Source organism: Stenella coeruleoalba (assembly GCF_951394435.1).
Source record: "Stenella coeruleoalba genome assembly, chromosome: 15".
NCBI classification, from domain to species: Eukaryota; Metazoa; Chordata; class Mammalia; order Artiodactyla; family Delphinidae; genus Stenella; species Stenella coeruleoalba.
The window spans coordinates 30,494,933-30,639,111 of record NC_137161.1 but is presented as its reverse complement, the minus strand read 5'-3'; the positions used below and the strand labels follow the sequence as shown (position 1 = coordinate 30,639,111).

The 144,179-nt window shown below is 45.2% G+C and overlaps 2 protein-coding genes across 11 annotated transcripts; one reads left to right on the top strand and one right to left on the bottom strand.

The window, feature by feature from the left end:
• Positions 1–50,427: 50,427 nt before the first annotated feature.
• On the top strand, positions 50,428–70,007 carry ADRA1D (adrenoceptor alpha 1D; the record flags this gene model as incomplete). The annotated part of the gene is made up of 2 exons (XM_079944306.1): positions 50,428–51,547; positions 68,920–70,007. The coding sequence occupies 2 exons, from the start codon at positions 50,428–50,430 to the stop codon at positions 69,507–69,509; spliced, it is 1,710 nt and encodes a 569-aa protein (XP_079800432.1). The 3' UTR covers positions 69,510–70,007.
• SMOX (spermine oxidase) lies at positions 55,478–122,692 on the bottom strand. Of its 10 annotated transcripts, XR_013831523.1 has the most exons (10): positions 122,539–122,692; positions 100,274–100,507; positions 96,487–96,713; positions 88,498–88,671; positions 87,576–88,335; positions 86,714–86,874; positions 84,772–84,861; positions 83,510–84,336; positions 82,787–82,861; positions 78,438–79,094 (listed from the first exon to the last, which is right to left on the bottom strand). XR_013831523.1 is itself a non-coding variant. In XM_079944303.1 (9 exons), the coding sequence occupies exons 3-9, from the start codon at positions 100,479–100,481 to the stop codon at positions 84,199–84,201; spliced, it is 1,758 nt and encodes a 585-aa protein (XP_079800429.1). In that variant the 5' UTR covers positions 100,482–100,507; positions 121,195–121,290; positions 122,539–122,687; the 3' UTR covers positions 81,340–84,198. The 10 variants fall into 10 exon arrangements, 5 of the variants coding, with proteins under 5 accessions (XP_079800429.1, XP_079800427.1, XP_079800428.1 ...); XR_013831520.1 differs by lacking the exon at positions 78,438–79,094 and adding an exon at positions 55,478–56,191 and having other exon boundaries at positions 82,787–84,336; XR_013831521.1 differs by lacking the exon at positions 78,438–79,094 and adding an exon at positions 61,804–62,891 and having other exon boundaries at positions 82,787–84,336.
• Between the last annotated feature and the right edge of the window lie 21,487 nt (positions 122,693–144,179).

The following is a 144,179-nucleotide window of genomic DNA, read 5'->3' as shown; positions in this document are numbered from 1 at the left end:
TTCCTGGTCTGCAAGGCAACAAACATTCTCCATCCACCACAGCCTCTGTGAAATTCACTCTAGGGGTCCAACACACCTGGATTCAAATCCCAGCTCCCCCCTTACAAGGTCTGTGACCTTGGGAAAGTTATTTACCCCCTTCAAATTCATTTCCTTATTTAAATAACAGAAAAAGTAATTCTTCACAGGAGAGGAGGCTCACCAGGTTTCCACTCCAGCCAAACCTACTCTTTCTGGGGTCCCAAACCAAGTGGGTATTCCTCTGTCCTTATCTTGCCTCTTTGCAACATCTGACAGTATCTCTTACATCCTCCTCAACATCCTTAAAGTTCTTCCCTCTTCTTCGACCCCAGCCTCTCCTGGTTTTCTGCTCCTTCCCCAGCCACTGCTTCTCATTCTTTCTTATGTGATTTTCTTCATCAAATGTCAGTGTTTTTAAGCACATAAAAAGATGCTCAACTTCACTCACAATAAAGGAAATGAAAATTAAAATGAGATCATTTTTCACCCATCAGGTTAGCAAAACATGAAGAGTTTGGCAAAAGTCTGTGGGCAATGACGTAGGGAAACAGGCACTTTTGTGCATTGTAGAAGTGTAATTGGTAAGCCCCTTTGGAGGGCAATTTGGCACAATCAGAATTTTTAACGTATAAGAGGATTTAACCCAGCAATTCCATTTATAAGAATTGGTACTAGAGAAAAAATCTACTAGACACGTTCCCAAAGCCCATTCTCTCCTTCTTTACAACAGAACCTAACTTTGTTGATAGAGCAACAATCCAAACTAAAGGACATTTCCCAGGTCCCTTAAGATAGGGATGGTTGCTTGACACAGATCTGGCCCATGAGATATAACCAAAAATTTTTGGAAGGCTTCCAGGAAATCTCCTTAAAAGAATAACAGACTCAGCTGACGATGTACCTTTCTCCCCTCTGTTGTCTTCCTTCCTGCCTGCCTCCTGTCTGGAATGTGTATGTGATGGCTGGATTTGGAGCATCCATCTTGTAACATGGAGAAGGACATGGAGACTTTGTTGTGATATTATTGAGACACTAAACCAATGCCAGCATTTGCCTACCCAGATTTTTCATGATATGAGAAAATATATATATATATATATTTTTTTTTTTTTGCGGTATGCGGGCCTCTCACTGCCGTGGCCTCTCCCGCCGTGGAGCACAGGCCCAGTGGCCACAGCTCACGGGCCCAGCGGCTCCACGGCACACGGGATCCTCCCAGACTGGGGCATGAACCCGTGTCCCCTGCATCGACAGGCGGACTTTCAACCACTGTGCCACCAGGGAAGTCCGAGAAAAATAAATTTTTGTATTGTTTAAATCTCTATAGTTTGAGTTTTCTCTTACATTCAGCCAAATTTAATACCCAAATTATGTTTGTATAAACAAGGATATTTTTTCAGTATTGTTTATATAGCAAAAGCCTGGAAACGTACTGAATTCCCACTTGTAAGGAACCGGTTAATTAAATTATGGTATATGCATATGATAGAATATTATAAAATTGTATAAAAGAATGAGGTAGATTTTTAGCACTAATAAGAAATTATTTCCAAGATATTTAGATAACTTTTAAAAGAATGATATAGAAAGGTAAGCACAGTGTGCTAACGTTTATTTAAAATTGCTTTACAGGCTTAGAACTTTTGCAGAATACAGAAGAAACTGGTATGCCTCTGGAAATGGGGCCTGGGTTGCTAGAGATCAGGAGTGAGGGGGACTTGCCATTCACTGCATACCCTTTTGTATTGCTTGGATATTTACCACCTGCATATTTTATCTTTCAAAAAAGGTTGTTAATTAGAATTAAATTGTACTGCTTTATCAAAAAGAGAGAGAAAGAGCAAGAAAGAGAGCAATAAGAAGGAAAGTCAATGATTTCCATTACTCATTCTTTTCCCTTCATTCTTTTCATTAGATGACCCTGTCCCATGGCCTCAACTACTACATGATGGACCCAAATCTGAATATTCAGTCGTGAGCCCTCTGATGAATCCACACTTACCCATCTGACCACTCTCTGGACATCACCATGTGGAAGTCCTATGGACACCCAAAATTCAATGTGTCCAAACATGCAGTCCTGCTCCTCCACCTGTGTTCTCTGTAAAATATGCCAGCCTTCAGCCAGCAATGTCTATTCAGTGGCTCTGCCATCTGTGAAAGGAAAAATCACTCTCAGTCTTGCTTTCTACCCTCTGTCTCAAACCTCACCCCTCTCCCATCTGGTTTCCTTGGTCTTCCTAGAGATCCTTCACTAGTCAGAACCTTCCAAGAGTGTAGCCAGATGCCCAAAACCCCATTAGTGGCCACTTCCTTGTCCCTTGGTAGCATACACCACTCTCATCATTTCTTTTTTTTTTTTTTACATCTTTATTGGAGTATAATTGCTTTACAATGGTGTGTTAGTTTCTGCTTTATAACTAAGTGAATCAGTTATACATATACATATGTTCCCATCTCTCATCATTTATTTTTCACTCTCTTCCCTCCTCAACTGAAATTCCCATGGGAAGAGGAACCACTTCTGTGTCTTTCTCTGATAAATTCCTCATACTGATAGCAAAGTCTGATAGCAGGAGTCACAAACCAATTGCACAAGCTAAAAGCTGTGGCCATGAACTCACCCTCCACGTTCAATCATATTCCATTAATACAACTCCCCCACTAACCCCAGAACCATTCACTTCTCTCCATCTCCAAACCCACTGTCCTAATCCAGGCCTTGTCACTTCTCCCCCAAATCCATAGCCACAGTCCTCAACAGGTCTCCGTAAGTCCAACTTGGGCCCTCTGATGCTAATGTCAGAATGGAATATGTAAAATGGTAATCTTGTCATGTCACTCACCAAATAAGTAATAATAATTAATAAACAAGGATTGTAAAGGCTCACTGTTGTGTTCAGACCTTATTACAGCCGCTGGGCCTCCAAAAGGCCCTCCCACCCCTGCCTCTGAACCCATCTCAAAACTTTGACCTCAGTTACATGGAACCATTTATGCTTTCCTCAAAAGTGTCACTGCTTCAAACCTCTGTGCCTGCACACAAGTTCCTTCCTCTGCATGGAACACAGTGACCATTTCCCACCACCACCCTTTAATTTTCCTTTTAATTAAATTGTTCAAACTTAGCTCAAAGATTACCTCCTTCAAGAAGCCATCCATGACTACCCAGTCTGACAGAGGGGCCTCTCCCATTAGTGTCTTCACCTCGGAACTCTCAGAGTGAGCTCTCAAAGGGATGGGCCATGTTTCATTTGACTTATATTCCTGCTGCCTAGAAAAGTACTTAATATATGGAAGGCTCTCAGTAAATATTTGTTGAATGACCAAATAAATGCATGAATGAACAGATGAGTGAGTTCTTGCTGAAATAAAATGAGGTGTGTGTGAAGTACCTTCTACCATGCCAGGTATATAACTGTCCAACAAATTTACTTTCATTCTGTCCTGCCACTCTCCTGTGACTCCATTTCCCCAGTTTTCTTCTAGCCTGTGGGTACAAGTAGGGTCCCTTTGACAAGAAGGGTGCATATGCTGCTCTTGTTTGGCCTTCCCTCCTCCCCCTAGCAGGCCCCTTCCTCCCGAACCTACTGTGGGGCTCCCTTATAGCCCTTGGCCCTCCCCAACCCCTTGGTTCCAGACCCCTTTCCCTCTTTCCTTTCCCAGACTTGGGGACCCACCCAGACTTCTCTGAGTACATTTCTGCCTCCTGGGCCTGGCCTTGGCTCTGGAGTCCTGATTGCACAGCTGGGAGCTGGATCCCTACAGCCACGAGGAGACCAGAATGGACAAGGTTTGTTCTCATTGCCGCTTCCCTCTAAATATGAACCATGGCCAAGAAGGTAGGGGGGCGAAATGCAGAAGAGAGAGAGACGAGAAACCATAGGAACAGGACACCCTTTTCAGTTGCATTTCCCATTCTGTCAGGGGCTTAGTCCAAAAGGGGCTTTAATTGGTCAAACTATGTGTTTTTCACTGAAAGAAAATGTCATAAATGACATAAAATCACATTTGGCATAGCGAGGCAGGGGGGAGGAGGACCTCGCCTTTGTCAGGCCCTTCAAAAGGGAATTGGGGTGGGATAAGCAGGGCTCAGAATCCCCATGACCCGCAGGGGGACAAGGACACATCCCAGGGGCGCCATGGAGTCTGCATCTTGTGTCAGGCCACAGTGGTCAATACTGTCTTCCCTCGCTTCCCAGATGGGTGCCCAGTGCTGACCTCACATGGCAGCTGTACCCTAAGCGTGTGGGGCCTGCAGCCCAGGAGCACTGGAGCCTTGAGCAGGGGAGGCCAGGAGGAACTTCCAACCCCTAAGAAGAAGAGGCACCCAGAGGCCTGTGCGAGTTGCAGACAGGAGAAGCAACCTCTCTATTACCCACATCTGCTCCCTTCCCCCATCTCACTCCACACTCAACAGCATCCCATTTACATAGTCCTGTGAAGTCCTTCCAAACAGGGAAGAGGCTCCCTGTCTACTAGGAGATAAGAGCTAGAGACAAGATGTCGAAGTGACAAAAAAGTAGTCAATTCAGTGTGTGTCACAAACTCGGGACCAACCACCCTCTGGTAAATTTCAGAATCTCCCAGATAAACTCACCCCCTCACCCAACCCTGCCCCTACTGAGGCTTGGAATTCCACCATGAGAGCTCCATCCCACCAACTTGAGATCTGAAAAACCTGTGGGAAGGGCATATCAGTTTCCTAGAAGGTTTTGGTTAGGGGAGTAGGGAGTGATCATGAGGACACTGTACATCCCCTGTGTGTGTATGATGACAGGGATAGCAGGAGGGGGAGAAGGAATGCAGGAAGATGGGTGGATAAAAGGTGGAGGAAGGAAAGCCCTAATGTAGAAAGAAGTTGGGGTCCACACCCCCCATCAACCCAGCTTCCCAGAAGGTCACAGAAGCCCAGGATCTGGATGGACCAGAGCAATCAAGAAAGCCTTCCTGGAAGAGGCAGGACTTGAGAGCTCCTGCAATGAAAGGGACAGCATAGGCCAAGGTGAGTGGGAGTACTGTTCCAAGAAGGCTCTTTTAAAAACAAATGCATTTCTCCTGAGAAGACAGAGACGTGGAGAGGTGTCCTCTGGCAAGCAGTTTGTTACTTCCATGAGCAAAGAGAGCTGGATCCCAGGAAGGAGGAAGTGGGGCAGGGGTGGACCAGGGAAGGGAGAGACCAGCAAGATGAAGCCAGGGCGAGTGACCTGGGACCAAAGGAGCAGAAATGTGCCCAGAGGCCAATGTGAGCTGTTAAAAAGGTTGGCATGACAGAGCAAGGAGCCCAGAAGGGATCCTGAAGACCATGTGTGCCCACGTGGCACCAGCCCTGGGATATAAACAGGCAAAGTGTCCTGAAGGTTTGTTAATGTGCCCTGGTGTCTTCAGTCCCTGGCAAGTCCTAGAACTCACTTAGATCTCATCAGGGTTTCAAACTCAGACTGGCATTCAATGCCCCTATGCTTACTTCCCTCTTCAGAACCTGATTCCCTGAACCCTATCTGGGCCTACCCAAGCATATGCTCAAAAGAGTCTCTGTCCCAGCCTCTTGCCATGTAGGTCCCACCAAGCACCTTCTGCCTCTCTCTCTCTCTCTCTCTCTCTCTCCCTGTCTCTCTCGCAATGTGAAAAGAACCTTGTCATGTCAAAAGGAGGGTCTCTGGAGTGTGGACTTCTGGAGTTTGGAGGTCTCTTGTTACCAAGAAAGTGAAGTCCTGGGTACTGGTAATTCCAATTAGAAGGTGGGGCATCCATGTGGCTGACAGGGTCTTGGTGCTCCAGCCGGGTGTCAGGCTTGTGTCTCTGAGGTGGGAGAGCCGAGTTCAGGACATTGGTCGACCAGAGACCTCCAGGCTCCATGTAACATCAAGCAGTGAAAGCTATCCCACAGATCTCCATCTCAACGCTAAGACCCAGCTCCACTCAACGACCAGCAAGCTACAGTGCTGGACACCCTATGCCAAATAACCAGCAAGACAGAAACACAACACAACCCATTAGCAGAGAGGCTGCCTAAAATCATAATAAGGTCACAGACATCCCAAAACACACCACCGGATGCGGTCCTGCCCACCAGAAAGACAAGATCCAGCCTCATCCACCAGAACACAGGCACTAGTCCCTTCCACCAGGAAGCCTACACAACCCACTGAACCAACCTTAGCCACTGGGGGCAGAGAGCAAAAACAACGAGAACTACGAACCTGCAGTCTGCAAAAAGGAGACCCCAAACACAGTAAGTTAAGCAAAATGAGAAGACAGAGAAACACACAGCAGATGAAGGAGCAATATAAAAACCCACCAGACCAAACAAATGAAGAGGAAATAGGCAGTCTACCTAAAAAAGAATTCAGAGTAATGAATAGTAAAGATGATCTAAAATCTTGAAATACAATGGAGGAAAAACAAGAAACGTTTAACAAGGACACAGAAGAATTAAAGGGCAAACAAACAATGATGAACAACACAATAAATGAAATTTAAAATTCTCTAGAAGAAATCAGTAGCAGAATAACTGAGGCAGAAAATGGATAAGTGACCTGGAAGATAAAATAGTGGAAATAACTACTGCAGAGCAGAATAAAGAAAAAAGAATGAAAAGAACTGAGGACAGTCTCAGAGACCTCTGGGACAACATTAAATGTACCAACATTCAAATTATAGGGGTCCCAGAAGAAGACAAGAAAAAGAAAAGGACTGCAAAAATATTCGAAGAGATTATAGTTGAAAACTTCCCTATTATGGAAAAGGAAGGAGTAAATCAAGTCCAGGAAGCACAGAGAATCTCATAAAAGATAAATCCAAGGAGAAACACGCCAAGACACATATTAATAAAACTATCAAATACAAAGAAAAAATATTAAAAGCAACAAGGGATAAAAAACCAAATAATATACAAGGGAATCCCCCTAAGGTTAACAGCTGATCTTGCAGCAGAAATTCTGCAAGCCAGAGGGACTGGCAGGACATATTTAAAGTGATGAAAGTGAAAAACCTACAACCAAGATTATTCTACGTAGCAAGGATCTCATTCAGATTTCATGGAGAAATTAAAACCTTTACAGACAAGCAAAAGCTAAGACAATTCACCACCACCAAACTAGCTTTACAATGAATGCTAAAGGAACTTCTCTAGGCAGGAAACATAAGAGAAGGAAAGACCTACAATAACAAACCCAAAACAATTAAGAAAATGGTAAGAGGAACATACGTATTGATAATTACCTTAAATGTTAATGGATTAAATGCTCCAAACAAAAGACATAGACTGGCTGATGGATATAAAAACAACACCCATATATAGTGTGTCTGCAAGAAATCCACTTCAGACCTAGGGACACATACAGACTGAAAGTGAGGGGATGGAAAAACATATTCCATGCAAATGGAAATCAAAAGAAAGCTGGAGTAGCAATTCTTATATCAGAAAAAATAAACTTTAAAATAAAGACTATTACAAGAGACAAAGAAGGACACTACATAATGATGAAGGGATCAATCTAAGAAGAAGATATAACAATTGTAAATATTTATGCACTCAACATAGGAACACCTCAATACATAAGGCAAATGCTAACAGCCATAAAAGGGGAAATCGACAGTAACACAATCATAGTAGGAGATTTTAACACTCCATTTTCACCAATGCACAGATCATCCAAAATGAAAATAAATAAGGAAACACAAGCTTTAAATGATACATTAAACAAGATGGACTTAATTGATACTTATAGGACATTCAATCCAAAAACAAGAGAATACACTTTCTTCTCAAGTGCTCATGGAACATTCTCCAGAATAGATCATATCTTGGGTCACAAATCAAGCCTTGGTAAATTTAAGAATGTTGAAATCATATGAAGTACCTTTTCCAACCACAACGTTATGAGACTAGATATCAATTATAGGAAAACAATCTGTAAAAATACAAACACATAGAGGCTAAACAATACACTACCTGAGAACCAAAAGATCACTGAAGAAATCAAAGAGGAAATAAAAAAATACCTAGAAACAAATGACAATGAAAACACGATGACCCAAAACCTATGGGATGCAGCAAAAGCAGTTCTAAGAGGGAGGTATATAGCAATACAATCCTACCACAAGAAACAAGAAACATCTTAAATAAACAACCTATCCTTATACCTGAAGCAACTAAAGAAAGAAAAACCAAAAAAACCCCGAAGTTAGCAGAAGGAAAGAAATCATAAAGATCAGATCGAAATAAATGAAAAAGAAATGAAGGAAACAATAGCAAAGATCAACAAAACTAAAAGCTGGTTCTTTAAGAAGATTAAAAAAATGATAAACCATTAGCCAGACTCATCAAGAAAAAAAGGGAGAAGACTCAAATCAATAGATTTAGAAATGAAAAAGGAGAAGTAACAAATGACATGGCAGAAATACAAAGGAGCATGTGAGATTACTACAAGGAACTTTATGCCAATAAAATGGACAACCTGGAAGAAATGGACAAATTCTTAGAAAAGCACAACCTGCAGAGACTGAACCAGGAAGAAATAGAAAATATAAACAGACCAATCCCAAGCACTGAAATTGAGACTGTGATTAAAAATCTTCAAAAAAACAAAAGCCCAGGACCAGATGGCTTCACAGATGAATTCTATCAAACATTTAGAGAAGAGCTAACACCTATCCTTCTCAAACTCTTCAAAATATAGCAGAGGGAGGAACACTCCCAAACTCATTCTACAAGGCCACCATCATCCTGATACCAAAACAAGACAAAGATGTCACAAAGAAAGAAAACTACAGGCCAATATCACTGATGAACATAGATGCAAAAATCCTCAACAAAATACTAGCAAACAGAATCCAACAGCACATTAAAAGGATCATACACCATGTTCAAGTGGGGTTTATCCCAGGAATGCAAGGATTCTTCAATGTATACAAATCAATCAATGTGATACACCATATTAACAAATTGAAGATAAAAATCATATGATCATCTCAATAGATGCAGAAAAATCTTTTGACACAATTCAACACCCATTTATGATAAAAAACCCTCGAGAAAGTAGGCATAGAGGGAACTTACCTCAACATAACAAAGGCCATGTATGACAAACCCACAGCCAACATCATTCTCAGTGGTGTAAAACTGAAACCATTTCCACTAAGATCAAGAACAAGACAAAGTTGCCCACTCTCACCACTATTATTCAACATAGTTTTGGAAATTTTAGCCACAGCAATCAGAGAAAAAAAGAAATAAAAGGAAACCAAATCAGAAAAGAAGAAGTAAAGCTGTCACTGTTTGCAGATGACATGATATTATACATAGAGAATCCGGAAAACTACTAGAACTAATCAATGAATTTAGTAAAGTAGCAGGATACAAAATTAATTCACAGAAATTCCCTGAATTCCTATACACTAATGATGAAAAATCTGAAAGAGAAATGAAGGAAACACTCCCATTTACCACTGCCACAAGAAGAATAAAATACCTAGGAATAAACCTACCAAAGGAGATAAAAGACCTGTATGCAGAAAACTATAAGACACTGACGAAAGAAATTAAAGATGTTACAAACAGATGGAGAGTTGTACCATGTTCTTGGATTTGAAGAATCAACATTGTGAAAATGACTCTACTACCCAAAGCAATCTACAGATTCAATGCAACCCCTATCAAACTACCAATGTCATTTTTCATGGAACTAGAACAAAAAAAATTCAGAATTTGTATGGAAACACAAAAGATCCCGAATAGCCAAAGCAATCTTGAGAAAGAAAAATGGAGCAGGAGGAATCAGACTCCCTGACTGCAGACTGTACTACAAAACTACAGTAATCAAGACATTATGGTACTGGCACAGAAACAGAAATATAGATCAATAGAACAGGAGAGAAAGCCCAGAAATAAACCTACGCACATATGGTCACCTTATCTTTGATAAAGGAGGCAAGAATATACATTGGAGAAAAGACAGCCTCTTCGATAAATGGTGCTGGGAAAACTGGACAGCTACATGTAAAAGAATGAAATTAGGACACTCCCTAACACCACACACAAAAATAAAATCAAAATGGATTAAAGACCTAAATGTAAGGCCAGATACTATCAAGCTCTTAGAGGAAAACATAGGCAGAACACTCTATAACATAAATCCCAGAAAAATCCTTTTTGACCCACCTCCCAGAGAAATGGAAAAAAAAATAAACAAATGGGACCTAATTAAACTTAAAAGCTTTTGCACAGCAAAGGAAACCATAAACAAGACGAAAAGAGAACCCTCAGAATGGGAGAAAATATTTGCAAATGAAGCACCTGACAAAGGATTAATCTCTAATATATGCGAGCAGTTCATGAAGCTCAATATCCAAAAAACAAACAACCCAATCCAAAAATGGGCAGAAGGGCTTCCCTAGTGGTGCAGTGGTTGAGAGTCCGCCTGCCAATGCAGGGGACACGGGTTCGTGCCCCAGTCCGGGAAGATCCCACATGCCGCGGAGTGGCTGGGCCCGTGAGCCATGGCCGCTGAGCCTGCACGTCCGGAGCCTGTGCTCCGCAACGGAAGAGGCCACAACAGTGAGAGGCCCGTGTACCACAAAAAAAAAAAAAAAAAAAATGGGCAGAAGACCAAAACAGACATTTCATCAAGGAAGATATACAGATTGCCAACAAACAGATGAAAGAATGCTGAACATCACTAATCATTAGAGTAATGCAAATCAAAACTCAATGGGGTTATCACCTCACAGCAGTCAGAATGGCCACCATCAAAACATCTGCAAACAATAAATGTTGGAGAGGGTGTGGAGAAAAGGCAACCCTCTTGCACTGTTTGTGGGAATGCTAATTGATACAGCCACTAGGGAGAACAGTATGGAGGTTTCTTAAAAAACTAAAAATGGAACTACCATACAACCCAGCAATCCCACTACTGGGCATATGCCCCGAGAAAGCCATAATTCAAAAAGAGTTATGTACCACAATATTCGTTGCAGCTCTATTTACAATAGACAGGACATGGAAGCAACCTAAGTTTCCATCGACAGATGAATGGATAAAGAAGATGTGGCACATATATACAATGGAATATTACTCAGCCATAAAAGGAAACAAAACTGAGTTATTTGTAGTGGGGTGGATGGACATAGAGTCTGTTACACAGAGTGAAGTAAGTCAGAAAGAGAAAAACAAATACCGTATGCTAACACATATATATAGAATCCAAAAAAAAGAGAAAAAAAGGTTATGAAAAACCTAGGGGCAGGATAGGAATAAAGACGCAGACATTGAGAATGGACATGAAGACATGGGGAGGGGGAAGGGTCAGCTGGGATGAAGTAAGAGAGTGGCATGGACTTATATATAATACCAAATGTAAAATAGATAGCTAGTGGGAAGCAGCCGCATAGCACAGGGAGATCAGCTCGGTGCTTTGTGACCACCTAGAGGGGTTGGATAGGGAGGGTGGGAGGGAGACGCAAGAGGAAGGAGATATGTAGACATATATATATGTATAGCTCATTCAATTTGTTATAAAGCAGAAACTAACACACCATTGTAAAGTAATTCTACTCCAATAAAGATGTTAAAAAAAAAGAGAGAGAGAGAAAGAGAGCCTTGGATGAGGAGTCCAGGTCTGGTCAGGGCCAGAGACAAGCCAGCACCCATTTCTGGGCTTCTGTGCCCTCCATGAGGAAAATGGGAGCCATACCACCATCCCTGCCTATGTCACAGGGCACTTTAGGATAGAACAAGGTAAATACATGGGAAAACTCTTTGGAAACTTTCAAATGTTGTGAAGGTTTATTATGATTATTATTCATGTCTGATTTTGCCGCCTCTGTGGAGCCCCAGCTCAAGTTCCTGCCTATGCAATGCCAAAACAACCAGTCAAATCCATCAAAAAGTCACTCAGTTTAGTGGAAAAAAATGCAGGCAGCTCTGTTGCATGCTATCAAAAAAATAAAGCCACCAGACGATCACTGGTGTTTTTGAGAATGTGCAGTGGGTTGTTTTAGGCACTATTTTTGAGTTTTTCTAGGGCTTTCACCTCCTGTGAACCAAAAAAAAAAAAAAAAAAAAAGGACAATGGATAAAATCAAGGCCCTCAATTGTTTCCCAGAGATGAGTACAGCTTCAAGATTTCAGGCTTAGGGAAAGGAAGGGAGACAGAAATTCATGCAGGGAAGGGTCTGTGTGTCACTCTTGACCTCCTCACTCATGACAGTTCTTAGGCCAGTGGATTGTATTCTGTTGGCAAGATCACCTTCTCCAGCTGAGAAGGGACTTTGGAAGATCCCATAAAGGTTAGGGAGAAAGAAGGAGATATCTAGACAGTTAGCCAAACCAGCAAAGGCTGAAGGAACCCTGGCCCTGACCCAAGGGGTTGGCACCCAGGAGATGGAAACTGGGTTAGAAAGGGTTGACATCTAGGGGAAGAGAAGATTCTGAGATAAGATGTTTTTAAAGCATAATTGTCCCAAGAGGGTTGCCTCAGAGTGGCAAGTAATTCAAGCCAGTTGGTTTTGCTCCACACGAGCAGTTCTAAGTGTTTTGCTGGGGGAAAAGATGGAATCTACTTTTTAAGAAGAGGCTTGGCTGTCATCCATAAGTTTTATTTATGCAGGCCTCCCCAGCACAGCATTCTCCTCAGGAGGCATCTGCCTCTAAAAGGACGTTTCTGGATGAAAATGGGGATATATATGGGTGAAAAAAAAATAAGTCATATCTTGAATTTAATTCTATCAGTTAACAAGTCCTGCCTCCCTCACCTCACTGATGGGGTAACTGTTCTTCACAGTCATCCAGAGTTGTCCATGGGAAATAAGCCTCAAATGCCACAGTGGTAACTGGTTTGATAACTCACCTTTACTGGTTTCCTTCCCATCTGTCTCACTTCTCCACTCAACCAGTGTTCTCTGGGATCACCTCCCAAATAAACTACTTGTACTCAAATCCTTGTCTCAGGGTCTACTTCTTGGGGAACTAAATTCTACATGTATTTTTATCATCCTTTTAAGTTTAATTTCATATTTTTATCCTATTTAATCCTCCAGCAGCCTGAGGAAGTAGAATTATTCTCATTTTTCAGATGATGGAATCAAGACCCTGAAAGTTGGTAACGAGCTGAAGCTCACATAACAAGTAACTGACAATTTACTGGGTTGTGTTTAACGTCCAATTTGCTGACTCTTGGTCTGATACACTCTCCACCACACCCCACTGCCTCTGGTCATTCCCGTCTCTAAATATATTCTGCACAATAATGTAGCTCTAGAGTTCACTGATGGCAGTGTCCTTGCAGAAGGGGGCTATGGAATAATGCATTTTCTAGGACTTTGCATATTTAAGCTATAAAAAATACATTCCTGTTACCTTTACATATGAACAACAACTTAGTGGAGCCAAGAATTATTGGGTCACAATCCTGGGACTCTGTTCCTAAGTAATTCCCAAAGTAGTGGGAATTATCTATGGATATTAACAGAGGCATAATATTTGTTAAAGGGAAATATTGAATAAACAAAAATAAACCATTTATTTTTTACTAAATTATGGGACTTTGTAAACTTAAAAAGGAACTATGTAGTTTCTAGCATTTCCCAAGCATGTATCTTTCTTCCAGGACAGTGATAGACTTAACGTCCTCTTAAGAAGTGATACTGCAGCATTTACCCCACTTTCTTTATCAGGGAGAAATCTGAGTCCAGACTGAATTTCTTTTCTCAATATATCTGAAATATGAAATCTTCACCAGAATGCATTAAAATATCAGGCTCTTTGTTACTCTTTTTTATTGACACACAGTTCAGTTCTTTTGATTTTTATCGTTTCTCATCTCAGGGAGTACTATTTATGCCTTTAATTATTGCTTCCATTTCATTTTTGTAATGGGCTCCATGCTGTCTCTTCAGAGTTGTTATCCTCTCTCTCATCAGTTTCATCTCTTTGACCTGTTGCATGGCATTCTAGGAGATTTTCCTAAATTGCCCTCTCCATCCCTAATTTTATTTTCTACAATGTCATTTAGGTTCTTGACTATTTTCAATGCATACTTAATGGTGTTATTGAACTTTTGTCTTGCTTGAATAGATAATGCACAAACAGGAAGCAAAACTGAGAAAGGAAAAATGCAAACAGTGAAAAGTAAGTCTTCCTTCCAACCCTGTCCCTGAGGCATTTCTCTCCGCAGAGGTAAACATTGTTCCCAGTTTCTTAATCCTTCTAGAGATTATCTATATACAAGTGTATATACAAACACACACACATACCTATCTATATATTTCTTTATGTTTTTAGTGGTAAATCCCTATACTGTTTGGGATGGTAATATGTATGACAAATAAGTATATTTTCTAACTTTCTCCAGCCTCATGGTGTCAGTTATTACAGCAAAAAACAGATAGCCCAACTCAAAGTAGAATATAAGGACATGAACTGTTTCCCACAACAGAATGGCAGCTTCAGGGCTTCTTGACCCACCAGCCCACACAAGTCATCAAGAACCCAGATTCCTTCCATCTTTTTGTTCCACCAGGTCCACCAAATTATCTTGTTAATGCGAGTCTTTGTGGACCCAAGATGACTGCAGGACTTCCAAGCATTGTACCAGAAATAATAATTTCTATCGAAAAAGTGGCTATCTTTTCCTGTGTCTTTTATAAAGAATTATAAAATAATTCCCAGAAGACATCCTTTTGCTTTCCATTAGACAGAATTTCATTTCAGGCCTATACCTCAGCTAAACATTAGGTACAAAAACAGGATTTTTTGATGGCTTTAACCAATTAGGACCCACTCCCTAGGGCTAGGGAAGGGACAAATACAAAGCTTGAAGATAGAGAGCTAAACAACCACAAGGCTCTTTTAGAAAGGAGGAATCGGGTGGGGGAAAGTACAGTGAGGAATGGATGTTGGGTAGGCAGTAAACCATGTCTCAATGCCACACATCCTTAATCATATCAGTTACCATTAGTCCTCCCAAAACTCCCAAATCCTCAGCTAATAACTCCCTGTGACTACCTTTCGTGATGTAAACCACCACCTTTCCCTGCCCTCCTAAACACTTCTACTGTGTCCTCCCACTCTGTGAGAAGCACTCCCGCACTACAAGAGAGGAATTCTCAGGACATTCCACTCACCTCTTGCTTTAGTCTAGCTGCCCCTATGACATTCCTTCCCTGAGACCCTCTCTAGTGGTTATCTGTTTCATCTTTCACATCCCCAAAATCTCAGGCTTGGATAATTGCTATGGACTAAATGTTTGTGTCCCTCACCTCCAAATTCCTATGTCAAAGTTTTAACCCCCAATGTGATAGTATGAGGAGGTGGGGCCTTTGGAGGTAATTAGGTCATGAGGAAAGAGCTCTCATGAATTGGATTAGTGCCCTTATAAGAAGACATAAAACAGCTCGCTTTCTCTCTCTGCTCGCCACCATGTGAGGATATGAGAAGATGGCCAACTGTAAACCAGGAAGTGGACCCTCACCAAACACCAGATCTGTTGACATCTTGATCTTAGACTTATCCAGAACTATAAGAAATAAATGTTTGTTGTAACCAGTCTTTAGTAATTTGTTATAGTAGCGCAAAACAACTGACAGTAGTCCTATTGCTTCCTAACCCAGGTCTCCCCACTGGCTTATTGAAACTCCAGACACTTTGAGGTTCATGTCATATGGTTTTGTCACCTTTTCCTGTTTCTCACTGCTGCCATCCCTCAACCTCCTAGTCACTCTTCCCATTTGCTAACAATCATAGCACCTAATGACAGCCTTCTTCTCATTTCCAGTTCTTGTGATTTCAACATCTACAACTATGACCCCACTCAAAACCCTGGTCTTAACTGTGACACTTCCTTCTCCACTCGTCTTCCATCAACTATTCCTAACTCACACTCTAGACTTTTGTATCACACAAATAATCTCTAATAACTACTTGTTTTTTAAAAGCTCTCTCATTTGACAATACCTAGGAAAATTCACATATGTATGTACTCTTCGATGCAGTAATCTCACTTCTAGGAATCTATCCCAATGCTGAACTATCAAAAATATAAAAATGTGTGTGAGTAAAGCTGTTCATGGCAGCAGCATTCTTTGTACAGTGAAAGACTAGAAACGATCTAAATATCAAAACATACGGAAGTGGTTAAATTAGTTACGGTTCATGTATGCAATGGACTACAATGCCACTATAAAAAGCAACAAGGAACTCTCTACATACAGTTAAAAAGTGATCTCCCAAATATTTTAAGTTCAAAAAGAATCAAGGAGTAAGACAATGTGTATAGTTTGCTATCTATTTATAAGAAAAGAAAGAGAGAGGGAGGGAGGGAGGGAGGGAGAGAGAGAGAGAGAGAGAATGTGTCTAAAAGTTAGGTGTCTTAGTCAGTTTGGGTTGCTGTAACAAAAATACCATAGAGGGACTTCCCTGGTGGTCCAGTGGTTAAGACTTCACCTTCCAATGGAGGGTGTGCAGGTTCTTTTCCTGGTCGAGGAGCTAAGATCCCACATGCCTCGGGGCCAAAAAAGCAAAACATAAAACAGAAGCAATACTGTAACAAATTCAATAAAGACTTTAAAAGTGGTCCACATAAAAAAAATCTTAAAAAAAATCATAGAATGGGTGGCTTAAGCAACAAACATGTATTTCTCATAATTTTGGGTGCTGGAAAGTCTAAGATCAAAGCACTGGCAGAGCCAGTGTCTGGTGAGAGTGCACTTCCTGATTTGTAGACAGCTGCATTCTTGCTATATTCTCACATGACTGAATGAGTAAGAGGAAGCAAGCTCCTTCATGTCTCTTCTTATAACAGCACTAATCCAAATTGCCTCCTAAAGGCTCTACCACCAAATACCACCACATTGGGTATTAGGGTTTTTCAACATATGAATTTTGGGGTAACCAAACAAGAAGGTAAGCCAAAAACTAATTGTTTAATAGTTAATAATAAGGAAAAAGGGAGAACTTAGCAGGTGAAATGGAATTTTGGAATCATGTAAATGTTTCATTTTTCTAATAAATAAGTTAATTCAAAAAGAAAAAAAGCATCTCTACAAGTAAAAAAGTAAACTGAAGCAAATGAACTGACTGTATACAAAGTTGGTGGAATAACCATACAGAGGCAAATTATTTCAACTGACTTAGAAACATAGTATTTTGATGATGCATCCCTAGTGAGTCATATTCTAAAGACAAAATGAACCACAAAGAAATCTTAAACTATATGCAGTAGTCTTTTTGGTAGAAATAAAGTTGGTGTCTTGGTTTTCTATTGCTGCTGTAACAAATAACCACAGATTTAGTTATTTAAAACAACACAAATATATAATCTTATACTTCTGGAGGTCAGAAGTCTAAAATGAGTCTCACTGGATTAAAATCAAGGTGTCAGCAGGTTTGTGTTCACTTCTGAAGGCTCTAGGAGAGAATCTGTTTTCTTGTCTTCTCCAGCTTCCAGAGGCTGCCCATATTCCTTGGCTTTGTGGGTCCTTCCATCTTCAAAGCCAGCAATGTCCAGTCTAATTTTTCTGCCATCTCTCTGGTTCCAACTCTTCTGCCTTCTTCATCTCCATTTAAAGACCCTTGTGACTATTTTGGCTCACTTGGATAATCCAGGATACTCTTCCTGTTTTAAGTTCAGTTGATTAACAACGTTAATTCTCCTCTGCAGACTTTTCTCTTGCCATATGATAAAACATATTTACGGGTTCTAGGGATTTGAAGTGGACATTTTTGCAGGGCCATCTTCCCACTGGCCCCCAAATATTCACAACTATCCCACATGAAAAATGCATTCGCTCCATCCCAAGGTCCCCAAAGTCTCAATTCATTATAGCATGAAGTCCAAAATCTCATCTAAATATCATTAGTTCAAAAATCTCAAATCTCATCATCTAAGTCAGGTGTAGGTAAGGCTCTGGCTATCATCCACCTTAGACAAAATTCCTCTCCATCTGTGAGCCTATGAAACTCCAGAAATAACTTATCTCCCCCCCACCAAGGACAATGGTGGTAAAACCAATTATAGATATTTGGTTCAAAGAAGAATAAAGTGGAAGGAAAAAAGGAGTAACAGATCCCAAGCAATTTCAATATCCAGCTAAGCAAATTCCATTTGGTTCTATGGTCTGGGAATAACCCTCTCTAGCTCAAGCCTCCACCCTTGGAGTCATGCTCTCTCTCTTTTATGAAAGGTCTTGGGTCTGCAGCTGAATAGTTTTATCAGCTTGTTTCTTTCCTATAGAATTTTAGGGGTCCAGAAGCTTTCTTTCATTTTCTCCTTTCTCTGTACCATTTGAGCCAAGTTGGCAGTGTTTCTGCTGGCATAAGTTCTCAAAAGCCTTGTGGATTTCCTGCACATATCTCAGGGATTCACTCCACTAGACGAGAGGTTCCCCTACAGAAATTTCCTGAATGATCCCATCTCTATTCCTGGCTTTGGCTGAGACTGGTGAGGGATCCATGAGTCACGCACCTACAAAGAGCTCTCTGTATGATCAGAAATTCTGAACTTTGATATTTTCAAGGTACTAACAAAAGTTGTCCATCCATAGCCTTAGATTTCTCTCTAGAGTGTGCTTTCCTGACATTGAATCTCCTAATTTAGCTTCTTTTGCAATCTGGATAAGCTGAAAACTTCCCAGATCATCAATTTCTGGTTCCTTCTCTTTTAACAGTTCTTTCTTCAACCTATGTCTTTCCTTCACATTTTGCTATAAGAAGCAAGAAGAAATAAGACCACACATTTAACACCTTGTTTAGAAAGCTCAGCTAAATATCTAAATTCATCATTTGCAAGTTTTGCTTTCCATGTAACTGCAGAACACAATTCAGTAAGCTTTCAGCTAATCACCTTTCCACCAGTTTCCAATAACATGTTTCTCATTTCCATCTGAGCCCTCACCAACAATACTTTTAATATCTGTGTTTCTATCCACATGGATATTATTCTATCTGTTCATGGAGACATTGCTCTGGGAAAGATCCTCAGTGTTCTCCTTACTTGCTGCAAGTAATAAATCCTTCCTTCTCAAACAAAAACAAACAAAAAACATTCTGTTCATAATGATTTATGTACCCTCTAAGACAACTGAGGCTTTCTCTACCATGCCTCTCACTTCCTTCTGAGTTATCACTAACAAAGCTATTAACATCCATATTTCTATTAACAATCTATTCAATGATCTAGGTTTTTTCCTAGATTCATTCTCCTAAAAATTCTTCCAGCCTCCAGCCACTGCCCACTTTCAAAACCTCTTGCACATTTTTAGGTATTTGTTTTAGCAGCACCTTGTTTCAGGCACAAAATAATTGTATTTTCTTCCTATTGCTGCTATAACAAATTACCACAAATTCAGTAGCTTAAAACAATGCAAATTTATTATCTTACAATTTTGGAGGTCAGGTGTCCAGAATGGACCTCACTGGATTAAAATCAATGTGTTGGTAGGGCTGCACCCCTTTCTGGAGATTCTAGGGAGAATCTGTTTTCTTGCATTTTCCAGCTCCTAGATGCTGCCCCACATTGCTTGACTCGTGGCCCTCTTCCATCTTCAAAGCCAGCAATGGCCAGTCTAATCTTTCTCATGATGCTGTCTCTCTGGTTGTGACCCTTCTGTCTTCCTCCTCATCATTTAAGGGCCCTCATGATTGCATTAGACCCACCTGGATAACCCAGGGTGTTCTTCTTGTTTTAAGGTCAGCTGATTAGTAAATTTAATTCTGAAGCCTTAATTTCTTTCTGAAAACCTTATTTCCCCTTGCCTTAAAATATTTAAAAATTTATGGATTCTAGGGACTAGGTCATAGACATATTTTGGCGGGGGGCATTATTCCACCTACTATAGTTGGTACTGTTATTTTGAAATATACTCACAGATACATGTAAACACACATACATGTATGTATTAGGATAAAGCAAATTAGTAATTATGTTAAGGTTATAAGGAATCAAACTGATTTTCAGCATATGATAAAAGAGGTACAAATATAAAATCAAATAAAGTTAAGTAAAACCCCTGTGATTTTAAATTGAATTGGAAATGCTATATTAAACTTATGATTAATTACTCTTTCTAAAATATAGATATGTATTTTCAAACTCTGTCTACTGGAAAGGCAGTATGATGGTCTTAAGGCTTGTACACAAATGTCTGCAAATTCCTTGACATTCCTTTCATCAAGATGTAGAGTTTATGTCCTCTCCCTTTGAACCTGGGTAGGGGATGTGACTGCCTCTATAAATAGAATACAATGGAAGTAATGCTTCACTACTTCCAAGGCTAAGTTAGAAAATACCATATTGTTTCTGCTCATTTCTCTTGCAACACTTGCTCTGGGAGTCTTCATTACCATATAAGAAGTCCAGATATGCTGAGGCTGCCGGATGTAAAGAGCACAGAAAGGGTGGTGAAGAGAGAGATGCCCAAGGAATTTCAGACATTTCTACCCCTAGAAGTTATTCTAGTCCAGACGTTGGACATCTAAGTGAATAAGTAGTTAGGACCCCAGACACAGGAACTAGCTGAAACCACATGAGAGATCCCTACCCCTCCAGGTGGAAACTACCAGAGTCCAGGTCAATTGCCAGAACCCTTATTGAAAAAAATGAATTCTTGTTACTATTTTAAACTTCATCCTTGGGGTAATATGTTACACAGCAATAGATAATCAGAACAAGTGGTTAGCACTTATATTGTGATCCCTAAAATTAAAGCAAACCAGGACTCCTTGGAGAAACAGCTGAGCCCAGGTCTAGAGCAGGAAATGTACATGATGATCTTGGAATATATTGTTGTGACTGAAAGATCCATAGTAATAAGCTGGCATAGGAGCTAACTTAAAGGATCTTCACAGCTTTAGAAGAGAATCTTCATATTGCCCAAGAGATAAAAATGACTGCAGTGAATTGAAACACACCAAAAACATAAAAATCCATGAGTACTTAAGAATTTTTTGAAGGACGAATAGAATTGATAGGACACCAACTCATTATTCTGAAAGTTGATAAAGAAAAAAAAATCAAGCTTCACATAAAGACAAATAAATAGATCAATGGAATAGAATATAGATCCAAGAAATAAACCCTCACATATGATCAAATGATCTTCAAGAAGAGTTCCAAGACCACTCAGTGGGAGAAGGACGGTCTCTTTAACAAATGGTGTTGGGGAAAAACTGAATAGCCATACACAAAAGAATGAAGTTGCACCCTTATTTAACACTATATACAAAAATTAACTCAAAATAGATTAAAAACCTAAACATAAGACCCAAAACTATAAAATTCCTGGAAGAAAACATAGGGGGAAATCTTCCTGACATTGGATTTTGACAGTGATTTCTTGCATATGACACAAAAAGCACAGGCAACAAAAGCAAAAATAGACAAACAGGAATACATGAATCTTTAAAACTTTTGTGCATCAAAAGACACAACCAACAAAGTAAAAATGCAGCCCATTGAACGGGAGAAAATATTTGCAAATCATATACCTGATTGGGGGTTAGTATCCAGAATATCTATGTAAAGAACTTCTGCAACTCAATAACAAAAAAGTAAATTATCTGATTAAAATATGATCAAAGGACCTAAACAGGCATTCTTCCAAAGAATATATACAAATGGCCAACAAGCATATGAAAAGATAATCAACATCACTAATCATCAGAGAAATGCAAATCAAAACCACAATGAGATATCACCTTATACCCATTAGGATGACTACTATTTAAAAAACCTAGAAAATAACAAATGTTGGTGAGGATGTGGTGAAATTAGAACCCTTGAGCACTGTTGGTGGGACTGTAAAATGCTGCAACCACTATGGAAAACAGTACAGAGGTTTTTCAAAAAATTAAAAATAAAACTACCATATAATCCAGCAATCCCACTTCTGGGCATATACTCAAAAGCAGGATCTTGAAGAGATATTTGCATACCCAAGTTCATAGCAGCACTATTTACAATAGCTAAGAATCAGAAGCAACACAAATATCTATCAACAGATGAGTGGATAAACAAAATGTAGTATATGCATACAATGGAATATTATTCACCTTCAAAAAAGAAGAAAATCCTGTCACATGCCACATTGATGAAACTTGAGGACATTATGTTAAGTGAAATAAGACAGTCATTGAAAGACAAATACTGTATGGTTCTACCTATATGAGGTATACAAAATAGTCAAATTCATAGAAACTGAAAGTAGTACGGTGGTTACCGGGGGTTGAGGGGAAGGGGGGAGGGGTGGTGATTGTTTAATGGATATAAAGTTTCAGATTTGCACGTTTAAAAAGTTCTAGATCTCTGTTTCACAATAATGTGAATATAATTAATACCACTGAAATATACACTTAAAATGGTTAAAGTGGTAAATTTTGTTATGTGTCTTTTTGTCATAATAACAAATTTTTAAAAAATCAAATTTCTATCATTCTTTTCTTGCATAATTATATTCCAGAATAACCAAAAAATGATGACGGAAAGTTCTTCATAGATGAATCACAGCTAATAAATGCAGAAGGAATGACAAATGTAGAAAAATCACAGTTTCACAACCTTTAAAGAAATAATGAATCTAGGCAAAAAATGGCTACACAAACCATTGTGTGAAGTTTGTGAGGAAGCTTTATAACGAAGAGACTGGGCTGACAACACCTAAACTCACAGTTTAGTCTTAACATCCTAAATATATGACAGGATATTACAGAATTCCTAATGTGATGCAGTAGGAAATATACAACACAACCTATGAAATGTACTTGCTAAAGAAATAAAGACAAGAAAACAGAAACACAGAAAAACAAAACAAAATCTAAAAACACCCAAATGAATATGTTAAACAACATCATGAGGAGATGGCATGAGCAAAAATGGCAGAGTAAGGATCTCTGAAAATTGTCTCCTCCATAAAAGCAAAATTCATCAGAATTAGCTTTTTTACAACTCTGGTAATTAACCAGGGTTTATTGTTAACAGAGTTATTTATTCAAAGAAAAACAAGTGAATCTTATTAAGAACAGTGAGCTTTGCTGCATTTTAACTTGTCTTCATCTCATTCCCCACTCTCCAGCTCCACAGTAGTCTTAAGAAAATAACAACCCACAGTCTCAGTGAAAAGTAGCTGCCTGGCAGCCACCAAGAGCACCACAGAGTTGGAGCGCTTTCAAAACTACAATCCTTAAGAATTTCCATAATTTGACCAGTTTGATGATTCCTTGGAAGATCTGCAGACTTGCAAGGCTGTCTGTATTTGACCTGACTCAGTGCTTTCCAAATATGAAAAATGATTAAAGGCAAATGCTTAACTCCATGCTATCTATAGTGGTGGACAGCAGTTGGATCAAACATTAGACTAACCAAAAATTTTAAAGGAAAACATTAAGAGTGAGATATCCATAGGGACTTTGAAAATCTCTGACATACTCCTGGGAATCTAGAAGACCACTTGCATGCACAGGGCTGCGCACATGCTCAGAAAAGGCCTGAGAAGGCCCTCAATTCTCATCCCTGGCTGACTTTGAGGAGATACACAAGCAAGAGAAGGCAAAAGGAGGAAGGGGTATCAATTGCCTGGCTGAGTGTTAAGTTTGTGCCTCAATATGAACACAGATCCCCTTGGCCAAGAATGGGAGACTTATCTAAGGAAATCTCTGTTTATTCATTATCTGACAACTGAGCTACCAAGCAGACATTTCAGTGGCCACACATGACAAACAACACAGACTTTACAGAAGTAGTTCAGAAAAGTCATTAAACAAACAAAAAACAAAAACGCTTACAAAAAACAGCAACAATGGGCTTCCCTGGTGGCAGAGTGGTTAAGAATCTGCCTGCCAATGCAGGGGACACATGTTCAAACCCTGGTCCAGGAAGATCCCACATGCCGTGGAGCAACTAAACCTGTGCACCACAACTACTGAGCCTGCCCATGAGCCACAACTACTGAAGCCCTGTTACCCTAGAGCCCATGCTGCACAAGACAAGCCACTGCAATAAGCCCGCACACAACAACAAAGAGTAGCCCCCATTCACTGTAACTAGAGAAAGCCCGTGTGCACAGCAATGAAGACCCAACGCACCCCAAAATAAATAAATAAATAAATTTATTAAAAAAACAAACAAACAAACAGCAACAACAACAAACACTGATGGGGAGGAGGGGGAAGAATCTGATTTCCAGACTTGCCATACTGTATTTTTTTACAGACTGTATTTTTAAATGTACAGATTTCAGCAAAAATTTTGGAGACATGCAAAAAATCTAGAAAGTATGACCCATATACAAAAAAAGGGCAATCAATAGAACCTATTCCTGAGAAACCCAGATGAGGAATTAACTAGACAGAGACTTTAAATCAGCTACTTTAAATAGAATGGAGCAATATTCATCCATAAAGAGGAATGAAGTACTGAAACATACTACAACATAGATGAATCTTGAAAATATTAAGCAAGGTGAAAGAAGCCAGTCCCAAAAGACATATACTATTCTGTTTGTATGAAATGTCCAGAATAGGCAAACCTATGGAGATAAAAAGTAGATTAGTGATTGCCTAGGACTGGAGAGGGTAAGTGTGAAGGCATGGGGAGTGACTGCTCATGGGTAGGGATTTTATTTTGGTGGAGGAGGGAGAGTAAGTAATGAAAATGTTCTAAAAATGACTTTGGTGGTAGTTGTTCACATCTATGAATCTAATAAAAACCACTGAATTGTACTCTTTAAATGGGTGAATTGTATGGTATATGACTACATCAATAAAGCTATAATTTTAAAAAATAATAAAACTAGACCTAAGCAAGAAGTGCAGCCAAGGTGTGACCATACAAGGGAAAATCATTTCTTTGCCAAATGCTGCTTACCCAGCTTCTTCACACTCAAAGGAACTCTTGAAAAAAATTGTACTTACATACCATGTCTACTTTAACTTGCCACAATAACCACTTGTGCCCATTCAATTCAGCCTTGATGATTTAGATGCTGATGCACTGAGAGAGAGTCACTTGCTGGCTTAAACTGCTGCATGGAATTAAAGTGGAAACCAGCTACTATTCATTTATTCATTACTTCAGTAAGTATTTGCTGGGGTTTTTATTTTCTCCTCTTTTTTGCTATTGTGGTTCTGTTTTACATTCTGGTTATTGTTTTGTCTATATTTTTATTTTTTTAATTTTTTCTAATATATCTGTTAGTTTTCTAATATATTTTAATTTTGCTCTTTGTTATTTTTCTTCCCATTTTTTCTGCCACCCCATGTGGCTTGTGGGATATAGGTACATGAACAAGGGGTGGGTGCTGAGCTCCTACAGTGGGATCTCTAAGTCCTAATCACTGGACTAACAGAGAACCTCAGACCACAGGGAATGTTCATTGGAATGAGTTCTCCTAGAAGTCCTCATCTTGGCACCAAGAACTAGCTCTACCCAACAGCCTACAAACTCCAGTGCTAGAAGCCTCAGGCCAAACAACCAGTAAGAAAGGAATAAAATTCCACACATCAAAAAAAAAAAAAGTGAGACAATAAAAAAATATGTTACAGATTAAGGAGCAAGGTACAAACCTACATGACCAAATAAATGAACAGGAAACTGGCAACCTACCTGAAAAAGAATTCAAAGTAATGATAGAAAAGATGATCCAGAATCTCAGAAATACAATGGAGGCATGGACTGAGAAAATACAAGAAATGTTTAACAAAGACCTAGAAGAACTAAAGAACAAACAAACAGATGAACAACACAATAACTGAAATGAAAAGTACCGTAGAAGGAAGCAATAACAGAATAACTGAGGCAGAAAAACAAAGAAGTGAGCTGGAAGACAGAATGGTAGAAATAACTGCTAAGGACCAGAATAAAGAAAAAAGAATGAAAAGAATTAAAGACAATCTCAGCGACTTCTGGGACAACACTAAACACACTAATATTCAAATTATATGGGTCCCAGAAGAAGAAGAGAAAAAGAAAGGGTCTGAGAAAATATTTGAAGAGAGCATAGTGGAAAACTTCCCTAACATGGGAAAGGAAATAACCACCCAAGTCCAGGAAGCACAGAGAGTCCCATACAGGTTAAACCCTAGAAGAAGCACACCAAGACACATATTAATCAAACTAACAAAAATTAAATTCAAAGAAAAAATATCAAAAGCAGCAAGGGAAAAGCAAAAAATAACATACAAAGGAATCCCCATAAGGTTATCAGCTGATTTTTCAGCAGAAACTCTGCAGGCCAGAAGGAAGTGGTAGGATATACTTGAAGTGATGAAAGATTACTCTACCCAGCAAGGATCTCATTCAGATTTGACAGAGAAATCAAAAGCTTTACAGAGAAGCCAAAGCTAAGAGAATTCAGTACCACCACACCAGCCTTACCACAAATGCTAAAGGAACTTCTCTAGGCAGGAGAAACAATAGAAGAAAGAGAGCCACAAAAACAAACCCAAAACAATTAAGAAAATAGTAATAGGACCATACATAACAATAATAACCTTGAATGTAAATGGATTAAATGCCCCAACCAAATGACACAGACTGGCTGAATAGATACAAAAACAAGACCCTTATATATGCTGTCTACAAGAGACCGACTTCAGACCCAGGGACATATACAGACTGAAAGTGAAGGGATGGAAAATGATATTCCATGCAAATGGAAATCAAAAGAAAACTGGAGTAACAATACTCATATCAGATAAAATAGACTTTAAAATAAAGACTGTTACAAGACATAAGGAAGGACACTACATAATGATCAAGGAATCAATCCAAGAAGAAGATATAACAATTATAAATATTTACACACCCAACACAGGAGCACCTCAATACATAAGGCAAATGCTAACAACCATGAAAGGGGAAATCAACAGTAACACAATAATAGTAGGGAACTTTAACACCCCACTTACACCAATGGACAGATCATCCAAAAAGAAAATAAATGAGGAAACACAAGTATTAAATGACACAATAGACAAGATAGATTTAACTGATATTTATAGGACATTCCTCCTGAAAGTGGAAGAATACACTTTCTTCTCAAGTGCATATGGAATTATAGGGGTCCCAGAAGAAGAAGAGAAAAAGAAAGGGTTTGAGAAAATATTTGAAGAGGTTATTCTCCAGGATACATCACATCTTGAGTCACAAGTCAAACCTCAGAAAATTTGAGAGAATTGGAATGGTATCAGGCATCTTTTCTAACCACAGTGCTATGATATTAGAAATCAAGTACATGTTAAAAAAAACTGTAAAAATCAAAAATACATGGAGGCTAAACAGTGCACTACTAAATAACCAAGAGATCATTGAAGAAATCAAAGGAGAACTTAAAAAATACATAGAAATAAATGACTTTGTAAACATGATGACCTGGCACTTCCCTGGTGGAACAGTGGTTAAGAATACACCTGCCAATACAGGGGGACACAGGTTCGAGCCCTGGTCCAGGAAGATCCCACATGTCCCAGAGCAACTAAGCCCATGGTCACCTGTGCTCTAGAGTCCACGAGCCACAACTACTGAGGCTGTGTGCCACAACTACTGAAGCCCACACATATAGAGCCTGTGTTCTGTAACAGGAGAAGCCACTGCAATGAGAAGCTCATGCACCACAACGAAGAGAGCCCTCACTTGCCACAACTAGAGAAAGCCCATGCACAAAAATGAAGACCCAACACAACCAAAACTAAATATATTAATTATTTTTTTTTAAAGTAAAAGAAAATATGACAACCTCAAACCTATGGGATGCAGCAAAAGCAGGTATAAGAGGCAAGTTTATAGTAATTCAATCTCACCTCAAGAAACAAGAAAAATCTCAAATAAAAAATCTAACCTTACACCTAAAGCAACTAGATAAGGAATGAAGGAAACCTAGGGTCAGGAGAAGGAATGAAATCATAAAGATCAGAGCAGAAATAAATGAAATAGAAATGAAGAAAATAGCAAAGATCAATAAACTAAAAGTTGGTTCTTTGAGAAGATAAAAAAATGGATAAACTGTTAGCCACACTCACCAAAAAAAAAAAAAAAAAAAAAAAAAAAAAAGGGAGAGGACACAAACAAAAAAAATTAGAAATGAAAAAGGAGAAATCAGAACTGACACCACAGAAATACAAAGGATTATAAGAGAATACTATAAACAGTTATATGCCAATAAAGTGGACAACCACAAAGAAATGGACAAATTCTTGGAAAAGTACAATTTTCCAAGACTGAACCAAGAAGAATTAGAAAGTATAAACAAGCCTATCACAACTAATAAAATTGAAACTGTAATTAAAAATCTTCCAACAAACAAAAGTCCAGGACCAGATGGCTTAACAGGCGAATTCTATCAAACATTTAGACAAGAGCTAACACCTACTGTTCCAAAAATTGCAGAGGAAGGAACACTCCCAAGCTCATCCTATGAGGCCACCATCACCCTAATACCAAAACCAGACAAAGATGCAACAAAAAAAGAAAATTACAGACCAATCTCACTGATGAATATAGATGCAAAAATCCTGAACAAAATCCTAGCAGACAGAATCCAACAGCACATTAAAAGGATCATACACCATGACCAAGTGACATTTATCCCAAGGATGCAAGGATTCTTCAATATATGCAAAACAGTCAATGTGATACACCATATTAACAAATTAAAGAATAAAAACTGGGCTTCCCTGGTGGCGCAGTGTTTGAGAGTCCACCTGCCGATGCAGGGGACGCGGGCTCATGCCCCAGTCTAGGAAGATCCCACATGCCACGGAGCAGCTGGGCCCGTGAGCCATGGCCACTGAGCCTGTGCATCCGGAGCCTGTGCTCTGCAATGGGAGAGGCCACAACAGTGAGAGGCCCGCATACTGCAAAAAAAAAAAAAAAAAAAAGAATAAAAACCGTATGATCATCTCAACAGATGCAGAAAATGCTTTTGACAAAATTCAACACCCATTTACAATAAAAACTCTCTAGAAAGTGGGAATAGAGGGAACCTACCCCAACATAATAAAGGCCATATGTGACAAACCCACAGCAAACATCATTCTCAATGGTGAAAAACTAAAAGCAGTTCCACTAAGATCAGTAACAAGACAAGGATGTCTACTCTCGCCACTCATATTCAACATAGTTTTGGAAGTCCTAGCCATGGCAATCAGAGAAGAAAAAGAAATAAAAGGAATACAGATTGTAAAAGAAGAAGTAAAACTGTCTACTGTTTGCAGATGACATGATACTATACATAGAGAATCCTAAAGATGCCACCAGAAAACTACTAGAGCTAATCAATGAATTTGGTAAAGTTGCAGGATACAAAATTAATGCACAGAAATCTCTTGCATTCCTATACACTAACAACAAAAGATCAGAAAGAGAAATTAAGGAAACAGTCCCATTGACCATTGCAACAAAAAGAATAAAATATCGAGGAATAAAACTACCTAAGGAGACAAAAGACTTGTACTCAGAAAACTATAAGACACTGATGAAAGAAATCAAAGATGACAGAAACAGATGGAGAGATACCCCATGTTCTTGAATTGGAAGAATCACTATTGTGAAAATGACTATACTACCCAAAGCAATCTACAGATTCAATGCAATAACTATCAAATTACCAGTGGCATTTTTTACAGAACTAGAACAAAAATTCTTAAAATATGTATGGAGACACAAAAAGCCCCAAATAGCAAAAGCACTCTTGAGGGAAAAAAACAGAGCTGGAGGAATCAGACTCGCTGACTTCAGACTATACTATAAAGCTACAGTAATCAAGACAGTATGATACTGGCACAAAAGCAGAAATACAGGTCAAAGGAACAGGATAGAAAGCCCAGAGATAAACCTACACACCAATGGTCAACTAATCTCTGACAAAGGAGGCAAGGATATACAATGGAGAAAAGACAGTCTCTTCAATAAGTGGTGCTGGGAAAACTGAACAGTACATGTAAAAGAATGAAATTAGAACAGTCCCTGACACCATACAAAACAATAAACTCAAAATGGATTAGAGACCTAAATGTAAGACCAGACACTATAAAACTCTTAGAGGAAAAGATAGGAAGAACACTCTTTGACATAAATCACAGTGAGATCTTTTTTGATCCACCTCCTAGAGAAATGGAAATGAAAACAAAAATAAACAAATGGGACCTAATTAAACTTAAAAGCTTTTTCAAAGCAAAGGAAACTACAAACAAGATGAAAAGACAACCCTGAGAATGGGAGAAAATATTTGTACATGAATCAATGGACAAAGGATTAATCTCAAAAATCTCCAAGCAGCTCATGCAGCTCAATATTTAAAATAAAAAAAAAAACCCAATCAAAAGATAGGCAGAAGTCCTAAATAGACATTTCTCCAAAGAACACATAAAGATGGCCAAGACGCACATGAAAAGCTGCTCAACATCACTAATTATTAGAGAAATGTAAATCAAAACTACAATGAGGTATCACCTTACACCAGTTAGAATGGGCATCATCAGAAAATCTACACACAACAAATGCTGGAGAGGGTGTGGAGAAAAGGGAACCCTCTTGCATTGTTGCTGGGAATGTAAATTGATACAGCCACTATGGAGAACAGTACGGAGGTTCCTTAAAGAACTAAAAATAGAACTATCATATGACCCAGCAATCCCACTACTGGGCATATACCCAGAGAAAACCATAATTCAAAAAGACACATGCACCCCAATGTTCATTGTAGCACTATTTACAATAGCCAGGTCATGGAAGCAACCTAAATGCCCATCGGCAGATGAATGGATAAAGAAGATGTGGTACATATATACAATGGAATATTACCCAGCCATAAAAAGGAATGAAACTGAGTCATTTGTAGAGGCATGGATGGACCTACAGACCATCATACAGAGTGAAGTAAGTCAGAAGTGCAAAGCAAATATCATATGTTAACGCATATATGTGGAATCTAGAAAAGTGGTACAGATGAACTGGTTTGCAAGGCAGAAACAAAGACAAGACGTAGAGAACAAACGTATGGACATGAAGAGGGGAAAGCCAGGGATAGGATGGTGGTGGGATGAATTGGGAGATTGGGATTGACATATATACATTAATATGTATAAAATAGATAACTAATAAGAAGCTGCTGTATAAATAAATAAATTAAAAAAAAAAACACTACTTAACACCATACACAAAAATAAACTCCAAATAGATTAAAGACCTAAATGTAAGACCAGACACTATAAAAACTTTTAGAGGAAAACATAGGAAAAACACTCTTTGACATAAACCACTGCAAGATTTTTTTTGACCCACCTCCTAGAATAATGAAAATAAAAACAAAAATGAAAAATGGGACCTAATGAAACTTAAAAGCTTTTGCACAACAAAGGAAATCATAAGCAAGATGAAAAGGCAACCCTCAGAATGGGAGAAAATATTTGCAAATGAAGCAACAGACAAAGGATTAATCTCCAAAATATATAAACAGCCCATGGAGCTCAATATCATAAAAACAAACAACACAATTAAAAAATAGGCAGAAGACCTAAATAGACATTTCACCAGAGAAGGCATATAGATGGCCAAGAGGCACATGAAAAGATGCTCAACATCACTAATTATTAGAGAAATGCAAATCAAAACTACATTGAGGTAGCACCTCACACTGGTCAGAATGGCCATCATCAAAAAATCTACAAACAATAAATGCTGGAGAGGGTGTGGAGAAAATGGAACCCTTTTGCACTGTTGGTGGGAATGTAAATTGATACAGCCACTACGGAGAACCTTAAAAAACTAAAAATAAAACTACCATATGACCCAGCAATCCCACTACTAGGCATACACCCTGAGAAAACCATAATTCAAAAGGACACTTATATCCCAATGATGATTACAGCACTATTTACCATAGCCAGGACATGGAAACAACCTAAATGTCCATCAACAGATGAATGGATGAAGACGATGTGACACGCATATACAATGTAACATTACTCAGACATAAAAAGAGATGAAATTGAGTTATTTGTAGTGAGGTGGATGCACCTAGAGTCTGTCATACAGAGTGAAGTAAGTCAGAAAGAGAAAAATAAATAACATATGCATATATATATATATATATATATATATATATATATATATATAAAAACAAAAAATAATAAAAGGTTCTGATGAACCTAGGCACAGGACAGGAATAAAGATGCAGACCTTCAGAATGTACTTGAGGACATGGGGAGGGGGAAGGGTAAGTTGGGACGAAGTGAGAGAGTAGCATTGACATATATACACTACCAAATGTAAAATAGATAATGGGTAGCAGCTGCATAGCACAGGGAAATCAGCTTGGTGCTTTGTGACCACCGAGAGGGGTGGGATAAGGAGGGTGGGACGGAGACACAAGAAGGAGGGGATATTGGGATATATGTATACATATAGATGATTCACTTTGTTATACAGCAGAAACTAACACAACATTGTAAAGCAATTATACTCCAATAAAGATGTTAAAAAAAAAAGGTGTGGTACATATATACAATGGAATATTACTCAGCCATAAAAAGGAATGAAATTGGGTCATTTGTAGAGATGTAGTTGGACTTAGAGTCTGTTACACAGAGTGAAGTAAGCCAGAAAGAGAAAAATGAATATCATACATTAACGCATATACGTGGAATCTAGAAAAATGGTACAGATGAACCTATTTCCAGGGCAGGAATAGGGAAGCAGATGTAGAGAAAGACATGTGAACACAGGGAGAAAGGGGAGGGTGGGGCGAATTGGGAGATTAGGTTTGACATAAATACACTACCATGTGTAAAATGATAGCTAGTGGGAACCTGATGACTAGCACAGGGAGTGCAGCTCAGTGCTCTGTGACAACCTAGATGAGTGGGATTGGGGGAGTGGGAGGGAGGTCCAATGGGGAGGGGATATAGGTATACATATAGCTGATTCAGTTAATTGTATAGAAGAAACTAATACAACATTGGAAAGCAATTATACTCCAATAAAAAAATAAAAAGCATTTGCTGGACACTTGTAAATCTCTTGCAAGCAGGAAGCATGTGGAATGGTCAAGCTCATAATCAGAAGAGTTGCTTCTACCTTAGATGGTCAGTGGGTCAGTCATGATGAGTGACCCAAGACCAGAGTGGAAACCCAAGGGTGAACAGAACCCCCATGCTCCTGCCCGCAGGGAGCCTCGAGTCTAGTGGGAGAGGCAGCCATGAACCATATCATCAGTTCAGGTGAGGACTGAAGGAAAGATGGCTGTCCTGCAGGAGCCCCTAACTAAGGGGCCTCACCAGGACTGGCAGCTGAGAAGGGCCAGTTGCTCACCAAGAGTCTCCAGTGGGATGAGAGTGGGTTAACATTGGGTTTCTTGATCTGGGCAATGGTTACACAGGTAGGTTTACTTTGTGAAAATTCAGCAAGCTATTTACCTATGATTTGTTCATTTTTCTCTATATATGTTATACTTTAAAAGTTTACTCAAAAACATTCCATTGTGTAGAAATTTGAAGTTAAATACAGATGCACAGATTTCTACATCCCTGTGTGCCCCCAGCTTCCTCTCTAGCAGCAACTCATGCCCTCAATCCTCATACTCTATGCTCTAAGCTCACCAGCCTTCATTTGGTGCCAAGAATGCCAAGATTTTCCTGGTCTGAGACTTTTCTACTCACTTTTCTTATGTCTGAGGTGCATTTGTCTGCTCTTCACAAACCTGGTATTTCTGAAAATCCAATCTCAGTTGAAATGCCACACTCTCACCTAAGTTGCCCAGTGCCCTCCATGATCCGGCACAGTGCCTTGTGTGTGTTCCTTGCACTAGATTCATTGCACTTTTGTTTTTATCATCTGTCTCCCATGATAGACTATAAGACCTGTGAAAGTCAGAGCTGTGTCTTGCTCAACATTTTATCACCAGTGACCAGTAAAGTGCCAAATATATAGTGCCTGATACACTTGTAATTCATATTTGAATGAATGAATCAAGAAATGGAAGGCAATGCTCAACCCAAAAGAGTGGAGCAATATGTGGCCTTTCTGGAACTGTGGTAAGGAGTGAGTGAGGTTTCAAAGATGACATAAATGTATGGAGAAATATACCATGTTCTTGGATTGGAAGAATCAATATTGTGAAAATGACAATACTACCCAAAGCAATCTACAGATTCAATGCAATCCCTATCAAACTACCAATGGCATTCTTTACAAAATTAGAACAAAAAATGTTACTATTCATATGGAAACACAAAAGACTCCAAATAGTCAAAGCAATCTTGAGAAAGAAAAATGGAGTTGGAGGAATCAGGCTCCCTGACTTCAAACTATACTACAAAGTTACAGTAATCAAGACAATATGGTACTGGCACAAAAACAGAAATATAGATCAATGGTACCGGATAGAATGCCCAGAGCTAAACCCATGCACATATGGTCACCTAATTTATGACAAAGGAGGCAAGAATATACAATGGAGGAAAAACAGCCTCTTTAATAAGTGGTGCTGGGAAAACTGGACAGCTACATGTAAAAGAATGAAATTAGAACACTACCTAACACCATACACAAAAATAAACTCCAAATGGATTAAAGACCTAAATGTAAGACCAGACACTATAAAACTCTTAAAGGAAAACATAGGAAAAACAATTTTTGACATAAAACACAGCAAGATATTTTTTGACCCACCTCCTACAGTAATGAAAATAAAAACAAAAATGAACGAATAGGACCTAATTAAACTTAAAAGATTTTGCACAGCAAAGGAAACCATAAACAAGACAAAAAGACAACACTTACAATGGGAGAAAATATTTGCAAATGAAACAACTGACAAAGGATTAATCGCCAAAATATACAAACAGCTCATGGAACTCAATATCAAAAACACAAACAATCCAATTAAAAAATGGGCAGGAAACCTAAATAGACATTTCACCAAGGAAGATATACAGATGGCCAAGAGGCACATGAAAAGATGCTCAACACCAAATGCATTATCTATAGATAATAATACATGAACCCCTTGCGCCTTGCTGCTCATGGCTTGTCAGATTCATGCCAATCTGGTAAATCAGCACTGGGCTTGAACTCCACACCCTTTGTATTGAATTCTCAGCTGTTTATTACCAGTTTAGCACCCAGGTTTTGTTATTGGTTCCCATTTGTTTGCATCGTTGGTGGAATTAGGACATTCCTTTTCATCTTTTTGGTTCTCTTTTATGCTTCTATTTTGAGTGATGCTGTTAAAGTTGTTTTTTGTCACAAGAAGGAGAAGCACAAGGAAAAACACAGACATAGGCCCCCTTTAGGCTTGTTGATCAAGCCAGCCTCATACCCCTCATAGGTGACTTTGTGGTTCTCATTTATACTGGCTGTAGGTCACCAATAAAACTGGGTAACATTCTTCTTTCATCCCAACACTTTTCCCAGACAGAGTATTCTCCCTGGTTTTCTGTAGGGAGTAAATTGTCAGCTCTGCATTTGGAGACAGCCAACTGTCAAGCTGAGGGTCCGAGACACAAGATGCCCAAACATCACATTTCTATCCACCATTGCCAGCTCTCATGGGGTCATCAAAGTCCTCTCCTCCTCCAGGAAAAACTACTGGTTTTTGTATGTATTCTCATTAGAATCCTAATTCTCTCTCTAAATGGATAAACTTCATCAGGGATCATTTGGACCTGCAATTGCCACTCTAGGAAATATGTGACTTGAACAAAATTGTTCATTTTAGAGGTGCTTTAGAAAACAAAAGGAATAAGATACTTTGATCAGTATTCAGAGGCTTCCAAAGGAAATTCTGATTTTAAAACTGCTTCACTAAAAGATTCTTTGGCCTATAATGAGCAATAGGCCAAACTTAGGCAACAACAAACTAGACTCATTTTTATAATAAATCTCCCCCCTCCTTTTCCTCCAGTTAATTCTTTAGATCTAATCCTACCTCTTCCACCTTCTCCTCCCAAATGTTCAGCCTTCACACCTCCACTGATGCTTCCCTGCTCATCCCCTGTCTAGGCCTTACACTTTCCTAACAAATCCAAAGATCTTTAAATATCAGTTACCTCTAAAGATATAGATAGCCCTTCCATAAGGTAGCTATGCAGACAGCTGTAGAATTTAAACCTTGGACCAGAGCTGAATTAATGACTATAATTAAGGATTGTCCTAAACCCAGACAAGACCAGCAACTAGTCACAGAAGAATTTAGAATTCTTTTGGGCACATATGACCCAGGGTTTCCTGACCTATATCAATTTTTTACATGTTGGTCAGAACCTCAGGTACTGAATCATGGATGACAAAAGCTGATTAGACTGACTTAGATTCCTCTTTCTACTATAAACTTGAAGGTCAAAAACAGGTCCAAAAAGCAGGGTAAAGTCTCCTAAAAGCCATAGCTAAAACATTTCTATAAAAATCTATTGGCCCATAATTCAATTATGCAAAAGTATAAAAGTTGGGCTATGGTTCCCTGTTGTTTGCTCAAACACTAACCTAGGTGTTGCAGTGAAGGTATGTTGTAGATGAGATTAACATCTACAATCAGTTTACTTAAAATAAAGGATACTACCCTCAATAATGTGGGTGGGCTTCATCCAATCAATTGATGGTATTAGGAGCATAAACTGAGGTTTCCCAGAGAAAAGAAATTCTGCCTAAATAATGTAAAATAGGGGAGAGCAGCCAAGATGGCAGAATAGAAAGACCCTGAGCTCAGCTCTTTTCATGAGCACACCAAAATCACAATTATCTACAAACCAATCACAGATTAAAAGGACTGGAACCTACCAGAAAAGCTCTTCTATGACTAAAGATATAGAGAAGGAAGCACAATGAGACAGGTAGGAGGGGCAAATTCATGATATAATTAAGTTCCATACCCTCGGTGGGTGATGCACAAACTGGAGAATAATTATATTGCAGAGGTTCTCACACAAGAGTGAGAGTTCTGAGCCCTACATCAGGCTCCCCAGTCTGGGGGTCCTGCACTGAGAAAACAAGGCCAGCAGGGCTTAGTTTTGGGAGCCCCACAGGACTGGGGAAAATAGAGACTTCACTCTTAAAGGGCACACACAAAATCTCATGCACACTGGGACTCAGGGCTAAAGAAGTAATTTGATAGGAGTCAGGGTCAGACACACTTGCTGGTCTTGGAGAGTCTCCTTAAATGTAAATGGAGTGAATGCCCCAACCAAAAGACACAGAGTGGCTGAATACATACAAAAACAAGACCTGTATATATACTGCCTATAAGAGACTCACTTCAGCTCTAGAGACACATACACACTGAAAGTAAAGAGATGGAAAAAGATATTCCATGTAAATGGAAACCAAAAGAAAGCTGGAGCAGCTATACTTACATAAGCTAAATAGACTTTAAAATAAAAACTGTTACAAGAGACAAAGAACCCTAAAGATGCTACCAGAAAACTACTAGAGCTAATCAATGAATTTGGTAAAGTAGCAGGATACAAAATTAATGCACAGAAATCTCTTGCATTCCTATACACTAATGATAAAAAATCTGAAAATGAAATTAAGAAAACACTCCCATTTACCACTGCAACAAAAAGAATAAAATATTTAGGAAGAAACCTACCTAAGGAGACAAAAGCCCTGTATGCAGAAAATTATAAGACACTGATGAAAGAAATTAAAGTTGATATAAATAGATGGAGAGATATATCGTGTTCTTGGGTTGGAAGAATCAACATTATGAAAATGACTCTACTACCCAAAGCATTCTACAGATTCAATGCAATCCCTATCAAACTACCACTGGCATTTTTCACAGAACTAGAACAAAAAATTTCACAATTTGTATGGAAACACAAAAGACCCTGAATAGACAAATCAATATTGAGAAAGAAAAACGGAGCTGGAGAAATCAGGCTCCCTGACTTCAGTCTATACTACAAAGCTATAGTAATCAAGACAATATGGTACTGGCAAAGAAACAGAAATATAGATCAATGGAACAGGATAGAAAGCCCAGAGATAAAGCCACACACATATGGTCACCTTATCTTTGATAAAGGAGGCAAGAATATACAATGGAGAAAAGACAGCCTCTTCAATAAGTGGTGCTGGGAAAACTGGAGAGCTACATGTAAAACAGTGAAATTAGAACACTCCCTAACACCATACACAAAAATAAAATCAAAATGGATTAAAGACCTAAATTTAAGGCCAGACACCATCAAACTCTTAGAGGAAAACATAGGCAGAACACTCTTTGACATAAATCACAGCAAGATCCTTTTGACCCACCTCCTAGAGAAATGGAAATAAAAACAAAAATAAACAAATGGGACCTAATGAAACTTAACAGCTTTTGCACAGCAAAGGAAACCATAAACAAGATGAAAAGAGAAAACTCAGAATGGGAGAAAATATTTGCAAATGAAGCAACTGACAAAGGATTAATCTCCAAAACTTACAAGCAGCCCATGCAGCTCAGTAACAAAAAAACAAACAACCCAATCCAAAAATGGGCGGAAGACCTACATAGACATTTCTCCAAAGAGGACATACAGACTGCCAACAAACACATGAAAGAATGCTCAACATCATTAATCATTAGAGAAATGCAAATCAAAACTACAATGAGATATCATCTCACACCAGTCAGAATGGCCATCATCAAAAAATCTAGAAACAATAAATGCTGGAGAGGGTGTGGAGAAAAGGGAACACTCTTGCACTGTTGGTGGGAATGTAAATGATACAGCCACTATGGAGAATAGTATGGAGGTTCCTTAAAAAACTAAAAATAGACCTACCATATGACCCAGCAATCCCACTACTGGGCATATACCCTGAGAAAACCATAATTCAAAAAGAGTCATGTACCAAAATGTTCATTGCAGCTCTATTTACAATAGCCAGGAGATGGAAGCAACCTAAGTGTCCAACAACAGATGAATGGATAAAGAAGGTGTGGCACATATATAAAATGGAATATTACTCAGCCATAAAAAGAAACGAAATTGAGATATTCAATTTCGTAGTGAGGTGGATGGACCTAGAGTCTGTCACACAGAGTGAAGTAAGTCAGAAAGAGAAAAACAAATACTGTATGCTAACACATATGTATGGAATCTAAGAAGAAAAATAATGTCATGAAGAACCTAGGGGTAGGATGGGAATAAAGAAACAGACCTACTAGAGCAAGGACTTGAGGATATGGGGAGGGGATAGGGTAAGCTGTGACAAAGTGAGAGAGTGGCATGGACATATATACACAACCAAACGCAAAATAGATAGCTAGTGGGAAGCAGCCACATAGCACAGGGAGATCAGCTCAGTGCTTTGTGACCACCTAGAGGGGTGGGATAGGGAGGGTGGGAGGGAGGGAGATGCAAGAGGGAAGAGATATGGGAACATATGTATATGTATAACTGATTTACTTTGTTATAAAGCAGAAACTAACACACCATTGTAAAGCAATTATACTCCAATAAAGATGTTAAAAAAAAAACTAAAAATAGAACTACCATGCGACCAAGCAATCCCACTACTGAGCATATACCCTGAGAATACCATAATTCAAAAAGAGTCATGTACCAAAATATTCATTGCAGCTCTATTTACAATGGCCAGGACATGGAAGCAACCTAAGTGTCCATCAACAGATGAATGGATAAAGAAGGTGTGGCACATACATACAATGGAATATTACTGAGCCATAAAAAGGAACAAAACTGAGTTATTTGTAGTGAGGTGGCTGGACCTAGAGTCTGTCATACAGAGTGAAGTAAGTCAGAAGGAGAAAAACAAATACCATATGCTAACACATACGTATGGAATCTAAAAAAAAAATGGTCATGAAGAACCTAGAGGCAAGATGGGAATAAAGATGCAGACCTACTAAAGAATGGACTTGAGGATATGGCGAGGGGGAAGGGTAAGCTGGGAAAAAATGAGAGAGTGGCATGGACATATATACACTACCAAACGTAAAATAGATAGCTAGTGGGAAGCAGCCACATAGCACAGGGAGATCAGCTCAGTGCTTTATGACCAGATAGAGGGGTGGGATAGGGAGGGTGGGAGGGTGGGAGATGCAAGAGGGAAGAGATATGGGGACATACATATATGTATAACTGATTCACTTTGTTATAAAGCAGAAACTAACACACCATTGTAAAGCAATTATACTCCAATAGAGATGTTTTTAAAAAAAGACGAAGAAGGACACTACATACTGATCAAGGGATCAGATGAAGAAGTTATAACATTGTAAATATATATACATCTGACATAGGACCCATAAATATATAAGACAAGTATTAACAGACATAAAAGGAGAGATTGACAGTAACACAATAACAGTAGGGGACTTTAACACCACACTTACACCAATGGACAGATCATCCAGACAGAAAATCAATAAGAAAACATAGGCCTTAATACATTAGACCTTCTGGACTTAATTGATATCTATATAGAGCATTCCATATGAATGCAGCAGAATACACATTCTTTTCAAGTGCACATGGAACAGTCTCCAGGATAGATCACATGCAAGGTCACAAAACAATCTTCAGTATATTTAGGAAATTAAAATCATATCAAGCATCTTTTCCAACCACAACACTATGAGACTAGAAATCAACTACAAGAAAAAAACTGTGAAAAACACAAACACATGGAGGCCAAACCATGTGGATGGCCAAAACAACCAATGGATCACTGAAGAAATTAAAGAGGAAATCAAAAATTACCAAGAGAAAAATGAAAACAAAAACACCTATGGGATGCAACAAAAGCAGTTCCAAGAGGGAAGTTTATATCAATACAATCTTACCTCAAGAAACCAAAAAAAATATCTCAAATAAACACCCTTACCTTACACCTAAAGAAACTTGAGAAAAACAAAACCCAAAGTTAGTAGAAGGAAAGGAATAATAAAGATCAGAGCAGAAATAAATGACATAGAGACTTTAAAAAAACGATAGAAAAGATCAATGAAACTAAAAGCTGGTTTTTAAAAAGATAAACAAAATTGATAAACCTTTAGCCAGACTCATCAAGAAAAAAAGGGAGAGGGATCAAATCAATAAAACTAGAAATGAAAAGGATAAGTTACAAATAACACTACAGAAATACAAAGGATCATGAGAGACTACTACAAACAACTATATACCAATAAAATAGACAACCTAGAAGAAATGGACAAATTCTTACAAAGGTAAAATCTCTCAAGACTGAACCAGAGAAAAAATAGAAAATATGATCAGACTGATTACCAGGAATGAAATTGAATCAGTAATTTTAAAACTCCTAACAAATGGCTTCACAGGTGAAGTCTACCAAATATTTAGAGAAGAGTTAACACCTATCTTTCTGAAACCATTCCAAAAAAATTGCAGAGGAAGGAATACTTCTGAGCTCACTCTATAAGACCAACATCACCCTGATACCAAAAGCAGACAAAAAAAGAAAATTAGAGGCTAATATCAGTGATGAACATAGATGCAAAAACCCTCAGCAAAATAGTAACAAACCAAATCCAACAATACAGTAAAGGGATTATACACCATGATCAAGTGGGATTTAATCCAGGGATGCAAGAATTTTCAATATCTACAAACCAATCAATGTGATACACCACATTAACAAACTGAAGAGTAAAAACCATATAGATGATCACCTCATTAGATGCAGGAAAAGCTTTTGATAAAATTCAACATCCAATTATGATAAAAACTCTCCGGAAAGCAGGTAAAGAGGAAACATACCTCAACATAGTAAAGGCCGTATATATGACAAACCCACAGGTAACATCATATGCAATGATGAAAAGTTGAAAGCATTTCCTCTAAAATCAGGAACAAGGCAAGGATGTCCACTCTTGCCACATTTATTCAACATAGTTTTGGAAGTCCTAGCCACAGCAATCAGAAAAGTAAAAGAAATAAAAGCAATCCAAATTGGAAAGGAAGAAGTAAAACTATCACTGTTTGCAGATGACATGGTACTATACATAGAAAATCCTAAAGACCCCACCAGAAAACTACTGGAACTCATCAGTAAATTCAGTAAAGTTACAGGATATAAAATTAATACACAGGGGCTTCCCTGGTGGTGCAGTGGTTGAGAGTCCACCTGCTGATGCAAAGGACATGGGTTCATGTCCCGGTCCGGGAAGATCCCACATGCCACAGAGCGGCAGGGCCCATGAGCCATGGCCACTGAGCCTGCGTGTCCGGAGCCTGTGCTCCACAATGGGAGAGGCCACAACAGTGAGAGGTCCACATACCACACACACACAAAAAAATTAATACACAGAAATCTGTTGTATTTCTATACACTAACAACATAGTATCATAAAGAGAAATTAAGGAAACAAGCCCATTTACCATCACATCAAAAAGAATAAAATACCTAGGAATAAGTCTGCCTAAGGAGGCAAAAGACCTGTACTCCAAAAACTATAAGATGCTGACAAAAGAAATTGAAGACAACAAAACAGATGGAAAGATATACCATTTTCTTGGATTGGAAGAATCAATATTGTTAAAATGACCATAGTACCTAAGGTAACCTACAGTTTCATTGCAATCCCTATCAAAATGTCAATGGCATTTTTCACAGAACTAGAACAAATAATTTTAAAATTTGTACAACAACATAAAAGACCCCTCCCAATAGCTAAGCAATTATTCAGAAAGAAGAATGAAACTGGAGGAATCATGAGCCCTGACTTTAGACTATACTACAAAGCTACAGTAGTCAAAACAGTATGGTACTGGCACAAAAACAGACACATAGATCAATGGAAAAGAATAGAGAGCTCAGAAATAAACCCACACACCTAGGGCCAATTAATCTATGACAAAGGAAGCAAGAATACACAACAGAGAAGAGACAATCTCTTCAATAAGTGGTGCTGAGAAAACTGGACAGCTACATGTAAAAGAATGAAATTAGAACATTCTCCAACACCATATACAAAAATAAACTCAAAATGTATTAAAGTCCTAAATGTAAGACAGGATAGTATAAAACTTCTAGAGGATAACATAGGCAGAACACTCTTTGACATAAATCGCAGCAATATTTTTATGGATCCATCTCCCAAAGTTAAGGAAATAAAAGCCAAAGTACACAAATGGGACCTAATTAAACTTAAAAGTTTTTCCACCACAAAGGAAACCATCAACAAAACGAAAAGACAACATACTGAATGGGAGAAAGTATTTGCAAATGATATGACTGATAAGGAATTAATATTCAACATATATAAACAGCTCATACAACTCAACATTGAAAAATAAACTCCATTAATAAATGGGCAGAAGAACTGAATACACATTTCTCCAAAGAGGAAATGCAGATGACCAACAGGCACATGAAAAGATGCTCAACATCACTAATCATCAGTGAAAATCAAAACTACAATGAGATATCATCTCACACCTGTCAGAATGGCTTTCATCAAAAAGAACACAAATAATAAATGCTGGTGAGGATGTTGGAGAAAAGGCAATCCTCATATACTGTTGGTGGGAACGTAAATTTGTGCAGTCACTGTGGAAAACAGGATGGAGGTTTCTTAAAAAGCTAAAAATAGAAATACCATATGCCCCAGCAATTCCACTCCTGGGTACATATCCAAAAAGAAACCAAAAATGCTAGTTCAAAAAGATACATGGATCCCAATGTTCACAGTAGCATTATTTACAATTGCCAAGATATGGAAACAATCTAAGTCCATCAACAGATGAATGCCTAAAAAAGATGTGAGATTTTATATATATATATCTATAATCTCACATACACACACACACACACACACACACACACACACACACACACATATACACAATGGAATACCATTCAGCCATAAAAAAGAATGAAATTTTGCCATTTGCAGCAGCATGGATGGACTTGGAGGGAGTTAGGCTAACGGAAAAAAGTCAGACAGAGAAAGACAAATACTGTATGATATCAATGGTGTCTGGAATCTAAAAAATACAGTGAACTAGTGAATATAACCAAAAAAAAAAGAAGCAGACTCACAGATATGGAGAACAAACTAGAGGTTACAAGTGGGGAGGGGCAGGGAGGGGCATTTTAGGGGTGGGGAGTGGGAGGCACAAATTATTAGTTGTAAGATAGGTTTAAGGATGTACGATATGTATAATTTTTTAAATTAAAAATAAATAAATAAACAAACAAATAAATAAAACACCTTCCCCTCAGAACAAATAAAAAAATAAAAAGCACCTTCCCCTCAAAAAAAAAGTCTACCTGAGTCTCCAGCCTGCTGGCCTGCCCTACAGATTTCAGACTCAAGACTGAAACTTAAACCCTTAATTTCCAGCCTGCCCTAAATACAGATTTTGGACTTGCCAACACACCACAATTGAGTGAGCCAATTCCTTGAAATAAAAATAAAGCTTAAATAAAGACTTCTAAATTTATTTATTTACAGATATGTATACCTCTCTCCTATTGGTTCTGTTTCTCTGGAAAACCTGACTGTTACAGCCCTGCAGATCAAAGAGCTAGATGGCCCACTTCGCAACTGACCACCTTTGTTAATAATGACATGTGTCAATATTGTAAACAGAATGCACACTGGTAAAACATCATCCCATTTTACAAACAAGCAAACAAAAAAACCCCAAGACAACTAAAAGTCTGTCAATTTAGGTCAATGAAGGTGCTACAAGAAAGAAAAATGCACCCAATATATTGTCTTACCCCTAAACATCCAAGGTATATTAACTATAAATATAGATGGTCACCCTCATCCCTGTTGATGCCTCTCAGAAGCATTCCTCCTAGGAGAAAGGTACTCATGCCTGCCCTAACAGACCAGGCTCCCTATAATGTGTGAAAACCCTCCCCAGTCTATTGCAAAAGGCTGGAACTCTGGGACCGAGACATATACTCTAACCATCAGTGACACTCGAAGGTGCACAGTCCTTCATGCTTTTGTGCATTTATTCATTTCTTCATTTGTTGATTCATACTTTCACTATCTCCAGCTACCACAGGTAAACAATGAAATTACAAAACACTAATCAACAGAGGAATAAATCAAAGATACTGGGGACCCAGAGGAGGAGGTAAATGGGATTTTTGCCAACAATCTTCATGTGGGTCAGAGTTATTATCACTATTTTACACTTATGGGGAAACGAAGGATCAGAGAGATTAAGTGACTAACCCATAGAGGACAGAGGAAGGGAGAACTGGTAGAAGCCCAAGAGATAAGGCATGGAGAACACTAAAGTGGGGAGAGCCAGCCTCACTTCCTAATTTTTTTCCTGGGACACTTGGGATTTTTTGCTTCTTCCATTCTTCCTTTCCTCCAAGGAATCATTGTCAAGGGAAATCCTCCTTTCTTCACAGTCTTCTCCAGAGACTGAATCTTGCCCCAGGAAAAAGGAAATAGAAAATGGCTCTATGCCATCTTATTTGTGAGCTGGAAGCTTGATATCCTAGCAGGAGTTGCCTCAGCCTCCCTAATTGGGATTGGAGTCATGCAACCCTCTCAAGTTGATTACATGTCACTTCCTCAGAGCTGACTGGCCTATTTTGATTCTGTTTTAGGAAATCTCCCTCATTAGCATTTGCTGCTCCATTTGGGGGTCAGGTTAGCCAAGTTTACACCTAGAATTTTCTCATATTTCTTTTCATTACCACAGAATATCCCTATGGAACTTGTTCCGCACTCCTCACAGTTCCACATCGCACAATGGGTAATCAGATCTCAGGGGCTGGAGGAGATGGTAACCTTATATGTCACCTCTACTAGGAGGTACAAAGAATTTGTAAAGTAATGAGAAACACTGGTTCTTGGAGTTAGAAGACCTAGATTGTAAGGGTGGGATTTGGGGCTGTAATAAAGGAAGGGAAGAGATTCCCCTTGCCACTGGGTGGACTCTACTAGAGAGGGGTTGCTTATTCTCCAGGGAGGTTAAAGCAATGCTAGCTGAGTTCCCACTGCCCACCTTAATTCTCCCTTTGCATTCCCAGAGCTGAGTGAATTGGAATTATCATTGTCACCAGCACATTCCCAAATGGCATTCTCAACTCTAATGTTTTTTTAGTAAGCCATACTGGAAATGTGTACATTGGGCTTGGTCTAGAAGGAATAGCCACATGAAGAGTGTCAGCGGCCTGGGTAGAATATTAGCCAGGGGTTCAGATCAGCCAACCTACCTGCTCTTTTCACAATCCACCCATCGGGAATTGCCTCATTAATGCTCCAATGGAGTCTTCCTGGGACTCTTGCTTTCCTACAGCATAATGTCCTGCAGGCTGAATGGTCATCAAGTCTATTCCCTATTCTTGAGCACTTGGCTGACCCACATTTCTCCCTTGCATCTAAGTGGGGGCATGAGCTTAGACACGAGCGCTGTGCTTGACTCCTAAAATGTCTACATAATCCTCCACAAAAGGAATCCCTTTTTTCTTTGGGCAGGTGGATGTAGACAATCTAGAAGAGGTCTCCAGGGCCCTGGAGAATTCCAGGGCTCTAGAAAATAGTGGCGTCACACATTGTGGCTTTGTCCAATATCCTGCTTCCCAGCTTATTTACTCTCCTGAAGAAAATAAAAAGAAACAAAAGAATATCTCTTCGGGGCAGAAGAAAACACAGCTGCAAAGCAAACAGCCACACCAAGGGTCCCCAGAGCAGTAGGCTGCTTGCCAGGCTTTAACAAGGAATATCATTCCACTGGTGCCCATCCCCATCCTCTACCATTTCTACTATCATGAGAAATATAGTCACTAACTTCCAACTCCATTAATTTAGGCAAGTATTAGCATAAATAATCAAATAACGGGCTTCTCGTTCCCTGTAGCTTCTGTTGACATAGGAATGAGGCTGCAAAGATGAACTACCAAGTACATATCTCCTTTCTGCTTATCTTTTCAATAATATCTTTTCCCCACATACTCAACAATATCTTTTCCCCACATACTCCGTAACCCACAACCACTGAGAGGTAGCCAGCAACAAACTGTACTGTCCTTATGGTGGAAGAGAGTAGCACTGAGCCCTCACCCCTTTACCCAGTACCCCTGTTGACCATAGTAGGCATCTAGGATGAATGGCACTATTAGGGGAATTGGAAGGCTTAAGTTTGGGGTCAGTCAGGTTGTGGGTCAGCTTGTAGCCAGAGCCATTGTAAGCTTAAAGGTCAGGCCAGAGGTAGAGATCCACTTGCAGCTGAAGAATAGAAAGGATGTCTATGTTCTTCATAGGAACTGATCCCAGGAAGTGGCAGCATTAGCCAAGTTTTCTAGTTGACATACATGAATTTACACCCTTTCAGCCTCCACTGCTATTCTGAGGCAGGGAAGAATTGGAAAACAGTTCCTTTGCATTTGGATTTTCTTTGAGAATTTAATTGAAAAGAGTCTCCAGGACCCAGATACCAAACCCAAAGAAAACTTTTTGTCCATAGGAAAGATCTCCTCTTAACTCTTCTGGGTAGCACTTTCTACAATTTGAATGTAAGCCCCAGGATGGCAGGGATTTTACTTTATACAACATCATATCCCCAGTGCCAGGAAAAGTTCTTAGCATATAGCTAGTGCTTAGTTAATTTGTGTTGAATGAATGAATAAAAGTTGTCCAGGCTTGGTGGGGTAGGAAGGAACTGTAGGTTGACTGGCTGGCCCCCACAAACAGGATATCTGTCAGGAATGCCTGCCTTCTCTCCCATTCAACACCCTGACTGAAAGAAACAACCACCCTGCACCATTTCCATGAGAGTCCAAATCTCCTCATACCTCTCATGATCTCTTGTAGGGTTCCTTTAAACCTCCTCTTTAAGGGCTAAAGTCCCAGTTTACCAGCCTAGGAGTTAACTTCTCAGTTGTGGGATAAACCTTTCCTTTTTCTTTACTCTCACTCTAAAGGGATCTCATAAAGGAGATGCTTAGTTTTCCTTCTTAAACTAGAAGCCATGCTGTTGGATCACAAAGAACCCAAGGGCCACCCAGGTCTCCAGGGCTCACAGGTCCAGCAATTTGATCCCTTCCCAGATTTGAGCATAATAAACTGGTAGAGAAAGCTCACAATTTCACACCTCCTGCCTTTCCCTGTTTCTTCCCCTAGAGCTCTAGAACCTCCAAAGCCCTCTTGTAGACCAAGATCTGAGACGTGGTAGAGCTGCCCCATCTCCTTCCAGGCACACTATCCCACAATTTCTCCTCACCCTGCTGGCAAGTATACCTCCAGCCAGCCTTATGCTGGTTCTCTAGACCAGGATCAGGCACAGATCTCTATGTGACCCCTGTCAGGTAGCCCCCTACCACCCCAGGCTCAGCTTAGATTTAACTTTGTCTCCTATTCCCAGTCATCCTTGAAAACTGACCCAGCCCAGAATCAGATGTACTCCACGAGGGTTATCCCTGTCTTACACTGTGAGATGGCAGCCAGTCACAGACACAGAGGCTGCCATCTGACACTCCCATGTGAGAAGCTCCTGGCCTCTCCTTCCGGAGCCCTCTGCCCCTCTCCTTCAGAGAGGAAGCCCAAACCCACAGTTCTGCTTTTGATCAGCTGCCAAATAATCCTCATAAGGCACCTTGCTTTCAACTCTCCACAGTAAGCCCCCAAAGACCCAAGTAAAAGATGGAAGATGGAATGGGAAGCTGAGGGCCTTGGAAGAGCTGTTTCTAAGCTATGACTCTAACAGCTTTGGCTTCCTAGGCTGGGGAGGGGATGGGGAGGGGGGGTTACCCATCTCTCCCATTTCTCCCATTTTTCTTCTTTTCTCCAAAGCACTTTCTCATCTAGGACTCTCATACATCCTGAGATGTCATTCACAGCTAGTGGGCACTGAGGCCATGAGTTCTTTGCCCCCTCCCAGATACCTCTGTAAACAGGTCCTCATCTCCCTGGCATGGCTCAAGACTTCCTCATCCTGCACTTACTTGGTGGCATTATTCTCCCTGCAATTCCCCCCTCCCCTGGCCACCCAGAGTGTCCAACATAGCTTGACACATGACAGCAGCCTGGTTAGTATTTTTATGTTGGCCAAAGGAATGGTCTCTTTTTGTTTCTCCCTACCCAGTCTTGTTAGTCAACAAGAGGCTCCTTAAACCCACCCCTCCACCTGTGGCCCGAGTTCATACCAGCTCCACATTCCCTCTGTCCTCTGTCCTACCTGTTCAAATCCTGCCCTGCGTAGTCCCACTCAGCTAACAAATATAGGCACTGCTCTGGGGCCCTAACAGATATTAATTCATTCAGTCTTCACGCTGGTAGGTAGACACTACTCTTATCTTCATTTTACAGATGAGAAACTAAGACACAAAGAGGTCAAACAGCTAACATAGGGCGGAGCCTAGATTTGGAGCCAGACTGTCTGCCCCACCTCCTTTAACCATCCCGCCAAGTGGCCTTTCCCACCCTCCAGTACTTAAACCCTCCCTCCCTAGAACGAGGCCACTTATTTAGTGTAGCAATGGGAAGTTTTATTTCGACAGCCGATATGGAGTAAAGTAACAGTGCAGAAGTTGGTGTATGCAGACCAGTGTGTCCTGGGCAGGGTCTGAAGGCTGTAACCATATAAGTAGTCTCTTGTTCCTTCGCCCATCATAGGCCCGCAAAGCTTCCGACACCCTCTGGAGCTCTCCACGCCACGGCACTGGACAGAGGTGTTTGAGACCCTCCTTTGTCCAGTCCCCTGAGAGAAGGAAGGAGGTGCAGCAGCTCCATCCGCGGCATGGCGTGGTCCCGTCAGCAGGCTGCAGATCCCCGGCGCTTGCTGCTCTCTGGCGGCCGGAGCCGGGAGTCCGGGGACCCGGGAATCGCACCTTCTACACTCGGCGCGCCCAAGGGCACCAGCAGTGACCGAGACGCTGGGGAAAGGGCGGGAGGGAGACTTAACTGAGTGGTAAGAGAGAGGAGGCGGGGTAGGGGCGCGGGAGGTGGAAGGGAGCGGACCGCGAGGGGAGAGGGCGGGCGTGAGCACCAGCGGCGCGGCGGGGGTGGCTTCCGCGGGGTCGGAGCGCGAGCCAGCGCCACCGCCCTTTGGGACCCCGGAACGCCAGCTCGCCCAGAGCGCAGATTCCCTTCTTCCGGCAACTGTGGCGCTGGGTCCCTCGGTGCCAGCGTCCCCTCTTCATCCCCGGCGCTGCCCTTCCTCCGCTCCGTCCCGGCCCCGCGCCCAGTAGCTAGCTCCTCAGTGGTCGCCGCCCGCACCGCCCGGCCCCGAGCCGCCGCTTTGCCCGCTCGCCTGGGCACGCTGCGAGAGAGGCGCGCGTCGCCAGCTCGGGCTCTTCGGTCCCACTCCGCAGCCGCCCGCTCCGCTCGCGGGCAGCAGTGCTCCACGTCACAGGAACTGAGGCAGGACCCCGACAGGACCAGCGCGCGGGTCTGGAGCCGGAGCCCCCAGCCCTACCAGTCGCTCGTCCTGCGCCCAGCCCCGGTCCCCGACGGCTGCGCGTTGAGATGACTTTCCGCTATCTCCTGAACGTCAGTTTCGAGGGACCCTGCTCAGACAGCAGCGCCGGGAGCTCCAGCGCGGGCGGTGGCGGGGGTGGCGCGGGCGGCGCGGCCGCCTCCGAGGGCCGGGCGGTGGACGGCGTGCGGGTGACCGCAGGCGGTAGCAGCGGCGGCGGCGTGGTGGGCGCGGGCAACGGCGAGGACAACCGGAGCTCCGCTGGGGAGCCGGGGAGCACTGGCGCCGGCGGCGAGGTGAACGGCACGGCCGCCGTCGGGGGGCTGGTGGTGAGTGCGCAGGGCGTGGGCGTGGGCGTCTTCCTGGCTGCCTTCATCCTCACGGCCGTGGCGGGCAACCTGATGGTCATCCTCTCCGTGGCCTGCAACCGCCACCTGCAGACGGTCACAAACTATTTCATTGTGAACCTGGCCGTGGCCGACCTGCTGCTGAGCACCACAGTGCTCCCCTTCTCGGCCACCATGGAGGTTCTGGGCTTCTGGGCCTTCGGCCGGGCCTTCTGCGACGTGTGGGCCGCCGTGGATGTGCTGTGCTGCACGGCCTCCATCCTCAGCCTCTGCACAATCTCGGTGGACCGGTACGTGGGCGTGCGCCACTCGCTCAAGTACCCAGCAATCATGACCGAGCGCAAGGCGGCCGCCATCCTGGCGCTGCTCTGGGCCGTAGCCCTCGTGGTGTCTGTGGGGCCGCTGCTGGGCTGGAAGGAGCCGGTGCCCCCTGACGAGCGCTTCTGCGGCATCACGGAGGAGGCAGGATACGCTGTTTTCTCCTCCCTGTGCTCTTTCTACCTGCCTATGGCCGTCATTGTGGTCATGTACTGCCGCGTGTATGTGGTAGCGCGAAGCACCACGCGCAGCCTGGAGGCGGGAGTCAAGCGCGAGCGGGGCAAGGCCTCAGAGGTGGTGCTGCGCATCCACTGTCGCGGCGCAAGCACTGGCTCAGACGGAGCCCACGGTGGGATGCGCAGCGCCAAGGGCCACACCTTCCGCAGCTCACTGTCAGTGCGTCTGCTCAAGTTCTCCCGTGAGAAGAAGGCGGCCAAGACGCTGGCCATCGTCGTGGGCGTCTTCGTGCTCTGCTGGTTCCCCTTTTTCTTCGTTCTGCCACTGGGTGAGTGATCCCTCTCCCACCAGCCCCTTCTCTTCCTCCCTGAGCCTGTGACCGTCCCTTCCTGGCACCCAGACTTGTATGGCCCTTCCCAGTGGAGGGTGACTCTCCACCTGAACATGGAAGGTTTACTGCCTGGTCTCTTAGACACGTGCGCATGCTGCCTTGTGGGACACAAATAGGTTCTTCATGCTTGCAGGATTTGTTTTATGAGCTTCTAACTTTTCTGGCCTTCCCCCTTCTTCACTGCCATTACAAGCCCTGGGCTTGTTTTACACTCCCCACTCCTCTAAATACAAAAGGTCAGTGGAAATCTGTGCAGGCATCTGCTCCCATAGTATGTGGCAAGCAGTGTAGGTGCTTGTCTACATATCTCCCTCCCTCCACCACCAGGGCCTACATTCATTCATGGGCAGCAATCCCTGGCCAGTCTACGTGAACATCAGCAGACACCGGAAGCCACCTGCTTTCTCTGTTTGGAAGCTGGGCCCCCCTGGGAGGCCCTCCCCAGCTGGTATCTGTGAATGCTGTGGGCTCTCATTTCTGAAATCTCCTCTTGGTGGGGGGGGGGGGGTCTGTGTGGGGGTGAGAAAGAAAGGGAAAGGGCATCTTATCAAATGGAAAGTTAATATTGTTCATCGTAGTTTCTTAAATTTACGGAGTCCTAGCACTTCTGGAGAACTTTGTTATTTCTTTCACAGGCTTTCCTGTAGTCTGGGAGGTGGGCAACTGTTCTCAGGACCTTCCTCCCATGCCTTGAGGCCCCTCCTGGAAGCCTTGGGGCTCGGTCAGCACAGGGAGAAGAAAGGGAACGGCATCTATGGGGTTGCTTTTGCCCTGAGTCACTGCACCCACAGGTGCAACCAGCCAGCCCAAGCCAGGACCTCCCATGTACCTGTAATCACCCACATTGAACAGATGATAACATTTCGCCATATTTGCCTCAGATCACTTCCTCTCTCTCTTTTCAGATAAACAGAACAGCCACAACTAAGTTCCCTCCTCCTGTCCCTTCCTCATTTTCTCCCTCTCTCTGCAGAGGTAAATCTGGTGTTTATCACTCCCACACACATGTTTATACCCTTACTACAAACACCTGAATCTATAATAATAAATAGCATTGTTTTGTGTGTCCTTTGGACTTATATAAATTGCACCAGCTGTGCACATCCATCTTCCGTTTGCCCTTTTCACCCAATGTTTTGTTGTTGAGATTTATCCGTTCTGGTTATTTTAGCAACAGTATAGTATTCTGTTTGAAAGTATGCCATGGTGTGTTGATGCAGTCTCCTGCTGAGTGTTCAGTTTTTCTAATTTTTCGCTGTTATAATCTACACTGCAAAAGGCTACTGTTTTTTGAGGTCGAGATCACGTCTCCCTCTTCCAAAAAGCATCCCTAAATCTCCATGGCCTCTGCCCTTGCTGGCAGACACTGCTCTTCCTCAACCCCTCATCTCTGCTGCTCCTCACACCTCGCGTGGGAACCCTGGGGCTATCTTGCCTCTCCCTTCCTGCCCGTCTGCACTGTGCCCAGCCTCCCATGGCATCTCACCAAGTCTAGAACAAAGCCCAGGGCCACAATGGAGCTGAATTTAGTGGAATCTGGTAATAATGAGCAAGCAGGACAGAGGCCAAGCAGGGAAACAGAATATTCTGATCTGCCATGACGTGGCTTGGAGGGCAGGACAGCAGAGAGAACAGGAGGACAGAGCCTGTGGTACAAGCAGGAGTGGCCTGAGGGTTGTGCAGGAAGAAGGGGGGCCAGGAGCAAACCCCCCCCCAGGAGCTCTGGGGCCAGGCCTGGGAGGAGGGAGGCATCTTTGGAGGAACAGGGAACATTCTGAGCAGCAACTTTTGGGGTTGAATGTGGAATCCAAGGGGCTGGCATATTTTGGTAGGAGGTGCCAGTATGTGCTTGGGGGAAGAGGATGTTGGGAACTTAGGTAAGGGGACCAAGGATGGATATGGTTGCAGAAGCAGGAGTGTGGGGTACAGTCTCCCAGAAAGAGGATGGATGGGCAAAGAGAAGAGGTGGGCTGGGGAAGGAGCCTTGGGGAGTACCCACTTTGAAAGAACCCAGAAGGAGGCAGAGAAGGGGGCAGCCAGGAGAAGGTGGTACCGCCCTCCTTGCAGGCCCTGGTTCCCACACCAGGTGTGAGGAACAGCAAACGTGGGAGGATTGAGAAAAAGCACTGTGTGCCAGCCAGGGCCACAGGCCATGGAAATGAAGGTGCCCAGTAGGGCCACAACCTGGGGTTGTTGAGCAGACCCAGAGTGCCCTTCACCCACATCTCCACACACAAAGCCAAGTGGAAGCAGGAGCCCCAGCCACAGCAGTGATATGGCCAGTGAGCAGCCCAAATAGCCCGGAGGATATCAAAAGCTTTAGGAAGTGGGCCCAGGGTCCCAGTGGTACACGCACAGGGGGCCATGAACAGCCATCTATCACCTGAAATGTTTTAGTCAAGCCAGAGCTGCAGCAGAGGGAGATATAGACAAGGTATGCTGACCTGTGGGGCCATTGGGGCTCAAGTTGCTGGGCAGGAAAGAATGGCACACAAGCACAGGGCACCTAAAATCCTGAGGGTCTCAGAGAGGGACTAGGGGTCATCCCCCACACCTCCGTTTCCCTGTCTGTGACTCGATCTAGGCAGTGACTACATTGGTGAAGATATATGTAAAGTCATCAGTCTATACTCTTAAAATGTACACACTTTATAAACTTGACTGTCAGTATCTTATGCCTTAATGAGAGAGAGAGAGGGAGAGAAGGCGGGAGGAGGCAGGAGGAGGTTGTGAGCCATCTGAGGAAATGGTGTCTAGGCTGGAAAGCACACTTTGGCAGCCAGGTGTGGAGGGCAGATTCAGCGTTTGCGTCTCAGAGTGCTGGCCAAGTACCGAAGGACCCATCTCCACAGGCTCCCTGAGGTGGTGCAGGGTCCACAGACTCAAGGAGAGAGGCAGGGGGTGCGCTGCAGCAAGTTCTCAGGAGTGGCATTACTGTTCCCTGGCCCAAAAGCCTGAAGAAGAGGCTGGCATTACATCTCCTATCTGTGCCTTTGTGGCACCTGGCACATAGTAGATGCTTGGTCAGTGTGTGTATAGGAGGAAGAAGTGGCAGAACCCATGGCCTTTTCACATCCTTCCGTGCCGAGGATCTGGTTGACAAAGCACAGCCCTCTATCTTTACTATTATTATTATTATTATTCCTGTGGTAAGAACATAACATGAGATCTACCCTTTTAACAAATTTTTAAGCATGCAGTATTGTTAACTCTAGGCACAAGGTTGTACAGCAGATCTGTAGAATTTATTCATCTTGCTTAACTAAAACTTTATGCCTATTGATTAGCAACTTCCCATTTCCCCCTCCCCTCAGCCCCTGGCACCCACCATTCCACTCTTTCTTTGAATTTGACTATTTTAGCTACATTCATGGAAGTGGAGTCATGCAGTCCTTCTGTGACTGGCTTATTTCACTTAGTATAACAGCCTCTGTGTAAGCAGAGACCTCCCTTACTCGCAATGCATTGGGGGTGATCCCCATTTATGTGACCTAAAAAAGTTTTTAAACATAACAGCTAACATTTATTGAGTGATTATTATGAACAAGCAGTGAGCTAGGGGTTTTATTTTCCATTTTTAAAAATCATGGATAGTTTCAAACACATAAGTAGACAGAACGGTGTGATGGCCCCAGCTTCAACAATATCAACCCAAGGCTGATCTTCGTTCATTTCAAACCCCGCCCACTTTCCACCACTGCTTATTATTTTGAAGAAAATCCCAGACACCATATCAGTTCATCTGTAAATTCTTCAATGTATATTTCTAGAAGAACTTTTAAAAAATAACCACAATCCATTATAACACAAAAAATAGTTGTTTAATAGTACCAAATATCTTAGTGTTCAAATGTTGCTGATTGCCTCATAAAATTTTAGTTTATTTGTTTGAATCAGGGTCCAAAAAAAAGTACATACATTGCATGCACTTGATTTGTCTCCTCAGTTTCTTTGATTAATAAGATTCCCCTACCCCCACCTTTTCCCTTTCAGCTTGTTTGGTGAAGAAACCAGATTGTTTGTCCCAAAGGAGTTACCCACAGTTTGGAGTTTGCATCCCTATTAGTGCCATTTAATGTGTCCCCTTGTTCCGTGTACTTCCTGTAAACTGACTTGATCAGATTCAAGTTCAGTGTTTGGGACAAGATTTCTTTTCTTTTGTGATGTTCAGATGCAGTCAGCCTGATTCATTCATTATAAAATGTCCCATCAGCTTTTCACCTGCTAGTTTTAGCAGCCATTGACCATGGCCTGGACCCATTATATCACTGGGACTGAAAGTGGTGATATCCAAATTCTGTCATTCCTTATGCATTTGTAGACTAAAATTCTAAAAAGAATTCACCACTAGCTGTTTGGTCACTTGAAATAGAGTACATACAGCAAAATCAGGAGAGCTGCTCGATGCTCTCCTTTATCAAAAGAAGAGTCAGGCTTCCCTGGTGGCGCAGTGGTTGAGAGTCCGCTTGCCGATGCAGGGGACATGGGTTCGTGCCCCGGTCCGGGAGGATCCCACATGCCGCGGAGCAGCTATGCCCGTGAGCCATGGCTGCTGAGCCTGCGCGTCCGGAGCCTGTTGCTCTGCAACGGGAGAGGCCACAACAGTGAGAGGCCCGCGTACCGCAAAAAAAAAAAAAAAAAAAAAAAAAAGAAGAGTCAATTTCCTAGCAATCTTTCCAAAGGGGACCAATAGGTTTTTTAGTACCATGTTAAAAGTGATTTTTAAATCTGTCACACATTATAGACATCACTATTTTGGGGTTGGCCAATGGGTGCCCTTGGCCCTAGGGTCCTTGTTACTTCCTGCCTAGGTCAGAGATCAGAGGTCAAACTGAAGCCAGGGTTAAGGGTCAGTTGACAGACATGCTTTAAGCTTTAAATCTCACCAAATGCCTCAGCACCTGCTTACCTCCCCCCAGGCTCAGTTCCAGGCTCGCTTCTGCCCCAGATCCTGGCCATGAGGGCCCTGAGCATTGCCATAGGACATGACCACTTCCTGTGTGGCTTGGTCCTCCCAGACCGCCAGAGCCTTTGAGCCCACTCCTCATGGGAAAGTCTCTGAGCTCCTGAGCCCACCTCTGACCCCACCTGAACCCTGCCCCATCCTGCTTCATGAGCTATATGCCCACCAAAAAGGTCTCCTTGAATGCTAGAAGATTTGCCTGCCCTCCTTTGCAGATGGTGACCCAGCAGAACATTGGCCTGGGCCCCTGAGAGCCAGCATTGGGACCTAGTGGGCAATGCCCCAGCAACTCAGTGCTGGGACTCCTGGACAGAGTGACCACTGTCTGGGAACTTCTCTCCTCTGGCGAAAGCACTGATCCGCTCCAACTTATGAGCCATTTGTCAGTGTGGCCTGAGAACTGAAAGGTTCATGTTCAGATCAGGGTCATGTTCAGCCGAGCACAAGGGCCATTTGGCAGGGACTTCAGCCTTGGGCACGCAGAGCTTGGGGTGTGACCACTCCAAGGCCGCAGATCAGGGAATGAGCTAAGAAGTGACAAGAGTGGAAAAGAGAGGGAGAGAGGGAAGGTGGAGAGAGAGAAAGGGGAGAAGGGGAGGGAGAAGAGCTGAAGGGGAATGGGTGGGGTCCAGTGTAGGACACTGAACAGGTCTGTGACTCATCTCCCTGCCTTGGGCCCCACCAGGCAGCCTCTGTGGCTCTAGGAACTACCCCTCCCTGCCAATCCGCACAGCTGCAGAAGGATGTCCAGGGCCAGACCAGTAGCTCTAGGCCAGCCCCACAGAGCTCAAGGATCCTGAGGTAAACACAGGGCACAGAAGGACTTCTGATCTATTCTTTGTCTATCTCAAGCCAGAGGACCCACCAGTTACCTCTCACCATGGAAGATTGGCAATGCAAGGAATTCAAGAGATTTAGCTTGGCACAGCTAGCCCCACAATATCCTCAACTCTGTGTCTTTATAATCCATCTGAGACCTGGACCCTATTCAGGTCACCTCTTCCTGACAGCCTTTTATGATTGTCTCTGCTTCAAAATGGCCTTATCTCTTACCATCTCTACCTCCCCTTCTCTGTTCCAGCAGTCCTAACTTCTTGGTTGTCCTTGAACTTGTGCGGTACCCTGCTGCCTCAGGGCCTTTGCACATGCCCTCTCCTCTGTCTGGAATTCTCTTTCTTCAGGTAGATGCATGACTCACTCCCCCAGAGGGTCTTCAGGTCTCAGCTCAAGTGTGCCTTATGAGAGAGGCCGACCCTTTAAAATATTGCAAAGAGGTCCACTGCTTCCCAGCCTCTCTTGGGGAAGGTGCAATTGAGTTCTAGAGTCAGAAGCACTGAGTGAGCAGCTGAAAGAACTAGGAGAGAGAAAGGGAGTCTAGGACTGGGAATTCCATCTCTGCTAGCCCTGTTGGCAGAGAAAGACCTGAATATGGTACATGGTATTTTTAACCCCTCTATTTCTTTCTGGCTAGAGAAAATGGCTGCTTGTGGATAGAAAAGTCACTGGTGAGGCAGGAGGTGGGAAAGGGGAAAGGCTGGGGTGCAGCCTAATAGTTCATGGTTGGCTGCAAGCTATGAACAAGACTGGCTGTGAATTATGACATTCTGCCAAGAACAAGTTCCCTTCTGGTGATGCCAAAAGAGTGCTGTTAATCACACAGTCCCCCCTTGGCTTCAGCGCTGTCACTCCTCAGCGAGGCTTGGCCAGATTGGCCAGTTTCAGCCTTAACCACCATCTCAGCAGCATCTCCTGGGCCTGGACATTGCTCTTACTTAGGAGAGGGGACTGGCCTGTGATAAGGCTGCAGACCTCCGCCGCCAATCTCAGCCTGCCTTAGCTTCCCCAACAGTGTGCAGGCCAGGCTAGCCCAGCCAACATGCCAAAGAGTGGGGTAACCTGCTGACACAGGAGAGGCCCTGCCTCTTCTGACTAGTGGATGTTCAGCATCCCTGGACATTACGTTAGACTCCTGACAAAGGCACCCCAAAACAGGGAATAGGGGAAGGCAGGTGGGAGCAAGCTTGACGGATACATGCAAGAAAAGGCCAAGGAGCAGAGAGAAGCAGGCAAGAGTTGTGTTTGCAGTCGTCTCCTACCTACATCCTGACCACCTCTCCTCATAGGTAGGTCAATGTGTTCACTCCTGTGCTCCAGCCTGCCTGTTGAGTGGAGAGAAATGGGCATGAACATGCAAATTCATGCCCTGCCTTTCTCAGCAGTGGGCGGAAGAGTTGAAACAGTGACCAAGAGCTAATCCCTGGATTATAGGTTTAGGACCAATCAAGAGAGCTTGAAGACACATCCATGCAAAGAGTGTCCTGGGTCATGTCCCTGTACGTAGAGACTGAGACAGGAGTTCTTATGCGAGTGATGGATTGAGGGAAGCTCTCAGGAGGTACCTGGGAGGGAGGGAAGCAGGATAAGTCAGAAAAGAGCTAAACCTAGGATGTGGTCTCAAAGTCTGGCCTCAGCCTGATCCCTGGAACAAGAACGACAGCAGAGAATTGTGCCACCTCGAGACAAGGAGTCTGGCCTTTTCCATCCCTGCTGTCTATCACTGGCTGTGGGCTGCCACCTTGGTGGGAAGGTGTCATCTCCCAGTTGAAGCAGCTCCCATTGGTCAAGGGCAATTCTCCATTAGCAGCCAACTATAAGCCATTAGCAGCCAACACTCACAGTAGCTGGGGACCAGGGGCACCTGGGTGGGGCACTAATAGCATCAACTTCAAACCTTAAAGGTGACTTTTGAGCAAAGACTTGAAGAAGGGGAAGGAGATGGCCAAGTGGCTTTCTGGGGCTCCTTCCAGGAGGCTGGGGTCTGTTTCCTGAGATGCAGCGAGCAGGCAACAGCCCAGCCTTTCTGAGTGTTCTGGATGGGCATGTGTGCACAGGAGCCGAATTCAATGTGGCAGTCCTCACAGGCCACCCTAAAGGCCATAGAGAAGGCCAATGAATGCCACTTGGTGGAGGCAGAATCAAGAAGTGCTCAAAGGCACACACACTCCAGAAACCAGTCTCACCTCCGCAGACCCCGGGAGTGGAATTAATCACAGAACTGCTCCTGGAGAGGTGGTTCTATGCCCAAGTCTGAAGAACTGGAGAGACCTGCTATGGAGAAAGGAAGAGGGCCATCTTCCAGACCAGGCCAAATGTACGAAAGTCCAGAGGTAGGGATGGGCATGCTGCTTGTGGATCAGCTGCTGGAAGGTATTGAGTCTTTGTGGATCCTGACCCCAGGACCCCTGGAAGACCAGGGGAAGTTTTTTTTCTATCTTTACATGATGTCAAGGAAAGACCAAGCACTTTAGGGCTAGACTGACGCAGGTTCAAATCCTGATGCTGCCACTTGCCCTCCGGAGATAACTAGAATCTCTGCAAAGTGGGATGCTAATGCCACGAGAATTAAATGAGAAGTGCTACATACAGGGCCCAGCATGCAGCCTGGTAGGTACTGAACACTCAGAAAGCAAGCGTGAGCTCCCATTTCCTTCCTCGTCACTTTAGAGGCTACCTACATCTACGCAAACAGCACTTATTCACTCACTCAACAGATACTTTATGACCCCTGCTCTGGATCAGGCAAGTGTGTTAGAGGCTGGGATGAAAAGAATAATTAATCCCGTCCCTGTCCTCAAGAAACCTAGAGTCTAGGAGAGTAGATAGAGCAGTAACAAATTTTATTTGTTAAGATGCAGGCGTGCATAAAAGGGCACCTAACCCAGGCTTGGTGGGGGAGGACACCTGACCTGGGCTGGAGGGATGGGTGGACGGAAGCAGAAAGCACCGTGGGAGCAGTTAGAGCCACGCAGGAAGGCAGAAGGAGCCCAGCCTCTGTGGGAAGACATGCTTGTGGCTTCGTATGGCCAATTTGGGAGGGATGTAAGCTGAAGACAGCTTAGGATTCTAAAAAGACTTGAATGCAACACAAGAAAATTTGGGTTTATTCCTCAGAGCCATTAGAAGCCACCAACGTTTTCAGAGGGGAAAGGAGAGAAACCATTTTTTTTTTACAATAAGTCTCCAGCAGCTGTGTGCAGAGTAGAGGAGACAAGGGACCACTGGGGGCTGTCACAGCCATGTAAACAAAATGAGATGCCAGAGTCAGCAAAGGCTTCAGGAATGAGGTGAAGGGAGGGACTCCACTAGAGAGAAAACTGAATGTACCAGACATGGTGACATACAGCGTAGAAAAGAGGGACTCATTCAGCAAACTCAGCAAGTGTTGAGCGCCTACTGTGTTCAGTGTGTTCATGAGGTCTTCTGGGCAATGGGAGTGCAGCATCAAGCAAAACAGACACTAGTCCTGCCCCATGGACTCTTACTGCAGGCAGAAAGGTGATAGACAAAATGAAGAATAACTCAAATAGTACAAGAGAAGGTGATAAGGGCCACAGATAGAGCCAGCTGAGGGAGATGGGAGTATGGGGTGGGGGACACTGCAATTTTTTTTATTGTAGTTGATTTATAATATCGTGTTGTTTTCAGTTGTACAGCAAAGTGATTCAGTTTTTTTTCAGATTATTTTCCTTTATAGATTATTATGAGATACTGAATACAGTCCCATGTGCTATACAGTAAATTATTGTTGCTTATCTATTTTATGTATAGTAGTTTGTGTCTGTTAATCTCACACTCCTAATTTGTCCCTCCCTCCCTCCCTCTCCCCTTTGGTAACTATAAGTTTGTTTTCTATGTCTGTGAGTCTGTTTCTGTTTTGTATATGGATTCATTTGTATTATTTTTTAGATTCCACATGTAAGTCATATAATATTGGTCTTTCTCTGACTTACTTCACTTAGTATGACAATCTCTAGGTCCATCCATGTTGCTGCAAGTGGCAATATTTCATTCTTTTTATGGCTGAGTAACATTCCATTGTTTATATATACCACATCATCTTAAACCAGTCATCTGTTGGTGGGCCCTTGGGTTGTTTCCAGGCACACTGCAATTTTAGATGAGAGGTCAGGGAGCCATGTGGATTTCTGGGGGAAGAAGATTCTGGGGAAAAGCAAATGCAAAGGCCCAAGGAGGGAGTGTGTCTGGCATGTCCAAGAAGCAAAAGGAGGGTAGTGTGGCTGGAACAGAGTGGGGGGGGGAGTAGGAGAGGATGTCAGGGGGTCAGGGGACCACATGTCGAGCTGTGAGGGGGAATGGCAGCCCTTAGAGGGTTTTGAGCTTGAGGAGTGACATGATCTATTTCTATTGGGTTGGCCAAAAAGTTCCTTCGGTTTCAAAGTAAAAATAAAAGACACATATTTAGTTTCACCCAGAACTTTATTGAACAACATAGTCACTGTTTTGTTCCACTACCTTCTGAAATTTTTCAGACAACTTCATAATTCCATCTTTCCAAAACTTTTTATCTTTTTGAGCAAAGAACTGTTCCTTTTACAGTCTTCCAGGGAATTGAAATTTTTTTCCGTTAAGAGAATTTTGTAAAGACTGAAAAATATGGAAATCCGAAGGTGCAATGTCTGGTGAATATGGTCAATAGATCAGAACTTCCCACCCAAGCTGTAACAGTTTTTGCCTGGTCATCAAAGAAACATGTGGCCTTGCGTTATCCTGACGGAAGATTATGCATTTTCTGTTGACTAATTCCAGATGGTTTTTGTTGAGTGCTGCTTTCAGTTGGTCTAATTGGGAGCAGTACTTGTTGGAATTAATCATTTGGTTTTCCAAAAGGAGCTCATAATAGAGGACTCCCTTCCAATCCCACCATATACACAACATCATCTTCTTTGGATGAAGACTGGCCTTTGGTGTGGTTGGTGGTGGTTCATTTCGCTTGCCCCACCATCTCTTCCATTCCACATTATTGTACAGTATCCACTTTTCATCGCCCGTCACAATTTCTTTTAAAAACAGAAACTTTTCATTACGTTTAAGTAGATAATCACATGTGGAAATACAGTCAAGAAGGTTTTTTCGCTTAACTTCTGTGGAACCCAAGCATCCAAGCGATTCACATAACCAAGCTGGTGCAAATGATTTTCAACACTTGATTTGGATATTTTGAGTATGTCAGCTATCTCCCACGTGGTATAATGTTGATGGTTCTCAATTAATGTCTCGATTTGATCCCTGTCAGCTTCAACTGGTCTACCCGACCATGGAGCATCGTCCAGCAAGAAATCTCCAGCATGAAATTTCACAAACCACTTTTGACACGTTCGATCAGTCACAGCACCTTTTCCATACACTGCACAAATCTTTTTTTTTACGTTTCAGTTGCATTTTTACCTTTCTTGAAATAATAAAGCATAATATGCTGTAAATGATGCTTTTCTTCTTCCATCTTCAATATTAAAATAGCTACATAAAAATTCACCAATTTTGATAAGTTTGTTTTTAAATGCATGCTGATATGACAGCTGTCACAATACAATCTAACAAAATTGTTTTGAATGAAGTTAAAGATAACTAAGCACTACTCGAGCCATCTTATGGAAGAAACTGAACAAAACTTTTGCCCAACCCAATATTTTTAAAGGATCATTCTAGCTGCCAAGTTGAGGGTAGATTTCAGGCTGCAACAGTACATGCAAGAGACAGTCGGGAGGCTGCTGAATTACTCAAGGGGAGAGGGGATTGTGTCTCAGACAGGGTAGGAGGGCGCAGGGAGGAGGGTAGTGGTTGAGTTTCAACCTCATCCCCTTCTGCTGTGCACTCAATCACTCCATTCTATCCACACTAGCCTTGTCATTGTTCTGCAAACATACCAGGGCCACCTCAGGCCCTTTGCACTTGCTGTTTCCTCTACCTGGAATGCTTTTCCCCAAAATGTCCACATGCCTCATTCAGCTCTTTACTCAGACGTCATATTCTCAGCAGTTTACCCAAAATTTATAGCACCACCCCCAGCCACACGCACACACATACATAAACACAACTAGGTATCTTCCTTCCCTGCTTTGTTTTTTATTAGCATGTTTTATTATCTGATACGTTTGTATTTTCCTTGTTTATCATATGTTTTGCTGGTCTTGCCCTATGAAATGTAAGCTTTATGAGGGCAGGATAAGTGTGAGATGCCAGTAGACATCCAAGTGGAAATGTCTGGGAGGCAGTGAGTCTTGGATCTATGAGTCTAGAATTTGGGAGAGCAAACTGAGCTGGAGATAGAACTGTGGGCATTACCAGCCAACAGTCTGTGAGCCTGGCTGAAATTGCCAAGAGAATGCAAAGAGAAGAGATTACAAGACTCTTCTTATAAGGGCACTCCTACACGTAGCAGTGGGGACATGAGGAAGGAGCAAAGGCAATTGACAAGGAGTAGAAAATCCAAGAGAATGGTGCCCCAAAAGCCCCGGGTGAGATGAGAAGTGTCCAGGATGGATGAGAGCTGTATCTGCATGTGGGAGGGCTGGGGTGGAGTGGGGCAGTGGGGCAAAGCAGTGGAGTGAAAAGCAGGTGGGGAAGAGGAGACGGCATGTGTGGATAGAAAGCGTGGAGGGAATGAAGTCATAGCCAGAGAACCAGCAAAGAGGGTGCAGCTGTGACAGAGGCAAGCTCACGAGTGACTGATGGGTCGAGAGCTCTACAACACAAGTAGGGACGTGAACCTTGGGTGGGAGGAGAGACTCCTTTCTTACAAAGGAGGAAGACAGGTGAAGAAGGTTTAAGTGAGTGCCCAACTTCTTTGTCTTGTTTTCTCTGTGAAACAGGAAGTGAGATCAATTGCTTTGGAGAAGGGAAAGGGGCAGACTGCAGAGCCTGTGGAGAGGGGTAAAGGCTCAAAGGAGCTGGTGCAGGAATAGGTGGGGGTGGGGGAGTGGGCTGAGAATGGGTGGCAAGATTGCTTGAAGCCAGGACACAGAGCTGAGGTTGGAGACCCTAAGCGTGTTCAGAGTGTGGGTGAATCTCTCCAGAGTTAGGCTCTGGCTGGATAAATACAACCCAAATCCAGAAGGACATGCACATGGAAGGACTGAGGAAAGAATGGCTGGGGTGCAAGTGAGGAGAAGTCTCAGCTAAGCAGAGATGATAGGAGAAATCCAAGGGGCTGGCAGGTCAAAGTTCAGATGAGAAAAAGAGAGAGGACAGAAAGCTGCAGTCAGCAGTGGAATATAGATTTAAGTGAAGAAATGAACTGCTCAGCCTTATGTTTTAAAAGGACACACACACCCCCAGCTGCTATGTGGAGAACAGGGTACTATGGAGGGCACAGGGGCAGGAACAGAGAGCCCACTTGGAAGGGCACTGTAGGTAGATGATGATAGTAGCTGGGACCAGGGTGGTAATGGGGAATGGTGCAAAGTGGGGGATTCAGGACTAACGGGAGTTGGTGATGGATGGGATGCAGAGTGTGACAGAAGGAGAGGGGTCAGAATGTGTGGAGCACCTACGATGTGCCAAGGATGGTGTGGGGAGCTCTCCATTTAAGGATCAGATAGATGGGAAACTGGTAGTTACCCGCAGTGTTCTTGGCATTGAGAAGTGAATAGATGTGCTAGGGGAGGGGGGAATACAACTAACTCTGCTGGGTCGGGAGGGGATGGTGTGACGAAAGCTCCCAGGAGGAGGTGCCACTGGAGCCAGCACTACCAGGTGGAGGAAGGAGGAAGGGCAGTCCAGGATGATCCTGTGCAAAAGCACAGAGACAAGACTGGGGAGCCCGCTGTGGCCAGAGGGCAGTGAACAGTCAGTGTGGCAACTTAGCTGATGCACATGAAGACAGAAGAGAAGCGGGAATTGCAAGAGAAAGGAGAACAAGGAGGTGGTGCTGGGCGCCTGGATGGCGGGAGGCCGAGAGAGGAGGGTCCCATGAGCACCTGTTTCCAGTGACAACTGCCAAGATGAGTTAGCACAGCTGTGCTTTATGCCTGCAAGAATGGCTGTGGACAATGTGGGGAGTAGGAGAGGGAGCCAGCTCAGGACAGAGAAGGGGAGTGCCAGGTACTGGGAGACAGAGGCCTTGCCTCAGAGCCCCCATGTACCCATTGAAGCTTTCCTGTAGCTGGGCTTCCGGGGCTGGCAGAGGCTTGTGCTGGGCAGCTGGAGAGGACTGTGAAGGCAAGAGAGGTGAAACCAAGTGGTCGACCTAAGAGGCCATAAGTCAGAGTAGCTGGAGGAGGAGAAAGTTGGGAGTGGCTGAGAAGGGGCTTGTCCACTGATGCCCTGACAGCAGGGCAGTGCTGCAGGGATAATGCCAGTGAGCACCCTCGGGAGTCTCAGGACAGTTACCCACCTCGTCCATGGCAAAGGGGAGGGAAGTGCCCACAAGCCCCTCTCCCCCGACCCAGAGATCCTTAAAAGAGGCTGTGGGCAGAAGAGAGAACGTTGGGGCAGGCAGGCAGCAAAGAGTGAGGCAGGGTGCAAGGAGGCATGGGGGTAGACTGCAGCACTCTGGGCAGAAGTAGGTGTGAGGCTCAGGACTGCCATATGTGAAAGGAACAGAGTAAAAATCTCTTAGGAGCTCCTGCCTGTGAAAGCTGGAGCCCAAGGCACAGACGTCTGTATTTTCCAGGCAAGATGTCTGTGCACAGAGGGCAGACAGCAATGAAACAAAATTGTGGCGACTGCTGTCAGTGCCCCACCCATCCCCCCTGAACATGGGTCACTTTCCGCCCCAGCAGCTGCCTCCATATCTTCGCCTGCAGCATTCTCTGACCAGCAATATCCTCACTGTCCACCCACACAGCAAGCAGGAAGTATGGAAAATTAACACCCTGAGGGAGCAACCCAAACACTGGCTTATGGTAATGGGAGTATAGATACCCCACCTCCCTCACCTTACTGATCCTGTTCTCCAGTCCCCCAGAGCTCCCAGTGAGAGTGACTAACTTGTTAACTCTCCTTTTATTGGCTTCCTTCTCTTCCCTCTTTTTATCACACTTCACTATTGGTGTTTCATTTACCTTCCAAATTAACAACTTGCATTTGAATCCTTATCTCAGGTCTGCTTCTGGGAGACCCCAAAGTAAGACAGAACCCTCAGCAGGACACAGTAGGAAAAACCTGGGGCTGAAAGGCTGAGTTTGTATCCCAGCTCCTTTGTGTGTAAGGAATTCCCAGCTGGCAGCAGGCTTCTGCATAGGTTGGTTGAGCATGAATTAGAATTTTAATGCTTAAAACAAGGCCCAGGCCACACTACTATATGCCATGTTGCCCACCAATCCGAATCAAAACCACACCAATAACAAAGCCCTTTGGCTGGCTTTTGGCTTACTGCTTAAAGCATAGTCCCCTGATTTGTCATCCTGGGCTAAATATAAAAGAATTCTAGCCTGAGTCAGAAAGTTATTTTCAGCACTCTGTCTTATTTTGCAGCCATTAAGGGATGCTGTTCAGAAGGCTGCCTTCCTGGAGGCTAAGGTCAACACTGGTGGCCCCCACATTCCAGGGACAACTGCCCAATTCTTCTCCCAAGGGAAATTATCTCCTTACATTTTGATTGATGCCCCAGCCTCCCCCAAACCCACCAGGTCTTGGCTACTGTTTCTGGCCACTCTCCAGAGCTGGGAACGGGGTCCCTTCCCAGGGCTGAGGTCTCCTCTCTCAAAAGCCACAGAAGTAGGGAAAGGGGCAGTGAACAGACTCCAGTATTTACTACAAAACTGCGAAGTCTTGTGCCCTGAAATTTATGAATTGTCACAAAATCCCTTCAGAGAAATTGTTGTATGTATCTCACAGAAAAGAAGAGTGAGACTTAGATGGCCAAATAACTTGCTCAAGGCTGCGTGACCAGGGTTTGAAAATGCTGTGCCACGCGATACTGCCTGACACTCCTCTTCCTCCACAGTGTCTCTTAGCATCAGGAATCCCACTGGGTGGGAGGTGGGTGATACGCAAGGGTCCCCAGGTCAAAGAGAGGGGCATGATGCCTCTGCTCCCTCAGTAGGGGACACTGCTCTTATTTCTTTGAGGGCAAGGAGAAAAGAAAGCAGGTCTTGCTTTGTCAAGGACCACTACCCCTGGTCTGCTCAGCCTGGCAGACACCTGAAGCTTTTGCCTGGGATGGGACGCTCCTGCCGCCTACCCCCAACCCCTGCTGATGTTGAGGATAGTGAGGGTGACAAAGTGGCCTCTGCTTCCTGGGTGATGTCTTTGCATTTTGTTAGGTGCCTTTGGAGACATGACTCCTTGAGGTCTATGGTGGGGAAGACAGGGGAAAGGTATGCAGGGAGGAGGGTCTTCCTGGCACAGCTCAGACCCCAGTGTCCCCACCTCCTCCTGCCTGGCACTCTGCTCCCTTTCCAAGCCATCCCAGAAGCCTTCCTGACCACTTCCCGCTTCCACTGGGACAGCCCCACTACCCTGCATTCTGACAGCTCATGGGCATTGTGTTTATTGAGGCTTAATTCTAGGTTCTATCTCTTGCCTGCTCAAAAATATCCATGGCTCCTAACTACCCACAAAATAAAAGCCACTTCCCAGCATTTAAGGCCCTTCACCATTTGTCTCAAATGAAGTTTTCTGAGCATATCCTACAGGACATTCCCATGCCCCAAACTTGTTATCCTCTTGCCCACCTGTCCCTTCCACTCCTGATACCCTCTGCCCTTCCTCATCCTGCCTGGCTCCTGTCCATCCTGAGACCCTGGAAGCCCCCCGCCCCAATATACTGAGCACCACCATCATCCCACCTGCATGCCCATGATATGTGACCCACATTGCTACCGGGAGAGCAAGGCCTCAGGTGTTTGATGACAGCCCAGCACAGTGCCTGGCTCAGGGCAAGCCTTGGTCAACATTTAATTCAGGAGTTCTTACCCTTTTTATGCTAGGGACTACTTGGGCATCTGGCAAAGTGTATGGAGCCTTTCTCAGAGTTACTCTTTCAAATGCAAAAAATAAAATACAGAGGATTGCAGATGAAATCGACTTCATTTAATTGAAATCTGTGATTTAGTCTCCAATGTGTTTCCATGTGAAGGCTTTAAATAACAAGATCTAGTGGCGTGTTCTAGTGACTGACACTTCCAAATAGTGAGAAGCATAGACAATATTCCAAAATATCTGTAGCAACTGCTAATATTAGGGGGTAAACTGCCAATATTGCACCAGTTTTGAGCTACAAAACAGTGATTTCATATCGTTTTGTCTAATTCTACTCAGGTTTGTTGCTTACACTCGCTGGAAATGCTCAATTTCAGGTAAACGTGAGTAAAGCTGAAGATGACTATTTTTTTCTCATTCAAGTTTATGGACACCCTCGAATTATATCAGGGACTCATTGAGGAGAGATATCTTGAGAGCCACTGGTTGATGAATGGCCAGGGCCCCTGAAAGGGGTGGGGGGAGGGGGAGTAGTGCAGAGAGGGTGGCCCCTTTGCACCAGGCGCTGCTGGAACTCCCTCTCCCTGAGCATCTAACCAGCCTGGGTCTCTGCTTCCCACAGGCTCCCTGTTCCCACAGCTGAAGCCCTCAGAGGGCGTCTTCAAGGTTATCTTCTGGCTGGGCTACTTCAACAGTTGCGTGAACCCGCTCATCTACCCTTGCTCCAGCCGGGAGTTCAAGCGGGCCTTCCTCCGCCTCCTGCGCTGCCAATGCCATCGTAGTCGCCAGCACCACCGCCCCCTCTGGAGCATCTACAGTCACCACTGGCAAGCCTCGAATGGCGGCCCGCGCCCTGACTACGCTCCTGGCCCAGGCGCCGCACCCTCCGGGGCCCTGCTGGCCCTCACCACGCCCTCAGCCCCCGGCTCCCCAGGCACACGCAAGGCGCAAGCTCCGGTCGTCGGCCGTCGAAAGCCGCCCTGCGCCTTTCGCAAGTGGAGGCTTCTCGGGCCGTTCCGGAAACCCACCACCCCGCTGCATGCCAAGGTCTCCAGCCTGTCGCAAAAGAAACACGCCAGAGAGGCTGCGTGCGCCCTGCACTTGGAGGTGGAAGCTGTGTGCTTAGGCGTCCGCAGTGAGGCAGCTGAGGGCACTACCTGCCAGGCCTACGAATTGGCAAACTCTAGCCTTCTCCGGGAGACTGATATTTAAGGACCCCTGAGTTAGGCCGAGGAGTGTGCTGGGGGTGGGAGAAGGGTGTGGAGATGGAGGCTGGCTTTGTTCAAGAGGCCGGTGAGAATCAAGGACCCAGAAATCGATCAGGGCGACTGCTCTCCAGAATCCCCGAGGAACTGAGGTGTGGGTGAAGCCCCTGAAGGGCAGAAAGTTATGAGCTCCCCCTCCTGGACACAGATGCCCCCAGCTCCTCCTTTCAAGGGAGAGGCTGAGGGCTCCTTGGGGCCATTTGTTTCCAATCCCTGTTTGAGAAACACTGCCCCATCCATGCCTTGAACCCTGGGTAGATGGCCCCAAGTATGGCCAGGCAGCCCTGTCCCTCCTCTTGGGGAGGAAAGGGCACAGAGGCCCTGCCTGGCTGCCCCCAATGCCTCCCCTCCGGAAAAAGTCAGTGGGGCCAAAGCTTCTCAATGGACACAATTTATCCTTACTGCAGACTGGAGGAATCCAGTGGCCTGCCATTGCCACCCACAAGCTTTGGTGGCAGATTGGACGACTGTCCTACAAGCCTGTTGTATTAACCTGTGGGCCCACTTTGCCCTACTGAGGCTCCGCCCTGCCCCTCACTTTGTCTCCCCAAAGGCCTTACTGTTTACACTGTATATAGCTCCTTGTGCCTGTGCCCATCACTTCTTGCTGGGCTCTGGAACCATCAAATGGGGAGAACTTTGTCATTTTTAGACATATTTATTGGTCAGAGTACTTCTATTTTGTCCAAACTGTGCAAACTGTTCATCTTCAGCTTACAACCCATAAAGAACTACTTTTTGTTTTTCTAAAATCCTTCAAGTACTAAAGGCCCACAAGAGGATAAATTGGGTCTGTGTTCACCTTTCTAGTTTCAACCTGTCTCTTTAACTGATGGCTGCTGTCCTTTGGGACTTTCAGCATAACCAAAAGATTCGGGCATTTTGTTGGCTTTTAAAACTCACATGATTAGTCTTGGGAACAAACAGTAATTATAAGCACAAAGTTTCGCTTTTTCAGTCTCACCAGATATATCTGTGATGCTCTGAGGGCCTCAGTCTGGAAGGTGGCCATCAGTTAAATGGGTGAAACATTACTTTACATGAAAAAATGTACAAGCCCAAGTAGACAGGTATACATGGTGAGAGAACACCTACTTAGGAACCATGCTTATTGGCTTTGAGTAAAATGTCCAACACTTGTCATGTTCCCAAGAGACTACAGGTAGTTCAGTCTTCAGCTAGATAATATCAACCACATACATACAACCAGCATGGGAATGATGACTGTAGCCCAATGGACCCTTGGAAGGAGAGCTGGTTAGATAATACTCTGGGCTGTCCGGAGTGGTGGTGTTCTGAAACTGGAAGAACCAACTGCTGGGGCCAACATGAACCAGTATTTTGAGCCAAAAGCTTCCATCCTGTAGTAGGGAGGTAGTCTGTTTAAAAGGTCACCACAATTTCAGACCCCTCATCCCAATATTACAAGGTAAAAAGACAGCCAGTATCTGGGCTCGGGAGCAGAAATTTCACACTGTGGGTCTACAGCAGGTACTGGACTTTCAGGCCTGGTAACCCCCACAAGGCACAGGAGGGGCAGTTAAAAGCAGGTACCGGGAGCATGTTGCACACCCCAAAGAGGGCCCCATCTTGCAGCACACTGGCTACCCTAAAGCTGGGGACACTGGGCACAGCCCCCACAGTCTTCTCACAGAGGTGGGGGCCATCCGTCAAAGCAAAGTTCAGCAAGGAGGCAGACCCTAGTGTCAGAGGATTGAACTCTGGGCTCCCCAGCAGGGGTTCAACAGCAGGGGAGGGTCTCTAAGAGGGTTCCCACATGCCAGGGCAGCTGAGCCCACAGGAGGTCGACAGTGAGGACAAGGGAGAAATGTAGGGAGGGAGCCTTCATCAGAAGGATTTTAGGGGGCCTCCCTGTCCTGGATAACAGTGGGTGTAGAGGCAGGTGGGGTCAGCAGCTTGCCCAGTACTTTCTCTAGGCTTGATGATCAATCAGCAAAACATATCTGACCTTTAAGCCTCAGCTCATGTCTCCTGCACACGGGACTCTCTGCACACAGCTGCCTCCTCCTGTGCCCTCCACACCAGGGAAGGAGCTTTCCAGGAGAGCGGGATGGGGCTACAGAGCCCCAGAGAGGCTGTGCCACAGCAGAGGCATCCAGCATCCCAGTTCTAATCATCTGTAAAGCACTGAGCTGCTGACCTTGTTCTCAGGACATGGCAAAGAGTCCTGGAGTGGCCAAGAGGAATGGAGGGAATAGCAACAGCCCTTCTAGAGGAGGTAGCCTCTTGCAAGTGATTCTGGGACATCTGGGAGAAGCTCCTCAGGTACCCCAGCCCAGCCCATACAACTGATTAAAGAGACTGTCCCTGAGGTGCATATAAAAAATGGGGCCCTAGACTGCAGGAGGCCCCTGTGAAATGTCAAGGTGACTGGGGGAGCGGGGAAGACTCTCAGTACCCATCAAAATGGGACTAGGAGTTCCTTTACACAATCCTCAAGGGATTGAGTGAAGCCTGAAGGATTCTGTGAGTGGGAAGGAGGATGGTCTTGTGAAATGTGACAGAAAGAGAAGCAAGCCTCCAAGGGCACTGGTATTTGCCCAATTTCCCCCCCCCACCACACACACACACACGCAATTCCTTAGAAAGCTGCATTCCCACTTCCCTCCCAAGGCCCCAGCTCCAGTCTACCCTTCCTCTCCAGCTGGGCTCTTGCTACCCATCTTGCTTGCTTCCCACACTCTTTCCAGGACCTCTGACCCAGCATCCCCCAGGGCTGCTTTTGCAAGTCACCTGGGACCTTTCACTTCCCCAATCTCCTCCCCACCCCCGTCTCTGCCATAGTCCACACTGGTGGCTGCTCCCTGCTTCCTGAAATATTCCTCTCCCAGCCTGAACCACACCCCTGGGATCTTCTGGTCCCCTGACCACATACTCTCTCTCTCTCAATCTCTCTCTCTCTCTCAGTCTCTCTCTCTCTCTCTCTCTCTCTCCCCCCCTTCTCTCTCCCCCCCTTTCTCTCTCTCCCCCTCTCTCCCTCCCTCCCTCCCTCTCCCCACCCCTCTCTCTCTCCCTCCCTCCGTCTCTTTCCCCCGCTTTCTCTCTTTCTCTCTCCCCCTCTCTCTCTCTCCATCCCTCCCTCCCTCTCTCCCTCCCTCTCCCCCCCCCTCTTTCTCTCCCCCCCCTTCCTGTGCAGGTGCCTCTCTATGCCCTTAAGTGTCCCTCAGGGTTTTTTTTTCTTATCTCAACTTGCTACCCAATCTCATCCACTCCAAATCATCTAAATGACCACTTGTACATAAATGGATCCCAAGGGTCTACTCTAGCTCTAAATGCGTGCTCACCCTCCCCTGGATGACCCCAGACACCCCAAATACAAGCCCACCGGCCTCATGCAAAGCCATGTCCTCTACTACATGCAGGCATGACAAGGCCACTGATGCTGAGGCTTCAGGCTCCCAGAGGCCCTGAGCCTGCCCGCCCTCTCCACTTGCCATTATCTTCCCAAGACCTTCTTCCCAGACCCCCTGTTCAGAATTAAGCCCTGAGTAGCCCTCAGCCTCTCCAGTAGCTCACACCAAGCTCATCCTGGCTTAGAGTCCACTGATAGAATCCATGTCTTCATCCACTATGAGGAAGTGGACTGTCTGACCCTGGGCTGCTCAAGACTAGGTATAAGTGTTCATTAAATACTAGATTGAAGGAGTTGCCCCATTACCCTTGCCTGGGACACTGCCCCAGTGCCAACCTGATAGCTGGCTGACATCACCATCTTTGCAAGACCCTCCCCTCAGCTGGTTCCACCAGTCCTCAAGGGGCTAGAGCCTGTATTCTTCCCCAGCCAGAGAGCCAGCTACACCCCGGACTTCTGCAGAAAGAAGTCCTCCTGCTCCAGGTGCCCTGCAGCCCACCCACCCCTCCCACCTGGAGCCCCACTCTCCCCTGCAGGCCCCTCACCACAATTACCACCACTACAAGCTAGTCCCTTAGTCCCTCCTGCTCCAGGCACTGACAGGTCCTGGGGAAAGGTCTGGGACCTTGGTGACCTGTCAGATCCCTGACTCCTCAGTGCCCTCCTGACCCTGTTTCTATTCCCATCCTGTCATACCCCCAGGAGGTTACATGTTCACTGTCCACTTGGAAAAGAATTTCCTTTTTTTTCTTCTTCTGTGGTTCAGCGAAGCACAAAACCAGATGCTTGTAAAGGCTAAATCCGTCCCATAGCCTCTCAGCTCAGAATAACTCTCTGGGGAGCCCAGTGGACCCAGGTGGTGCTGGGGGTGGTACCTTTGGGAAGTGGGGCTGCACTCAGCTCTCCTGCAGGTCTGGGCTGGCGTTTCTTCCCTTCCCCGATCCACCCCTTGGTGGAAGCAGGGAAACAAAGGGAGTGCTGAACAAGCCCCTGGCCTACATTCTCAAATTGCTCTTGTCTGGAGAAGAATGAAGCAGGAATTCCAGGGTGAATTTGGAACCAAGAAGAAATCCAGGAACTGGGGCCACAACAGGCTGAGCTTTTAGAGCCAGGGGCAGGAGGGAAGGATGCGTTGGAGGAGTACCTCACCCATGACATTTGTGGACATTCCTTCCAGGAGTTCGCCATTCATGTGACTCCATCATGCTGTTTGCATCCACCTTTTTCTGTCCTGCCAGAAACCATAGGAGTCTCAGCTCTCATTCCTGAGACCAGCCACAAAGATCATGGTTCACTAGCCAGCCTATGGATTGACTAATTTGAGGTCAGGTCTGAACAGCTGAGCAGGCAGATGGGAATGAGATGGAGCATGTGATACAAAACACAGCTGTCTGTGTACCGGTGTCTGTGGGCAAAGTAATTCTCCTAGATGGGGGAGGGGTGGAGCACATAATGAAGGACATCTCTAGCACACTGGATCAGTTAAAAATGCAGCTGCAAGTAATAAGGAAGCTGCTTAAACATTGGTCATTATTTTTCTCACCTGACAATTTATGAAGTAGGTAGTTTCTGGCAGTGTAAGTCACACACACAAGCTCTTACTGTCTTTGCTTCATGGTCTTCGGTGTGTTGGTTTTTATCCTCCTTGTTGCTTCACCATGACCAATGGCACCATAACTCACATTCATATTCAAGGGGGAGAAAAACGGAGAAGGGTCTGGGCTATGGAATCTGCCTCCTTTTATCAAGATAATAAAGTTTGCCCCAAACCACCCTTCCCCAGCACACCTCCACTTGGGTCTTAAGGGCCAGAAGTGGGTGCCATGCCCACCCTGCAAGGGAGGCTGGTAAAATAAAAAACAAGATGGAGTGATTGGTTTAGAGCAGAGGTCTGCAAAGTGGGCCAAATTTAGCCCACCACCTGACTTTGTACAGCCTATGAACTAAGAACGGGTTTATACATTTTTAAATGGTTGGAGAAAAAAAAGTCAGGAGAATATTTCATGACAGGTGTATTGTATGAAAGTTATCTCTTGGCCCACAAAGCCTAAATTAAAAAAAAAAAAATTTGTTGAAAAGTTTGTCGACCCTGCTTTAGGGCAACGTGGATCACTGCCTCCTGTTGGTAACACTGCTGTTCTGAAAAAAATCACGATTCTGGCAGCAGAAGGAAGCAATGGATATCAGGCAGGCAGCTTTCAGTGTCTGTCACATAGGCGAGTCACCACACTGCAAGCCTGTGACAGTTATCTAATCTGAAACAGCATAAGCTAACAGTTCCCCCTCTCACCACAAACATAACACAAGGGGTTTTTTTTGGAAGCCCTCTACCTCAAGGACATTTTCCCTAACTGACCAAATGTGTGGGATTTTGAAAGAGACTAGTAAAAAGTAAAAGGGGACACAACGAAATATCTGGCTGGCTGTGCCCCAAAAGGCTCAATGAGGTATTATTTGCTCAATGAACTTGCCTCCAGCCAAGGGGCAGGTCCTCAGTATTACAGGTCCAGAAAATGGGTCTGGTCGGTGTTCCACAGTGTTCCACAGTCTCATAAAAGCTGACACAGATGGCCTAACTCACTAGGACATGAAGATCATAAGCCCAAAGCCAATGTGCTCATTTTTAATGGGAACTATAATTTAACTATCACACAAGCCAATGTCCTCATGATGATAAATGAACCTGATAGGAAGTCAAACTGTAGTCTGAAAGCCACTAGTGAGTTCAGAGACCAAGCCAGGAAGTTAAAAGGAAGAGTCACTTATTTAGTGCACCAGGCATGGAGATCGGTCCCCAGGCCAGGGTTCCATCTCCCAGTGCATTGTGCCTCTGTTTTCATCATATATCCCTCTCCATCCTCCCATCTCATGCTTCAATCCCAGCCTTTTGTCTCACTCTGTACCTTGAAGTTTGCTTTACTTGTCTCTAATCTCATTTATCATGGGTCCAATTTCAGAGTGGAACCCTCAGAAGCTGGTCTTGAGAGCTTTTATGTTCAAGCTCTCAGGGAATAGTCACCCTAGTAGACAAGCCTACAAGTACCAAATGCCTGGGCCTCTTACAGATTAGGCATTTGGTATTCCTCCAACCCCAGGTGGGAAATGCACCTGCTCAGATGGGCCCAGGTGCCCTCTGATGCCTCTCAACCAGTAACAAATGGCCAGGTGACGATCAATAAACAATGCATGCATTTTATAATATTTACTGACCACCTACTATGTGCCCAGTCAATGGGGATACATCCATTTAAAAAAAAATGTCAGTCTCCATGGAGTTCTCATTTCAGGAGAGACAGGAGTGATAGGTAATAACAACAAAACATATAGTAAATGGTGATAAGCAAAAGAAATATAACAGGGAAAGGGAACAGGAAGTGTTGAGGCTACAGGATGTTGCACTTTCAGTTTGAGTACCAGGGAAGGTCTCAGGTAGAAGGTGATGTGTGAGAAAAGGCCTGAAGATGGTAATGATGTAAACCATGCAGAGTGCTGGGAGAAAGCATTCCAGGCAGAGGGAACAGCAGGTGCAAAGTCCTAACTTAGGAGGAGACCTGGTATGATCAGATTAGCGAGGACTGTCCTACTGCCAAGAATTGTTTTCTGAGCAGCTGAGAACAAAGTAATGATCACCCATCCTCCTGATTCCCTGCAGGAACTTTCTACCTTCAGAAAAGACTTTAATACTGTCCAAACTTGTGGGTCTGGGTCAGAAGGGACCTTGAGAGCAGAGGGAAACATTGTAGCTTCTCAGGTTCTCCATTTGGTGGAAGAGGAGTAGCAGCAACTCTGAATTTTTAGAACAAACTTCTTCCTCATGAGCTGAGAACTGGGCAGTGGCAGTTAGAAGATCTTTCTGTAGTCTGGTAGAACGGAACTAAAAAAATGCCACTGGCTTCTATCTCTTCCAGCTCCTTAAGCCACAGTCAAGCCATGAAATGAATCCTCCAGGAATCTGAATCCCTTGGCCCATTCCTGCCAGGCCCCTTTGCTGGAACTGTACCACCCTGTAGCGTGGATGGCTTCCCAGTCTATGGGCCATTGCTCACTCTATCACTAGTGCCTAGAAATATCCTTCTTGGGCTAGATGACTCCCCCATAGAGAGGTGTAACAGTCAACTATTGCCATGATAATGCTGCAAAACAAGCCACCCCTAAATTCACAGGTTATAAGAACAAGCATTTGTTTTTCTTGTTTATGTGTCTGTCTGCAGGTGGTAGGTTTGGTTCCAGGCTTCTGTAGGCTCACATCTATTCCCCTTTCTCCATGTTCTCCTTGAAACATCAGCTATCAGGGACCTGTTCTTCTTATGACAAATGGCAAGTAAACGAGAGGCCAAACCCAACTGTGCAAGCATGCTGGGAGCTTCTGCTCATACCACATCATGTCTGTTCATTTTCTGTTGGTCAAAACAAGTCAGATGGCCAAGCCCAAAGTCAATGGGGCAGGAAAATATATTCTGCTCCCAGAGGAAGAGGAAAGAGATTGAATATTTGCTGAATAATCTTTAATCCATTATAGGGAGCTGGGTTAGGACTTCAACACATGAATTTGAGGGGACATAATTCAGCCAATAACAACCTCTTTAGTGGGAGGAGATGCAAGATCACACAGCAAAGCAGGGAGAAATGAAGAACTGAGGTCACTTTTGCCATTAACAACCACAACTGGCAACACCAATCTAGCTTTTGCCCCGAGCCAGAACAAGCTCTATTAAAAGGAATCAGGGTTCCCTGGAGAAATGGCTGTTTCAATGACAGAAGCAGGAAATATACAAGATAAGCCTGGAGCATCTTACTAGTGCAGAAAGTAAGGAAGTGCCCAAAAAAGAAAAAAAACCCACGCATTGATGGGGGCATGTCAAAGGGACATAGGAGCCAAATGAAAGAGCTCCCAGTGACCAAAGTGGGAACAATTTAACAACAGTATAAAGTAGTATTAGATTATAATCCAAAGTATAAAATAAATATCCATGAGTCCATTCTGATATAAATAAATGATTGAATAAGTTAATAAATAGAGAGAGGTAAGGGAAGAGAAGGGACAATTTTCATACGTAGAAGAATTCCAAATAAATTATGTAGATACTCTACTCTAAAGGAGGGAAGTATAACTCCTTAAGTGTGGGCTGCAAAGCGACTTCCTTCCGAAGAGGACAGTATGATGGCGCAGGGTGGGAGGTGGGTGGTGGTGGGGGTAGGGGTGGAGATAACTTTACAGTACAGAAACCTGACAAAGTCTATCTCAGCAAAGTGATCAAGGTCATGTGATGAGATGAAAATGGCACTTTTAACTCTGTGGTTTTCCTCCAGAAACCTATAACCCCAGTCTAGTCATGAGAAAAACATCAGACAAATTCTAATAGAGGTCCATCCTACAATATGCCTGACTATACTCAAAACTGTTAAGATCATCAAAGACAAGGAGAGTCTGAGAAAACATCACAACCAAGAGGAACTTAATGAAACATGATGGCTAAATGTAATGTGGCATCCTGGATAGAATTCTGGAACAGAAAAAGACATTAGTTTATTCATTTAACCTGTGGACTTTATTTAATAATAATATACCAATATTGGTTCATTGATTATAACAAATGTATCATATTAATGTAAGATTTTTTTCTGTAGTTGGATTTTTTAAAATATTTTATCTATCTATCTATCTATCTATTTATTTATTTGGCTGCGCCAGGTCCTAGTTGCAGCACATGGGATCTTCATTGCAGCATGCAGGATCTTTTAGTTGCAGCATGCAAGATCTTTTTCAGTTGCAGCATGGGGATCTTTTAGTTGCAGCATGCGAGATCTTTTTTAGTTGAGGCATGTGGGGTCTTTTAGTTGCGGCATGCGGGATCTTTTAGGTGCAGTACGTGGGATCTTTAGTTGAGGCATGCAGGATCTTTTAGTTGCAGCACGTGAGATCTTTTTTATTTGCGGCATGCGGGATCTTTTAGTTGCGGCATGCAGAATCTTTAGTTGCGGTATGTGGGGTCCTCACTTGTGGCATGCAGGGTCTTTAGTGCGGCATGCGGGGTCTTTAGTTGCAGCATGCAAACTCTTAGTTGCAGTATGTGGGATCTAGTTCCCTGACCAGGGATCGAACCCGGGACCCCTGCATTGGGAGCGTGGAGTTTTAGCCACTGGACAACCAGGGAAGTCCTGTAAAATGTTAATAATAGGGAAAATGGAGGTAGGGTCTATATACTCACTTTTTCTGTACATCTAAAACTGTTCTTAAAAAAGTCTATTAATACAAAAAAACTGATAGGGTTGAAAGGATAAAGAAATACACAATTATAATTGGACACTTCAACTATTCTCTCAACAATCAGTAGAAATAGACAGAAAATCAGCAAGGATACAGAGGAAATCAACAACACTGTCAGCCAGCAGGATCTGATCAACATCTGTAGAACACTCCACCCAACAACAGCACACTACACATCCTTTGCAAGCACCATAGATCATACACCAAGATAGACCATATCCTGGGCTATAAAACAAACCTCAACAAACTTAAAAGAATTGAAATCATACAGTCCAGATTCACTTGGGGAATAAAATAAGTTCATACTTCTTATTTATTTACTTAATAAACTTATATACTGAAGCATAATTAAACATTTCTAGCACAGAAGCTGGCACACAAGAGTCTGCTGGATGAACAAAATAGTGAATGAACGAATGAATAAAAAAGAAAATATCTTGGGGGCCAATATTGGGGGGGAATCTTACTTTATTAACTTATTCAGCATTAATTAAAGGTACTTTCTATGATTCATTGAATTTTTTTTTTTTTATTCAGAAAAGCTCACAGAATCCAGGACACAAATGTTCCCTGTGCAGCAAGAGGGTTGCATTCCAAAATGGCCAGCAGATGGCGCCAAAGGATGTGGTTCAGCCCATGAGGTTGTGCTTCCGCAGACCTAGAGGTCCTCCTCACCTCTCCCAGCCATGAAAAGGAGAACCAGCCCAGTCCTTCCTGTGTCTCCCTCTGCGGCCTGAGGACCCCCACCAACCACTGCTAGGGTGAGGATAGTAAGGATGCAGAGAGAGCAAGTGTAGGAAATGCTAACGTGATGCTTGGCCGAAAGAGAGGCAAGGAAAAGTGGGAGTAAGATGAGGGTTGGTGATGGGAAAGATGTGAGGACACTGAAGTGTGGGTGGCAAGCACGGAGTGGAGAGAATGCGGATAGGAAAGGACAAGCAAAGTCCCTGAGTTTGGGGCATGGGATGCACAAGTGATGGGTCACACACTTCCATCGTGCCTGGGAAAGGTCTAAAAGAGCAATCCCCAACATTTTTGGCACCATGGACCGGTTTCGTGGAAGACAATTTTTCCACAGACCGGGGGAGCAGGGAGGATGGTTCAGGCGGTAATGCAAACAATGGGGAGCGATGGGGAGCAGCAGACGAAGCTTCGCTCACCTCCTGCTATGCAGCCCGGTTCCTAACAGGCTGCAGACCGGTACCGGTCCTTGGCCCAGGGGTTGGGGACCCCTGGTCTAAAAGGACAGGTGTGAAGGCTAGCAGTTTGTAGATTTGTCGAGGAAGTTGCCTCCAGGTGGCTTCTATTTTGTCCGTGAAGCAGGAGACCATGGTGCCTATTGACAGTTGGTGGGGGAGGGGAGGTGTCAGAGTTGAAGGGGAGCTGACAAGGGAAGCCCACGAGGACTGCTGGCCAGCACCAATGGTGGGTCTGGGGGATGACGCCATTCAGCTCAGCTTCTTCATTCACTTGTTCATTCATTCTGCAAATATTCATTGATAACCCACTATACCAGGCACTATTTTGGACAATGTAACCTACATCCTGGGGAAGGGGTCGGGGGGACAGATGGACAAATAAATAAACAAAAAAAATATGACATCATGGAAAGAGAAGGGCTATGAAGAAACAGGCAAGGGGAGGGACAAAGAGTGCTGGGAGTGCTGTGAAACGGGGTGCTTAGGGAAGTTTTCCTAGAGAAGTGACAGCTGATTAGAGAACTGAATGCAATGAGGGAAAGAGACTTGCACTACCTGGGGGCAAGCATTCCAGATAAAGGGGACAGCTAGGGCCAAAAGAAGGGGGCCACGGAAGGAAGTGGAGGCCACAGAACAGATCACACAGGACATTGGAAATCACCTTTTATGCTCAGTATGGTGGGAATCGCTGGAAACCAGGGAAGCAAATAACTGGATTCATATAGTTTAAAGGATCACACTGGCTGCTGTGTGGAGAACAGGCTAAAAGGGCCAAGCATGGAAGAAGGGACACCAGCTGGTCATTATGAGAAAACACGGCTTTCATGTGAATATACCATTATGTTTGGCAGACCATTAATTAGACAGGCAGTTCTCTAGAACTGAACCAGCAGCCCACCTCACTCTGCACCTTGGGATCACCTGTGGGCTCATCCTGACAGCCCCGAGCAAATGCAGAGTGACTCAAACCAAAGGCACTTCACTCCTACCTTTGTTTGTAGGTAGGGCAGACATTCCAAGTGGCTCCCATGAAGGCGGAGCTAATATTCCTCACCTGTTCCAGAGCAGCAACAGTGGAAAGAGACAGTATTTGCCAAGTAACCCAGGCCCCCTGAAGGAACATTTCTGAGGCTTCCACAAAGCCATAACTGAACACCTTGCCCATGGATTCACTAATGCCCACAGCACAAGAAACCATGCAACAAATTCTACATAGAATCCAGTGCCAGGAAAGAACTTTCCTCTCAAGTGACCTCCCACAGGTGACAGAAATTGTATAGCAGGCATAGGCACAGGTGTTGGCCTGAGCATGCCATATTAGATACCACTAAGAGTCATTTGGGTTTCAATCAATGCCACGGCTGTTTCAGGAACCTAATCACAGCAAGGAACTCATCCTGTGTCCCTGGTACATCTAGCCTCTGGTACATATTTCTGGTGGGCATATGCACTCATTTCTTTTCGGTATATTTCGGTATATTTTCGGTATATTTCCAGGAGTGGAAATGCTGGCAGGCACATGGCCTGCTTTAGTAGAACCTGCCACCACAGTCTCCCAGTGTGGCTGTACCCAGTTCCACTCTGTCTGGTAATGGCCTAAGATTTTTTTTGATGGCACCAGCCTCTTCTTTTTATCACATAGTAACTAGAATAAGCCTGCACTGTGGCACCAAACAGACCTTGGATCAAGTCTCAGCATCACCACCTACCTGAGTGATCTTAGGCGCATTACTTGCATTACTTAACTCTCTGGAGGTTTTGCTTCCCTGATGGGATGAATCACCCTCCCCAGCCTGAGCTGGCATCCATGTCAAATTAAGAGACTCTACCTCCAGCACTTACGACTACCCTCCTGACTTGGGCACACCTGAAGCTCCCCAACATGCAATCACCAAATAAACATTTCCAGCCCTTCACCCTCATAGAGTTCTTCAAAATTCCTACACCTGTGATCCAGAGACTCTAAGTATTACTTTCATCCCCCATACTTATGTGATGGGCCACTTCTTTCACCACTTTCCCTAGCACAGTTGGTGGGGAAAATCCAGGACATGGGGAGGGTCCAAGACTGTATCACTTGTCCATTTAAGTATTGTTATGGAAATAGCTCCAAGATACATTATGTTAACTAAAACAAGCAAAATGCAGAACAGGATGAATACTTTGTCACTTTAGCATAAAAAGGAGAGAGAACAGTATACATTTACAGTGACATATCTAAAAACGGATACACAAGATACTAATAACACGGGGCCATTGGAAGTGGCAATGGTATTGGGGACAGGCGTGGGAGGAGGTTGTTCAGTGTATCCTTTTATGACTTTAGAGCTTTAACTACATTGATAGATCCTCTATTCAAAAATATTTTTTAAATATATACTTACAGTTTTTCAAGTTATGCATCAGGCGAACATGAATCCCTGACATAAACTCCATGAGGGATGTCTGGTGGGTCAACCCTGGCAAAGCAAGGATGCCTATTAGATATGTCCATGTAGGCGTGTGTGTAGGGGTGTATATGCATGTAGGAGGGTGTGCATGTAGGGATGTGCAGGCAGGTGCAGGGAGGCGTGCAGAGGAATATCTATGTGTTAGACATGTCCATCACAGCCTGAGGTGAAGGGGGAAAGGACGTAGAGTCATATCAAGGGCACTGCCCTATACTTCTGAAGAGTGGACCCAACCTAAGTTCATAGAGTTAGACCAGGGGGTGCACCTGACTTTTCATCACTTCCTCCACCACCCAACCCCTCAACCCTATAGAATTCAAACTCTGTCACTAGAAATCTGGAGTAAGAAAATGACTAAATGTTCTTTAAGGTTTTATGCATGTGTGTAAGTGTAGTTGCGTATAGGTGTAAGGGTGTGGGGTAGTGTATCTGTGTGGGAGTGATGTATGTGTGTGTGGGTATATAAGGGGTGTATATGTGAGTGTCTGTGTTTTCACTCAGCAAAAAAATGGCTGGACTATCCACCTTCCCAGAAGTCAACAGAAGCTAAGCCAAGGGCCAGACCCAGGGCCCTGTGGCCAGGTGACACTGATTAATAATTAACACATCTGAGCTTGGCATGGAGCCACAACAGGTGTCCCCTCCCATAAAACTCACCTTCACTCCATGTGGCCATGTTACCCGATCAGGCTCTGAGAAGTCTGGCAAATGGCCAACAGGCAGACCCAGGCCTGTCCTGAAGGAGCTGAGGCTGGGCAGTGAGGGGCCCTTACTCCAGAGGGGTCTCACGGGCAGGAAAGGAAACAACCACAAACAGATTGGGGTGAGGGGATGCCCCTTCCACTAAAGGCAGGCACCTTCCTTTCTGGGGGTATAGCCAGACCACAGCACCCCCACCATCCTTTCACTCAAAGAGGATATGACAGATAAACACAGACACACACACACACACACACACACACACACACACATATACACACAAGGCTAAGAAAAACGGAAGAGAGAAGCTGAGGAGCACAGGAAGGGCAAGCCTCTTTTATTATCCCAAAATGCAGAGTATTGAAGGCACTTACAATAACAAGTTCAGAGATGAGGGGAGGCATGGGGAGGTCAGAGGTCAGAGCACAGAGGTAAATCAACAGACCCCACCCTGGTCACCACCCAGCAAGGAGAAAAGGAAAAGCTACAGGGCCAGGTCTGAAGCCATTTAGATGTCTAGCTCTACAAAAGATACAAATCCATTCTCCAGAGGATTAGGAAATGAGGAGTACACAACAGCAAGGGGCAGGGCTGAAAGTCACAAGTTAGTGGTTCTTTAAGGAACACGCTCGGTAGCGAGGAGGCCCTCAGGTCCCCTGCTGGAAGAGGTCTCGGTACATCTCAATGAGACGGGCAGCCTCGCGCTGGCCAGAGAGCAGAGCACCATGGGTGGTGGAATAGTACTTGCGGTGGGTGGCCTCACCTGAGAACAGCACCTGCATGGGCTGGGCAGGGGGACAGGGAAGTGAAGGTGGAGGAGCAAGAAAGGCTACCTGTCTGCCCCAGAACCACCCATCCATACTACAAGTCAGAGAGGAATAAGCAGGCATCTGAGATGCAGGTACTATTTCCACAGGATGAGGAGTTGCCCATCCCCATCTTCCCCTGCTTCTTCCCCAAACATCCAGGCCTCAGTCCTTTCTGCTCTGAGGCTTTCATGAGTCCTGTCTCTACAATTTCAGAGACTCACTGTGCCTCTTACTAGTGAACTCAGGGAATGAGTTAACCTCCCTAAGCTTTGATTTTCTCATCTCCAAAATGGGTTTATACCCTCTACTTCTGAGAGCGGGTGTAAGAATTAAGTGAAATAATGTATCGAAAGGACTCAGAACCTGAAAGAATATAAGCACTCAATAAAGTTAGGCAGTAATTTAACAAACCTTTATGGAGCCTCTATTAGGTTCCAGGGACTGTTCTGGGCACTTGGAAGATAAAAGGTGACCAGGCAGCTGCTTTGAGGAGCTTCCTTGCTGGTGGGGAAGCCAGACACGAAACCCAATTACTAAATGGCGTCATACGTGACGTGATGGGTGTTTGGGCGAGGTGCTGAGAGCCCAGGAAAGAGGCCCACTGTCAGGGAGATCACACAAAGCTTCCCAGAGGACAGGACCTTTGGGCTTCTTCTCGGAAGATGCTGGATAAATAAACAGGCAAAGGACGTTTCAGGAAGAAGGAAAAATGGGGGCAAAAATGCACCAAAACAGGCCTGGTCTAGGAGACAGTGAGAATTTTGGTATAGCCAGGGCTCAACCTTAAGAAAGGAGGCTGTTTAGGTGGGGTCCAAGCACAGAACCAATGCTTGCATTCCAAGCTTGAGTTTGGATTTTACTCCAGTACATCTCAAACTGAATGTGCAAAGGTACCAGCTGGGGACCCTGGTAGGATGCAGTTTTTAATTCACCAGGTCTGGGGTGGGCTGAGAGTCTGCACATCTAACATGCTCCCACATGATGCCAGTGCTGCTTGTCCATGGACCACCCACCTTGAGTAGTGAGGTTTTAACCCACCAACAAAGAGCCCACAGAGGTGGTTAAGCTGAAAAGGGGGCACATATTGTGGCAGAGGGCAAGCTCCCTACTCCCACATCCATTCTCTTTCTCCTCAGTAACAAAAATCCTGTCTTTTAACTGGGTCCATTGCCATCCGGGAAAAAAAAAAAAAAGATGTATCCCAACCTAGTATCCCACTAGCAGCTGGTGGAGTCATGTGACTAAGTTCTAGCCAATCAACTTCAAGTTCACTGTTGCTCAGAAACACTGACTCAGCCCAGGGGTTCCCTTCTTTTACCCATCAGCCTGTCACAGATATGAGAGCAAGAGCAGCAGCCTCCACAGACCTCTTGGACCACAAGGTGGCCTGGAAGATGGAGCCAGGTGCTACTGATGCTGGGCCCTGACACCTACCTCCGGATTTCCTTTTATGTGACCTAAGTAAAGTTCCATCTTGTTTAAACCACGGTTTGTTTTGTTTTGCTTTTTGTTATATGCACTAGTCCTAACTGATGCAGGTGACAAGAAAAGGTGTGCTTTTCAGGAGGATGGCTGTAGCAGCAGTGAAGGCCTTTTCCTCTCTCCCCCTGAGCACAGCCAGGGCAGGCACAACACATATTGGTTGACTACAATCTTCTTCACCAACTACACCAAAGAATTATTTTAAATATAATTCTGTTGGGGTTTTAACATTTATTGTATGTGTGTGCTTGGTGGGGAAAACTCAAAATTTACTTCATGGGAACAGAAATATATAGAGATAATTTCTTTTCAATTTATTATTTTTCTGTGTATATTATTACATAGTTGATGTAATTTGGGGGAGGGTCAGTATTCTCAATTTTATTTTCTAAAACATATTGGGGAAAATAAACAAAACATACTCGGTCAGTGCTGTCCAAAAGAACTTTCCACGATGACAGAAATGCTCTATAGTGACACACTCTAACATTGTAACCATGAGTGACACGTGGCTCTCAAACTTGAAAGGTGGCTAGTGCAACTGACGAACAAAATGTTGGATTTATTACTTTAAAGCTAATGGCTACCATATTGGACAGCACAGCATTAAATGGCTCAGTTTTTATAACCTCAAGAAAGAGTTTAACACATCTCAATTTGACTCTGTTCTTCCAGATGTTGAGTGCACATTGTCTGTTTTCTCCTTCATTATGGGAGCTACTCCATCTATCTTACCTTGGCACTCCTCAGTGAACACTACCCTCCCACTCCTCCCCTGGACCAAACACACATACAAAATGCCCACCGCACCCCTCACAGATCCCCTCACTCTGCACCCCCTCCCTCACATACCCAGCACACCCACACTCACCGCTGTCTTGGAGCTCTCCGTGTATGGCAGGGGCTTGGCCAGCTTCTCCACATCTGCCCCACTCGAGCCCACCTGTGTATATGAATAGGATCCCCGGAAGTAGGGGTTGCTGCCCCAGGCTGAGCGCAGAATTCGCCGAGGCTTTGGAATGTTGGGGTTCCCTGTTGGGGAGTGAGAAGAGCCAAGGGGGGGGAGAATATGAAATGGCTGCACACAGAAGACACCCCTGAGAAGACAACTCCCACTCTACCTCTAGGGCTCCAGGAAGGCCAGGCTGCTACGGATAAACATGGAGTATGGAGGAGGGAGGGATGGAGGCTGGGGTTCAAGCTGTGTACCCCTCAACGCCTCGTTGTGACCCCCAGCAAAATACCTCCTCTCTGTGGACCTTAATTTTCCTATCTGAAAAACATTCCAGATAATAATGTTCCCCCTTCCAATTTTAGGGGTTCTTGTGAGGCTCTTCTGGGATAGTGGAGGAAAGATGTTCAACTAAAAATCAGACAGAAAAAAACCACAAATCCATCTCTTAGCAAGACAACATGAGTAGGAAATCGGCAATCTGAGGTTTTGCGGTGAAATCTGAGTTTTTCACCAACAGCCCTTAGAAACAGAGAAGAAATACAGAGCCTGTGGTTTTGAGTGTCTCAAGTTCCAAACAGGGGGAGAGCCTGCAATTTAGGAGGCCAAGGCCAAGACGCAGTGCCCTACCGCATCTCTCCCAGTGGGCACACCACCTCAGTGTCACGACCTAGGGACAAGGATGCTAGCACACAGTTCAGGAGACCCAGAGGGTCTAGCGGAGGAGGGCAGACGCAGCGAGGCCCATGGAGCAGGCAGCGGGACAGGGACAGGGACGCACCTGTGAACTGCCGCAGCATCTCTGTGCAGATCTCAGCCACTGCCTCGTCATCACACTTCTCCATGACAAGGGCCTCCTCCCCACAGATCCAGCCACTCAGCACGTGGCCGTAGCGCTCAGGCGGGTAGAGGACATCAAAGCCACAGATCTTGCGGTACCAGAGCTCGGGTGGGTAAGTGAGCGTGTGGCTCTCCGCCTCGTCCTCCCACACAAACTGTAGGCTGTTGCACTCGGGGCCCCAGAAGGGCTCCTCGAATTCTAGAAAGATCTTGTCGGTGGTGCCGATGCCCAGTCGGTGGATGGCAGCCACCTTCTCAGCGGGCAGGCCTGGCCGGAAGAAGCTGGCATGCTGCGTCTTGAGCACGCCCAGCGACACGGTCACAATCACATGGTCTGCTGGGATCACCTCACAGTCCTCGCACTCCACCACCACCGGCCACTGCTCATCCTCATCCTGCCTCTCCCCCTGGGGCTCCTCTCCACCCTGGCTGCCCTCCCCAGTGTCATGATTATGGTTACCCTCACCCCGGGGCTCAATCTCAGGGCCCCAAGGGTGGGACGAGGCCTGGTCCCAGTGAACACAACGGACGGGTTTCCCCAGCTGGATGATGTGGGCCGGGATGCCCTCAGCCAGCAGCTCCACAACCCGCATGAAGCCCGAGGGGATGATGTGGTGGGCACCGGGAATCTCAGTCCACTCCCCAAAGGCGCTCAGGGACACCTCGTCCATGCTGTGCGAGCTACTCTCACAGCTCTCCACCTGTGGGAAGAGCCAGAGGGGAGCCAGGTGACCGCCAAGGCTGGGCAGGGGTAGGAGCAGGACTTTAGGGCAGTGCCGCCCTCCTCGGACCCAGATTCCCCAGGGTCAGTCTTCCTCACTCTGGCATTTGTACTCAACAGAGCTCCGAGATGGCAAAGATACCTTCAGGTACTGCTGGATCATGGCGAGCTTCAGGCGCTTGGTGGCCTCTGGATCATCAGGGTCGTCCCTAATGCGGTTGCGCACCTCCTCTCGGGTGAACACCCCCACGCTGTTCTGACTCTCAGCATTGACTGGTTTACCGTGCCGGAAGAACTCTTGGGTCAAGTTATAGACCTACAAAGAGACCCCAGGAGATTGAAAACACATTCACTCATCCTACCTCCGTCTCAGACCTAAGAGCTCCAATTCAGTAGTCACCACCTCCAAGGTGTTCCCGGATGTGCTAAGCCCACGGGGCCTCTCCTTTGGTAAATCAACGTCGTGCTCAGTGCTGCACTGAGGCTGAACCAACCAAATCGAGGTTTGGGGCTGAATCTGGGCAGTCAGCTTCCTTGCTTCCACACACAGGAGGTGGGGTGGGTCCCAGAGGCTCTCTTACTCAGCCCCTGCTTAGAACAAAGTGAAATGTCTGGTGCCTATACAGCCTGTGGGGAAGGTACTGCCCCTACATGCGCTCTACATGGCTGAGCATACTGCCCACTGAAGAACCCAGGTCTACACACATTTCCCTTTTCCAAGAACCAAATGCACAAATTCTTCCCCTGACATTCCCGCTCAAGTGTATCTGCTTCACCCTATCCCAGGAGGGCAGTCTGGAGCTGTGGTCTGGCCAGTGTTTTGGGGGAGAGGGAGCAGTAGGGGCCTTGAAATCTGATCTTTCTGGAGACCCTCCCAATCATACTCAGGTCCACACAAAGTGTACCCTTTACTGCAGGACCCAGACGCATTTAAGGAAGATGGCCATGTTGGGGCAGGGCATGTGGAGAGGAAGGAGGCCCCAGTGCACCAAGGAATGGAAGTACACTTCACGGGCATATTTTGGCAAGAACTCCAGACCACACTTCATCAACAAAAAGCAATGAACAGTTCCTTGGAGTGGGGGCCTATTGCCTTCCCTGCCTGCCTGATACATAACTCCCACCAAACACTGGGCAGGTCTCCCTGAGGAAAGTAAGCCAGTCCTGGGTCAGGCTGGGATCCCCAAAGGGCAAGGTCTGAGCCCCAACACTCACTCAACAAACACTTACTGGGCTATGTGCCCAACACAAGTTGTAATGTTGAGGAAGACGGACATGGAACCAAGCTCTGGTCCTCACTCAAGCTGGAGAGATATCATAACTGGGCTGTTTCTATCTGATGTGCTGTGACAAGAAAGAACCCAGGGGTTGTGAGATCAGCTCAGAAAACCTTGGACAGTCAGGAGATAACCAAGTAGGCAGTGGAAAGGAGAGGGAAAGTATTTCAGGCAGAAGGAACAGCATATTCAAAGACAGGGGAGAGGGAGAGTGTAAGATGCAAAGTGGCTCTGTCTTGCTGAAGTGGGCAGTGAGGAGAAAGACAGTTGCAAGAGAGGACTTTGGAAAGGCAGGCAAGGGCCAGGGCACGAAGAACTAACAGTCATGTCAAGGACCCTGGACTTTTAAGACCCTGGCAGACTTCCCTGGTGGTGCAGTGGTTAAGAATCCACCTGCCAATGCAGGGGACATGGGTTCGAGCCCTGGCCCAGGAATATCCCACATGCAGCGAAGCAATTAAGCCCATGAGCCACAACTACTGAACCTGCACGCTGCAACTACTGAAGCCCGCGTGCCACAGCTACTGAAGCCTGCGCGCCTGGAGCCCATGCTCTGCAACAAGAGAAGCCACCACAATGAGAAACCCGCGCACTGCAAGGAAGAATAGCCCCCGCTCACCGCAACTAGAGAAAAGCCCGTGAGCAGCAACAAAGACCCAATGCAGCCAAAAATAAATAAATGTATTAAAAAAAAAAAAGACCCTGGCATCACTGAAGGGTTGTGAGCATGATCACATGCCCACTCTCCCTCCCAGGACACTGGTAGGTTTGGGCTCCTTGGCCAAACATCTGTGGCTGATGCTGATTAATGGCGTGTTTCCCCTCCTAAAGTGAGTCTGAATTTGGTCAACACACATTCATAGGAATATGTCTGCCCTGCAGCCCGGCCCTGGGGCTGCTGAGTAGAGGAAGGAAAGTGGCATGGCCCACCCCCCACCACTCCACTCAAGGGAAAAGCCTCCACATAAGATAGAAACAGGAATTAAACATGTCTCTGAATATAAAGAAGAAAATGACTTAAATTATCCCTTTTTCTTCTCCCTACAGTCACAAGATGCTGGGCGTTTGGTCTTAACTGGAGTCCTCAGCAAATTCCTCACCCAGTTCCACAGCCAAGGAGTCAGGCTTTCAACTTGCCTCCTCCCTACCCCGGGTTTTTCCCTTCAGTGATAAGCAACACAGTAGCTAGTCAGCTTATGTTAACTAAAGGCCAAAATGCCCAACTGAGGACAAACAAATTTAGTCCATCTATGTGATTCTTTGTGTCAACCACTGACTAGGACAGCCTTAACTGAACATGCATTTGTCATGTTCAGTCTCCTGTCCTGGGTTAAATGACATCTTCCCAATGTGATGCAAGGGAAATGGGACAGGTCTGTAACAGCTAATAATACTCACCCCAATCCTCATTAAGCACTTTTCATTGGGATCTCATTTAACCGTCATAACACTATGAAGTAGGTATAACTGTGTTCATTTTACAGGTGAGGAAAGTAAGGCTCAGAGAGGCTCAATAACTTGCTCACGATTATACAGCTAATAAATGGTAGAACTGGTATTGGGTTGGCCAAAAAGTACCTTCGGGTTTTTTTTGTTTTTTATAAATTTATTTATTTATCTTTAGCTGCGTTGGGTCTTCGTTGTGGTGCATGGGCTTCTCATTGCGGTGGCCTCTCTTGTTGCAGAGCACAGGCTCTAGGCGCACGGGATTCAGTAGTTGTGGCTCGCAGGCTCCAGAGCGCAGGCTCAGTAGTTGTGGAGCACGGGCCCAGTTGCTCCAAGGCATGTGGGATCTTCCCGGACCAGGGCTCAAACCCATGTCCCCTGCACTGGCAGGCGGACTCCCAACCACTGCACCACAAGGGAAGTCCCAGTACCTTCGGTTTTTGAGTAAAAATAAAAGACACATTTTTCAATTTCACCAAGAACTTTATTGAGCAACATATTCACCATCTTGTCCCACTACCTTCTGCCATTTTTCAGGCACCTTCATAATTCCATCTTCCCAAAACTTTTTATCTTTTTGAGCAAAGAACTGTTCCAGGTGCCTTTTACAGTCTTCCAGGGAATTGAAATTTCTTCCATTAAGAGAATTTTGTAAAGACCGAAATAAATGGAAATCCAAAGTTGCAATGTCTGGTGAATACAGCGGATGAATCAGAACTTCCCAGCCAAGCTGTAACAGTTTTTGCCTGGTCATTGAAGAAACATGAGGTCCTGCGTTATCCTGATGGAAGATTATGCATTTTCTGTTGACTAATTCCAGACACTTTTCCTCGACTGTTGCTTTCTAATTGGGAGCAGTACTTGATGGAATTAATCATTTGGTTTTCCAGAAGGAGCTCATAATAAAGGGCTCCCTTCCAATCCCACCATATACACAACATCATCTTCTTTGGATGAAGATCGGCCTTTGGTGTAGTTGGTGGTGGTTCATTTTGCTTGCCCCACCATCTCTTCCGTTCCACATTATTGTACAGTATCCACTTTTCATTGCCCATCACAATTTGTTTTAAAAACGGACCATTTTCATTATGTTTAAGTACAGAATCACATGCAGAAATACAGTCAAGAAGGTTTTTTCGCTTAACTTTTGTGGAACCCAAACATCAAAGTGATTCACATAACCAAGCTGGTACAAATGATTTTCACCGCTTGATTTGGATATTTTGAGTATGTCGGCTATCTCCCGCGTGGTATAACGTTGATCATACTCAATTAATGTCTCGATTTGATCGCTATCAGCTTCAACTGGTCTACCCAACCATGGAGCATTGTCCAGCAAGAAATCTCCAGCATGAAACTTCACAAACCACTTTTGACACGTTTGATCAGTCACAGCACCTTTTCCATACACTGCACATCTTTTTTTGCGTTTCAGTTGCATTTTCACCTTTCTTGAAATAATAAAGCATAATATGCTGAAAATGTTGCTATTTTTCTTCCATCTTCAATATTAAAATGGCTACATAAAAATTCACCAATTTTGATAAGTTTTTTTTTAAATGCACGCTGATATGACAGCTGTCATATCAGCGTGCATCTAACAAAATTGTTCTGAATTCTGAATGAATTTAAAGACAACAAAGTACTACTAGAGCCATCTTACGGAAAAAAACGAATGAACTGTTTAGCCAACCCAATATTTGAATCAAGGTAATCTTGCTACAGAGATTAAGCTCTATATGTTAACTACTGAACAAACTCATTTATTTGTTAACAAATATAATACATTCAAATGAGTAGCCCTTCAAAGTCATCACCTTGGGAGGGAGGCTACATATTTATTATGAAACCACCCTCAGGCAAGGCTTCACATTCTTAGAGCACACCTCTTCAGAATGGCCTCCAGCACTGTCTAACAGCTATATAAGGAAATCTCTCTTTTGACTTCATTAACACCTCTTCCTTCTGACCCAAAGCAGCACCACCCAGAGTGATAGCCCACCTTTATCCATCCTACTTTCCATGACTCACACTCTTGGCTTTCAAAAATCAAACCCACAAGCAGAAGTTGATGATGATCTACTTTGAGGGATATTTAAAAGAACAAGTAAGTCATGGACCCTGAAAGTCATTCTCAAGAGGCATCCAGGCTTGAAGCACTCACAATAACATGGGAATCAATAACAATAACATGGGAATCAGGTGACTGGTTCCCAGTAGACCAAGAAGGTCTACTTTGAAGAATACTAATTCTTACCTGCTTAATAATAATATTAGAAGTGAGAACACACAACACTATAGGATTGTACATAACATACTAGGTGGGTGCACACACATAAGACAGTGAGTGTGCCTGCCCTCCACTGAGCAGGGATAACCCCAAAGCAAGAGTCATTTCTCCTTTCCCATGCCCAAAAGACATAGAAAATGTACAATAGGTGGCTGTTGACCAATTTACTGACCTGAAGTGAAGGGTCATTACACTATAAATGACAAGCTATCAGAAGGCAAGATCTACATGTTACCTTGCTTGTTCTTTGCAGTTCACAGCACCACTGAAAGTTACTAAAAATATTAACATTCTTTTTAAAAACCTGAATAAGACAAGGATGTGTGTCATTGATATTTCTATCCAACACTGTACTGGAGATTGACAGTGAAGTAAGGCAAGAAAAAAAAATTAATAGTTTTAAGTTATGCTGTCTAATACAATAGCCACTAGATCTCTATAGCAATTTAAAATTAAATTAAGCATTTAGTTTCTCAGTATTACTAGCTACATTTCAAGAGCTCAAAGGCCACATGTGGCTAGTGACTGCCAAACTGGATAGATGTCTAAAACATCTTCATTATCGTGGAAAATTCTATTGGACAACGCTGGTCTGAGGATTAGAAAGGAAAAAGCAAAATTCTCATTCTTTTGGTATATAGGATTATACACATAAAATTCCAAAATACCATTAGAACATAAATTAATGTGGTATATTAATAGATATAGTATTAGAGTTAAAATAATAATTTAGCAAGGTAGCTAAAATCAATAAATAAAAATCAGTTATAAATACCCATGACATTTTGCACATAACTAGAAAAAATAATCTTAAAATTTATATGGAGGGCTTCCCTGGTGGCGCAGTGGTTGAGAGTCCACCTGCCGATGCAGGGGACATGGGTTCGTACCCCAGTCCAGGAAGATCCCACATGCCACGGAGCGGCTAGGCCCATGAGCCATGGCCACTAAGCCTGCATGTCCAGAGCCTGTGCTCCGCAACGGGAGAGGCCACAACAGTGAGAGGCCCATGTACCGCAAAAAAAAAAAAAAGAAAAAAGAAATTTATATGGAACCACTAAAGGTCCCAAATTGTCAATGAAATTTGAGAAAAAAGAACAAAGCTGGAGGTATCACACTCCCTGACTTCAGACTATACTACAAAGCTACAGCAATCAAAACAGCATGGTACTGGCATAAAAAGAGACACATAGATCAATGGAACAGAACAGAGAGCCCAGAAATAAACCCACACACAATTAATCTTTGATAAAGGAGGCAGAATATACATGGAAAAAAGACAGTCTCTTCAATAAGTGGTGTTGGGAAAACTGAACAGCCACATGTGAAAGAGTGAAATTAGAACACTTTCTCACACCATATACAAAACTAAACTCAAAATGGATTAAAGACCTAAACGTAACAATGGAAACAATGAAACTCCTAGAAGAGCATAAGCAGAACACTCTTTGACATAAATTGTAGCAATTTTTTTTCAATCAGTCTCCTAAGGCAAAAGAAACAAAAGCAAAAACAAATTTAATTTAATTTAACGTAAAAGTTTTTGCACAGCAAAGGAAACCATTAACAAAACAAAAAGCCAGCCTACCGAATGGAAGAAAGTATTTGCCAATGATATGACCAATAAGGGGTAAATATCCAAAATATATAAAACAGCTCATACAACTCAATATCAAAAAAGCTATCAATTCGATTAAAAAATGGGCAGAAGATCTGAATAGACATTTTTCCAAAGAAGTTATACAGATGGCCAACAGGCACATGAAAAGATGCTCAACGCAGCTAATCATCAGAGAAATGCAAATTAAAATGACAATGAGATATCAGCTCACACCTGTCAGAACAGCTATCATCAAAAAGAACACAAATAATAAATGTTGGTGAGGATGTGGAGAAAAGGGAACCCTTGTGCACTGTTGCTGGGAATGTAAATTGGTGCAGCCACTGTGGAAAACAGTATGGATGTTCCTCAAAAAATTAAAAATATAACTACCATATAACCCAGCAATTCCATTCCTGGGTATATAGCCACAGAAAAAGAAAACACTAATTTGAAGAGATATTTATACCCCAAAGTTCACTGCAACATTGTTTACAATAGCCAAGCTATGGGAGCAGCCTAAGTGCCCATCAACAGATGAATGGATAAAGAAGATGTTAGACAGATAGGTAGACAGATATAAAATATATAGTTATATAGTTATATATATTATATATATAATATATATATACACACACACAATGGAATTTTACTCAGCCATAAAAAAGAATGAAAATCTGCCATTTGCAACAACATGAATGGACCTAGAGGTTTAGTGAAATAAGTGAGACAGAGAAAGACAAATACTCTATGTTATCACTGATATGTGGAATCTACAAAATAAAACAATTGAACAGAACAAAACAGAAATAGACTCAGATATAGAGAACAAACTAGTGGTTACCAGTGGAGAGAAGGAAGTGGGGAGGGGCAAGACAGGGGTATGGGATTAAGAGATACAAATTGCTATGTATAAAATAAATAAGCAACACGGATATATTGCACACAGCAGGGAAATATAACCATTATTTTGTAATAACTTTAAATGGAGTATAACGTATAAAAATGTTGAATCACTATGCTGCACACCTGAAACTAATATAATACTGTAAATCAACTACACTTCAATTAAAAAAAGATGCAGTTATAATTCTATACACGGGGAACAATTTGAAAATAAAGTATTTTAAAATTACCATTTAAAAGAGTATCCAAGAGCAATAACAACAGTAATCATACCCACTTATCTAGTAATAAATCTAATAAAAGATGTTTAAGGACTTTATGGGGAAATATTTGATCATGAGTATCACTAATCTCTTACCTAGTACTGCTCCACTCATTGTCTTCATTCTACCCTCAGATTGTCCTGATTTTCCAAATGCAGGGCCCAGAGAATGTGCAGACATGACCAGGATCGTAGAAGACCCCAGCAGGTCGCCCAGGCCCCTCAAGTCTGATACATACACACACACACACACACACACACACACACACACACACACACACACACACACACTGCCAGGGCGTTCCCTGCCCCACAAACCCTTGTGCCCAACTATCCCCCTAATACCTCACCTCGTTGTATAAATCACTGAATTCCTCAACCACATCCTTGGGGATCCTGCAGCCATGGTTGGTGAGGTAGCAGGCCACGCCATTCTTGGAGTAGAGGCTGATGCGGCCCACACTGCGCTCCCCATCAGTTGTCTCTTCCAGAAGGCCATTGGCTTCTGCTAGATGATAGATGGGATTCCCGTGGGAGCCATGGATCCACGTGGCTCCCAGCTCAAAGGTGGCGTGTCCTGATGGCGACAATAGGCTCTTATAGGGGCAAGGAAGAGAGCCAGAACACTGCCTCACCCTCCTTCCTCCAAGAGGATCCTTCCATCCCCAACAACAGGGGGAAGGAAGGGGATTAGGTACCGCTCTAGCAACGAACCAAAATCTTCAGTGAAAATATCTCAGCAGAAACCACATGTGGCACAAAATGGATTCTACTTTATAGCTAACTTCTACCCTGAATAACTCTATGATCTGACACCAAGTCATCTCACTGGAATAATTAGAAGACTCTCCTAAGATAACACCAGACAACAGACCTCTCCTCCTCCTCAGGAGAACTTCTATGGGTACCAGTGGGTACAATGGGCCCAGTGAGGGGAGCAAGGATCCTTGAAATACCCAGTGAGGAGGTCCAGCCTTCCAGACCCAAGGTCCCCATTTGGCCTTATTCCAATTCCTCAAAATCCAGTGGCCCAAGAGTCTAAGCCACTCTGCCAGATGGAAAATGGTCACCTCCCAACACAGTCTGGGGCAGAAGAAAGAAGGCAAACATTCCAGTTTGGAAGACTCCTCCCCAAGGCAGTCTAAAACAGACTTCTGGAGAAAACTAAGCTTTCTCATCCTATGGCACAGGTGGCAGAACCCTAAGAGTCTGACTGGGGCAGAGGGAAACTCCTGGGCCCAGTTGGGACAGGGCTGGTGGCTCATTTTACCACCCCATCCATAGCCAAGGTATCAGATGCTCTGAGGCAAGTTGTCACTGTGCCTGTGCCTATTTCCTCTTCTGGGCCTCAGTTTCCTTTTCTCATGCTGCATGCTGTGATACATTTGTCTCCTCCCTTGCCTAGCTCCCAGGGAAGCTGAAACAATGAAAGGAAAACAGGAACATTTTTTGGTGTTTCGTTTTGTTTTTGGAGGCCTGATTCAAGACATCATGTGTGGTAACTTTTTTGCCAAGATGGTCACAATAATCCCTCCTATCCTTACACACATGGCCCTTTGCAATGTGACTTTGACAGTCCTGCCATCAAGAGATGGAGTCTTTCCGCACCCCTTGACTCTGGGCTTGGCTTGTGACTTGCTTTGATTAACAGAATGCAATGAAAGCAATGTTTGTGGTTTCAGAGCCTAGGCCTCAAGACACCGTGTGGCTTCCACTCTCTAGACTGTGACCACCATGAAGAGAAACCCAAATTTCTGGAGCCACAGAATATCAGCAAATAAAATGATGTTGTTTTAAGCCACTACATTTTAGGGTGGTCTGTTAATGCAGCAATAGTTATCTAATACACTATAACAGACAACACTCACCCCTCACCCCAGGAACTGGGCATTTCTCTTTTTTGTGTCTTCTCTTTCCTGGGCTGCTTCTAATTAAACCATCAGTTACTTAAAAAAAAAAAAAAAAGAAAGAAAAGCTCTGTGTGCATCTATGTGCCAAACACAGAGCAAGAGAAAACACAATCAACCTCAAGCCACAGCCAGCAAGACAGAATTTCCTGGTGACTCTGGAATCAGAGGCAGGAATGTGTGGGTCCCTTTGTCCAGGGAAAGTGGGCAGACCAGAAGGCACGAAAAGCTAGAAACCCAGTGCCCTTCTTCCTCCACGGGGTTCCTGGGGGGTGGGGGTGGGGGGCACTGGGGACATTTATTACTAATTCTCCTTTAGAGCCTCAGGCTCCCCAAGGTCTTTTGCCTGGTTTGAGCTCCCAATAGGAGCAAAAGGGGCCTGTACCCTCCCCAGGGTACACCAGGGAGCTCCAAGTCATAGTCACGGGGCAGTGATGTCCAGGCATGGGGTATCCAGGCATAAGCAGGAACGAGGTGAGCAGCTCAAGGTCAGCAGCAAGGTCAGTGCTCCACTCCATCCCCCAAGCTTTACAAGGAGGTGGGGTAGCCCAGAGTACACCTCAGTCTGAGGATGTTTCCTGCCCTCTCCCACAGGCCTCTCACCTTTGTCATCCTTGTTACATCCTGCATCCAAAGGGTACCAGGCACCATCTCCACATCTACCTCACGGTGTCCTTGGGGCTTCTGGTCATCGCCGCTGCCCTTACCACCGGGATTCACAGCTAGCATCTCACACTGCTGCAGGTCCAACTGCAGCCTGGGCTTTCAGCCCTGGGTGTCTGCACACACAACACACACACATACGCCCTTGCCTGGATTTGCTCTCCCGTATCCTGGCAGGGTCTGCCTTGATCTGATTCTTCACATATATCATGTGTGCAATTCCATGTGTGCAATTACCCCCTTCCTTCTTTTCACTACCTAGCCAACTCCCCTCATCACCTGAGGTCCACCCAAGCTCCCTCCCCTCTGAGGAAGGCTTCCTGCCATGTGCATCCCCTCAGCCTCCTGCAGCCCCATCCTTTCCACCTCCCTCCCTTCTACAATCACTTCCCTGCACAGCACGTCTCGGCTGCCAACTACCACTGAAACTGGGCTGTTTGTCCTCCCGTCTTCTGCTTTTATGTCAGACCCTGAATGTCTTATCAAGATTCAAGAACCACAAATGGAGCCATCCCATCCCTAAGGCTCCTAGTCAGCCAATCAGGTGTTGAGCAAAGAGTCTCAGGGCCTCCCAGCTGGCTGTCCCCAGGTTTGCACATGCCTTGGACTGCACTTTCATCCTCACTGCCAACACATACTCCTGTGTGTGCCAGGGGAAGACAGACATAATTTCACATACACCTTCCAGGAAATACTCTAAGGGAAGACTTTTAATGTGATCAAAGTTTTTGAAAGAAGAGAGAAGGTTGCTCCTCAACCTCTGCTTATTCTAAGTCTGTCCACCTACTTCTCTGAGCCAATTGCCCCATTCATCAAAAGTAAGCACACAGAATCTGCTTGGCCTTGCTGCCCATGTAGCAACAGACACAAAATCCTCTGGAGGGTCAGTGTAGCCCACACACTCCAGGCCACCATGAGTGGTCCCACTGGGCCATTTTCATGGTCAGACCCCCTGGATGGGAAACCCCTCTGACTTCTACCTGCATTTCAGGCAATTTCCCACCCTCTAGGACCCCTGGCAAAACCTGCCCAGCCCTAGGGTATGTCTCTTATCTGGCTGCTTTCTGCAGAGGCCTTATTTCTCTGCAACCTGGAGAGACCCTCCTCCTCGACAATCCTAAGACCTGCCCATCACTCACAAGGAGGCCCAAAGTCTTCTTCCACCTCCATTGCCCTTACCTCCTATTGTCCCAGGGCTAGCGCTCAGTCATGATAACACTAATTCATACTCAAAAGTTAACAACTAATAGAAACTTGCAGAATTCCCCTTCTTGTGAAATAGAAACCAGTCTACCCACTGCGAAGTTTGGTCCTGGGTGTCCTTTCCCTCCTAAACACTGTGAACTCTAGATCGTGTTCCAAAGATAGAGGCCAGAGCCCCATCCTGCCCACCTCAGAAGGGTGCTGAGAGGGGCAAAGGAAGGGAAAATGCCCAGGCAGCATGCATGATAGAACACTAACCCCCGGGAAGAAGATAAAATAACGAGATTTCAGGCTAGGTCAGGGCACTGGGAGATAAGAAGTGACCTTAGGAGATGACTGGACTGAGGTGAACTGAGGCACTTACCAAGCTTCACACTCTGTACGCGGCCTCCAATGCGGCTGGAAGCCTCAAGCACAGTGACATCCGTAAAGCCCTGCTCCAGAAGTGCTTTGGCAGCAGCCAGGCCAGCCAAGCCGGCGCCGATCACCACCACACGAGGCTGTCCCCTTCTCCGCAGGCCACGACTGAGAGGGTCATCCGCACTGTCACCACTGGATTCACAACTTTGCATACCGTCCACACTCGCCTCCTAGGAACCTGCAGGGGGCAGGGGGTCACAGCTCACCTGCTCTGCCTTCACTTCCCACCTGCCCCAAGAGATGCTCACAGGCTCTGCCTTCAAGGGGGGACCCTGAGCCCTCTCAAGCCCTTCCGAGGACCTGGGCAAGAAGAGCCAACTCCAAAGGATGTGGGGAAGGAGGGAGGGAGCCACAGGGAAGGAAACAGGCAGGGAGGATGCACCGTGGGCCCCCATCAGCAAAAAGGAGAGCTGACAGCCCACCCCAAACCCCTGAAATCCATCAATCCCATCTCAAACCTAGCAGGCACCGCCTCTTCCCCAAGGGTGAGACAAGAGTCAGTAAGACAAGAGTCTTGGTCTTGTATGACCAAGAAGGTCAAAATCAGGAGAAACTGATCCTGGTGCTGCTAACCCTGGACCAACACCGCCTAGCACAGCCCAGCACAGCCCAGTACCACTGCTGTGGTCCAGCTCACACTGACCTCAGGATGCTCTCATGAACCCCAGGATGCTTGTACAGACCTCAGGGTGCTGGAGCCAACCCCAGGATACTTGCACACACTGCACTAGACCCTCTGCTCTCCCTCCCTCCCCTGGCCCTTCCCTGGCACTCACTCTCCCTTGCCCTGTCTTCTCTTCTCCTCTTGCTTTCAGCTAGTTTTTCACAGCCTCAATGAGGTGGCAGTTTGGTAGGCAGGACACAGTCCCACCCTCCCCCCAGAAAGTGCCACGAGGTTGGTATCGAATGAACCTCTGCTATTCCGGGTAGGTCTCCAGTTTTTTTTCCCAGGCCACCCAGCCTCTCAGTCACCACAAAGCAGCAAAGAGCCCAGGAAACAGTGGACCGTGAGGACCCGTGGCACCAGAGGCCAGACATCAAATTGACAGTTACGCTAAGCCAGCTTGCTCAGAGACGCCAGCCTAGGGAGCTGACGGGAGGCCAAGGGGGTCCGTGAATCTGGCCCCAGGGCTGGGAGAGGCTACCCTTCTATTCCTGGAGTGACTACAAGGGTTTGAAGGTATCTGTGGGCCATCCCAAGGGGCCACTCAGATCTGATCCTGTCCGCATTCCTTTCCTGACCCAAGCTGCCTAAGGTTTCAGTGGCAGAAGTTGCATACTGTCCAGTTAGTTACCCATACCATCCATAGTATCCAGGACCTAACAGGGGAGTGAGTGTGAGTGGAAAGTAGCTGCTGGGCAGTGGACAGGGGGCATATAAAAAGCTGTCACCCATACCTAATCAAGCTAAGTAAAACACTTCCTATGACACAGCAGTCCCACTCGCAAGAATACACCCAAGAGAAACAGGGTATACTCCACCAAATAGACATAGAATGTTCCTAGCAGCTTTATTCATGATAACCAAAAACAAATATCCCAAAGGTCCGTCAACAGAAGAATAGATAAATATACTGTCCTATTTGTAGCATATTCATACAAGGGAATATTCTTCAGCAATAAACAGAACTAAACTACTCTCAACACTATTACATTGAACAAAAGAAGCCAGAGACAAAAGAGCTCCATACGGTATGACTCCATTTACGTGAAATCCATAAAGAGGTAAAATGAATCTGTGATGACAGAAGAGAGACTGGGAGGAGGGGAATGAGTGAAAAGGGTCAGAAGGGAACTTTCTGGGGTGGAAGGAATATGTATCTTTATATGAATGGTGGTTACACAATGTACATAGTTGTATACTTAGGATTTGTGCCACTCACTGCATATATGTATGCATATACATCTCAATAACTATTCAGATATTCATTCCTGGTTCACTATAAAAAATAAAATAAAAGCTGTGCGCTAACTTCCTCCTTCACACGCCTCAAGGTCTGACCACTTAGATTTCCACTCCACCTCTAACATCTTTTTATCACAGATTTTAGAAGGGGTCTTTTTCTAAATATTCTCAGTCTGAGAAGCTGCTCCTTGCACCTCCCCCGCCCACTTCACCTGCCGATGCCACACCTGGGCACGGACAGGAATGTCACCCCACTCCTGCTCTCAAACTCCCTCCAAACTACACCCCACCCCCACCCCCGGGCGGCCAACTCGGTGCGGGACTGGTTCCCTAGAGGGCCGGAAGGTGGCGCCCGAGGCCCAGAAACCCTCAGAGGCAGAGGCTCCCCACACAGCCTGGATCCCTGCCTTCTTCTAGGAGAGTCGGTGTCCCGGCTTTCCCATTCCTCCCTCCTATGTCTGTCTGTCCTTCTGCGGTCCACCTCACCCCCCACCCCCGTCCCAGTGATGTTCTGTTCGGCCTCCTGGGAGCATGGAGGTCAGAGCTGGCGCAAGCCCTTACCTCCCCTCCCCCTTACCCTTCCTTCTCTCCCCCTCTGCCACCTTCCCGTCCCTCCCCCAGGTTCTGGCGGAAGACTAGAGGACTAAAATTAGAGGTGAGGGTGTGGCTGACTGCACCAGAGGCCAGCAGGGAGGAAGAGTCCGCCCCGCGGCGCTGGCAAGGAGCGTGCTCTGCGTCAGGTTTGTAAACACACAGGGAGCTAAGAGCTGCTGCTGTCGGCCTCCACAGCTGGGCACCCTGCTATGCTAAGCCAGAGTCGAGACTGCCCACCTCGCCCCCACGCCCCAGTTCCCCAGGACTGGGGGGCTCCGCCTGTGCGCTGCTCTCTAGGCCTCCAGTCCCACCCCCAGCCTGAGGCGGCCCTCCCCAAAACAACCACTTTTACACAGTAAAGGGGTGGGATCGCTACAGTGGTTTTCAGACCTTACTGGTGGAACCCCTTCTCGAAAAGCTCCTGTGGAGACCAGGGTGTAACTGGGTTGAAACTGGAGTTCCCGCTACCTCCGGAGGTCCCTAAGGTCTCATGGCAGAACCTCCCAGGCTCCCTGGAGCACCACCTATGAAAACCCAGGGATTAGGGTAAACTGCAGCCTTGGGTAGAGGTAAGGAATGCTTGGGGCAGTGGTGCATTCCCAGGGGGCTACCTGAACTTCCTGGCTTCCCAGCCTCCCTTTCCTTCTCTCTGAAGTGGCCCAGCTTGTCCTAACTGCATTATGTGACAGTTAAATAAGGCCCTATATGGATGTCAAGAGACTGTCAGCATTTTTAAGAGCCTTGTGCGGGAAAATCATTTGTAAAGTTCTGTAGCTAAATTATGAATACACTGCCTTTAGTACAGGCTTCAGGAATGGATTGTGGGAAATGCAGGCAGGCAGTCTGCCTTTAAGATGAACACAGAAAGGACCCCAAGTTCCCAACATATTAGAGACCTTCAACTCAAAGAGACATCACACATATGGTGCCATGGTGGGAGCAAGTAAACAGGGACCATATAGGTCACCTATTCCCCTGGCCCTCACTGCTAACCCCATAGTTCTGTCTCTCCGCAGGCCTTGTCCCAGATGAGCCTGTCAACCCCTGGGGCTCCCGCAAGAAGCCAGAGAAACCACATGCACAGTCCACAGATGGCAAAAATGAGGCATCTGCCTCATGGTCTCCCATAATGGCCCATGGGGCCAATGTACCCTGGGGTCCAAACTGAATGGAAGAGAGAAAACTGTATGTAGCAACACCCACTGTGTGCTGGGCCCTCAGCTAAATGCTGAACTGGAGTTTTGGGCCCTCTTATCTCAGGATGCGGGGCGGGGGGGGGCACATTTGTTTTCTGTTGGTTTGTGTCATCTCTTCCTTTGGAATTTTTTTAATCTTATGAGAAAATGCCTAAGAAGAATCACTTAATGTTCCTTGGTGCCTCCCTGTCCTTCTCTTGCCTTCAGTAAATTAAATAAATAAATAACATCCCCCTCCTTGATCTGTATGCACAGGAGAAACAGAACACCCTGAACTTTTTTGAGCAGATAAAGGAGAGAAGAAAAAAGTGTTGGCTCAGCCAGGCAGGGAGGGGGAGGAGGGAGGCACAGGGCAACAGACACTTGCCTACTTGCTCCTGTTTCCAAGGCAAAATAGGGGTGGGAGGCTGGGGCCACTGTGTCCCCAGGCAGGCCATGCCTAGCAGCTTCAAGAAATCAGGTCCACCCCCATTCAACATGCCCAAATGCCCCACTGCCTCCCACCCTTACCCCACCCCGCTCCACCCCCACCCCCACCCCCACTTCTCTGGCCTGCAGGCCACCACCTCCCCCTGCAGGCCAGAGCCAACACTACCCTGACTGAACCTGCCCAAGAAGCCAAATTGGAAAGAAGGCAGCAGGGAAAGAAGAGGGAAGAAAGGTCCTGTCCCATGGCAGGGTCACCAAAGAAGGATGGATGAAGATTAGGAGGCCCTGGGAGTGAATCACAAGAAGGGTCAGTGGCCCAGGTTGGTGCAGGACACCCCTTCCTCCTCAGTGTTGGAGTCCACTTCAGTTCATCAGGCAATCAGCAGGTCACTTCCCTCCTTAGCACTGACCACTACAACAAAAACAATGCCACAAGGGGCCCAGCCTCCCAGGTGCCCCATACCCTTCCAGAGTTGCCCCTCAGAAGAAACAAAAGAAGTCTGCCCATCCTTGGCTCCCTTCTGAACACCGCCTACTCCCAAATATGTCTGTCTCCCTGTCCTTTCCCCAAGGTCACTCCAGGATAAATGACCATTTCCCAGAGAAGAGTATGGCCAAGGTATTTAGCCCACCTGGACCTTAGGGTCCAGACTCCAACAGCTGAAGCACTCTAAAATGGGCCCATCCCAGGACTTCCCTAGCAGTCCGGTGGTTAAGACTCTGTGCTTCCAACGCAAGGGGCACGAGTTGGATCCCTGGTCAGCGAACTAATAAAATCCCACATGCCGCATGGTGTGACCAAAAAAAATTAATTAAAAAAAAATGGGCCCACCCTTTCCAATAAGCAGGCTTCTCTCCTCCAAGCCACACATTTGCTCATGTGAGCTCTGTCCAGGGCTTTGGGGGCCACCTGCACCTTCCCCATCAGGGACTTACAAGTGTCACCTCCCAACAGATACTCCTAGTGCCCTAGGGCAGCAACCCAACCTCAGTTTCCCTGAAGGAATCCCTCTCTGCCTCAGGCTTCTAACAGGAGGAAGGGAGGGGGAGGGAAGCTGGGGTACTGGTCCTGAGGAATCTCTCTGGACTGCCTGGCAGTTTGGGGGCGGGGGGGGGGGGCTGCAGATTTGGATTCTCGAGGACCCCCCCAGACAATGCAATTATTCTTCAAATGTAAAAAACGCCCAGAAATCCCAGACCAGCTGCTTTGCACAGTGGCCCAGACAAAGGGACTCTGTGTCTGCCCATGAGGCTCCTCCCACCCGTAAAACCCAAGGAGAGACTGAGCCTGAACTCCTCCCAGCCAGACCCTCCCAGTCTTCCTCACCCAGGCCAGTCAGCCAGGAAGTGAAAGAAGTCGGATTTCTGGGCCAGGCCTGGCCAGCCACGGAAGGTAGATTGGGGTGGATAAACATGGGGACAGGGCAGGAGCAGCCTGTCAGCCCAGAAGGCACAGGGGGAAGGGAGAGAACATTGGCCTGGGAGCCCAGAGACCTGGATTCCGGCCCCAGCTCAGTCTCTCTTGGCAGGTGACCCCAGACCAGTGTCTTCCCTTCTCTGGGCCTCACCTGGCCAATACCTCTGAACTCACCCCAAGGACACAGCATCTGTACCCCGCCTCCTGGACGTAGTTATCTAAGCCCCGTCTGATGCTTAACTGCCTGCCTCCCTCAGTCTTTAAACTTTCCCATCTGTAAAATGGGGATACAGCTACCTGGTGGGACTGCTGGGAGAATTAAATGATAGCACAGGTAAAAGGTGTGGCCACCTGCCAGGGCCCCCTCAGAGTGGGAGGGAGAGGGAGGATAATCCCCAAAATGACTAGTACGGAGGAGGGAGCCACCTGTCCCAGGACCCAGAGCTCCATTTCATGTGTAAAAGAACCCAAGTCTTCACCTGAGCTTAGACTCCAGCCTCAACCTTGGCCCCAACCCTAATATCAGAGTGGACCTTGATATTGACATCAGTCAGACTATCCCACAGCCTGTGTTTGACTGACCCCCAACCCTGACTCAGCCTGACCATCCCACCAGTCTTGGCCAGAGAAGGGGTGGGGAGTAGGCATCAGATACAGTGGCCGTTAGCCAACCCTAAGCTCAATCAATAAAAGAGACAAGGCACGGGAGCCTCGTTCTGCAGAGCCCTCCAGCCAGCAATGTTCTCTGGCCCTCACAGGCCGACATGAGGAAGGGGCTCTAGGGGCCCCATCTTCCTTCCTGGCACTTAGACTTTTCTCCAAGCACAATGTCTTTATTACCCACACCTGTTCCCTGCAACCAGCTGCGTAAAGTCCCTAAAAACACAATTTTAAAAGGCTTTGTAAGCCTTTTTCAGAAGAGAAGTGGGGAGCCTGTATTGCATGGAAAAAGACAGCCCTAAACTCAGTGTTTGAGGGAGGGGAGGCCAGAGCCAAAGGCATGGCCCACAAAGGCACTGGTGGGCAGGAGGGGAAGGTATTCCTGGAGAGGTGAGTGCTCTGGCTGGCTTCTGTTCCCCTTGATGCTCTGCAAGGTGGGATAGACCTGAGTGAACTGTTTCAGGACCCCCAGCTTATAGCTGCCTGCAGAGACAGAAACTGGAGACTACCTGAGTGAGGGTGGAGGAGGGGAAGAAAGCATGGACAGAAGTCAGAGAAAGGGTTGGGTCCTTCTGATGGGCATAAAGCTCAGCTGGCAGTGGAGAGAGAAACAGAGGTGCAGATGGACCAGGGCAGAGTCCAGGACTGCATTCCTGCCCCCATACTCACACCCAAAGAGCTTTATCCCAAACTCCATCCTAGAGATCCCATCCACCTTCAGCAAAAATGAATGGATCACGCTCTGACAATAGATCAGATCAGGTACTAGTCATCTAAGCATCTCCTATGAACCTTTCAAAATCTGGGCCAGCCCCACCAGCTCAGCTTCCATCTCTGATCCATGCATGCCCTGGTTTCCCATCTTTGTGTGTGTCTGCACACAGAGGTCCTAACTGGCCAGGTCACCTCTCTGCAAGCAAGGCCCACATTCTTCCCCTTAGATCCCAGATCTTCCAGAGGCAGGCACAGCCCACGCTCCCTCAGCCCAGAGAGAGGTCAGGGGTCTGACATGATGGCTGCCACTCCTGGAGAAGATGAAATTGCCCAGACAGCAGCTTTTGTCCCTAACCAGCATTCCCTTGGGTGAGTCCATTAGCACCTGAGCTTCAGTCACCCCATCTGTAGAATGGGAACAGTCACCCCTACCTTGAATGAGGCCAGCCCTGACCCAAGACCCTATTAGCCAGTTTCCTTTTCCTCAGCAAAGTCCTAAAGGAACAGGTTTCACTGTGGCTCCCTTTAGCAATCCTTAGGATGAGAACTCATGGCCTGTATTCCCTCCCTCTGAGCAGGATGTGACACCCAAACTCTAAACCCGCCCCCCTAGGAAGTCATCAACCACAGAAATGTAAGAGACCACAGAACTGGTTACTATGCCAGTGACTACATTGGTGTGAGACTGCCCTTAGTGACATCAAATCAGGCCATGAGCAGCGGAGGGCTGATGGGAGATGGTACTCACAGTCACTCACTACCCTGGGAAAGGCTGAATCTGGAGAGAGAAAACCAGCCTCAAGACCATACCAGCCCTGTTCTGAAGCACCCAAGTCACCATGGCCCCTGGGGAACCCCAGGAAGACACCTTTCTTCCTCTCTCTCTCTCCCTTTCCCTCTCTCCCCACCTCCCTTTAGTCTTTCTCTCTCTCTCTCTCTCTCTCTCTCTCTCTCTCTCACACACACACACACACACACACACACACACACACACACACTTCCCTTATGTTTCCCTTGATGACTCAGCTTGCTAAATAGCCTCCTCCTTTGGGAATACCTTATTGCACCATGGTTTTCATACAGGCCCTTGTTTTTGAATACCAGGGGTTTGAGGCTCCACAACTTTTTAGATGAGTGACCTGAGCCTCAGTTTCTTCATCATTAGAATGGGGATAAAGAGTCCCTGCCTCACAGGGTTGAGTGTGACAATGCAGAGTGCTTAGCCCAGAGCCAGGCACGTAGCAGCAATGGTTTTTATATTAGCTTTCCTACAGGCCTAAGTCTGCACACTACCGGGGTCACCACAGGGATGGCTGGGCCAGGACATCAGACATGGGTGGGGATGGGAAATCCAGCCAGTAGAGAGGTCACAGACCCTCCTGCATGATGACTCCAAAGCAAGACCTCCAGGCCTCAGAACTACACCACCCCACAGTGGCACTGCTATGGTCTGATGACGGGGAGGAATAGAGAAGTAAGAGAGAAGGGCCACACCACTTACTGGGGGCACTTGCTCCACCCAGGCAAGGTCTGTGAGGCTGAAACTGCAAAAACAGGACAACCTGTATGGTCACCAGCCTCCAAGATGGCCCTCAATGATCCTCCCCTCATGGTACTCATGCCCTACAGTCCCCTCCCAAGCTGATCTGTGTAGCCAATAGGATATTGTAGAAATATGGAGTGTGACTTTCAAAACTAGGGCATAATACACACTGTGGCTTCCACCTTGCTCTGTTAGACTGCTTACAAGAGGGGAAGCTAATCACCATGTTGTGAAGAAACCCACATAAGCCCACTGAGAGGCAAGGAACTGAGTCCTACCATCAGCCAAACCATCCTGCTAAGCATGTGACTGAACCACCCTGGAAGCAAATCCACCAGCCCCAGTGAAGCCTTCTGATGACTGCACTCCCAGCCATCACCTTGACTGCAACCTCCTAAGAGATCTCAAACCAGAAACAACTAAACTGCTTCCAAATTCCTGACCCACAGAAACTATGAGGATAATAACTGTTTATTGTCATTTTAAACTACTAAGTTTTGGGGTAGTTTGTTACACAGCACCAGGTAACTAACAGTCAGCAGTTCTCTCTCCTTGGAAACCCCCCAGAGTAGAGACCCCAAGGTAAACTCCCCATCCTACTCAGGGTCCCAGCTCCCTCTTTTCTAAAACTCAGGGCTGGGGTTAAGTGAGCAGAGAGCCTGGCCCAGGCCCTACAGCATACAAGGCCCAGGAGACAGGAATGCCTTCCCAGCCTGTGCATTACACTCACCTGGAGATTTTTACAAAAGACCGATACCAAGCCCAGAGATTGGGTCATCTAAGACTCTTCCGGGTGGGGTCCAAGCATGGAAATTTTTTAAGGACTCTACATGATGCTAACATATAGCCAAGGTTAAGAATCACTTCTCTACAGCAGATTCCAAATGCAGATTCCAGGCCAGCCCAGAACATCTGGGATCTGCCTGTACAGGAGTAGAGGAGGCAGAGAGAGCAGAAAGGCCAGGCAGTACCCAAGGTCCACTCCCCACCTTCCAGCTTAGGCTGAGGGTCTCCCTCTGTCCTCCCTCCCCAGCTGCTGCCCGACTCCCAAAGCACTCTGCATTGAACACCTGTAATGTACCTCTGCTCACTGGGACTGCTCCCTCAGAGAGAACCCAGGGTGCAGGGACGGGGTCTAACTCTGAGTGACCCAGGGAAGACTGTTTTCTCATCTGCAAAATGAGTATTGCCATCACACCTGCTCTGCTCTCTAATAGGTATTAGGCTACCACTCAGAAGTTTTCAGAGAGATTTATTTTTTGTCTCCCTCAAGGCAGTTTCCCACTCCTTCATAGCAGCATTATTCACAATAGCCAAAAGGTAGAATCCACTCAAGTCTCCATCGATGGATGAATAAACAAAATGTGGTACATGCACATAATGGAATATTATTCAGCCTTGAAAAGGAAATTCTGACACATGCTACAACATGGATGAACCTTGAAGACATGATGCTAAGTGAAATAAACTAGTCACAAAAGGACAAATACTGTATGATTCTACTTACATGAGGTACCTAGAGAGTAGTCAAATTCACAGAGACAGAAAGTCGAATGGTGGTTGTCAGGGGCAGGGGAGGGAGGAAATGGGGAGTTAGTGTTTAAAGGATACAGAATTTCAGTTTTGGAAGATGAAAAATAGTTCTGAAGATGGATGGTGGTGATGGTAGCACAACAATATGAATATATTTAATACCACTGAGCTCTATACTTAAAAATGGTTAAAATGATAAATTTTATGTTATGTATATTTTACCACAATAAAAACAACAAGAACAACAAAAAGTTGAGTGAGTGCTACTCTGTACCAGGCACTCGAGATACTGAAACAGCCAGATGCCTCCCCTTGGAGGATCAGGGGTGACAGGTGCCACAAAGCAAAGCAGGAAAGGGGAGAGGCAGCTGCTCTGTGTAGGGAGGTCAGGGAAGCCTCTCTGACAAGGGGACACCAGAACAGAGGAAGTGACAGGCAGGAGAGGACCAGAGGGCAAAAAGTGCTATGGTGACCTCCTAGGGACTTGCTGAATGATGAAATATGGGGGTAAGAGCAAGGATGGGGTCAGGATGACTTGGGTGACCAGTCATGACACCAGGACCAACCCTTACAAGTTCTGTGTCAAGTGGTCATCTCCTTTCCCCTTCACAACAAGCCTGTGAGGTAGGAAAGACAAAAAGTTGGTGCAAGACCCACAGGTGGGAGGAGGGCCCCGGTGGTCTGACTCCAGAGCCCAGTTCTCCCCTTGGGGCTATCACAAGAGTTGGGAACGCTTCTCCAGGCCATCTCCCATCGAAGGGCTGAGCCTGCCTCCAAACACACAGCCCAGGGCCCCTCTCCTAGCCCCACTGCATAGGGCATCACATGCAGGCATGGCCCTGACCAGCCCCTGACCTGGGTTAGTGTCCCCACATGGAGATCCACCCATTCAGCAGTTGGGGCACTTGAAGCCTGGGAGGTGTGAATTGGCAGATGAAGAGGTAGCCTCCCGGCAGGCTCCTCCCCTCTCCCTGACAGGAGCCACAGGCCTCACAGTTCTGGAGGGAAGGAGGACAGCACAGTCAGCACTTTCCCCTGACTCTTTCAAAACCACTGACAAGAACTGAGGCTTGTGAGACAGCTCAGCCGGTGCAGTTCCCCCTTGCTGGCCCCTCGTGACTCTGCACAAAGCCCGTCTGTGCTTCGGCTCCAGCCCCTGGGGGAGGCGGGGGAGGGAGGGGGGTCTCCTGCAGGCCAATCCTCTCTCCTGAGCCACGGGTGGGTCCCCACTCTGCCCAGCCCAGGACTCGTGCTCCTGGCCCACAGGGCAGACCGTAGCCCTGACAGCAAGGCTGGGCTGTCCAAGGCTTTTGCTGGGTTCAGGCAGTACTTGTGGGAAGAGGGTCCCCTCCACTGTAAACTCTCTTCCTGCAAAGCTCCCTCTTCTATGCTCATCCCCCACCCCCAACCCCCATTCAGCATGGTTTATCACAGAGCAAAGGTGGCGTGCATGAACACAACATGGAAAAAAGAAAACATCCCCCAAAAATCTAGCCAACAGATAACCCCCATAGCAAATCTCTATTTATTAAGCCCTTCATGTGCCAGGTCCCACGCTGGGCACTTTCCATTCATGGCATCATTTAATCCTCCCAAACACCTGGTGCCCATTTTATAGATGAGGAAATATCAGAAAGGTTCACAGGTGTGATGGAGGCCACCCAGACAGAGTGAGGGGTAAAGCAGGGCTTGAGAATGCTCAGCTCTTCTCTCTCTACCCAGCACTTGCCCACCTCTCAGGCCCTCACTCAGCCTCCCGGGGCAGCAGGCCTAAGGACAGCCCTCAGCCTGGCACTTCTGTCTTACCCGTCCCCACGCACTGACACTGCACACATTGTACCAGGCACCCGGGGCTAGCAGGAGGTGTCCCCAAGCCTGGCAGCTTACCCCAGCTACACTGCCAAAACTGGGGCTGCCGCCGGGAGATCACCTGCCTCCTGGCCAGGGCGTTAGTCAGGTGGGCTGCAGGCCAGCCACCCTGGTCTCCCTGCCCCACAGGGACTGGCTTAAGGCTGGCCAGACCACAGCCCTTTGCCCTTGATTTTATCCTCCATAAAGAGTGACAAGGATAGTGGTCTAATGGCTTTTGGCAGCACAAAAGAAAATTCTAAGAGCAACTAAATGATAATTCCCTCTAAACAGTCACCTGCTGTTCATCTGGCCCAAGATTTTCCCCTCCTGGTAACTCCAAGGTGGTTTAACTGTGCTCTCCTAACAAGTCCTAGCACAGGATCTCCTGACACAGGATCACCCAATAAAGGGCTCTTCATAAAGTTCAACCCTGAAGCAGAACACCACCCTCCCCCACCCCTGCCAACCTCAGAAAGAGCTGGAACTCGGTCTGAAAAGCCAATGGTGTTCATTTCAAAATGCACCCATGGGCCCCATGATTCAATCCATAAAACACCTATGGAGTTAAGACGCTGAGCTTAGACAATAAACATATTCTTCAAGTTCTTTTATTGAGTTCAAAGAGAGCTTTTGGAATCAAGAAATGTCTGTTCTTATAATTCTATCATCATTGTTACCACTATTTTTCACTGAGTACGTCCAAGGTACAGAGGGCAATGCTAAGCATTTCACGTGGAATATTTCGGTTAATCTTCATGTCACTATCCCCCTTCTACAGAGGAAGAAACTGAGTTTCAGAGAGTTTCCACAACCTGTCATCTAACATAAGGCACTCCAAAATATACTCAGTAAGATACTAAAGCTCAGGCTTTACTCTTTTTTTAAAACCGAGGAATGAATCAAGTTTATCACCTTTTCTTGAGTTACTTTCTCAGATTAACTCAAAAGTTTTCCATTAATTGTATATGATTTTTTAATTTTCCAAAATAGAAAAGATAAAAGAGATATGTTTATTTAACATTTAAAGGCCTCATTTTAAAATCTTTCCTATGAATGTCTGCCCACTGGTGGTCCTGCGTGTCTCCTACTTAGCTGACTCAAGGTCTAGTTATTTGCCAGTCCACTAGGAGCACCCATCAGTGTCTTCTCCCTAGAGTCAGGAGTTTGGGGGAGCTGGGCTGGGCTGGCTTGGGGAAGAGGTCTGGTTGTGGGTAGGAAGGCATGGTTGAAGGTTTGGAGACGGGCTCTGAGGGGTCTGTGACTTGAGGAAAGGGCATGAAACCAGATGTCCTAGAACCTGGGCTTGAGACCCAGTCATGCCATTTGCTGGCACTGCCAGTGTTCCTATTTGTGAAATAGCTCATGCCCCGTGGGCTACATGGGGAGGACAGGAATTATGGGTCTACCAGGGCCTGGCACAAGGCTGCAGAGGGTGGCTGGGTTCTTCGTTCTGTTTCCTAATAAATTACAACTCATTTCCAAGTGCTGCTTCTCTTGGTCTTAAATCACACCTTCCTTAACACCCTCCTGCAAGAAGCAGCTAGATGATAAACGAATCTGGACTGAGGGGCAGGGGTACTGGACTTACCCTCGCCGCACAACAGCCAAGCTACCCTGGTCTGATTGAACCCAAATGCTTTTCTTCATCCTCCCTCCTACTGACCCCTGATTTAGAGAGAGCAAGAAAAAGTCTTGGGCTCCTGCCTATTTGAGGAAGAAAGAGACAGGGTCAAAGGAAGAAGAAAGTGCAGCTGAACTGGGTAAGAAAGCTCGCTGAGCACCCCCTACCAGGGTCTCCCTGAGGGCTGTTGTCACTACGTAGGCCTGTTACCCACATCGCACCATTACAGCAACTTCTGGGTTGCTGTTTGAAATGCTGCACCCCATCACTTCCACCTGAGCTGCTGAACAAAGAGTCCTCACACCTCAGAGGATATGAGGTGTGGTGAGGGGCAAGGCAGGGTGGCCTCACTGACCTTCTCTCCCAGCGACAGGGGAGGCAGGACGAGCACGAGCCCAGGGACTCTCCCTGTCCTACACTTTAGACACCCCTTCCAGGAAGGTGACAAGAGTGAGATTCCTAAACTGTTGGGAAAATGACTCAGAGCTCTGATAATCTGAGGGTCATATTAGCAACTCGCCCCTCCCCATGCTTGAGACATGAAAGCACACAGCAATTCTCTGAGGAAGCCCAGTGAGGGGGGAGGGGTCCTGTACCCCCAACCCACCATCACACCCTGCCACTTTTCTCACTAAACCACTGATCTGATCAAACCACTGCCCTGCTCAAAAACCTTCAATGGCTCCCAGTGGGCTAATGAATGAAGGCAGGTCCCTGACACCTCCTCCCTGCCCTCAGCCCCACTGTCTCCTACATACACCCACTGGACCCCAGGACTCCCATACCCAGACTAGGCCCACAGGGCCCAGGGTGGCCTGTGAAGTCTCCTCACTCTGCCCAGATATCCCCACCCTGCTAGCCACTCCCTCAGGAAGTCAGTCCTCACTCTTTTCTTGCCTTTCTGGAAAATCACCCCTCTGTTCTAATCAAGACCCTATCCTGAGCCTGACATGCTCTCTGCTGACCTTTGTGCCTCTCAAATCCCTGACGAGTGTCCCCTTCCCTGGGTCCTTCCTGGAGACACTGCCTGCAGCCATGTCAATCACATTGAGAGCAGCCAACAAGAATCTGGGTGTCACAACAACCCTATCAGGGAGGTAACATTATCCCCACGGTACAAATGAGGATAGTGAGGCACAGAGAGGTTTTACCTTCTTGCCCAGGGATCACAACCTCACTCTCTGAGATGAGAGGCTGGGAAAGAACTTGCAGGGCAAGAAGATGGGAGGGAAGGATGGGGTAGGAGGCCCTCCCAGAATCCAGAAGACCCAGGCCTGGCTACTATTGGGTCCCTTGCCCACCCACCCAGTGAAGCAAAGCTGCTGCCACTAGAACCCAGGGTGGGTTCTGGGCCCCAGTCCCCTCCAGGCCATCCCTCCCTCTACAGTACCCTTTTCTTCCACTAACTCTCCAAATGTACCCACCCCACCAAGTCCACCTCCCCCAGGAAGCTATTGTTCCATCCGACCTTCCCTCCCTGGCACTTCTGGGCCCACCCATCACCCGTGTTTGTAGTCTCTCATGGAGCAGCATCCTCCCACATCAGCCCTTCCAACCAGGTGTTCTATTGGTCAGTTGGTCATTATTAGGATGTCTTCAAAAAAAAAATTGTCTATGGTCTAATCAGTTTAGAAAACACCAGTTTCTTTTCTACAGCACTTGTCAAAGCCTTTAATTCTCTTAAATGCATTCTGAATCTCCCATAGGATAGTGGAGTGGATTTTCCAGTTTCTACCCTTGTTTGTTCCCTGAACCCTTGAGGTTTCTCAGAACAGTCTTTGAGAAATGCCACCTCCTCCCACCCCCTCAGGACAGCCTGGCACAGCAGGGAGCACATGGGTAGGAATCAAGAGGGGGAGTGGGGGGGGGTTATCCTTTTAGGAGTTATAAGTGACATTTTGAGAGCTTAGCCTGAAAGCCCCTCTTGGCACTGCCCAGGGCAACAGAACCTCTGCCTTTAGTGTCTGCCCTTCCCACCTTTCTTTGGGTGAGGTGACTGCCTACCCTCCTGCTAGGGTCTAGAGGGACCTCATCTGACCAGTGGTATCAGATACCACCCTTCAGCCTCTGCAAAGCCCAGAGAACAAGGGGTCTTGGGAGATCCCCAAATCAAGCTGGACAGCTCTTCTGGGCAAATTGCTCATTCGACTCCATCATCAGCACGCAAGTTTCAATAGTAAACCAAAATTAAAATGTATTAAGCTGCCATTCTGGGAAGATATAGTGCTCTACTCAACAAACCCTGCAACTCTCCACCCTGCTCCCCAGAGAGGGGACTGAATCCCTCAATTTACAGGAAACTGAGTCCTCAGAGCAGAGCACACACTTGCCTGTAGTGTCTCAGCCAGGGGCAGAGCAGAATGAAGCATCCAGGCCTCCCCACTTCCAGGTGCACTGGGGAGGCGGCCTGAGTGGGATAAGACCCCAACAGCAGCTCATGCAACCATCAGGGCAGCTACAAGGACTCACGCAGGCCAGGAAGGGGTCAGGGATGCTCGCTGGGGGTGAGAGCTCAACAGCTGGGGGAACTTTAGGGGCTTTCAGGGGAAGATGGCATGTCTAAGGCTGGCGTCAGCTGTTTCCCCAATCTCCTTGGCCCAACCCTGGCTGGAGGAAGAGTGCTCACCCCAGATTGGCTAACCACAGGGCCGGGCTTGGCTGTGGGGAAAGATAAGACACCCTACATGCCATCTCCATGTCACCCTGCCCTGGGGCAGTCGCCTAAAACACTTTCTCATGGTTTTGGGAGCTCCTCAAAGTCAGGCACCCTAGAAATCAGGCCTTTCTCCCAGCCTGAGATCCAAGTCCCCAGAAGCACCTCACCCAGCCCCACCCCGCCAACAGAGTAGCCCCTGCATCCCATACCCTCCACATGCTCCCCTCTGCCCTGCCCCCATACAAGCAGTCTATATGCCTCCCCAACACAGTTCACAGGAGCCAGGACAGTCCCCTTTATCTGTTTCGGGTCTCACCTGATCTGTGCCCATCCCTGTACCTGCCTGGCCCAAAGTCCCCAGTCTCAACCCTCACTACACAAAGATAACCCATGGGCCAGCAGCATCATACCACCCAGGAGCTTGTTAGAAAACACAGAGTCTCAGGCCCCACCCCAGACCTGCTGAATTGGAACCTGAATTTTAACAAGCTGTCCACATGTATGCTAGAGTTTGGGAAGTAATTTTATGGACCACTGCTCTAATCAACTCCTTGCACCTATGGCCTATAAGCTTCGATGGCTCCCCAGGGCCTAGTGAATCAAGTCTAGACTCAGTGGCTTGACAATCAATGCTCTGACTGACTTGTCCAGGGCTCCCCCTCCACCTCAGGAATGCCATCCCCTCCTGTGTCGGTCAAAGCTACCCAAGCCTTCAGGGCGCTCTAAAAGCACCTCCTCCTCCAAGAAGCTGGTCTGAACTGCACCTCATTACATCACATCTGGCATAGCTCATTCTTATTTCCTGGTGAGTGGGGACCCTGTCCTGTGTTCCCAGTGGCCCCAAGCACCAGGGTGGGGCATAGAAGATGCCAGATGCCAACCACAGGTAACAAGGCCCAGTGTCCAGTTGTTGGAAAGTCCACCCTCAGCTCTAGCCTGCTGGACTCAGGCTCTGCCACAGCCTTCACCTCAACTCAGCAGACAAGGACTCAAGCAGTGGGGACAAGCCTCCTGCATACTCCAGAGAAGGAGCACTCCTCAGAAACATGGGCCTAGTGAGCTTCCAGCAGCAATGTGCTTGCTCTGGGCCTCAGTTTCCCAAAATGCAGAAGAGAATGCCACTGAGTCTGCCTCCCTCTTTTCCTGGGGGGCTGGGAGGATCTGAGATAGATGAGCAGATCCCCTAAACCCTGGGGTCAGAACTTGCAGCAAACAGACTCCAGCCCTGTGTGGTCAGCAAACCCTTTCTCAGCCTATTAGCCAGGCCCCTGGGAGGCCAAGTCACCTGCCCAGAGGTGTCCTCATGACCAAACAGGAAAGCCTCAAAGGACAAGGCTGTCTGTAGGAACTGGCTGGCCCAGTTCCTACAGACGGGCATCCCATGGGGAGTCCTCGCTCTTTACCCTGGGTCTGCAAGAAGGTACTCAAGCATGTAACCTCAAGGAGTTCCTGGCTTCTACAACCTCTGGGGAGCAAAAAAAAAAAGTCTCTCTAATCTCATTTTACAGACAGACAAAAAGGGGTAAGGACAGGGACAATACTGAAGTGGATTAAGCTCTTTTCAGTTCCCATTTCTCTGTTCCCCCAGCTCTGCTCCCACCTTCAGTCCAGCCCAACTCAGACCCCCATCCAGGTTTCCCAAGGCCAAGTCTGAAGCTCCACCTCACAACATCCTAGATGGAATACAAAACAGGCCAGTTTATCTGCAGAGTTCCTACCTCACCTCTCTGGGCTCTCCAGAGGCAGATGAAGAGGGCAATGTGGCAATGCTGAACCCAGAGAAGTGACACTCCAATGGTGGCATCTCAAGCAGGGAGCTGTTTTTGTACGAGAAGTAGTTGTCCTCCCTAGCTCCCGGAAATCACAGTGTGCGTGACATCCAACTACCTGGCCTGGGCCCAAAGCCCCTCCTGGAAGAAACAGAGAGACTCAGCTGCCCACTCTGAGTGAGGACCCCTTCTACCTTACAGGGTGTGACTTCTTTCCTACTTCCCCAGCCCCAAGGCCAGGCACCTCTGCGGGTCACGAAAAAACATTTGTTAAGAAGACTTCAGCTGGCGCATATCTGAGAGGCATGAAAGAAGTGACAGAGTAGAGTGTCTTAGAGCATTTATTCTGGAGCCAGGCTGCCTAGGTTCAAATCCTTGCTCTGTCACTACCAAGCTGTATGACTGTGCCTCAGTCTTCCAGTCTGTAAAATGGGAATAAGACCTACTTTACAGAGCTGTTAAGAGGATTCAAGGAGGACTTCCCTGGTGGTGCAGTGGTTAAGAATCCGCCTGCCAATTCAGGGGACACGGGTTCAAGCCCTGGTCCAGGAAGATCCCACATGCCGCGGAGCAACTAAGCCTGTGTGCCATAACTACTGAGCCTGTGCTCTAGAGCCCACGAGCCACAACTACTGAGCCCATGTGCCACAACTAATGAAGCCCATGCACCTAGAGCCCGTGCTCCGCAACAAGAGAAGCCACTACAATGAAGAGTAGCCCCCGCTCGCTGCAACTAGAAAAAGCCCATGTGCAGCAACAAAGACCCAATGCAGCCAAAAATAAAAAGATAAATAAATTTATTAAAAAGAAAAGAGGATCAAAGGAGCTAATATTTGCAAAGTCTTTAGAACACTGCCTGGCACGCAGTGAGTATACCAGGGCCCTGGCCTAGCCTCTTGGCCTCTGCCTGATTTCTCCCACCCAGGATACCCTCATTTCTTCCATCTATCCTAGCTCAAAGCCTTTCCTAGGCATGCCAGCCCAGCCCTGATCTGAACCCCTATCCCCTAGTTCCAGCGCTCACCTCCCAATGTTACCTTGGTCCATCACCAGTCCCCCTGTCCAGGGCCAAGCTTCCCTCTCCCAGATCTGAGGTCCCTCAGTTCTTAGCCCTCCATTCTGAGAGCACTAGCCAAACAGCTCAATTCTCAGTTGGCTCCTCTGTGCAAAAAGGGGAGCTGTGGGTGGAAAGACAAGGGTCTACAGAGACCCCCAACTCCAGCTTCTTCCTCCCCTTCAACTCCCTGCCCTGAGGGCTAGGCACCCAGCAGCCACCCAAGAGACTGGGTAAAGTAAAGCCCTGGCTGCCCAGGCCATCCCCATCTCACGAGTTAGAAATCACACACAAGCACACAGGCACACACCGCTCTGTTGACCCAGGCTGGATTTCCACCAAAGAGAGCAAAGGAAATCATTTCTCCCCAACCCACAGCAACCCACATCAACTCCACACACCCCCAGACCCACCCAATCTCCCACTAGGCATACAGGCCTGCCTTTGAGCCTTCCCTTTTTCCCACTGACCCCCTCAGATTCTTGCAGTGATTTGCACAACTGCTTTCATGGAAAGAAAATAAAAATCCTTAGGATCACCTGAGGTTTACAAGGGGCTCCTGCACTGCCCTGACCTTTCCACCTGGCTCAATATTTCCTGAGTATCAGCTACATGCCAGGTACTGTGCTAAATGCTCTAGATTCAGCAGTGGGCCATTCAGTCAAGGTTCCAGCCCTTAGAAAGCCAGAAAAAGTAAACAGACAACTGCAACAAATGGTTATGAACTGTGATAAGCACAATGAAGAAAGTAAACCAGGTGCTACGATGAATTACAGGGAATGATGGGCTTCTACCAAGACTGGGAAGGCATATTTAAGCTGAGACCTGAAAAATAAGAAGGAGCATAGCCAGCCCAGTAGAAAACCTTGGAAGAACATTCCAGGCAGAGAAAACAACACAGGCAAAGGACACAGGGCAGGAAAAAGCTTAGGTGTTCAAGGGGCAGAAGTGATTCAGGTGTGACTGTCAGGAAGATGAAAAGGGGACAGTGTTAGGATAAGGCTGGGGGAGGTCAGCAGTGACCAGACCTTGGAAGATCTGAAAGGCCAGGGAAAAGATTTGAAACTTAATTCCAAGTACAACAGGGAGCTATTGAGGGTCTTAGAGCAATGAGACTAAATATTTTTCTAAATTGTTCTTGCTGCTCTGTTAAAATGGATTTGAGGAGGCAACTGCAGACTTAGGGAAAGCAGGCAAAAGCTACTACAATATTCAGGCAAGATATAAAAGGTGGCTTGGCCTGGGGCAGTAGCCTAGGGCAGCAGCAGTGGAGTCAGAGCATGAAGAATAGGCCTGAGATAGATTTGGCAAAAGGAACCAAAAGCACTTGCTGTAGCACTAGATGTGGAGAGGGAGGAAAAGGGAGGAGATGATGCTACCCGGTTTCCTTTCTTTAATGGTGGGTGGGTTACAGGCCCTTTACTGAGATGGGAAGGCCTGCGGAGAGTCATGCTTGGGGAGCACAGTCAGGGTTCTGTTTCACCCATATTAACTTTTTCATACCTATGACACCTTAAGTCATCAGATGGGTGGCTGGATAGAGAGGTTGGGACTGGAGATAAAATTTGCTACTTAAAATCATGAGAATGAAAATGATATACACTTAAGACCTGTGTTTGTAAATAAATGTTTGATTTTAAGAATTATAAGAAAAAATGAGAGCTTGAGGGGTATGTAAATAGAAGGGACTCAGGGGAGAGGAGGGGGCTGAGAACAGAGCCCAGGGATCCTCCAACATTCAGAGTGAGTGAAGGAGTTGTCCTTAAAGACAAGTAAGGAAGGGCTTGGGTGGGGGGAAAGGGGGGTTGGTAAGGAAGAAAACCAGGAGAAGCCAAGAAAGGATATGGGAGAGAATGATCAAGACCAAGGGAGGTCAAGGAAGACCTACTTGTGGGGGAGTGTAAATCAAGGGAGACCTTTACTTGGTAGTTTCAGTGAATCGGCGGGACCAAAGCCAGGTCAAGTGAGCTGAAGAACCCAGGGACCACAGGTACAGACAGCTCTCTGGAGAAGTTTTGCTGTGAAGGGAAGTGGAGAAGTGTGTCTTTAGCTAGGGGAGAATGAGGGATGAAGGCAAAAAAGGGGGCCATAAAATGGAGGGGAGCAGTGGCAAAGCATGTTCTTACACTGTTGTGAATGATCCAGGGGGAAAGTAGCCACTTTTAACACTGAAGAGAGGGGAAGTAACTTGAAGAATGGGGGACAGGGAGCAGACCATCTTGGAACCCTAGTTAGGCATTAGCCTGTGGCAGGAGCCCAGCTAACAAGAGGAAAGGGGAGGGGGGCAAAGAAGCAAAACGCAGACGTGGGGCCTTCGCTACACACACTTTCAGATGCACACCTACCCATTCCAGTGACCCCCCTAGACACTTCCCGTTTTGCTGCCTGCTCCAAACACGGACAAGTTACCCACCCCCTCCGCGGATTGGCACGGGATGTGCCACCACAGGCAGACTGTTCAACCAACCTGTGGGCACATTTCACCACAGGTGCCAGCCACGGCGCTTCTCTTATCAGGCCATACACCCCTTCCTGGTGCAAGCTCCGAGGGGGACCCCAGGCCCCTCACCGGCTCTACCGCAGCCCCAGCCCCCACCCCTGGGCAGTGGCTTCTCTGAGTCCCTCTCCCAAATTAAGCATTCGACACTCCCTACCCCATTCCGAGCCTGGCTCTCGCCTAGCCCAGCGCAGCCCATTAGCCCCTAGTTGGCTCTTCGGAGACAGCTGCTCCCCACATTGTCCAGGGGATACCCCGAGGAGACCACCTGGACGCCCTTTGGGAGGGCGGCCCAGCCCCTCCCCGTGTCCCAGCCGTTGCCCCGGCGCCTCCTCTTCCCTCCCCAGTGCCCATGCTCTGGGCGGCCCAAGCCGTCGCGGGGCGTCCGCGCCCGGCTTTGTCTGCGCCCACGGAGCGCGCCCGCCGGGCGCCGCCGGTGCTCCCCAGCTGCACGCAGCCGTAGGGTCCTGCCTGCCTTCCACCCTCCCACAGCCCCCCGCCTCGGGACCTCCGCCACCCTGCCTGACCGCCGCCTCCCACGACGCGAGCGAAGGGGCGCGGCGCCCACAGCCCTCGCCGGCCTCCGGGAATGCCGGGCACCCTGGCCCTCCCGCCAGAGCGCCGCTCCGGCTGCCGGAGCCCCGGGCCGGCCGAGCCCTCGGGGCCGCGGCGGGCCCCTCACCCTCCCGCGGCGGACGCAGCCCCAGCCTGCGCTCGAGCGGGGCCGGCGACCGGGGATCGGGGAGCCGGGAGCAGGCGCGCGTGGTACCTTTCCCTGCTGAGCCGGGGAAGTGAGTTTGCGACGAGCGGCTCTCCACCTCGGCCTCCTCCGCCTCCCCTTCTCTTCAGCCGCCTGGCTTCCTTCTCCAGCCGCCGCCGGGACCGTAGGGGCCCGAGCCAGCCGCTGCGGCCTGTGTGGGGCCCCGCTCCGCCTAGCGTCCCCGGCCCACCCCTCCCAATCTGTTCAGGCCCGGCCCCCTCTCCGCCTCGGGGCGGGGACGCGCCGAGCTCCTCCCCCGACCCGCCCGCCGTGGGTGGGGAGGCTGGAGGCTGCGTTGGCAGAGAACCTCAGGGACCCACCTTGCGGAGGGACCCGGGCCCAGCGCTCCCCACCTGGGTTCCACGGCCCCCTCCTCAAGCTGGGCGCAGAACGTCCCCACCTGTCCCCAAAAGAAAAGCAGGCAGCCCAGCCTTGCGCGCCCTGTGCTTGGGCGTAACGTGGAGCCGAAGCTGCCTGCCAGGTGACGAGCAGAGCAAGGATGCAGGCCTCAGTTTACCCGCAGAACTCGAAACCCTCCTGTTGAAAGGAATGGGCGCCTCTCTCTCCTCCCGGAGCTGCCTTCACTCCGGCAGACCCTCCACTGGATCTCAGTTGTGGTCAGAGGGCTCGTCCCCAAGGGGCCACCTCCAACCTCATTTTCTCTGCAACACTACCGCCGCACCCAGCCACCACCACCCCCTCCCATACCTCCTCGCATTAATCTCGAACCTTCAACTGCAAGGGGAAAGGGGGCATTCAAATCGCTGGAGCCTGTCCCTTCACAGCCACGACATTGAGCAGAGGTGGCCTCTGTTAGAAATATCTTTCACTGGTACCTACTGCCTCGTCCTGAATTTAATAAAACCCGAAGCAACTGTAAGTATGAGGGTCATTTTTTTCCTTAAAAAAAATCAAAGATTTGGAGGTTATTTGTTTATTCTTTTTCTATTTGAGATTCTGCTCCCCAGTAGTCTTTCATTGTTCTACTTTAAGAGGGGGTAGGGGGCAGTGGTCTCTGACAATTTCATTCTGTTTAACCTGTGAGCATCTCCAGGGCCTCCTGGGGCTGATAGAGATCCAGTCCAACGGGGGCAAGCCTTCTGTGGAAGCTGGGTCCCTGCCTGAACTGTCTTTCAGGCTGAGGAGGGTGCCCCACCTAACCTGGACCCCACAGGGAACCCACCGGGCCCCAGTGCAGAGCATAGGTCCACATGGGTCCAGAGGCCAGGAAGACAGAGGTGTTCCCTGCAGAAATGGAGTATGATGCTCCCCTGAAAGAAGGACACTCTTGAGTACAGACTGCAGGCCAGGGACAAGGTGAATTTCAGGTGAGGTTTCTTCTTAGCGCAAAGTCCTTGTCATTGCCCAAGCTATTCCCTCCACCTAGAAGCCTTTCTCCCTGCTCCTAACAAACCGCTGTGTCCCCTTGGAGTTAAATGTCAGGTTAAATGTCACACCCTCCTTTGTGAATCCTTCCCTGTCACCAAGGAGAGCAGAATATTTATAAGTGGCCTCTCAGGATTAGCTTTCTTGGGTTTGGATTCTGCCTCCACATGGCCTTGGGGAAGTTAATCTGTGTATCAGTTTTCTCATCTGTAAAATGGTCTCTACTCCAAAGACTTGTATTAAACAAGATTAAGATGGACTTGACAGGGCTTCCCTGGTGGTGCAGTGGTTAAGAATCCGCCTGCCCATGCAGGGGACACGGGTTCAAGCCCTGGTCCTGGAAGATCCCACATGCCACGGAGCAACTAAGCCCATGTGCCACAACTACTGAGCCTGCACTCTAGAGCCCATGGGCCGCAACTACTGAAGCTCGCACGCCTAGACCCCGTGCTCCACAACAAAAGAAGCCACGGTAATGAGAAGCCCACACACCGCAATGAAGAGTAGCCCCTGCTCACCACAGCTAGAGAAAAGCCCGTGCGCAGTAACAAAAGACCCAACACAGCCAAAAATAAAATAAATAAAATAAATTCATTTTAAAAAAATCTTACACTCTTTAAAAAAAAGAAAAAGGTGGACGTGACAAATTACAAATGATGGGAAACTATTTAAATTGACTTGTTGTAAGCAAATAGGAAATGTACAGGCTCACATAACAGAAGACTTCAATGGTATGACTGATCCAGTACCAAGAAGCTCAAAAAAATATCGACTTGGTCTTCCTCTTCTCATCTCTCATCTCTGTTCTTTGCAGCAGCAGGATGGCTGCCAGCAGCTCTAGGCTCCATCCTCACAGCCCAAGTCCTCATTTCTTTCAGCTGTCCCAGCAAAAAGCAAAGGTTACAGCAAGTTGGCTCTGACTGGGTCACATGTCATTGTTGGGGCCTGAATCACAAGCCCAACCCTGGGGTCGATCCCATCTAAACCACAGGGATGGAGAGTGAGGAAGGGTGAAGTCAGGGTTTACCATTAGAAGATGAATGGACCCCAAACTGTGTGCCAAGCACACAGTAGGTTCACAAAAATGTATTAGCCATTATTGAAGACCTTCATTATGTTTCAGTGGTGCCCACTACCTTCTGAACATTCTTCTATGTTTGGGAAGCTTTCCTGCACCACCTACTTTCAAAGCCAGAAACACTCTTTCCCAATCTCCTGGCATCATCCAAATCCTGCCAACCAGATGCACTATTGCAAATTTTCATATGGAAGTGAGCAATGTCTGGGGACAGGCATCACCCAGAATCCATTCAGGAGGAGAATAGTACTGGTGGCACCTGGCTTTAGGAACAACAGTGGCAGAGGTGCTGGAGTACCTGCCAAAAAAATGAAGGCGCACATTTCAGTTGTCTATTGCTGTGTAACAAACCACCCCCAAAACTTAGTGGCTTAAAAGAACAATGATTTCTTCCTTACAATTCTTTTGGTGTACTGGGCCCAGCTAGATTGTTCTTCTGCTGCATTCAGTGTTGACTAGGGACATCAACTGGAAGCTTGTCTGGAGCTGAAACAATCCAAATGGCTTCTCTTTCCATGTGAGCTCTCCAACAAAATATACTAACAACATGGCAGCCTGGCTTCCCAGAGGGTGAAAATGGAAGCTGCCAGGCATCTTAAGACCTAAGCCTAGAACTGCCAATTCATTATTTCTGTCACATTCTGTTAGCTAAAGAAAGTCACAAAGCCAGCTCAGATTCAAGGGGAGGATAAACTGACTCTACCTCTTGATGGGAGGAAGTGGGGTGCTATATTAGTTTACTAGGGCTGCTGCAACAAAGTCCCACAAACTGGGTGTCTTAATCAATGTATTGTCTCATACTTGTGGAGGTTGGAAGTCTGAGACCAAGGTGTCGGGGGGGGTTGATTCCTTTTATGAGAGAAAGAGAATCTGTTCCATTCCTCTCTCCTAGCTTCTGATGGTTTGGTGTTCCTGGGCTTGTAGATGCAACACCCCAGTCTTCATTCCTTTATCTTCATGTGAGTTCTCCCAGTGTGCCTATGCCTATCTCTGTGCCCAAATTCCCCCTTATAAAGACACCAATGGACTAGCGCCCACCCTGATGACTTCATTTTAACTTGATACCTCTGTAAAGACACTATCTCCAAATAAGGTCACATTCTGAGGTCCTGTGGATTAGGACTCCAATATATCTCCAACATATCCAAGATGTCTATTGGGAGGGACATAATTCAACCCATAACAAATGTGCATACAGGAATAGAAGGAATCCTTAGGAACCATCTTTGCAGATAATCTACCACAAAGCAGAAGCCCCAAGAAATACCTCTCTCTTATCTTCAAGAACAGATTCCTTGGGTAGGCAGTTTTAACTAGGGCCTGGAACTTTAAATGCTCCTTACACATCAAGCCACCAGCATCAGCCTTGGGTATAACCTGTTTTCCTGTCCCCCCAAGGGAGACTTTGGAGCCTGATTTGTGCAAAGTGGCCTGGAGTTAAGACAGCTCCTCATTGTTTTCTCCAGAATGACAAGAGGAAGAAGGTCAGGCTCAGGCACCTGACCAGCTGTGAGGCCTTTAGCAAGTTTGCCAGATTCCCTTTTCTTATCCTTTAAATGGGGGTAGTGATAAAAGCCTGTCTCTCAGGGTTGTGGTGAAAATTTAAAAGAATAAAGGATGTGAAAACTGATGTCTAAACCATCAGGCCCCCTCTAGATATCAGTAATTATTAACATCAGTCTCTGCCACGTCAGTACAGCTGACTTACACTGCATTTTGAGTTGAAACATTAGTAAAGCGTTAATCATAGACTTCACGTGTGTGGAGAACTTCACAGTTTACAATGTACTTCCACACCCACCATCATAGGGAGTTGGGTCTCCCTGTGTTATGAGAACAGAGCCCTTGAAGAAGGGCTTTAAAAAGTGTATTAGTAACAATAATGCTGCCTGCTATAGCAAGGAGACCCAAAAATACAGTGGTTCAAACATAATAGAAATGTATATCTTACCCACATGATAAAGAAGTGTTCCCATTTCATAACGGCCTTCCTCCACATAGTTATTCAGGGATCTAGGCTCATTTCAATTTATGCCTACAGCAACCATTAGAGCCTTATAGTCACCTGCACAATGCCAGCAGCAGAGGAAAGCCTTAGCTTGAAAAATGACATTACTTCAACTCACATACCATTAGCCAAAACAAGTCACATAGTCACACCTAAATACAAGGAAGGCTGGGAAATGTGTTCTAGCTGGGAGCCCAGGAAGGGTAGGAAAGTGATTTTTGGTGAAGAGCCAGCAGCCTCTTCCATGGGGGAGTTTATAAAGTTCTAGAAGGGATGGGTCACATATTCCCAAGGCAGTATAGTTTCTGGTTGGAGGATGCAGTGAGTTGACGTATGGGCCATAATTCTTCATTTCCCTGTGTAGTATTGTGCTCCCATATTATTGCCATGGACTCAGGGAGGTGGAGTATATTTTCCCACCCACTGATATTGGGCTTGACCGTATGACTTTCTCTGGTCAATGAAATGGGGTAGAAGTGGTAGTGTGTCAGTTGTGAGCCTCAGTCTTAAGAGTTCCTGCATATTTCTACTTCCTTCTTATGCTTTCACCATCTCCATTAGAAATGCTCCCCTGGATAACTACTGCCCTTCAGTCTGGGGCCAAAGAATGAAGACACAAGAAGCAGACCAGAGCTCAACCCAGCACTTAGAGCCAAACTCCCTAAGGCCATTTATCTTGAAGCGCCTGTCTGATGCAAGCCTAGATAAGCCAGCACCCAGCCAACTTATAGATACATGAGATCAACAGTCATCTCAGTCAACCCACATACACATGAGAAATAAATACTAGTTGTTTTATGCCACCGAGGTTTCATGGTTGTTGCACAGCACTGTTGTGGCAATAGCTGCTGATATAGAAGGACAAATAAAGAGTATCATCGTTCCCCACTCCCAGCCTTTTACAAGTTATGTCTATTCCATCTGATTGAAGAAAGAGTTAGAAAACAAGAGAGTACTTGGCTCAAAACCGGGCATGCAGTATATTAATATTGCATCTGAAGTCAAGGCCAAACTGTATACTTTATCTTGTCCTCACCACACATCCTGACTGGTGTCCTTAGGTTTCTCCTCCAGGACAGGATTCCCTGATCTTCAGCCAACTTCCTTGGTCACTGTACATTTATTCTGATGGAATAATGATGCACTAATGAAAATACACTAACAGACACAGCCAAAGGATACAAGCTCCATTGCTGTAAGTCTTCAGCTTTGTACACCCAGCAGCAGGAGATACTGAGCAGACTCTAATGGAGGGACCAGCACCTGTGGCCTTCAGATTCCCATTAAAGGAGGCCAGCTGCAGCTAAGACCACCCCATCAAGATGAGCCTTCTGAAAGCAATCTTGAGAAATAAAAACAGAGCTGGAGGAGTCAGGCTTCCTGACTTCAGACTATACAAAGCTACAGGAATCAAGACAGACTTTTCAAAGCTACAGGAATCAAGACAGTATGGTACTGGCACAAAAACAGAAATATAGATCAATGGAACAGGATAGAAAGCCCAGAGATAAACTCACGCACATATGGTCACCTTATTTTTTATAAAGGAGGCAAGAATATACAATGGAGAAAAGACAGCCTCTTCAATAAGTGGTGCTGGGAAAGCAGGACAGCTACATGTAAAAGAATGAAATTAGAACACTCCCTAACACCATACACAAAAATAAACTCAAAATGGGTTAAAGAGTTTCCCTGGTGGCGCAGTGGTTGAGAGTCCGCCTGCGGATGCAGGGGACACGGGTTCATGCCCTGGTCCAGGAAGATCCCACATACTGCGGAGCGGCTAGGCCCGTGAGCCATGGCCGCTGAGCCTGCGCGTCTGGAGCCTGTGCTCCGCAACGGGAGAGGCCACAACAGTGAGAGGCCCACGTACTGCAAAAAAAAAAAAAAAAAGGATTAAAGACCTAAATGTAAGGCCAGACACTAGAAAACTCTTAGAGGAAAACATAGGCAGAACACTCTATGACGTAAATCATAGCAAGGTCCTTTTTGACCCACCTCCTAGAGAAATAAAAATAAAAACAAAAATAAACAAATGGGACCTAATGAAACTTAAAAGCTTTTGCACAGCAAAGGAAAACATAAACAAGACGAAAAGACAACTCTCAGAATGGGAGAAAATATTTGTAAATGAAGCAACTGACAAAGGATTAATCTCCAAAATTTCCAAGCAGCTCATGCAGCTCAATATCAAAAAAACAAACAACCCAATACAAAAATGGGCAGAAGACCTAAACAGATATTTCTACAAAGAAGATATACAGATTGCCAACAAACACATGAAAGGATACAACATCACTAATCATTAGAGAAATGCAAATGAAAACTGCAATGAGGTATCACCGCACACTGGTCAGAATGACCATCATCAAAAAATCTACTAACAATAAATGCTGGAGAGGGTGTGGAGAAAAGGGAACCCTCTTGCACTGTTGGTGGGAATGTAAATTGATACAGCCACTGTGGAGAACAGTATGGAGGTTCCTTAAAAAACTAAAAATAGAACTACCATACGACCCAGCAATCCCACTACTGGGCATATACCCTGAGAAAACCATAATTCAAAAAGAATCATGTACTACAATGTTCATTGCAGCACTATTTACAATAGCCAGGACATGGAAGCAACCTAAGTGTCCATCGACAGATGAATGGATAAAGAAGATGTGGCACATATATATAATGAAATATTACTCAGCCATAAAAAGAAATGAAATTGAGTTATTTGTAGTGAGGTGGCTAGACCTAGAATCTGTCATACAGAGTGAACTAAGTCAGAAAGGGAAAAATACCGTATGCTAACACATATATATGGAATCTAAAAAAAAAAAAAAATTGGTTCTGAAGATCCTAGAGGCAGGACAGGAATAAAGACGCAGACATAGAGAATGTACTTGAGGACACGGGGAGGGGGAAGGGTAAGCTGGGATGAAGTGAGAGAGTGGCACGGACACGTATACACTACCAAATGTAAAATAGATAGCTAGTGGAAAGCAGCCGCATAGCACAGGGAGATCAGCTCGGTGCTTTGTGACCACCTAGAGGGGTGGGATAGGAAAGGTGGGAGGGAGACGCAAGAGGGAGGAGATATGGGGATAAATGTATATGTATAGCTGATTCACTTTGTTATAAAGCACAGACTAATACAGCATTGTAAAGCAATTATACTCCAATAAAGATTTAAAAAATTTTTTAATTAAAAAAAAAGATGAGCCTCCTGACAGATCCACTAAAGCATGTTCTTTCAGACTGCATACAAAGCACTGGGGGACTCTGTTAAATACATGTTCTGACTCAGCAGCTCTGGGGTGGGGTCTGAGATTCTGCATTTCTAACCAGCTCCCAGGTGAAGTTGATGCCCCTGATCCTCAGGCCAGACTTTAAGTAACAAAGCTCCAAAGCAAAGGTATCAACCTTAGCTGAATAATGGAATAACCTAGGAAGCTTTAAAAAGCACTGACACCTGGGTCCCACCCCTAAAGGTTCTGATGCAGGGGGTCTGGGGTACCACTTGGGCATCCTGATTATTCCAATGTGTAGCCACTGCTCTGAAAACACCCTCTGCTGTTTTCAGGGGATTTGTGCCCTCTTGCCTCCTCCCTGCTTTTCTGGAGGCTCTGGCTCTGCTTGCCTGCCTATGCTTTACTTTACCAAGTAAGGGAATTTAATTTTTTTAACTAAAATTATTCCCATTTTGTGAAAGAAGAGACAATTAAACACCAATCAAAAAGGTAAAATAAGAAGACAAAAATGAAGTCCTTTAAATTGAACAAACATGACCTTGTGAAAGTCCCACCCTCCTGCTCTTCCTTTCCTAGTTCACTGGTACCTGGTGCAGAGAATCCTAGGGCCCCGTGTGCAGCCCAGGGCCTCCTTCTGTCCACCTGGAAAGTTGGCCATTGAGATGGGAAGGCCTTAACAACTCCAAAACCAGGTGTAAATAAGTGAAATATGTTTGCTTTCTAACCCAATAGTTTAATACCTGTTTTATATCAAAACAAGGATAGAAACATGGAGATGAACTTAAATTTTATGTAGTTTTTTAGATGAAATGCCAGACTTCAAAGTAATTCAGGGTCTGCTACCGATGGCCTCGGGTTGGAGGTGGGGGCCGACTTTTGGAGGGTTTGGAAGGGTTGCCAGATTTAGTAAATAAAAATTTAGGACACCCAGTTCAATCTGAATTTCAGACAATGAGTCATTTCTTAGTGGAAGCATGGGCCCCAGTCACACAGTAATGAGTGATGGAGTTGTGCCCCTGAACCCATGTCTGTCTGGTTCTTCACCGTCATAGTTGGATGCAATCAGGCCAGGACGTAGACCCTGGCGAGCTCCAGAAGACCTCAGGAATTCTGCAAAGCATCAAAGGGCATCTACCTAGACTCTAAGCTTATGTGGGTTTTATTTGTTCCTTGGATTTTTTGTTTGTTTGTTTGACCATCTTTGTCTACTTGGGCTCTTGTGCTCAGAGTTTAGCGGTCGGGGCGTAGGCAATCACCTTGAAAGCAGAGCACCATCTTCTTGGCCTCGATTCCTCCATGCCTCCACCACCATCTGTCCCCCACACGTCTAGCCTTACTCCCGCCCTTTCCCCACTCGTACCACCAACCCCTAGAAACCTTGTCAATCTCCAGCCTAACCCTGTATAGTAGCCACTGCACAGGATTTGGAGAAACCAAGAAAAACAAAGATGTGTGTCTCAATCACATGAACTAGTCAAGAGAGGCAGAGCAGAGAAGGGGCGTGGTTAAGGGTGAACCATTCTCCAAGCTCTTTGCCGTCTCTGGTCCTAATGCCCTCATATAGAAGTGGGAGCTCTGAGCAAGATGCCTTCTAACATTTAACATTATCCCCTCTGGGTGCTGCCCTTCTGGCTTCTGAGACCTCCCCACCCTCCGAAGAGCTGTGCATTGTGCACTCAGCTTCAGTCAGGAGATATTTTCTGAGCCCTGAGTCTGTGCCAAGCTCAGTCCAGGGGACTGTCTCACAACATCCCAGACATCAGAGTGGGACAGCCCAGGACCTCATAGCTCTGGTTGGGCAGACTGACCTGGCCATGGCTGAGTGTGTGTGCCTGTGTGTGTCAGCATCCTGGCCCCCACCCCACCCTGGGAAGCTGTGGCAGACAGCGTTTTTGACCACAATGCACTGTGTCAGTGACAAGTAAACAGGATGGGTTGATTGCTGCTTCCATAAGCAGATGCCAGTCACCATCTAAAGAGAAAAGAAAACACTCAACCCATGGGGAGGGGAACCTTCACTACTCACTGTGTTGTAGGATAGAGGGGAGGAATGGATACAGAAAAACAAAGATGGACAGAGAAGCAGTGAAGGAGACAGGGAGAAGAAAACCAGAGCCAGCATCATAGGCAGTACCAAAACCAAAGTCTTGGGCTGCTATGTTTCCACCAGCTGCTCTGTGCCTCCAGAGGTGCCCCTACTTGCCAAGCTCCCTTTCCTCAGGCCTGCCTCCCCACATCTGACCTCCTGCCCCTCCTCCCATGCAGGCCTCCCCACCCTCCTGCAGGCCCTGATCAGGCTATAGCTTGTCCTAGAAATCCTCGAGGACAAACCATCTCCAGGGCTCCCTCCCTTTTGCACAGAAAAGTTCCAAAGTGTGTCTGTCTCCAGCCAGATATATTCCTGGAGGACACATCTCTCTCCTTTTGGGCCACTTCTGAGTCTATTAATATTGTAGGATACTCAATTTCTCCCATTTTCAAATAGGGACACTGAGCCCTTTGTTGGTCCACCCAGGGCCACCAGAAAATGAACAAATTTTGCCTCCTGCATTTTAGCCCTTCATCTCCTATCCTCTTTCCTGGTCCACTTATCCCTGATCTTTCTTGGCCTGCCTTTCCGGGTCTCTGTGTCTTAATAGGAGCACCCAGGGCTGGTGACTCAGGTAGGTGGAGGCTGGGGCTACCAACTTCCTGGGAGGAGCATTTACCCCTTAAACAGACCATCCTCTGAGTCACTGGGAGGACTGGGAGATCCTGGAGGTTGGCAGAGACTGACTCATCCTTGTCTTTATTTAGTGGAGAAGGAAAAGGCCTCACACATAGGAGAATGGCCAGTTCATCATTGTTTCCCCACAGACTTGAAAGCTGGAATTGAGCCATGTGGAACAGTGGAGCAGGTCCCTGTGACAACCCTGGAAGACATGACCTGGGGAGAGAAAGGAGAGTCCAGGGTCCTTTCAAAACACTGTGGCAGGAGCAAAGATCAAGATACACAAAACATTCAAATTCAGACTCAGAAAAATAAAAAGTGCATTTGAAGGATGTGTTTGCCTTGTGAAATAATCTTTCATCAGAAAGATCAGAGCTCCTTTAAACAGCATTCTGTTCTTGGCAATTCCCAGGATTTGTTTATAGATCTGTCACTAGTTAAGAGAGAAGACACTCCAGAGCTCACAGCACTAGGAACTTCTGCCGCAGAGAACGGTAGCCGTTCTCACCTACAAGATGCAGATCATCCCCAGTGCCCTCAAGTTCCTTCACTCTAGTTCAGAGCTTCTCAAACCTTCAGAGTTCTGATGTGCATTTTTATCATCTCTACATTTTCTTTTGTGAAGTGTCTGTTCAAATCCTTTGCCCATTTTTTATTGGGTTGTTTGTTTTATCATTGAATTGAGAGCTCCTTGTAGATTTCTTTTTTTTTTTTTTTTTTTTTTTTTTTTTTTTGCGATACGTGGGCTTCTCACTGCTGTGGCCTCTTCTGTTGCAGAGCACAGGCTCCGGACACGCAGGCTCAGCGGCCATGGCCCACGGGCCCAGCCGCTCCACAGCATGTGGGATCTTCCCAGACCGGGGCACGAACCCATGTCCCCTGCATCGGCAGGCGGACTCTCAACCACTGTGCCACCAGGGAAGCCCCTAGATTTCATTTTTTAAACAGTAAAAAAGCCTTGAAATGAGTCCATAATGTGTTTCCTTTAAGCCATATTTTTCTCTCTCTGGTTTCCATCACAAATTTCAAAATAAAGGTAGTCATAATTTTTCTGATGACAGCAAATACTCTGGCCTTGAAATGACTTTCTCTCAACCCCCTAAACGCATTTGGTAGCAGTGGTTTTATTTTCCATTTCAGAAGCTCCTAAGAATTGGGCAAGTGGGGAAGCCATAACAAGAGAGTGCGTATGATATTGGGAAGTGAATACAATGGAAAAACACATGAGCACATTTACTTTTTTTCTCTTCATCTATTTTTTGCATCTCAACCCTTTCATCTGAGTTCATTTTCCTTCTACCTAAAGTACTGACTGAACAATCTTTAGTAAAGTTCAGCTGGGGATAAAGTCATAATTTAGATGTTCTGTTTTATGGAAATGACTTTGTTTCATCTTTCTTGAAAGATGTTTTAGCTGGGTATAGATTTCTATGGGGTTTTTTTCCCCAACACATTGAAAATATCATTCCACTTTCTTCTCACTTCTATTGCCAGCTAACTAAAAGTAATCTTTCTCTTTTTTTCTCTCTCTGGCTGCTCTTAAGATTTTTCTCTGTGTCTTTGGTTCTCTGTAGCATCACTATGATGTATCTAAGTGAAGATTTCTTTTTATGTAGACTGTTTGGAACTAAGCTTCTTAAATCTGTGGATAGGTATCTTTCAGTAGTTTCAGAAATTTTTCAGCTATTGTCTGTTCAAATATTACCTCTGTTCCCATCTTCTATCTTGGTCTTCAACTTCAGGAACTCTGATTAAATATATATTAGAACTTCTCACTGTGTTCTCTCAGTCTCAGGCCCTCTCATCTATATTTTCATTGTTTTCATCTCTTAAGCTTATTATATCACTGTTCAAATAAATGCCCACAAAATGCATCAAGACTAAAGTACTAAGTAGATTGGTTGCCCACGGCTCCTCTATATCTATTCTAGATGGCTTTTAGCTCGTCCTTCATTGGCCCAGCCAGCATCCTTCCATTATTTTATGCATCTTTGGAGAAAATATCCTCAGAAATTGCTTTATAATTTAAAATTAGGGTGACCCAGTTTACTTGGGACAGTCCTTGCTATCCTTAAAGAGGAATCCATAACTCTTTTACTCTCTGAAGTATTCTATTTTGGAAATTTGCATATCCAAACACCTTATTCATATTAAGTATATTGGCATCTTTTGGTTAGCAGCAGCTACATATAACATCACAGTGATTTCCTTGTTTTGGTAACCTATGCTTATGATATTAATTTCTTTAGTGCTTTTAGAATTGACAGTACAGTTTTGAGGTATTTAAAGAATGTGTGATTTTGTCATCATTCTCTATTTGCCTAAAATCATAGTTTCATCTTTTTTCCCAACTGAATCACATAACAAGAAATTAAACAGCTTCTGTTCAAAGCAGAAAGCTTCTGGAAACTCATTTTCAAAGCTTTAGCAATAGTTTCCACATGACACGTCAGTCATACCAGCTTCTCACTGTTTTGAAACGTCTTTCATCCAATTTGAGGGGTTTGGGAATTTCTCCTGCCTTTCATTACATTGCTTGGTGAGTGACAGGCAAGCTTTTTAGTCATAACACAGCTTCATCTGCTTATGGATATCTTCATTTTATTTCATAAAATCTCTGGTTGTTGTTTTACCAAAAAAAAAAAAGGAATGATAATTGCTTCAACATCATTTAGCTGCTTTTGCCTGCTGCTCTCTTTCTGCACATAGAATGTACACAACTTTTTATTTCAAAGCTGAGTTAATATAATATTATTAGGCAAAGTATAATGCACATTAACTTCCACACATGATGTGCCAACATGCACGTCACTCATGTGAAATGATGGCAATAAGAATAATGATGCTCAAGTTCATCCATGCTCAGGCAATGACAACTTCATCATGACTTCCACCTGGCCAAAAGCAATCACAATTTACCTTCAATTGTGAAATGTATCCCAATAACAGAAATGTTAAAATGTGAAAAAAATATGTACATCTTAGAATTGATGCAATATGTTGAAACAAAATTTGATAGCGTTATAAGAAGAAATTGACAAATCAATCGTCTTAAGGTAAATTTTTAACAAACTTCTTTCAATAATTGAGAAAAAAGTAGATTAAACATTTTTAAGGAATATAGATGGTTTGAACAATAGTATTAGTAAGCTTGATCTAAGGCATATGTAGAACCTAGCACACAACAAGAGGTAAAAAAAGCACCATTCTTCTCAAGCACATATACAATATTTACCAAAAAATTGACCACAGAATAAAGCATTTCAAAACTAATGGCAAAGAATGAGTATCATAAATGTTCTCTTAATATAAAGCAATTAATTTATAAATCTGACAAAGAGATAACTAAAAACCACATTTATAAATTATTTTCAACTCATTTCTAAATCAGTTATAGATAAAATAAATTTAGTATAAAATCATATAGTAGTACAAATATGAAATAATAAAAATGTTACCTATATATTATTGGATGTGGTAGCTGCTGTTGGTGCTCCTTTAACAGGTCAACGTGCCCATCTCCAGTGTCTATGAGTATCCTGCTAGCAGCTCAGGTCCGCCCCTTATCCAGTGAATTGCCCTTACTCAGTTCATGGGATCTATCTCACCTGGGAGATTATGCCCCCATCCACCACTCCCACCAGCAGTCTGTAGCCAATCACTGATTCAAATAGGAGTACAAATGTCCAGCCCACTTGCCTCAAGGTGGGAACGGTTCTATGGCCAGGCGTGCTCTACAGCTCCCCATATATCAGGCCCAAGTAGACCGGCTGAGCCCACATCCTTGCTTAGCTCATTCCTCTGCTTTATCCAGCTTCCCTCAGCTCCGTTATTCTTAGAGCCCTCTCTCAATAAATTGTGTACACAAGAATCTCTATCTCAGGCTCTACTTCTAGGAAACATGGCATAAGATTGATATATAACCATAAATGATAATACTAGAAAAGAGGAAAGGCTGAAAATTGGGCTGTTTTAGTTTAAGTATAGTTGAAGTACAATATTATATAAGTTACAGGTGTACAATACAGTGTTTCACAATTTTTAAAATTTATGCTTCATTTGTAGTTATTATAAAATATTGGCTATATTCCATGTTGTACAATATATCCTTATAGTTTATTTAATACACATAATAGTTTTGTACCTTTTAATCCCCTGCCCCTATATTGCCCCTTTTTCCTTTCCTCTCCCCACTGGTAACCACTAATTTTTTCTCTGTATCTGTGAGTCTGTTTCTTTTTTGTTATATTCACTAGTTTGTTGTATTTCTTAGATTCCACATATAGAAAGGTTGAAAATTGTTGAGTTAATCAGCCAACATTAGACAAGAGGAAAAGAATAATAGAATAAATCTGAAGAAAGCAGAAGGAATGATATAATAAAATTAAGGAATTAAATACATATACAATATATAAGAAAAAGGCACAACTTAATGTTAAAAATGAAAAAAGGTGCATAATGATAGAAATTTAAACTATAAACAACTATGAACAACTTTTTGTTACTAAACATAGATGAAAACTTAGATGAAGTGGGTGACATTCTCATTTTATATCTATCCAAAACTGACTCAAGAAGAAATAGAAAAGCTAAATAATTTGATAACCATTTGAAAAATGTAGTCAAAAGTTTAAAAATCTACCCATTAGAAAATAGTCTCTGATGGTTTTATAGGCAGTTTCTTCGAAGCATTCAAGGGACAGATCATTCCAATCTCATGCAAACTGTTCCAGAAAATAAGAAGAGAACATGCCCCAATTTATTTTATGAGGTTAGAAAATCCTTGATGCCCAAGTCAAACAAGAATGAAATGAGAAAGAAATATCACAGATCAATATCTCTCATAAACATAGATGAAAAAATTCAAAATAAAATTCTACAAACTGTATCCAGCAATGTATTTAAAGCAACAATACATCATACCCTAGTTAGATTTACCTCCAGAATTCATAAATGGTTAAACATTAAAATGTATTAAATATTCACCACATTACTAAATTTTTTAAATGCATAAGATTATCTCAAATTTTTAAAAATTTAATCCACACCCATTAAAAATAAAAATTCTTAGTTATCTAAAAACAGAATGTTGATTCTTCCAACCCAAGAACATGGTTTATCTCTCCACCTGTTTGTAACATCTTTAATTTCTTTCATCAGTGTCTTATAGTTTTTTGCATACAGGTCTTTTGTCTCCTTAGGTAGGTTTATTCCTGGGTATTTTATTATTTTTGTTGCAATAGTAAATGAGAGTGTTTTCTTAATTTCTCTTTCAGATTTTTCGTCGTTAGTGTATAGGAATGCTGCTCAATATCAAAAAAACAAACAACCCAATACAAAAATGGGCAGAAGACCTAAATAGACAATTCTACAAAGAACATATACAGATTGCCAACAAACACATGAAAGGATACTCAACATCACTAATCATTAGACAAATGCAAATCAAAACTATGATGAGGTGTCACCTCACACTGGTCAGAATGACCATCATCAAAAAATCTACTAACAATAAATGCTGGAGAGGGTGTGGAGAAAAGGGAACCCTCTTGCACTGTTGGTGGGAATGTAAATTGATACAGCCACTATGGAGAACAGTATGGAGGTTCCTTAAAAAACTACAAATAGAACTACCATACGACCCAGCAATCCCACTACTGGGCATATACCCTGAGAAAACCTTAATTCAAAAAGAGTCATGTACCACAATGTTCATTGCAGCACTATTTATAATAGCCAGGACATGGAAGCAACCTAAGTGTCCATCAACAGATGAATGGATAAAGAAGATGTGGCACATATATACAATGAAATATTACTCAGCCATAAAAAGAAACGAAATTGAGTTATTTGTAGTGAGGTGGATGGACCTAGAGTCTGTCCTGCAGGGTGAAGTAAGTCAGAAAGAGAAAAACAAATACCGTATGCTAACACATACATATGGAATCTAAAAAAATTTTAAAAATTGTTCTGAAGAACCTAGGGGCAGGACAGGAATAAAGACGCAGACGTAGAGAATGGACTTGAGGACAAGGGGAGGGGAAAGGATAAGCTGGGACGAAGTGAGAGAGTGGCACGGACATATATACATTACCAAACGTAAAATAGATAGCTAGTGGGAGGCAGCCACATAGCACAGGGAGATCAGTTCGGTGCTTTGTGACCACCTAGAAGGGTGGGATAAGGAGGGTGGGAGGGAGACGCAAGAAGGAGGAGATATGGGGATATAAGTATACATGTAGTTGATTCACTTTGTTACTCAGTAGAAACTAACACAATATTGTAAAGCAATTATACCCCAATAAAGATGTTAAAAAATAAATAAATAAACAGAATGGAACTACCTAAACCTGGTAAAAGATATTTACCAAAATCCTTTTTAAAAAATCATACTTAATGGAGAAACATTAAATTTTTACCCTTAAAATTCTAGAATAAGACAAGAAAACCCACAGTCACTGCTTCTATTCAGCTGGTACAGGAAGTCCTGGCCAGCCTCCTTCAAAAAGTTCAGGTAAACTAACTCCACATAGAAATAAGCAATAGAAAATTATCAAGGCCAAATCCCATACAGTGTTATTACTTTAAAAAAAGAGGACAAGGGGCTTCCCTGGTGGCGCAGTGGTTGAGAGTCTGCCTGCCGATGCAGGGGACGCGGGTTCGTGCCCCGGTCTGGGAGGATCCCACATGCCGCAGAGCGGCTAGGCCCGTGAACCGTGGCCGCTGAGTCTGTGCGTCCGGAGCCTGTGCTCCGCAACGGGAGAGGCCACAACGGTGAGAGGCCCACGTACCGCAAAAAAAAAAAAAGAGGACAAGGAGCAAAGTAACATCCCTACAGATAATGAACATGAGCCAGAAGGATGTGGCCACAAAGAAGATTTCAAAATGTAATGTACTATACCAAAATGAGCTAAAAGAAAATGAGAAGAACATATAAGATAGGAAATAGCAACATAAATCAAAATGGAAAGACTTAGAAATAAGGTGAGAGTGCTCAAGAGAGAATTTGAAATAAAATATCATCTCAGAGTTGAAGATTAAACTAGAATGAACACAAGTAAACTTTGTTTAACAATACAACCAGAGAATTATATGCATCACTGCCACAAATATCCCATTGGCCTGGATACATGGCCCCATCTAGCTGCTGGGGAATCTGGGAAGTGGGGTCTTAGATGAGCAATCAAGTGCCTAGTAAAAACTTCTACTTCTACTGCCATAAAATAAAAGGAAAATAGAGAATATGGGGTACAATTTAGTAATCTTTCTAACTGCCCACCACTTTGGCCATGTAAACCCTTCTGCCCATACATGGGAAAACCTTTGCCCCTCCCCAAGGAAGATGACCCCAAAGTCTTATCCAATGAATGATTCCAGCTCAAAGTCCAGGTCCAGGGGAGATGTGCTGCTTTCCCCATCAGATCTGGATAAATTTCTCTCCATTCAGTGACCTATAAAATAAAAGACAAATCGTCCAGCCCCACCACACATGGTGACGTATACAATGCTGAAGTAGAAATAGCATAATTGCAACAGAAACTCTCATTTGAAAAATGGGAGAATGGGAAGCCTGCTCAGCAGTCAGTGGTCTAAGCTATGATCAAGCCGCACTTGGTGGACAAGGAGTTGTAAAATTTCTGCCCTGAGTTTCTCAGCTGGCTCACTTGGCTCTGCACTTTTCCTCTTTGGCCTTGGAATTGCCACTCGGAGATTAATTTTTCTCCATTTTAAAATGGGCTTTGGGACTTCCCTGGCGGTCCAGTGGTTAGGACTCTACACTCCCAATGCAGGGGGCATGAGTTCAATCCCTGGTCGGGGAACTAAGATCCTGCATGCTGCACAGCGTGGCCTAAATAAATAAATAATGAAACGGACTTTGAAACATGTGCCCTCCCTGGGTTCTGCACACCTTTCACAACTGACTTCTGACTGGTGCAGCAGGTCTGGTGTTGCTTTAAGTGTTGCAGACCAGGCTTGGAATCTCTTTAGCAGTCCAGTCCCGTCCAATCTTTAGAAGCCTTCAGGTGTATATTTATCCACACTCAATTTGATGTTAAACTTACCCAAATAACAACGTTTTTTCTTTCTCTTTTTTATTTTTACATTTGAAAACTCTTGACTTTTATTCATTGGCCTCTGTATTCTGACATCCTCCATTATTTAGCTTAATGACAGCTCCCTAAGGCCTATGAAACAATAGACTTGGATTTTTCAATGTGTGTGTTTATTTCAACACCATCCAGCAATTCTTCAATTCATGGGGGACACTCACTGAGTGTCCTACAATTCAACTCAATTCTGACACTATCTACCTGGAGATAACGTCAGATCCCACAGGTTAAGGGCTCAGCCCCACAACTCTGCCCCCCTCCCACTTCAGATACCAACTGCTGCAAGTCCAGGTTGTCACCTGTGCTTCTGACTGACTGGCTATAGATCAGAGGTTCCCACAACCCCTTTCTTGGATCTGATTAACTTCTTGCTCACAGAATGCATGGAAATATTTTATTTACTATATTACTGGTTTATTATAAAAAGATATAACTCCAGAACAGCCAGACAGAAGAGGTGTGTAGTGCAAGGTATGGAGAAAGGGTGAGGAGCTTCCATGCCCTATCCAGGCATGCCACTCTCCCCATCTCCACAGGTGTGACTGAATAAATCATTGGCTATTAGTGATTGAACTCAATCTCCAATCCCTGTCCCCTCTCTGGAAGTCAAGGGAGATGAGACTGAAAGTTGGTTGCCCTGGAAACCAGCTCCTCCATTCTTAGGGGCTTTCCAAAAGTCACCTCATTAACATAAACTCAGGTGAGGTTGAAAGGGGTTTGTTATGAATATCAAGACACCTTTATTGCTCTTATCACTTAAGAAATCCCAAGGGTTTTCAAAGCTTTATAACCAGAAACCAGGGACAAAGACCAAATATATACTTTCCATGATAAATCACAACATCACAGATGTGAAGGCAACAGCTGTATTCTGATCTTTGCTGCTAGACAGATGTTCATTGTACAGCCAAGAACCCTTCCTATAAATGCTTGAGAAAGCCTTGGGGTCCCAGTCTTAACACTTGCTTAGAATGTCTTTTCAAAGCCACCTCCTTTAAATACCCATATTCTGGGATGGTTTACCTTCAGGCTCCTTATGCTGGGATCACCCTGTTATGCCAGGTAGCCCTTGGGGAAGAACCTAAACAATCCTCCTTGCCTCTTGTGTGTGGCTACATCTGGTACAAAAAAACTAGTTCCTTTGACCCACCACCTCACAGGCTGCAGTTACTTCCCAAACACAGTCACATTTCCATTTAGATCTCAGACAGTCAGTTTGAGGCACAGTCTTTCACAGATCAACTTTCTTCGGTGAATCAGATGCCAGTCTGCTATGTCCTGCAAACTCCAGGGGGCACATATGGTGCAATCGAAGACCCTCTCATTTGACTCTAGATAAGGGAGAGCACCCCCTACCTCACCCCAAGGGAGATAGACCCATAGCACTCATTTTAACTCTCTTTCTCTGCCTTGCCAACTTCTTTTATGGGCCAGAGAGGGAAGGGTCATCTAAGGTTCCTAAAGCTGGTTTTAGAGACAGTCTTTCCACATCCTGCATAGATGGTCGAACAGGACTTCCTCTTGGTGTGGAGGCTGGGATGGTGCCACCTATTCTCTTAGGACCACAGCTGAAATCAAGGCACAAAGAGTCCAATCTTGCCATATGCATTTAACATCCTGCCACATTCAAGGGTGACAAACAACCAGCAGAAACTTCCAAACGTCAGGGATATTTTTTGACTGGAACATAAGGCTAAATTAAGCACTTCCTCTGTGGGAGGGAATGGGTTTTTTGGGGGGGTTGGGGGGTGGCTGATGACTTAATTCCAACTCTTTTTCATGAATGAATAAATAAATAAATAAATAATTCACCAGGAACATCCTCACTGCTCGGAAATTCCACAGTAAACTCAGCTCCCGACACCATTTCCTGCTGCAGACGGAAGATGGGTTCCGTTCCAGAGATTCTGGGCCCAGCCTTGGCTGGTTTCCCTGTATGGTGTGTTTATTTGGCAGTTAGCACCATCCTCCTGCATTCCTAGGTCCCATCACAGCTTTGCTCTCACTAGCTGGATACTGAGGAACAATGGAGAATGGGAGACCCACTTCAAAGAGCTTTCCCTTCCTCCATCTACCCATCCACTACTTCCAACTCCTTCCTTTTGCTCACAAAGCATACCCTCATTGGTATCTCCCTGCCTTGGGTTCTGCTTATCACCCAAGTCCCTGGAATCTTTCTGCCCTTATCACTCTATTGATACTGTCCTTCAATGATATCGTCTCCCATGGACCTTTGTACATCCTCATCTGTCTTACCCTCTTGGGATCATTTGGCTCACTAACCATTTCATCCTCCTTTGGTAGTGTTGTTGGTTTCTTTGGCACCAGGTCCTGGCTTTCCTCTCACTTCTCTGGCCACACCTCAGTCTTCTTCTAACTCTTAAATGTGGCGGTTCCTCCAGGTTTGGGGCTCAGCTCATTTCTCCTCTCAAGCCACACTCATTTCCTAGGTCTCGTGTCATTTGCCATTCATAGAGTGAAGCCCCACAAGTCTGTATCCTGGCTCTAGATGAGTCCCCTAACCTTTCATATAAACTCCCAATTATCAGATGTCTCCACTTGGATAAGCCTCAGGAAATTCAAACAAAACACGTGGGAAAGGAAGCTCATTTCCCCCACCCAGCCGTAAAATCTTATTTCTTTTTTCAAATTACCTGATTCATTGAAGGCAAAGTGTCGGTCCAGTTGCTCAAGCCAGAAATTCGGATGCTTTATCCAGTTTTGACTTATCTCCCTGCTCATCCTCCCACATCTACTCAATAACCAAACTCTGCTGATTGTAACCCCTTAAGAACCCTAATATCCATCTACTCAAGTTACACTGTGATTTTCTTCCAGATTACTGCCATAGCTCCCCAATAGTCCCTGTTTTTCTCCAATCCATTCTCCATTCAGTGGTTCATTTGTTCAAACAATATTTCTTAGAGCAGAGAAATTTATGTGGGCAGAGAAATTTTCCTGACATGAAAATCTAACCGAGGCACCTTCTACCAATTCTGATCTGCCCCGACTCCACATGCTCCCGTGTACCCTTCAGCTCCCGGGTCAGAGACCATCTGCCTCTCTGAAATGCCTTCTCTGGCCGCCCCCAGCCTCAGGGAGGCACACCTCCTCT

Coding starts and splice junctions, on each gene's coding strand:
- SMOX (XM_079944301.1), bottom strand. CDS start 100,481: ATGCAAAGTTGTGAATCCAGTGGTGACAGTGCGGATGACCCTCTCAGT. Junction 88,672..96,486: donor TCAGTGATTTATACAACGAG/GTGAGGTATTAG, acceptor GTCTCTTTGTAG/GTCTATAACTTGACCCAAGA. Junction 84,862..86,713: donor CGGAGAGCTCCAAGACAGCG/GTGAGTGTGGGT, acceptor CTTCCCCACCAG/CAAGGAAGCTCCTCAAAGCA.